The following is a 135436-nucleotide window of genomic DNA, read 5'->3' as shown; positions in this document are numbered from 1 at the left end:
TTAGAAGATTCTAAAAATATAAATTTTATTCTCTATTGCTTGCATAATACGTATGTTTTGCATATTCATGTTCACCATGCAAGGGTACGTTGGGTATATTATTTGCTGTGCACATGAGTGCGCGTATGAATATTTATAAAATACAAGAAGTGTTCCTTATAGTATAAAATTCAAATTTGGATATACGTTGCTGTAGAACCGTCGAACACAAATTTTTCTTCGATTGCACGCGTTACAAAGGACCGGCAATAAACTGCGAGGAATCATATTTCTTCTTTTTCCGCTCATATTTTCTAACACTTCCACCGCGATACACCTAATCGACGAGAAAGAATCTACGATACCGGTGCAAAAAGCAGAAAACAAACAGCAACCGGCGATTCAACATGAATCATTGATAAATTTTCTCAAACGTCGAAGCTCGCAATAAATGTCGCCTCGTTTATCTTTCTCTCTTCCTTTTGTACCATCTGGTCCATAAAACTTATCAGTTCCCATTAACTCTATCGTATCTTACCATTCAGAAAAACACGAAACAGGGAAGGTACTTGGGGAAAAGTGTGAATCGAGCAAAATTGTAGAAGTACGGAACAAAGTAGCATTACGGTCGAAGAAAATTAACTTTAATTCTTAGCCTAGATTTTGGGCATAAAGCCATTTTTCTAGATAATTAGATTTTCAAATTTAATTGTCTAGAAAGCACAACAACGTTATATAAGTGAATAAAAATATGTTTCTGTTGTACCAGACGCGGAATCGAATACTCTAGAGAGATAGTGTATATTATAATTTGCAACATTATTGATTTTACAGCATCAAGTACGCACATGTTACCGTCAGGAACCGGAAGGGTTAGGAAGCCACAAAATCTATCATTAATTCGCTGGGGGGACGCAACTATTATAAATGAAACATGAAAGTGATATGTACAAGTATAACGACGTAATTTGTCACTGTGTCAAACGATCAAACACATCCAAATGATATACTTGTTTAATTATTACCGAGCAAGTATTTTATTTAATAATGACCAAAATTTACTAGGATAATGTAATACTTTTATGACATAAAAAAATAAGCTTACGATAACTTCGCGAAAAAGCATCATGGAAGAAACAAACGATTTCTAGAAGATCACGAAAATAAAGAGCTTCGTAAAACTGACACGACATTTAAAGTATAACTTGGCTTGTAGACGATAAAATATTCTTTCCCGGAGAATAATAATGCAAAGTACTTGGAGCCTGGCGCCTGAAAATTATTAGAAATGACGATGCTGGGAAAGGTGGACAAATTGTAGAACATTAACTTAAAGAGAAATAAAGAGGCTATTTGAAATTCTTTCAGGCGTAACGATAACAATAATATATTAAATTTTATTAATAAATACGACTAAATCGTTCACAGGTAATTTTCTACCGATCAAGACGTTCAGAATTTTATTTCTTATTTCTCTCTGTTAACATTTTTGTACGAAAATACGCCTTCTATCGTTGCTCGGGGCAGTAATTTAAAATGTCGCAACGCGAAGGGGCAGACATCGTCGAGACGACGTAACGTCGCGAAAATTACCCTGAGCCATACGAATATCATTGAGCCCTGGAGTATCCCAACGGGGAAAACAGGACGGTCAGGCGGTAATAGAACAATGGGAGTCGTAAGCGTGGAATAGTCTATACGAGTATTTGCATTTGAGGTACAACCTGCGCGCTGAATGCAGTCAAATAACTGCACATTTATGCAAGGTGTATATAGAACTACTCGTCTGTCTCGATTCTCGGCGTCGAGCTTCGGACAGCGTTACAACGGAAATGGAAACGAAGTTACTTACTCTCGCTACTCCACCGAATTCGCAGTTCGCAGGCCGTGAAACCGCGAAACTGCACGGCTGCCAAGATCCTTATGCGACGCAGCGATAATTTAGTGGATCGAACCGTTCCCTTTAGCTTCGCTCTTCGTGCCCGTATGAATCATACACGATCCCCTCAAACTAGTAATTGCTCCATATTCTATTCGATTGTCAAGAAATTAATGTAGCTTCTCGTCTGGATTAACTCGAGCTGACTGGAACTTTCCAGGATCGCTTCAAACGTAACGAAAAACCCTTCACGTCGCGTATCCCGTTCATTTTACCGAGGAACAGTCCACGAATTTATGGTCGACGTTTTAGTAAACGAATTAAAAACATACTTACTTTGGAATAGCTACAAAATGTTGATCGTTCATTTACTTAAATTTTATGAGAAACGATCTGATCGGACAAGGAGGAGAAGACCATTGATTGTGTGCATACAAAATTTTTCAAAAGTAGTTTTATAATCACAGGGGGAGATGATTCCACATACGAAAATAAATCGAAAGTGTAGTATACATTTCGTCGTACGAGACTTCGTTTACAAGAGAATCGATTCTAAACCTGTGTTACAAACGTGTCTGACCATCACTCGTTATTTCTACTTTTGTTCGAGTTTGTACATGTGTATATCGACGATAATATATTATTTATTACAACTGGTTCTAATGTAGAGAAAAATAATTCTGAACTAATAAGAAGTCGAAGACGTGTCGTTTCTAAGTAGAAATGTCGAGCAACAGTCAGCCATCGTATGCAATGCGTACTCCACGAATTTTTAAAATGGATTTCTGCAGAAAAATTAGTAATTCACATATTTCTACGAAACCATAAAGTACACGATACTTCGAACAATCTTATTTAACCTTTTGTTATTATTGTTATCTATAAAGATTTCGTTAGGAAGGGCAGAACAACTTGAAAAGATAATCCGTCAATTAATTCTAAGAACAAGGGGAAATCGGTAGATTAGATACGTTTGGATATCACAGACGCGCTGTAGTTCAATCTCATTTCACCCCTAATTCAAGTCAGACTTAAGTACAATGAGTCAAACTAATTCTGAATTGAATCCACCTCTAGTTCCAGTTCTGTCTCGGCGTGCCTTAAATCTAATCCAAATTCTAGTATCGTTCGTTCCAGTACGGTAAGACTTCGATTAATTAGAGCAACGTCGATCAAAAGAGGATGATTAAACCAAAACCTTAGAAGAAATAATTTACGTTAGAAATGGAGAAACTCCAAACAGCAAAATCTCTTAAAACTCGATAGTTTCGTATCCTCGAAATTCGAAATGTGATTTGAAACACGAAACTTAGATGAGCAATAATTTTTAGGAATAATTTAAGAGAATTTTGTGACATCATGTGCGTTCTTTTTTCTTTGTTTTTCTGTTTCTTTTTCGCAGACGTAAATGGCCAAGTATTTTTTCGTCGATCCCCTTTTCCCGGGCTTTGCTTCGATATTTCCCAAATGGTAGAAGGTAGAGATCAGCAGCAGCGAAGGGAAAAGTGAAGAGACGCGGTTGATGGTAACGCTGTTATTCAATAAGACGCCGAGCACGTTGGTATACATACATATATCTCCCTGCGAGACGGTTCCCCTGGGACTCGTATCGTTTCATCCCGGTATTCTTAGGTCTCTCTGCTATGCAGCATTGTGACCCTGGAACGTAATTTACGAATTTCCCCGTCGAGATATCTGTACTTGTCGAATACTCGAGTCATCTACGACTTCTCCGAGGGAGCCAATATGCATCTGATCGACAAGAAACACGTATCAGATAACAAATGAATTTTCTCGGGAAATCATGTTCTGCTACCATTTTACCTCGCTTTTTCCAACATCTTATCCAAAGTAATTCTCGCAAAAATAAAATTGTGATATAATTAGACTGCGGATATTTATGCATTTATGGGAAATTTTAATCCTCAAAAAACTACAGAATGCATTTAATATGCAAAAATATAAGAAATACTTAAAGTAAGATACGAATTATTATATTTAGGGGTTGAGACAGCCCTCTGCGAAGCTTCCGTTTCATTAATTCTATTAATAAAAATTTGAATTTGTATAAAGATCCGCAGTCTAGATATAATTCATTTAAAACGAAAGTCTACTCATTTTTCTGCTTGATAAAATAGTGAAATATGGTTTCAAAAAATGACTAACACTTTGCACGATTAAAATTAGTTCTATCTCGTTAGAAGTTTCATTTTTAGTTGCAAGGCTTCCTTTGCGAATGTAGGCTAGTACGTTCCAAATCGCCAAATCATCGAAGTAAAGGAACAAATTGCTTGACGTTCTGTCCTTCCTATTAACTTATTTCAAATTTATTTTTCACGATGTGTGTAAAATGGGTGTTCCCTGAAGGGAACGCGTCAGGTCGCCGAGGGCAAAAATCCGATGGCAACGTGTTCCAAGAAATACTAATGCAGCCTTAGGTAAGCTACAATGAATGGAAGGGAGTCTGAAGCGAGGTAAGGTCAAAAGGGTCCTTTCGAGCTAACTGAGCACATATAAATAAGTAAGAGATTCCACACTCGAACCGACGCAGTACCCGCGTTAGGATCGGCGACTGACACGCAGACGACGTGGTTCAATGTCTCGTAGACATGTGGGCGCCTTTACTTTTTCATAGTAAAATATTCTCCTGACACCGGCAATATTTAAACGAATGTAGACGAGCACGAGAGTCGCATCGAATTACGACCCTAGAACATACGTGATACGACAGAAAATGTCGAATGAATAAATAAATTCGATTGCACTCGAGAATAATACACGTAAATGAATTTTATAACGTTATTCTGATACGTAAATTTATTTATGATTTTCTCAAACAAGCTCTATTTACAATGACTGGAAAAAGCTATATTTTATACAACTTAATAAAGACCACGATGGTAAATTAAGATTACGGAAATAATGAATAATTATCTACCCTTGGAAAAATATTTCTCTAACGGATCTAAGACTAAATTTACTTTTATTCGTTTCACATTTTCGATGACAATCCGTGCCAATTTAAATTTTAATTAAAATTGTTCACTATCTGATTGAATCACGATTCGAAATCTCGAACTAGACGCAGGATCGATGCAATTCTCCTTACTAAATAATGGCGGGCCAAAGTTGTTAAACTCGTCGCATTAATCTTTGAATCCTACACGTCTGCCAGACCGTGGTGGGACCAATTCAATCGTAAAATAATAATTTCGTCGCTTTTGATGGGGCGTTTAAACATTGACGACGCTCCGGAAACTGTGGACCGTCTTGCCAGTACTTATTCAATCGATCACTTTATCAAATAGAGAAACCGTCGGACAATGTATCCAGACGAAGGCTAGAAAGACATTGGAGAATAAATAAATAAAGATGGAGCACAGAGCTGAATACATAAAAGCCAGAAGAGGGAAACGAGAATCTTGCGTTCCACTTGTTCTTAGCTTCTCTGCACTCGAGGCTGCATTAAACGATCCGACTTTTCTCCAAGACGAGACGCCGGAAAATCTACGAGTAACGTGATTACAAGAAAAATAAATCTAAATACTATAATGCCTCACCTCGAGTATTTATACGTCGCAAGACTCTTAAGCGGGAAACAAAAAAATGAATAAAGCCAAAGTGTGGAAAGGAGATCAAAGTAATAACTTTTATCATTCGTAATTGTATAAATGAAATTAACGAAGAGCTTGTGTAGAGTTAACCGCGACACACGTTTAAAAGAAAAACTCCCAATTATTTAAATGGGAAAGCCTCGTAGAAAGCGATAAAACACGTTTTTCTTTCATTTCCACGATTGTTCGTTAACCTAGTACTCGAACGAACATCCTGATTGGTCCGATACTTTTCTAAAACTCTTCTTTTATCTTTGCATGCCACTACAAGTATTTTCTTGGAAATTGGGCCTCCAAATCACTGCTGATCGATGGTCACTGGATTTATTTTATTGCTTGAACAAAATTTAACTCCGTTTGAACAGTCTCTGCCCTATCGTGATTCTCCAGTATTTGACTGTTCCATTTTTCGTTTTATTTTCCCTTTAATTTTCGTTCGTCCAGGAAGTTTCATCGAGAAAGAATCCAAAAATGAAATGAAAAAAAAGTGGTCGAGGGGAAGTATTTTGTTCGATCGTTTGCTGTTTGCGTTTCACAAGTGTCCTTCCGATTCGTACATCGTGTTCGATGGGTTCAACATGTTTGCTTTCCCCGCGTAACATCGAAACAGTGTTCAAAGCGAAAGATTTTGTTCGATGGCTCGGTTTCTGTATCACAATTATTCTCTCTCGATTAATCGTACATTTTTATATCGCTAATAGTCCAGTAGGATCTAGTCTGATCGAGAAACGTACAAACTTTGATTTCGTTCCCTCTCTCTCGATTTAATCAATCTTCGAACGAGCGGTCTAATTCGTCAGAAGTAAATCTAAGATGGAATCAAAGATGCTACCGCGTGGAGGAGAATCGCGAACCCGAGATCAAATATGTTAATCACGGGCCAACATGCAAATGAGGAGTAAGATCGTATCGGAGGCAGGAACTTAAGGAACGGCCTGTAATTGACCTCGAAAGCCACGAGCATCCGGGAGATGCTCATCGCGGCATCGATTATATGTGTACGTCACTTCGCATTATGAAGTGCGGGGCCATGACCGTATTTTTCTGGCCCTCTCGAAGCCAGGAACGAAGGAGCTGAAAGCTGCGAAGCAACGGAAGACAATCGAGCAGCTGCGGCGCTATAGAGCCCCGCCGTCGTGGAAATGCAGTTTGAATTTAAACGATTACTTCAACCGGTGAGGAAGTCGGGAAACTTCACTGACGCCTCGAAACTTCTTATTCATGCCTAATCTCGATGTCTGTTACTTTATTACTTACATCCACATGCAGCGCCGCGTCCCTTCGTACTCCATTAACTTCCGTCGTCCTTGCAGCACCTTATAGCCGCGTTCCTTCGCGAGAAAATATTTTTATGCCGCGTTGACACAAGCGTCGGCACAACGGAATGGAATCGGTAAATCGTCGTCGATTTAACAAAAAAATATTTTGAACGTTCGTTCGGTATCGAGCGAAGAATTTGTTTGATATTATTATTATTCCAAAGCTCTGCCAACGTTACTTAAATCTCGTGTTCCCGATATGGAGGATATGGTACTCATTGATTCATTAAATATTGATGCACTACTGCGAAACAAACAGCATCAAATGTATTTTTGTTCGAAAGGGAGGTGCTCATACATACATGCAAATAGACAGCTAAACATAATATTAACATCAAACCTAATTAATTCCACTTGTTTACCCTCCGTAATCCGTGAGTGTAAATGCAACTAATATTTTTAATTCTGATATGTTTAACGTTTGCTCGAATCTAATTACATGTATACGATAATTAATTCTTTAAATATTCTAAATTTTAGTCCTACTCCATTTAAATTAACATTGTTCTTTGCAGTTAGCTCCTCAATTCTTTAAAGTCATTACAATATTTTTGAATAAAATTCTGTGTTATATAATTCTATTAAAATCCCTTAAAAATAAGTTTTAAGCTTAGATATTAACGTTTTATATAATACTGATTTCCATGCCTTAATCGTTACATAATGATATAATACTGATATCGTATAAATTATCTTTCATGGAAGATAGAGCGAAGGAGATAAAAGGGAAAAGTAATTTTTCTCTTGGCTTTACTTCTCTTTTGTCTCTGAATATCCTGCATTGGGAGCTGAACCGCCCTTTTAGAATCGCATTATGATTTACTACTGCGGCGGTCAATGCTTACCTTCGATAACGTCCAACTTCTTCCTTCCATTAATTCCCTCTTCATCGGCATACTGAAAATAAAATAGAGTCTGCATTAAAGAAGAGGACTTATTACGAAACCTTTTACTCCTAAATCGAAGGGAAACCAAAGACACGTGAGAATGCGTGCGTGAAGTCGAGATCGAAATTGAAAAGGAAACTAAACGTAATTAACAATTTAATAAAAAGCGTTTATTAACGTAATATTTATTTCCCCTTTTGATCTCTAGATTAAATTCTCGAACGATCCCAAATGAAAATAATCATAATGAAGATAAACGGAACACTTTGTATAGCCTTTTGACTTTCTTAATTTTTAGCCTTTCGTCGCTCGAACAGGTTACTTTTACTTAACTGTATTTTTCGTTTTTCTGCACTTTCTACCCCGATATATTCGCCCTTTCGTTTTCCAATTCTGTGCACTTACTGCTCGACCCTTGTCAAGCTTTTTACGTTTTTTTTTTTTTTGTCCACGCGCACACACCCTGTTACTCTTACACAGATACCATGTTAGTAGCCGATAGAGTAATTTCTGCAAGTTCCGGGTAAGAGTTTCGTTCGTTCATCCGGAATATCTCGTCTTCTTGCATCACCGCTTTGAACCAACCAAGCGTTTGAATAATGTTTATACGACACTGATTGCCCACAAAGATATTCCTGGATACCCCTTTTTGATTCATTGCCCGGCGAAACTTTCGTTTGAATTTAAATATCACCCTGCACGAGTTTACGTGCCCCTAACTTCGTCGTGAACGTTACACGAAAAGAGTAAATTTGTGACTAACGCATTCCTTGAGATCGTCCCTTTACACTCATTTCGAATCCATCCACTTTGAGACGCGATCAAGGATTTTTCATATTTTTCCGTAATATAGCGATACGACAGTAAGAAATTCCAGCATTTTAATATCTACTCCACGAAAAATGCTGCAACATTTAATATCGCTGAAAAGTATTCTCGAAAGGTTGAACTTTCAAAAATTGTTATTTGAACATTGTTCCTGAAATTTAATTTTACATTTTGTACTGAATTAAAGCGGAGTGATTTAGTAATTATTTTTGTAGATTATGAAATCTGTCAGTCTGATAAAATATTTCCGAAAAGGGGAATAGAAGGAGTAAAAAAATAAATGAATATAATGGGAGTTCGTTACGCCTAGCCGTAAAAATTGGAAACTTTTCAACGCGAATTTGCATAAATCTTCAATAAGGGATTGGAAGTTTCCACCTTTCCCGGAATTGGCTCGTAGAGGAGACGATACTTTCCACGTTATCGATGACACTTCTAAATCCGATACTATTTCATATCTTATCGTATCTTCCAATAGGAATAATATATTCTTTATTTCTTTATTGCGTCATCGCAAGTGCTCATTTATGGTTCACAGTAAAAGCGCAATCAAGTTCTTTTAAACTATCAAAATTTGGTGAGATTTGATATTAAAATCTCGTTAACAGCCAAAAGTAAAGAATAATAAGATGTGCATTCTCTAGTTTCAAAGTAAAAATCAAATATTTTATCGTATAATTAAAATATGGTCCACGCAACCTACTATATTAAATTAAATTTAAATTCTAAAAATTCCTGCCTCGAGACTGCTGAAAATGGTCGATTTTCTCCCTGTATCGCTCTTGCATGAAATCTTAAAAATAGTTTCATCAGTATCGCGTAATACGCCAGCGATTTTGTACCAAGGCGCGCCTGTCGTCTTTAAAATTTAAAATGTTTCGAGAAAGCTGAATCGCGCAATCGTGTCGCAGCGTAAAGCGTTTATATCGCCGTTGTATTATACGATCGATCAAACGCGACTCCGGGTATATACCTCGCAATCGAATCTTGAAAGCGACACTATCTCCCGGTTTCGTCGACATTTCCACTCTTGTATGACGGCGGGCGCAACTATTTCATCTCCCCTTAATTTCCCTCGAATGCAGCTACATTCCCGTCATCCTCTTCGGCGATTTATTCCAGACCTTTCATCGTCGCGTCTCGTTGGAACGACGCGCGTTTCCGACTTCTTTTATCGGCGACTGTAACCGTGCATCCACTCGCTTCCGGTTGCTCGTAGATCAACGAGCTAAGAGTTCCACCGTCAGCCATCGCGTTATGCGCATCGTCCTGACTCTAATTCACTTCGAAACTATTCCTTGTATCCATCTTGTACGTAACTAGTCCACCCACACTTGAACCCGTAACTACGGGCAGGTTGATTTACATCAAGCTGTTACAAGAACAACAGTCACGCGTTTTAGGTACCAAGAGGTGAAAATAAATCTAATTATCCAGTCGAAAATTTTTACACAAAATTCGAGTAACTGAATCAAATAAATAAATTGTTCAGAATAAGAAATAAATTTGAATATATTTACTATTTTTTATGGAGAATGAACTATTTTCAGGTAAAGGTTTTGCAAGTAAAATGCACAAAATTTTTAAATATTTTTATACGTTCGTTTTAGTCGTGTAAAATTAACAAATTTCCAAATATATGTTATAATGATTCGCTGTTTTGTGTGTTCTACCATAATAATGGATCTACGATGGCGAGAATGTGCACATAAAATGCCTTAATATTTACCAATCAAATGTTGTTTAAATAAATAAACGTGGAAGTTCGGGAAAGTGTAAACACTTTATGACGTTCAAAACCGAACAGTTCGAAACAAAATTGCGATTACATGGTGCATGAAAATGGTACGCGATGATGCGTTAATGAAGTTGTTACTTCTGCCTCGTGTAACTAGTTTACCACGCAGTGTGATTCTGCTGACACAGACAATTATCAAGCGTTGCAATTATACCAAATCGATCATTTCGACCAGCCCACGGTTCACCGTTGTGTCCCGAAACGTGAAGTTTCCCAGTTTCCGATCCGAGAGTTTCGACAGTTTCGAAACCTAAGTTGACCTTCCACTTTCAAATAATCACGTTCGCGGGAACTTTCTGGACGCGGTATAACTAATGGAAAATTTATCGAAGGCCAAGTCAATTGCGCCTTTCCCCGCAAAATCATGCCTTCCGGTACATCTAACTCGATTATTCACTAAACGTATATTCAATTTGCACACGTACATTATTCGTACCCACGGCGTGCAGATACAATGGTCAACGCGGAATGATTTAACAACAATGCTCGTAATAATAGCCAGGAAACTAAATTGCTAAATGGAAAACTCGCGGCGACGATGTTGGTTTACGAGCCGAAAAAGCATTAAACGTTGGTACAGTTACCCGCAAAGCTTTGTAAGATAAAAGTAGAAAATGACCAACGAAATGACGTTAATTTTGTCCCTCTTTTCTCTTAGCGAAGCGTACACGCGACAGCTAAGTTTTAATCCCTTCTATGAGCCACTGAACGCGTTCGTTCGTTCGGAAACAAAAGGGTTTCGAGGCATATCATTGAAAGATAAAGCGACGCGGCACTGTAGAAAGCGTACCGCACGCGGCATGAAAGAATGGCACTTTACAGAGCAAAATAGGACAGCACGAACTGCTATGAATTTTTCCGGAATACGTACCATTCCCTACGAGTTGTCTTCGAAATGCCTGTGAGACGAAACACACTTTGGCGAATGTTTACGTTAAATAATGAAAAAATTCCATTCCGCCGTTCCGTTTCGTCCCAACATTTATTTTAAATAAATACTTTGTGCCTCGAATAGTTTAGATCCGCAGTATCGAATAGATTATATAATCGGTTTCAAGTTCATGGTTTCGAAGGTGTAGTCTTAAACAAGTAAATTGGGTCAGTGGTATCTATCTTCGAACTACCTGAGTTACCAAACTTCCTTAAAACTTGGAATCGTCCAAAATTTACTTGACCTCCATAGATTTAATCGAATCATTTATTAATTGTACGTATTGTAAAATAGAATCGTTAGTACAGTTACCGATTAGTAAATGATATGTCTAATTTAACCCATAGCAATAATTCCACGTAGAGATTTATCAAAGAAATTTTCACTGTTTATTATCTGACGTTTCGAACAAAATTTTATTACCTCGTTCGTGTCACGCAAATATTGTTTGGATGAAATATTATTTAGTAACGTTAACATGGGCAAGAGATCATAAATTTATAACACGAAGGAGAAGGAAATGTACCAGGGATGATTTTTAGGTCTCAAAACTCGAAACTTGGAATTCTTGAGTTTTTTATTTGTATAAATTATTATTTGTCTGTGTTACGAGTCGAGTTTTGAGAATTCAGATGATTAACTTTTAATGGGTCGATGACATAATCTACAAGGGGTGGAGTCCCAATCTGGCCCCCCGTAATTAAGGCTACTATATATACATAGTTCGTCGAATTGTCTCGTGCTATCCAAATGTTCATGTATCTTCGCTTTAATCATACAGTCGCCGTCCGCGCGTACATGTGGCTATAAACCCGTTTCAGGTAAGCACGTATGTACACATACATGATGCATTAGCATCTCTTTAAACGCAAAACTCATTAACTTGATATCTCATGCGATTTAAAATACTTGACCCTAATGGAGCTGCCAGTATATAAATATTATTCGCTATTTTATAATATTTTCACCTTAACTAGCAGTTCGATAAGCTAAGAATTTAACGATTATGTTTGATTTATAAACCACGGGAATATAATACAGTTATATTAGGCCCTCGAAAATTATGCCTTATCGATCGGTATATTGCGCAAACATCAAACGCTGTGGAAACCAGGCAAATTCATGGAATAATTAAACTGCTTCCATGTTGATTTTATCGATCACAGATACCGCGTAAAATCGTGTAATTATGGAGGGTTTAAATTATTATTTTGTTCGATTTAAGATTGCGTGAAAAATGCGTAACCTTATTTATTTTCATGAAAACGGTTAAATCATATTAGCCTTTATCGAGAAGAATTTTTAATATCTTTCAGTGAACTAAAGAGTTATTTTCGCAAAGTGAATATTACAAATTAATTTTTATTTTGCATATTTTAGAACTTTGACACACATTTTTAAGTGATTTTTTTTAAAAAGCTTAAAAAATAAAGCGATATTTTCTATTATAGAGTAGTGCATTAAGATATTATTTTATTAACCTGCACGCGGTGGTAAAGCGAGCTCGGCAGACCCAGTAACTTGTTTCTTTAATACGGTGTATGGCTTTTCATAATATAACTCCCCGAAATTCTGTATTAATTTTACTTTACAGAAGCCCACACGGGTATAGCGGGTAAGAGAATGTGTTATAGAAATTGTATGTATGCAATATATGTATATACACACGTATTCTCACGAAAGCATAAATACATGTATGTACAGATGTACCTTCATGTTCATACATATAAATGTAGTCAAGTTGGCTCTCGAGAGTTCATTACAAGCGCCAACCAACCAACCCCTCCTCTTAACTCAGCGACTCACTTCACCACCGCCAGGTAGGCACTACTTCGCCGTTTTCTCCTGGATTACTAAATAAGAAAAATTATTTAATTTCTCGCGAACCAGAAATTACTGCAAACGCGAAATCTACGCAGCGTAAACCTTGTCCCTATTTAATGGACTGCTCCTTCAGTTCTCAATGTTCCTCGGGTTTCGCATAATCGCCTTAAATCGGTTCGAAGTGTGTGCAAAGAGAAGACGCAAAGATTTTTGCTTAACGAATATCAAAAGATGAAAAAATTGCTAAAGATTTTTCTAAGTTTCTAATAATCGAGTGACAATATTAAAACAGAGAGATCAAAGATTAAATTCGTATCTGTATAAGTACTTACATTTATAAATTTCTTCAAATTTACAAAAACACATAATCAGGGGATATTAAAGAATAACTTACGCATAACTTTTCAACGAAGTTTCAATCAACAAATTAATATCCTTGATTTTCGTCTTACTTTGGCCTCTAGAAGCTCCCATTAAAATTTTTCCCAGGTTTGGTCGAACACCCTGTACATGTTATTACTGGCTTAATAGAAAATCCATATCATTAATTACTACATTAGCCACGTGACAATTGGAATAAAGCATAGAATAGTGCCCAATTCTATTATTCAAGTTGAATCGTAAAGCCTTTTGACGTACATTGTTAGCGGGGATATTGGATAGGTCTTGTCCCTCATTATCAACCACCATAATTATATCTCCGATTCATCGAATCAAACGAGGAGAGACCACCTAGCTGGATTTGGAGCTGCCTGTGCTGGAAGATCCTTTCCCGGGTGTGTCTAAGCCTTTTGACGAGTTCTTTCCTTTCCCTTATAATTATTCCTAATATCATATTCACGTTCTCAACTAGTTTCGTGCAAGTTAAACTTTACTTTCTCGAATAGACAACAGAATAAAGACCGAGTATCTTCGAAAAACAAATCGAACGATTAAAAATAATCTCACGAAATAATGACTTACGAAAATAATAAATTTACGTCGAAATTATTATGCAATAAGAATTAAATGACGATCCGTGAAAACTCCATTAACAAGCCTGGCTGATTATAATTACGTAGGATAGTTTCTGATGGCATAGAACTTAATTTTAAGTCCATTAAAGGGCTCTATGGAAACTAAACGCGAAGTGTACTTTTTGTTGCCATATTGTCCTAGAAACTTTTTCCATTAATATCGTGCGAACCCCTATATTGTACTCTACGCCAATAAGTCGACCCTCGCGTACGAATTTAGGGGATGTCCGGACAATGAATGGAGGGGTTGCAAAAGCAAGTACAATTGATCTTTGCGAATGTAACACATGATTGCATGGCTACACTCTGCAGACCATTGTAAGGGATGCAATAACAATGAATTATTACGGTAATTCAAGTTGTGCCACCAACAGCATAGTGATGTTCTATCTGTATGGAAAAATTAGTTTCGGTGCACGTATCGCCATTTCACGCGCGTTATACAATGAAGACGGAAATTCATGTTTCCAATTATTTTCTTCGCATTAATAAAGCGCTCCTACGAGTGTTCATATTAAACAAACTGAAATACAGAAGGAATGTTTCATTGTCATTAGAATCCTATACCTTTGAAGCATTGAAACGTAATCGAACTATTTATGATTACACGTTTGGTAGAAGGGTTTAATAATTTTATTTATAAAATATCAAAGAAAAAGGATAAATTGCCTCGTATCTAAAGACAAAAGAATCTCTACTATAATGGATTATAAAATTTAAAAACTATATTTTTCTCGATAAGATTCAGAAATTATCATCGAACTTTCGAATCTGTAAGATAGTGTTCCGTATTTTAGAAAACGACACGCCATTCTTTAACTTTCATTGCCCCGCTCCATTTTCCAACCGTTATACAAATCCTTACGCCTCACATATTTTCATTAACTAAAGCATAAAACTACCTACGTACCGTCCATAAAATGAATTTTGTATGCACTATTATTCAAAGTCTGAAAGCATCTATCTCTATCAAAGGGATTCATAAGATTGTCACACAAAGAAACGTTGGCTCTACACGCTTTAAAATGCATCTACAAAATATGGAGCAAGATAAAAGTAATACATTTGCATATTGTTCCATATGAAACTTTATTTAAATATATATGAAGTTTCCTTCGAGCCTCTTTCGCCCCTAAAAATTTTTCCCTCTGTCGATTCTCGCGAAATAAAACTTCCGCCTTTTTTAACGAGAATTTAATGAAATTTCTACCTTTGAAAATTGTTTGTCATTTTTTCGTATACACTGATTCTATTTCCTTTGAACAGTGAATGAAACTCGCTGCAGATTCCAGGGATGTTTCATTTCCATTGTCAAACGTTACAAGTCACGATCAAACAAATTAAACTCAAATATCTATTAAATTGTTTTCACGATATCTGGTCACAGATTTTTTTTTTATTGTAATTTATCTTTACATGTAATATAAAAATGTACAGTAGTATGTTTGTTACTCTCATTTCTTGTTCTTTTTTGAAAATAGAGTGTTTTCATTTCGACCTGCAGAAACAACAAAATCGTGTGACGAATTATGAAACGACTATCAATGAATTTACTTAGAGCTAGCTGCTACTAAACAGTGATATGAATCAGATAGTGAAGCATACTGCACGTATCAGAATCGGAATGCGACGTCATTGTCGACGATATCAAAGCCTTAATATTCAACAGAAGTTTACCTCTTGTTTACTTGTTGCGAATTACCGTTCGTTAGTCTGGTTGTTCTCAGGAGAATAACCAGGGTGTTCTGCAGCGATCTGAATTAATTTTACCGTAGTAGAAATGTCGTTAATGAAAACGGAACGTACCCATGGCGCACAGTCAAACGTCGCTACGCGATACCAAACATCGTTTGGCTAGAGTCTGCGTACACCCCTTAGACAACGCGATCATATGCATGCGGTAAATGTTAATAAGAGCACGTGGAATTACGGTAGGGATATGTAAACGTAAACGAAGTTATTACCCGCGCGCCGTAATCGAAACGCAAAAAGCAATTGTACGGAATGGAACAAAATGGAGATACGGTACGGATTTGCATGCCGCTGGCACTCGAAACATCTACGGTATTTTGAACCAAGCAATTATACGTACGCAGAGTAAACTTGTAAATCGTATTTCGAATTCAGTGGGATCTACATCGCAGGTGCCATCCATAAATGTTCTTTCAATATATTGATTTAAAACTGAAACGTCCTCTTTATGGATAATTTTTCTTTTCTCTGACTTTCATCCTCATATTATCTTCTTTTGCTTAATATATAATTGATAAACAAAACACAGCTCTAAACGATTACCAACGATTACGAAAAACGAACAGTAAGATGTTAGGCTACAGAACTATGTCTACGAAGGGTCCTAAGATCTTGTGTAAACGTTAAAGGAAACATCGTAACGATTATATGGAAAATAATCGGTGACGACAGTACGCGTACATTGTAGCGGTTCGAACAGAATTCCAATGGTATCGAGTTGCAAATGAAATATAGAAATGCCGAGTGTCTATATCACAGGCACATAGTGAATGAAGGAAACCAGGGGGGACTAGTACAGATGGGAATCCATGGCGATAATTAATTCCATGTCGCTGGCATATGGTGCTCACCGGGATGGTATTTCGAATTACCATACGTAATCTATATTGTTCACAGCGGCGGATGGTTGCGAGCTGTCGCGAACAGACAGAACGTTTAATTGACTGAGTTAATTTGAACAAAACAACAATTAAAATTGAAACACGACTCGTAAGGAGTCGTCTAAGAAACTTCGATAGGCTCGCGCGGCGGCAGAGTATACCAGGTATGTAAATATGAAACCGGAATTTTTGTACAGAAAATACACGTTTATTGTATAAACATGGTAAAAAATACTTTATTCGAAGTATTGTCCATCGCTAGCAATACATTTTTCCCATCTTTCTGACAATTTGTAGATGCCACGCCAAAAAAACTGTTCCTCTTTTGAGGCAATCCAGTCATCGAGCCATTGTCGTACATTTTCGTAAGATGTGAAGTGCTGCTCAGCTAGTGCATGTCCCATCCATGCAAATAAGTAACAATCAGATGGAGCCAAGTCTGGTGAATAAGCCGCATGCGAAAGTATTTCCCAACTAAACGCCTCAATCGTTTCCTTCGCCAGTTTTGCAGTATGTGATGGTGCATCATCATGAAGTAAAATCATTTTGTGTTGCCTTTTTTGATATTCTGGTTGATTTTCACGCAAAGCTTGATTCAAATCGATCATTTGTTGTTGGTAGCGTTTGGTACCAACAGTTTCACCAGGTGTTAGCAACTCATAATAGATCACACCTTTCTGATTCCACCAATCACAGAGCATTGTCTTGCGGCCATAGCGATTTGGCCTTGCAGTCGATGTCGATGGTTCGCTTGGAGTTACCCATGATCTTTTACGCTTAGGATTCTCGAAATATATCCACTTTTCATCGCCAGTCACAATTCGATGGAGAAATGACTTTCTTTTGTACCTGGCGAGTAGCATTTCGCAAGTGATTTTTTGGTTCTTCTGCTGTCTTTCATTCAGTTCATGTGGAACCCATTTTTCCCATCTTCTGGATCTTTCCCATGGCTTTCAAACGTATGGAGACGGCTTCTCGTGTCACGTTTAATTGATTCGCGAGTTGTTGTTGTGTTTGAGCATCATCCTCATCCAACAATGATTGCAACTCGCTGTCTTCAAACTTTTTCGGTGGTCTTCCACGTTCTTCGTTTCTCGCGTAAAAATCGCCATTTATGAATTTTTTAAACCACATAAAGCACTGTGATTTGCCAAGAGCATGCTCACTGTAAGCTTCGACAAGCATTCGATGCGATTCTGCAGCGGTTTTTTTCAAATGATAACAGAAAATCAATGCTGTCCGCAAATCGTAGTTTCCAGGCACAAAATTCGACATGCTCAACGCTATTAAAAACTATACTATTGTATGAAACTTGTATTGTTGTGAGTTGCAAATCCTTATCACATGTCAAAACAAAGGAATGATGTCAGTGAAACGGTCTGAAGGTAACAACATTAACAGCTAGTGCCACGTATGGGGAAATTCCGGTTTCATATTTACAGACCTGGTAAGCGATACGCGTTTCTTTTCAGCTCCGGTAACTTGAGTTTAAGGGATAAAACTACCCTACAAAGTTCCACCTTCGAATGCTAGATTCAAAGTTATTGAACATGCAAGGAAGTATTTTGACAAAATTTGAAAACTATTTCTACGCTGGAATATACGGTATTTACAATTTGTGAAACGAATCATTTGACAGAAGTTAATAAAAACTGTTTCCTTTTCTCTTATCCCTCCCCGTTTTATTCTACGAACATCGATAACGACTGCCACGTCGTAAAGAGAAAATTAAGTTTGTACGAAGCTCCATTACGCGAGTGCATTTCACTCGGTCTATCTTAACAGCACCAAATAGAAGACCATTTTCAATTATTGAATGCGCATAGAACGAGATATCAAATGGCTGAAAGCACTTACGTGCTCAATAATCAATAGAAACAATTAACTGTGCTTAACCAGAGTATTTAAAACCCCAAAGGTGTTGCAGGTAAGTGGCAATGAATTTGATGGTGTACTCAAGTGCAAGAACTATGAAATAATAAGCTGCCATACATGAACAGTGATAATTTTATTGTCATGGAATGTATAACGCCTCAAAAGAAGCGTGTGAAATAAGTAGGTTATATGAAAAGATCAAGAGAAAAGGGGAAAACAATTAATACGAATGTAAAAAGGAAAAGTTAAAAATTATTAGTCGAAAGCAAAGTTAATTGTTTGCATGTACTCTTAATATAAGAATTTTTATCGATTGACGTTCATAGCCATTCGTAGCCATTACTCTACGCTGCTAGGAAGAAAGTTAAATATTCTACGAAACTCAATTGCATTCCAACAAGCGACATATTGCGACAGGGAAAGCACTTTTTTGTAGTCGCCGGCCTGTTTTCGACAAATGGAACTAATTACTGAACGTTCCGGGTTCGATTTGCGCTCATGCATCGAGAAAAGATTTGGTGTGCGTCGCTCGTAGACGTAATTAATGTCCGTATTTCCCGATAAAATTTCAGGTACAGCAACGTTTCGGTGCGTGGCAACGACAAATTGTTATTACCTAACGAAACGAAACGTTCGCGAATGCTACAAAATTTCACGCGTATTAATTGTACAGAAGAAACGAAATTATTTCGAGATATTATGGTTAAAAGGGAATATTCGTACAGAACGAAATTAATTAAAGTGAAGATTTATATGGCTAAATCTAATAAAAGTGGAAAATATAACACAATCTTAATAAAATAATTCGAAAGTAGTACACATTTAGGGTAAGAGACAAAACGCCCTTGAAAATGATTTTTGTTTCAAGTCCGTACCGTAGTTATTTACTAAAAAAATTTTAATTTATTTTCTATTAAACAATTTATAATCCAATTTTATCTCACATCAGTCGTATGATCGATAGGAAATGCTGAAACATTTTTGGGTGCATAGTGTAAAAGTAAATGTGAAAATAAACATTGAAGGCAGCATAAATTAGAATAGTCGTTAGGTTCATCAGATAGGGGATGAAATGCCCTTTAAAATGAACGTTCGAACGAGACGATAGCTCAATTAGTTCCGGAGATATAGCGATTTTAGTTTCAAGTCGATGCGGTGGCTAGTTTGTTTGTTTACTACGGCCTTGTCAAGGCCGTTGACCGCACGTGACTCGTAGTAAATAGTAAACGTGACGTCACTCGGTCACTCGGTCAGTGGGTCAACGTGCGACAAGGAGGTCCGACGCGTCAGACGGAGACAGAGATAGTCAAATTAGAAAAATTACCTTTTACATAAATTACGATATCTCGAAAACGAAAAGTCCGATCGACAAAAACCAAAAGCCATTCTAAAGGGGAAGGTTCACCGCTTCTAACAATGCCTCAATAATTAATAAAACGCTAGTAGTTTCGGAACTACAGGCATCTAAAGTATTAGTACCTTTAATACGCGTTGCTAAACTGTTCCAGGATAGTGGAAACTGAAGATTCTCTTCTTTCATCTTTGCTATATATTTTTACAAAAAAAATTAGATTAGATGACAGACTACATATTTTTCTCAAAAAACAAACAGTAAGAATAGAAGCGATTATTGAAAAATGACACTGTAATAACATTACATGTTAGAAATTCTAAACGAAATTTTAAAGACGGTCATTTGACCGGTTGTGATAAATTTATCAAACTTGGACAATCTTTGGATAATTAATTTTTTCAATCCGTCAGATTACAAATTTTATTTGACTGATGTCCAAGTCTGCTATTCATATCTACTACGATTTGACGTCGAATGTTTCATACGGAATAGCGTATTGTGTACAGCATTGTATAGATCCCATCTTTTGTAAAAATTTATTGATCTACAAAGCATTATCAGTCAATGAAAAAAGAAACTTTTGAATTGGACCCTTTTACAGTGAAATACCATTCAAATTGGAAAGGCATTCATAGATTTCTCAATGACACTTACGTAACCAAATATACATAGACGAGCATATTACCTATTCGCATAATACATTGTACTTTCGTTTCATTTCGTTTGTATTGACTGGGTTACACAATCAGCTGCCACCAGGTGCTTCGTTAACAAAAGGAAACATCAAAATACTTTAGCTTTGAATCGAACTCTGTTGATATAACGCGATGTTTTCTTAATATTTTTATTTTAACACCATGCTATCGTTAAATGGAACTTCGTGATACCTTGAACTGATATACCAACCTCGAACAGAGAACTAGCAAACGAAGAAAGGTTCCCTTACATGGTATTTAAAGAAATTATCCTAAATTCACAGCCATTAACTCGACCTTACCCAGGAGGAAAGTATTTAGAATACTTTCGTCGTGGATAACACCGATTACCAGGTCTCACTACGAGACTCTAAGTTTCATCTATCTCCTTTTTACATTTTTACAAACTAGATTACTAAACTAAAGAGATAGAAGGGAGCAAAGATCCTTCGATCTTCTAGTTCAGTAATGCCAAGCAATTATTTCGTTAAAGAGGATAAAGTGAAATCGAGAAAGGTCATAATAAAACAGAGAGGAGTGAATTAAGCAAAATCAATTTTTTGTCGAACGATATTAAAAAATAAACGAGTAAATCTTGAATGAATAAAATGAGAGAGAGGGGATCGCTGTTCTGTCCTTGGTATTAGAAAACAATTAACGGTGATTTCGGCTAGTTGCAAAGGAACGAAATGAATGGCGACAACAATACACGCAGCACGTTCGTTTGAAAAGGTAAGGGAACGTAACAGAAAATGAAAATAGAAAAGTGAAGTGACTGCGGGGGCGAGTCAGACACGTCTGGAGATAAAGGAAGCTCGACGAGAGATCCACTCTGCTGGAAACTGAGTCGGCGAGATTGGATGGAGTGCATATTAACCTCCCAGTAGACCTGCGATGAGGTCAGATAGTCTCAACTTATTTATTTGTTTCTTGGAGACGGGATGCAGAGAAGAAGAGAGTTAAAAGAACCATTGAAGAGGAACCAGCAGATTGAATTCGTGCGCGGACGGGTGAAGTGCCACGGCGAAAAACTTGGGGAATTAGAAAATTGCTGGCCGAGAAATAAAATTTTTATACTCTTTGCGTTCCTCTCTGTGCCTCTCATTTTACGCATATTTAACAGATTGCTTGCGCACAGAGCGCGCGAGGATTGTGCAAAATGGCAAAAGTTGTATAAACTGTACCTTTGTGAAAAATGAATGTATTGTAAAATGTAAATATGACGGTGTAAATATTTGTTTAAAACTGTTGACCCCTTATAACCGAAATTAGGCTCAGTCAATTTATTACTGTATTATAAAATAATCCTATACAGGGTGCCCGGCCACCCCTGGGAAAAATTGTAATGGGAGATTCTAGAGGCCAAAATAGAACGAAAATCAAGAATACGGATTTGTTGATGGAGGCTTCGTTAAAAAGTTATTAACGTTTAGAGTTCCCCCCGTACTGATTTTCTTCTCGAAAGTGAATAGGATTTCAGGGGTATGTGTATTCACCAAAAATGATTGTAACTGAGCCCTGCAACCAAAAATATATTTTCCAGGAAAATTTAGGCCCTCTGTCGATTTTTCTTAAAAATTTGTTTTTCATTTTTAATAAATTTGTTTGACGCGGAAAAGTTGTCTAATACTTTTTTTGTAGGTACCCACGGGCTCTGGTTCAGAAAAAAATTTCAATAAGATACCTTTACTATTGTAGGAGTTATGGTCGTTTGGAAATTTTTAATTTAATTCTTTAACAACTTTTTAACGAAGCGTCAATCAACATATTGATATTCTTTATTTTCGTCTTATTTTGGCCTGTAGAATCTCCCATTCAAATTTTTCCCACGGATGGGCGGACGCCCTGTATATTAAGTTAACGATGCATGCCTTAAACGCACAATTAAAAGAAAATCGTGATTTAGGTAGAAACGATACGTTGAAAAAGTTTTGAAAATGAGACCTTTTACCAAATTTCTTATTTCACCCACTTCCGATTTACTCGAGCCTACGATTAATTTGACTTCCGCATTGAATTCCGGCCCCCCATGGACGATAAATCAGGACCCACCGACGAGAACGTGGAAGCATGCACGTGAATAATGATCGCGACAATCTGCCATGCGAGGATTTCCACTGAAAATTTTCCCAGGGAAATCCGTGTGGCGTTACCGATGGAAATGCGTAGTTTAAACAGCCATCCGTGTACAGGAGCGTGTTGTATCACGTTCGAGGATTGTGTCCAGTTGGCTAACTACGTTTCTTCGTGGACCAATCCGTGGGAATATCATTATTCTTGTTCACGAGGGCGTTCCAGCTTGTTCCTTTCCACCAAAATCTCCGTTACACTTTTTCACATAACGCTGGATCCGCGCGAAGACTTTACTACGGCTTAAGGAATTAAAACAGTCGCGAATTTCGAGCGACTGTCCGCGCGAGAGGCGCCTGATTCTCGATTTCATTTAATTCTGAGTATCCATTGTGCTTTGGAATGTGTTAAAGACCAGTGTAAAACCGAAGACTTGCTCTTTTTCATATTAAAACCTACCCGATCTACTCAGATCACAGAAAACAGCAAGTAGTACTAACGCGAACCAGCACACATCTTGAACATTTGAATTTTGTAAAAAATTATTTTTGCTTGCAGGAGCAATACTAGACGTATCGTGCTCGACGTTATTACATTATCAATTACAACTGTAATGAACGCATTTTTAACGTTGCAAGTTCGACTGCAAAGCTAGAAATCGACAGCGGTGAAATTAAAAAATTTCAAATCGTTCTAAAAAAATTATTTTCAATCGCAAGGATCAATTACAATCATTTTTGGTAAATACAAATACCCTCGAAATCCTACGCAGTTTCGAGAAAAAAATTCATTACCGAAAATGTAATGCCTGACCATACATCGACATGTTCCCCTGAAATTTTTCGATGAAAAAATATTGTTTCAAATCGTTCTGAAAAAATTATTTTCAGTTGCGGGGGTCAATTACAATCATATTTGGTGAATACACATACCCCTGAAATCCTACTCACTTTCGAGAAAAAAATTCGAGTAGAAATTGAAATTTTTAGACGAAATTAAAAAATTTCAAATCATGTTAAAAAAATTATATTTAGTTCCAGGGGTCAATTGCAATCAGTTTTGGTCGATACACATACCCCTGAAATCCTACTCACTTTCGAGAAAAAAATTCGAGTAGAAATTGAAATTTTTAGACGAAATTAAAAAATTTCAAATCATATTGAAATAATTATATTTAGTTCCAGGGGTCAATTGCAATCAGTTTTTGTCGATACACATACCCCTGAAATCCTACTCACTTTCGAGAAAAAAATTCGAGTAGAAATTGAAATTTTTAGACGAAATTAAAAAATTTCAAATCATGTTAAAAAAATTATATTTAGTTCCAGGGGTCAATTGCAATCAGTTTTGGTCGATACACATACCCCTGAAATCCTACTCACTTTCGAGAAAAAAATTCGAGTAGAAATTGAAATTTTTAGACGAAATTAAAAAATTTCAAATCATATTGAAAAAATTATATTTAGTTCCAGGGGTCAATTGCAATCAGTTTTGGCCAATACATATACCCCTAAAATCCTACTCACTTTCGAGAAAAAAATTCGAGTAGAAATTGAAATTTTTAGACGAAATTAAAAAATTTCAAATCATGTTAAAAAAATTATATTTAGTTCCAGGGGTCAATTGCAATCAGTTTTGGTCGATACACATACCCCTGAAATCCTACTCACTTTCGAGAAAAAAATTCGAGTAGAAATTGAAATTTTTAGACGAAATTAAAAAATTTCAAATCATATTGAAAAAATTATATTTAGTTCCAGGGGTCAATTGCAATCAGTTTTGGCCAATACATATACCCCTAAAATCCTACTCACTTTCGAGAAAAAAATTCGAGTAGAAATTGAAATTTTTAGACGAAATTAAAAAATTTCAAATCATGTTAAAAAAATTATATTTAGTTCCAGGGGTCAATTGCAATCAGTTTTGGTCGATACACATACCCCTGAAATCCTACTCACTTTCGAGAAAAAAATTCGAGTAGAAATTGAAATTTTTAGACGAAATTAAAAAATTTCAAATCATATTGAAAAAATTATATTTAGTTCCAGGGGTCAATTGCAATCAGTTTTGGCCAATACATATACCCCTAAAATCCTACTCACTTTCGAGAAAAAAATTCGAGTAGAAATTGAAATTTTTAGACGAAATTAAAAAATTTCAAATCATGTTAAAAAAATTATATTTAGTTCCAGGGGTCAATTGCAATCAGTTTTGGTCGATACACATACCCCTGAAATCCTACTCACTTTCGAGAAAAAAATTCGAGTAGAAATTGAAATTTTTAGACGAAATTAAAAAATTTCAAATCATATTGAAATAATTATATTTAGTTCCAGGTGTCAATTGCAATCAGTTTTGGCCAATACACATATCCCCGAAATGCTACGTACTTTCGAGAAAAAAATTCTTTACCGAAAATATACTGTGCGGCCGGAAATGTTTCTATAACTTTTTAAAGAAGCCTCCATCAACAAATTAGTATTCTTGATTTTCGTCTCATTTCGGCCCCTAGAATCTCCCATTAAAATTTTTCCCAGGGTTGGTCGAACATCCTGTAAACTTTCGATTAAAAAATATATTGGGCCAACCCAATATTTCTTTCTTCGACTATTTTGAACAATATACCAATAACTAATCTCTCGCGACGATAATTGCGTTTCGGTTGGTCCGCTAATTTTGGAAACTAATTACGCAAGCTTGTTTCAACAGGTCGAAAAGGAAAAACGAACTCGTCCGAAACAGGATGTACTGGTGTAATGAAATTTAGGTCAGCCTTGTTTCGAAGTGTGTTTTAACCCGCTTTCGCGTGTGTCCCCCACCATTTTCCGATCCCTCGCCTTTACAAAATCGCGTTACAGTTTCGAACCTAACCGAAGTGAAAAACTTTTCGTTAAGTGAACGAATATGTTCAGAGTCATTTCATAACTACGCGTGCAAAGGAATCTCTTGATAGGATTTTACGTGTGATAATGAATAAATTAGTCTTGTTCAATTTTAAATGGTCAAGTGGAATGAAATTGTTTAAACAGAGAGATGCTCTTGAGTAATTATCATCGTCGTTTTGTTACATTGTAAATTCGTTACTCGGACACTCTGGAATCTAAGTTTCGATATAAAAGCGGTTTAATGGTGTCAGTTTAATAGTCGGCTATTCCCACGGATCGAACTGCACTGTTTTACAACAGTGTCGAATCGTATCGTGCGTTACGAATACCAACGCACGTCGCGATAGTAGACGCCGCGGTTCCAGGACATGCAAAATCAATTTCCGCGGCGTAAATAGACTCCGGACACTTCAATCTATTATAAAATGCCTAGTTAGAACCGATGGCCTATTTAAATATGGGCTCTGTACGAAGCAACATAGCAGAGTGAACGAATGTTTTACTCTCTGTCTTATTTTTATACTATCCCTACTGCAATTACCCCAGGTTATTCAAATGAAACATCTCAATACTATAATATAATTATAAGGGATGAGAAAACCCCGCCAACCACCCTCTTTGACATTGCAACGCGTATTCATAGTTTTTACGATTCTTTGAGCATATACACGGTTACACATCGTGTCAAGCATAATACCCATTAATTTGAGACTATATGCACGTCATTTTAATTAATAAAAGGGTGTCTAAAGCTTCTTCTTATTATTATAAGTACAGTAGTGTCCACATTTGCTAAAGGAACTTACTTCGACTAACTTCGACCTCAATCCCTCTGGATTTAAAACGCCCAAGTTTGTCGTCGAATAGTTTGTTTCCTTCATCGCTAGATGGCGCTCATTTTTCGACCTTCTGGCGACAGGTGCGTTTTCTGTTGCGAGGTTGAGCTCTACTTTACCGATTAAACGGACAATTAAGTGGGCAAAAATCCGGTCACTTGTGTGGACAGTACTGTAGTTATTATAATAATAATAAGCTTTAGACACTGTTCATTAATTAGACTGTCTCAAGTTAATGTGTATTACGTTTTACGTGATGTGAAACCGTGTATTTGCTCAAAGAAACGTCCAAACTAGAAATATGTGTTGCAGTGTCAAAGGGTATTTATTTAAATATTTAAGAATTTCAAGAGTTATTGTTTTATTAATAATATTTTATTATTAATATATATATATATATATATATATATATATATATATAGATATATACATCATAAATCCTGTATTTAACTTTACATCTGTCTTTACTGTTACAATTGCTACACCTATTTCAAGATTAAGTGCAGTACAAAAAAAATGATATAGAAATAGTTTCATACATGAAATATATTAAGATAAAACTTACATCCATATTTCTCAGTAAAGATATTTTATACATTTGAAAAATAGTTGCGTTTGAGAAATCTCTTATAGGATAATTCCGATATCACAGTAATAAACTATATTTGTCATAACATTAAAATTCGCTTATGATAATAAAAAAGTATTATTAGTACAGACATAGTCATACAACTTTACAATAGTGATAAAATTATATGAGAAAGTATGTCGGATATTTTTATTCCTTGGCCAATGCTAATTCCTTCAAATATGCAGGAAATATAAAAATGATAATTTAACATTGCATAAGTTACTCATCAAATAATACTTTCTTTCATAAAAGTTGTTCAATAAAAATCTCTTTTTCTATATATACATTTTATTATAGTGTTGTCGATGTAACAGCACTAACACCATGCACTAATACTATAGGAAGTAAATCTGCTGTTAATTCCGTTAACAGTTGAAGATACTGACGATACATAACACTTTCGTCCCAAGTATTTGATGCTGGTGGTGTAGGTAAATACATAAATATTATTGCAGTTTGAGAAGAATGATCTCTAATTAGTTGATTAACACTGTAAAATATAATTAATAAATTAAAAATTTTAATATTCATAAGAAATCTATTATTCAAAATGTCAGTTTATTAACGCATTTATTACGGAGAAAGTAGATTTATCTCTTTGCGGCCGACATGCTCCGCGGTGGAGGTAAATTTACCTCTCCTATTATGCATTTAGTACTATCATCATTATTGAATTTCTGGTGGAGTTTATTTACTTTCAGAACTCAACTGTGTCAAATTTAAATATTAAAAATATCATCGCCCGTTTCTAAAGAAAAACATTCTCTATCCTGCAATAAACGCGTTAAATAAACGTATGTTTATGGTAAAATATTTACCTCAAAATATAAGCACGTGAAACATTGCTCAAGATGTCGTCGCTATTTTCAGTGCCTGATTCATATTGAGTTTCAACTCTGGATTCGATAAGGGATCTACCCTTTAATCCGCGTACTTGTGTTCCCCAGTTAGGGATCTTTTTAATGGATGCAGATATTCTCAACATATTTAATAATTTCCTTATACGGAGTTCATTAGAAATTGTTGGACTTTCATTGCTATCTGAAATTTCACAATGAAACACTCTGAGATGTAAATTTTTCCACGTGGACACCATGTTGATGATACATGCAAGTTGAAGCATAAACAATGATGTTGTGTCAAATGAATCTTGATCCGTTGGTTGGAAAAAATTCACCGGCCACACATCGATATACTTTAAATTAGAGTTCCTACAATAAGAATCATTTATAACAAAAGGGCGACGTAACGTTATATACAGATTACGAAATTTATTACATACTTACTTTGTAATTTGTAATTTATTTAAGGTATGAAAATTTCGGCATAAACATAGGTTTTTTTTCATTTTTAAAACATCCGAGCACATTCCTACATATTGTACTGGATCTAGATTCTTCTCTGCTTTTGTTTGTCTCAATGGGAATGCAATACTATTTGGAAATGTTGTAACATTTTCAAACATGTCTGTTGCATATTGTGAATTAGTAAAAAAGTCTGTTTGTTCTTCTTCATCGTAGAAACCGAGAACAATTGTATTTGGTTTCATTGCTCCCATTCCAGATATTCGTATTAAATGATGGAGTCCTTCGCGTACAGTTTTCGTAATTGTCAATTCAACGAACGCTTTTACTTTCATGTGATCAACCAAACTCAACCAATGGGGATACTCCTCTATCGTAGGATCTATACTTTGACCAGAAAATTCTCCGATTTTGATATGCCCAATTACATAAAGTCCTCCTTTTTTCAAATCGTTTACAAAATCTATAAGTGGACACGCTGACCGCGGAGAGGCTACCATTAAGAGCATTTGTGGCCGCCAGAACTTCACATGATCTTTACGCGAATCTAACATTAATAAATACTTCCTGACTTGATGGAATATGAGTGCTTGTGATATGCTTCCCCAAGGAGCGTTTTTACTCGGAGAAAATAAATGCAACACAATGATTAATATTAAGCACAGTATTATACTGCTGGAAGCATAGATACTATTTATGATGAACATCATTATTAATGTTCCAAGAATGCCAATTGTTGCTGTATGCCACGTAAAATAATTAAATGTTGGCCTGTAAAAAATAATACAAATGTTTCAAATACTTTATACTAAAGTTTTCAATGTCAATATTTCAAATTACGTAAGTTCAAATTGAAAGGTACCTGAAGTTTGGGGCACTTGCAAGTTCAAGTCCAAGGCAAGCCAAGTTGGTAGCTAAATAGCTTAACAGAAATAATACTGAATTAATCTGGGCAATTGTATTCAATGAACCCACAAGTAAAATTATTTGGACTAGAGTCCATGAAGTTAAAACTGCAGCAATTGGATTTCCTTTCCACGTTCCCCGTGTTATAAAATTCAATCCAGATCCTGTAAATATTAAAAATGCAGAAATTAAACTAAATTAGTAAATACAACAAATATTTGTATAAAGCAGAATTTAATTTACCAAATACATTATCTTTAGCTAATGCTTCTAAAACTCTACTTGATCCTATTAAATTACTTAAACCAGCACTATATGTTGCTGTTAATATGCCAACTGCTACAAATGGTGGCCAAATATTAATTGGCATCATGTAGACAAAATTATTTTGCAACAAAAATCGACTTGTAGTTGCAGCTGTAAAAATAGATAAGAGAATATAACATATAAATGTAAACAATACTGCTGATAAAGTTCCACGTGGAATGCTTCTTCCTGGATTTTTCAATTCACCTATAAATAATTATTAAATATTTAATTCTGAAAATATGAACAAAGTATAAGGTAATAAATTGTCCAGAAAATTACCACTCATATTAGCTCCAGCCATTATACCAGTTACACCGCTGAATAATACACCAAAAACACTTGCAAAATCAGTCATTACCTCTTCACTTGAATAATCTTGACTATAATTTGAATAAAGATTACTTATAAGAGTAGATGATAACAATCCTGTATAAGTACCATTAACATGTTCAGTTGCATTTTGAACTAGTTTATTTGCAGCTGGAATTGCTATCTAGAATAAAGGAAATAATATTTATGAATCTTTATACGTAATTAACAATCATATTTTTATAAATAAAGTAAATCCATTTAATTGAAATTTCTGTCTATATTCTATAGACTTACCTCCATGTGTCCTTGTACCAAAAAACTTATGAAAACACTTGATAGACAAACACAAACAATAGCCAAAATAGCAACACTAGTTTTTGCAAACATTGCTGCCCCTATTAAACATACCAATAAATTGGCAGTGTTCAATAATGAGCAGTATAAAAAACGCCACCATGTACTAAAAGCACTTTTGTCAGTCAAATAATCGGATGGTCCAAAATTTTCTATCAATCCTTCGGCGCAACCAGAGATGCAAAGTGCACTTGATACTATATTAGCCATAAAAAATAGTGTACCAATAGAACCACCAAATTCTGGTCCAAGTGTACGACTTATCATGACTGTATTATAATTAATAAGAAAACAATATCTTACATCATAAGTGACATGCAATTTTAATCTTCATTCAGTATTTTTAAAAAGAAAATATATGGTGATAATAATAATATTTATTTTTTTATGTTGTAAATTATATCTTTAATAAGTACAGCAGTAATTTAATAACGGAGACAAAAATAATATATCAGTTGAATGTTAGATAAAAGAGTAAGCTGGTGATTGATACCTTATCTTTGAACAACATATAGAGTTTATGCATAATGAATTATTAATTACAGAAGATAATACAAAACTATTTATTAACAAGAAGTAATTATCTTTTAAGGATACAATAAGCACCACCTCCTTCGACTGCTCCATTTGTTGAAATTGCACACACAGATGCTACAGTAAATACCAAAATTCCATAAGCGATTACAAATTGTACCAAAGTTACAAGTAATCCTGCATTACCAACTATATATCCTAAAATGTAAAATTCATTATTACAAAATTAGTAGAAGCAAAAAGCAACTTTATATTACTTTTATCAATTTCATACCCATTCGTAGAAAAACTAAGGCACTGAACATGGATAATGTAACAGGACTAAATACACCAGCAAATGTTCCCAAAGTACGACCGATATCTGTTCCCAAACTACCAAACTCAACATATCCATCACCTTCTGCATGTTGTATCCTTCTTACTCTAAAGAAATTACTTAATCTATGTAAAACACCTCTTCCACGAATTAAAGGAGCTTTTTCATTGCCAATTTTTACGTGTACAGGTTCATTATTTGTGGAACCTATTTCTGAAGCTATCATGTTTTTTTTTCCTAAAAAGATCATTTTCAATTAAATATATACCATCGACTAATTAATATTCAGAACTATGGAACTACCAGTATTCAATTTGTTTCAATAAAACTTCCAACAATGAATAACATAACAAAGAAACTTATTGTGACAATAATAGTCTGTGATAACTGTATAAATACAGCTTTTAAACATCTTTATCTGGACTAAATGGGCTATCTTAACATTACATTAATGTACGTACTTATTTTTTTATTGACATAACATATAAATCTGGCGTTATGCGTAATTAAATCACGAACTTATGATGTCATCTACTGAAATGTCAAACAACGACTGACTACCTATGTAACACTTTGAGGTTATTAAACTCACATCAGGAAGTATATACTGTATATACGTTGATAATGATACAGTGTTACCCTATATGATACTAATTGCAACTTGCCTCTTTAACTCATGAAATCATTTCTCAATATTAGAAAATTATTATAGTACTTTTTATTAATACTCATTTCCTTAATGTGTTATCAAAATTCCCTATTTAGATATAAAATCTGTATTTGGTATTACTGTTAGCAAAATTTAATTTTAGCCAGTGAATTAACAGAATTTTCTAATCGTAAGAAAGATTCTATCACATACGTATGTACAAAAGAACATGAATATGTATTAGTATATGCATTCAAGCTTTACAAATAAGACCATTTTCTTTTTGTCCGGGAGAAGACATAAATAGTATTATTTGTAAAATATTGAAATAACATAAACATTATACTTTACAAATGAGATCATACATGTTTTGTGAAGTCATTATCTAAGTCTGCTTTTGATCAATGTTTTTCTTTGAATTAGTGTATGTATACATAATAGTATCATACTGAATTGAAATTGAATCCAAAAACTATCGTATTTGTGAATATTATAGTTATACATTAAACAATAAAATGGTTATGTGCATAAGAAAATTAACTTTACCATTATCGCGATCTATTTCAACAAATTTTACATCAATTCGTCAAATGAGCACGGCGATTAATGCGGATTCTGGAAAATCCTTGTTGTACACGACATATGGAAATCCTGCTGATGTTTTACGTATTACAACGCAAACTATTAATCAACCAGAAAATGATCAGGTAATTAAACTTTTAGTGACAAGATGAATAAACGAAGTTATAAAAAAATAACGAATTTCCGCAGATAATAAAATGCATATCAATAATGTACTGAATTAAACGAATCGAACGACGTATAACTCACTCCGATCGTTGAACGGGCCGTTTGCTAGGAATATACCATTTCTTTTAATCATTTAGCTCTCTTTTATAAAAATATTATGTAAATTATTCTTTATAAAGGTATCTGTTAAGTGGTTATTAGCACCCATTAATCCAGCAGATCTAAATACAATACAAGGCAAATATCCAAGTAAACCACCTTTACCAGCTATTCCAGGAAATGAAGGAGTAGGTGAAGTAATAGCTATTGGATCTAATGTGAATAATCTATCTGTTGGTGACAGAGTTATTCCATTTGGTTCACATTTAGGAACATGGAGAACACGCGCAAATTATAATTCGAAAGAACTTATGAAAGTATAAAATATTCTTAAACACAAAATATATGTGTGTTTGCATTATTAATATTATAATTCATATTAAAATTTTAGATTCCAAAGGATGTTGGAACCATAGAAGCTAGTATGTTGAATGTGAACCCATGTACTGCATACAGGATGCTTAAAGATTTTGTTTCATTAAATCCTGGAGATACTGTGATTCAAAATGGTGGTAATTCTGCAGTTGGGCAGATAGTTATACAATTATGCAAACTGTGGAATTATAAAACTGTCAGTGTTGTTAGAGACAGACCAAACATACAAGAGTTAAAGGTATGAAAGGATAAATGGGATTAAGTGTATACTTCTTAATAAGAATTTTTTAGGACCAGTTAACGAGTTTGGGTGCAGATGTAATACTTACTGAAGCTGAAATAAGGAATACACAAATTTTTAGCAGTAAAAAGTTACCTTCACCAAGATTAGCCCTTAATTGTATATGTGGACAAAATGCATTACAAGTTGTGAAACAGTTAGCACATGGTGGCATTATGGTGACTTATGGTGGTATGTCCAGAGAACCTTTAACTGTTCCAACTTCTGCACTTATTTTTAAGGTGATTCGTATTGAAACTACAATTTAGTAGATATTTTATATTGTGATTAATTTCGAACTAATTTCTAATAATTTAATAAAATATGTAGGATATAACTTTGAAGGGATTTTGGATGACAGAATGGACAAAGAAAAATACGCATTCCAAAGAACGCATAGACATGTTCAATGAATTGGGATTATTGTTCAAAGATAAGAAATTAAAAGCTCCACCACATAAGTTAGTTCCATTGTGCCAATTTGAAGAAGCTGTTGTGAACGCACTGAACATTGATGGTAAAACTGGAGTAAAATATATTTTCGATTTGACTCGATCTTAAAATGAATTTATGTTTTTAATAATGAGAATTTAGAAGCAAAGTTGGGTAAAATTTAATTAGATTACATTTTGCCCAACTCTGTTTAGAAATTTCGTATTGAAATGACTGCATTTCTTATGTATTTAAATTATTAACATACGCACTGAGAATATTATTAATACATTTATTGTATTATAAGATATGTTGGCTTTTTATTTTTAACCTGATGTGTATGTATATTTCTTCTAGTATGTTTTTAATTACGATTTCAATTATAATTGGTAATCATTTAATCTTAATTAGTACGTTTCATTACTAAACGTTCAATAATAAATTTAATGTGAAATATTATGAAAAAAATTGTTTTACGATATATGAAGAAATATTTATTTATATTATAAAGTACACGTATATAAGTATAGACAAAATGTACAAGAAAATTCTTTTTATTTTTTTTGCATAATTATAATTAGAGAATTTAAAGTAAATCGAATGAAACTATTCTGTTCCCTCTAAAATATCCAATATTAACATTTGGTATTCTAGTTCTTTAAGTTTATCTTCAGAGAAGTCTGCACGTACATTATCAAGTTTTGTTTTATATTCTTCATTAAATACCGTTTTTTTCATATTTCGTAACTACCGTATCATTTTTGTTATCTTCTTTAGAATCAAGCCCTTCTTTTACTGTATCTGCATTGTCGTAAGTGTCGTTTGAAAGTAAATTCAAAGTAAATGGTCGTTTATATGAAGTTTCTTCTGTTCCCAATTGAACAGCCAACATACCAAGTTCTGCTTTTGCACCACAATCTTTTAAATCATGATTTTCCTTTTCTGTGTTAAGTATCAGTTTTGACATTTCATGTGTCATTGAGTACCTGCATGGAATTTATTCAATGTATTTCTATTTTAATAAAATTTGACAATTTTGTATTCTATACTTACATGTTTTTACCTAGCAAAGTGCCACGTTCGTCAAAAAGATTAAAAGTACCATCACAGTAATTTTTTGAATCCAAATCACACAATTTTATGTCAGAAAAACAACTTTTGTTCTCTTCATATTTCTCGTCGTATTTATGATGCATTAAATTAAAACTACCATTATCATTTTGTAATCCAAGACTAAGAAGAAGTGATACTTTTACACAATATGGCTCCAATACTTTCAAACAATCATTTCTGGCATTCCAGACCTCCTCACAAGTTAAATGATTATAAAACTGCATAATAGTTAACAGACAGTTTTTATAAATTTAGTATAAATTAAATAATTTAATAAAAAATACAAAAAATGCTTACATCAACTACCATCTGATGTACCAATCCAACGCATTCTTGTGCATTTGAATTGTTAACCATATCGCGCATTGCGTCTGTGTGATTTAACGTTAAAAGAATAACTTCTTTAGGGCCAGTAGCTGCAGTTAACTGATATTTAACCATCATAATCATTAAATCAAACAGTTTATTCATACTATTTATATCGAGTTTCACAAGTGACGATAACACAACGCATTCCAAAGTAGACCGTAGAATGGACATTTCAATTAACGGTTTTTCCACAAATATAGAGGACAATATTTTGGGATTAAGTAAGGCTGCAGTTACATCGTCCAATACTAGAATTTAAATGAAAATCTCTTCAAATAGATCGAAATACAATAAATATTTAATACTAAAATAAATTTTAATTATGCAGCATAGATCAACATTTTAATATTACACTAGCCTTGGATAGTTTTATCAACATTAATCTTCTGTGCCTTCAGTCTTTGTCGCAAAACATATAACATTTCACCACCCATATTTAAATAAAGAATTGGTGTCGCATATAAAGACATTTTGTAAAGAATTCTTAATGTTCACTTTTACTAAGTACAAAGTGCTTTTCCTGCTTTGGTACACGTATGACTTAGCTTGTCTATACAGTTGTCCTGGCGACAACAGTGTACATAAAATTAATCGACGCAATACGCCTAGAGACTGCGCGATATTTGGTATTTCACAGCCGTGTACAACCATTCTTATGATTCTAAGCATAGTCTTACAAAAAAAAATCAATTCAATTTTCGTATTGTAATAGTATAATTTCAAAAAATAAAAAACACGTCGATGAATATAAATAAAAATATTTAGTAAACGATGGCATTGAACTTTATGCAAGTAATAATTTTACCAAAATTAAAATTCATTATTTATTTCTCTTCTTAGACAACTGTTTTCCTGTTTTCAAAATTTCAGAAATTACACGCGTACATTTAACTGGACATACTGCACACACTTAAAAAATAATCGATACAAATTTACACTGATAATTAATTTATTTTTCAAAACATATTCTTGAATTGTAATAAGGTATAATTGTATACATTAATTAGAAAAAACTTTTAACTTATAATAATTTCATAATTAATGTCAACAAATGTAATATTTAGTGAATAGTGAAGTTTTAAGTAACAATCTTTAATCTTCTGCCTTCAGTCTATAACTTTAACAATACTAATTATACAAAACTATTACATTCAGAAAGAAAGGCGCGTTTGATCATCTTTGCTTTTATTGTGTAACATCTTTAGAAACATTCTTTTAAATTAAAAAAAAATAAAGAACGTTTCTTATATGTGCTATATATTAAAACAAATATTAAATAATTAATTTTAATAGTCGCCTTAATAACAGTATAAATAACAATAACATTAATCAGTTATAAAATAATATAATTGGACGGTTATGTATAACAAAAGACATTGTATTTTATACCTTTATAAAATATCTTAAATCTAAATTGAAAATTGGCTCAGTAAAATGGAACGGTTTAGATTGTGGAAAGAATTTAGTTGTCCATTTTCTTTGGTTTCTTTCAATATTTAACCATTTTTAACGTACGAAGATTTCTTTCCAAAAAAATATGCCATGCATATTTATCAATCTAATATTAATCTATAGTACGCGCTATTGCACAGGCTTATTCTCGTTTTGTCTTGTTTTCTCATCGCACTGTTTTCAATATTATTTTAAGTACAATTTTACTGCACAAGTCAATAAATATCAATGAAATCATTTGTATAGTGAATTAAGTACATATATTCAATAATAGAAGTTTAAGTAATATGGAAAATAATATAAAAAAATAACAGTACATGGTAAGTCTTTACAGACATTTGAGTACTTTTAAAGTAAATGTAAGCGTGTAAACAAATATTTGTTAAAAATCAGAATAAAAGTATTTAATGATATTAGATTATTCGTCTCGTATTTTTTAACATGAATATAATAAGTGACATTATTTCAGATTTATTTTTTCAACATATTAAATTATCAATGCAATAAATATTAAACTTATTTTAAAGAATGCAAAATTCAATAGTTTTGATTTTTACATTATTTACTTAAATAGATATAGATGTTGACATTTTATGAATATTCATGTATTGCATGGTATATACATACATAGGGATAATTAATTTCTTCACTCCTTGCAGAAATATCACAATTGTTTCTAATTATATATAAGTACATATATATATATATATATATTTTTTTTTAAATATCTTTCCTCTCAAGAAACTCGACGAAACTTCGTCGATTCCTTTAAGTTATGTAATGATTAGTTCAATAATATTTGAGAATTCCTCAAAACACATGTCTAAAAGAATCTTTTCACTTCGAGAGTATTAACGCAATTTACAATTTAACTTACAAATTATATGTCCAAGTACCTTTCGCCGATTGAATGTAGCGAAGGGGAACAATTGTGTTTCTAACGTCAGGACTTTTCGATCTTCTCACACAATCTTGACTTAAAACTCTGCACCCTGGACTCAAAGTTAAACCACTATAACCACCTCGTGGGATGCTGTCACTGCTTGCTACTCTTCTAACATCATTGGCTTTTCTTTCTTCACAATTACCGACTACTGACATTAAGTTATCCGGTACAGAGTCTCTAAGTTTATACGTGCATTGATTGTTTCCAGAATTCCTTGGACTTGGATCGATCGATACATTTTTCGAGCAAGTTTCTATGCATCCATTATGGCGAATTTGACGTTTTTCAGTATTATCGTCAATTAGATGCCGATCATATGTGCGATGAGCAAAATTACAATTTGCATCGTTATCAATGCATTGATAAGGAGTTATTGTAGTATCGAGAGAATCCGAAAATTCTGGACTTGGAATTGAAGAAAGACTGCCCATGTGAGAGAAGGCAACCGTCCCCTGAGAATTTTGGGGACGGTGTCAGAAACATCATTCCTCTAATTCGTCCATTCGATTCCTAACAGCCATTTCTACTACTTCTAAACTTGGATAATCAAGCTCTTTAACTAAGCATAACACGGCTGATAATATATTTGAGTTCTAAAATTAAAACAATAATACTTAACGTATTATTTTGTATACACTTTGACAGGTTTACATAATAACCAAAATACATACCCTTGTAACAGGCCTTCTGTGATAGTGAAACTGTGATCTACATTTTTCCTTGTCAGAATGTCTCACCCATCCAGGCACCTGATTTGAATCTTCCTATAATATTGAGGAATTGTTTATGTTACATTTAATTTTCTTTTTAATCTAAAATAGTCTTAAATTCAAGCTAATAACAGTTTCAATTCTGACCCTCTCAACATTATGATGGACTGCCGGTCGTCTAGTTTGAGGTGGTGGTTGATGTTCTTCGTAATCTGACTTTATCCTTTGCTCGTGTTGTTCTTCATAGTCTGATTTTAATCTATTATCATATTCATAATTGCTTCTATCTGAACGTCTATCTTCTATGGTTTCGTTTAAAGAGTACTGCGCACGTGGTGACGTTGCTGCATATGTACGTTGAGTTGTTTCATTATTACTATAATCTGAATAAGCTCTTCTCTCATCATATTCTCCATTATGTCTTGAAACTGCTGGCCGGTCATCGTACTCCTAAAAATTTGAATAATACAATAAAGTTATTTTAATTTTTATTGAAAAAATATGTTTGTGTCATTAATTATCCTTGAACTACCGTATGTGTTGAGGGTGAGGAGCGCGTTTGTCTCATTATATTACTACCTTTTATTTATTCTTTTCTACTTGCTAAGGAACACTACATTAAATCATAGTAATATCACTAATTGATTAATCATACTAATACAGGTATAACTGATGAACACAAAGACTATCAAGGTATCACTAAAAATAAATTATTGTACTGCACAAACGTTATGCGATACTATAAAATGTACCTTGATTATTTCAACAGTGTTAGTGGTCACATTTTCACTGATGCTGCGTGACTCTGTATGTACAGTGTCATCTTTGCTGTGATTTTTTGACTGTCCATTCTGAGGCTGTTAGTGTATGATTGCAGATAAAGGGAGCAACAATATAATCAAGCTTATTTATTAAGTATTAATTTAGTTACTTATTCTGCTCAGCGATTACTAAGTGAAAAAGTTAATATATTACTAAGTTTAAATAAATAATGAAAGCAATTCATTAAAAATTCAGATACACAGAGGATATTCTGATTTTTTAGACTTTCATGACACACGTAGACATATTAATACAGATATATTCTCATGCAAAATATAAATATAAATATAACTGACTTACTTCATATGTATACTGATTATTTTGTGAATAACAATGAGATGGTGATGCATTATAGTTTGCATTCCTACGATCTGGATCATGAAACTCTTCTTGAGTATGCTGTGTCTCTTCAAAACTTCTCTGTAAGCAAATGTTCAGATAAAAAAGTGATCTATGACTAAAAATTATATTTTATTATAAACCTATGTATGATAATAATATAGTGTATAAACATAATTTTCGGAATGAAATTAGTATAATAGAATTAAACATTTTTATAAGAAAAACTAAAAATAACTTAAACTTCGTATTACCTGATCACTCGAAGAACTATATCTTCGATGTCGTATCACTTCAGTTTCTTCAATATATTCAGTGACAATATCCTAATTGCGTAAATGTTATTCAAGTGTTAGGATGTTTGTTAAAGATAAATTGATATGATAAAGTATTTTTAAATAAACTTATTTTAGTGATATTAAATAAAATCAGATACAAATTTAGTATCAGGTTCTGTTAATAACAAATAAATGATATGTATTATCAACAAAATTATGAAAAAATTTTAATTAAACTTTTGCATGACAAAATAAGGGGGAATTTTTGTATGAATATATTGATAATTATTATTCTGACTGTAGCCTTACTTCTGGACTGATTGTGTCCGATTGTGGTGGAGATGCATCCATATCAAGAGGATGAACCAAAATAGGACCTCTTGTTAATGCAGTTTGCACCTCCTCAGGTGACACTACTTTATCATCAAGTTTTTGCAGACTTGGTAAAGTCCTTAGAACTGCTAATCGATACCTGCAAAAGAACTAATTAATGAAAATTCCCTTTTAATAATTAACTATTAATCATCCAAGCATAACATAACTTTCAACCTCAAATGATATAATTTAAATTTTTATGATTTTTAAAAGAATTATATTATGAAAAAAATGTCGTAAAACCTTTTAATAATATTTTCTACATTGTCTTTAAATAATGTAATAAGTTTATGAATCGGTTTATCAACAAATTTAACAAGTTACTTATTAACACAGTGTATATTACCCATCTTTCTCGGCACAAGGATTTTCACCAAGCCATAAATTTCGTAGATTAGGTAAGCCTTGAAGATAACAAACTTCATTTAAATCTTTAATATCATTCTTCCTTATAAACAAATCTTGAAGATTTAGACAATATTGGAAATCAGCAAGAGTATTGATATTGTTAACACTGAAAATAAATATACATAATCTAAATGTGGTTCTTCATTTTGTAAAGTACTTACAGAAGAAATAAAAGAAAATGTACTATACTATTTTATTTGATTACATATTTCTAGGATAATTTATATTTATTACAATTTTTTCCACGCCATAGTTTACAAATAAAAATATACAATATTTTATCTTCTTATATTGGAACACTGTTTGCATTCATTTGCATAAGATTAGTTTTCTTTTTCTCTTATGATAATGAAACATATTACAATGAATTCAAAACGTGTGGGTAGAACAACCTTCTCAAATTGTGGGTTGTGCTTCTAATCTTAAGTTTTACATAAACCTATCCATAATAGGAGTGCATCACAGTTTCTGTAATATATTAACTGACTCAAATGTTTTGAATCATTGCTATGAGTAATATAGTTCTTACTTTACCATAAAAATTATAACAACATTTAGTAACATTTATAAGCACGAAACTATCTAAGAACGTACAAAAACAAAATTTTTATACAATAAAAATAAATGTTTGCTTTAATCACTTACCTTAAGGATAATACTTCCACATTTTTCATTTTCCGTAAAATGGTTACATCGGTTAATTCATTACCCCTACAGTAACATATTAATATAAAATTATATATATAACAGTAAAAATGTTTTCCTAAAAAGAATATCGTAACGAACTGTAAATTGTATAGTTGCATCTATTGCAAGGAATATTTAGAATTATTGAACTTGTCATTTTAATATTTTGACGCATGAGAATCGAGTAATCGCTATAAAACAGATAACAACTCGTTCGAAAAGTTTAATATTTATTTAAATACTCACCAACAATTAAGTTTCTTTACGGCAGAGAAATCGGACACGCGTGTCCGAGCCACGACCATCTCCTCAGTCAACTTCACCATAGTTAAATTTATAATTTATACAAAAATAAAGAAAAAAAGTAAGAAGAGGCCCCTCGTTGATGTGAGAAATGATTATATCAAAAATGTGGTTCAAACCATCACGACAAATTTTTCAATTGCAAATCAAAGACACAAACAAAACCCATCGCCATGATGGTTCGTTGTCGACTATGGTGATGAATCTAATGTGCATCAGTGTGCACGTATACTGATCGTCAGTTCCATGAACGATGAAGTTGGAAGTGTAGCTTTAATTTCATTGGGTTGCTATATTGGCACATTGTTATGTTCAGAAATGTATCGTAGAACAACAATTATAAAGACGATTGTTGCAAAAGTTGAAGCCTTCACACAGAACCAACAATATTACTATTTATATAGATTAGTAATAGTAACTTGCATACATTCCATTGCCTCTGCATTTCTTCAAGGAAGAGTCACTTACAAATACAGTCCTGTAGTCACGTGATCCTATTGAGATTCCTTTATCTTCTGTGAAACAAATTACATATGTTTAACAAATGTAAATACGCTTCGAATAAAAGTCATTTTGTTTACAAAACTCCATTAAACCTTAAAATATAAAGAAAGAATTTTTTCGCTATCCTTACTAGTTTCTCAAAAAACAATTTGAAATGCATCGTATGAGACACCTTGTATAATATAGTAATATTTGATATAAAATAATATAAATACTTAAATGTTAATACAAATTTTAGTTGTAATTTGTATCTTATAATGTAATAGAATGTAGAATGTAAGTAATTACATTACACATAATAGTTTTCTATGATATACGACAAATTCAACAGATAATTTGTGCACACGTTCCACTCTACATTGTTTTCTTTACTTCTAGCCTTTCAACATTGCTCGCGAGGAAATCATTCCTGATATGTATGATGTGTTACACTCTTTCTTGTACCATAGTTTGAGAAATGAAATTGTGAATGAATATTAATACTTATATGATAACACGTGTTAGAAAGTGTAAAGTGATAAGATTAAAGATCTGATGGTTATTTGATTTGTATTAAAGTGGTGTTCATGACTTCTGACATAAGAAAAATGCAGAAGGTTGGGAAATTAAATTCATCGATTGATATTATTCCGTTACAAGGATCCAGTGGAGATTACAAATCGAAGACTATGAATAATAAACACAAACTCGATACATCACATAGATTTCTTCGCGATCAGTTATTAATTTCGCGCGTGCAAACGGTAATTCACCAATTTTCTAACATTTAGATTTTCTTCAATCAACTATACTTATAAGACCGACGCATCTGTGATGCGCATTTTGCGCGGTAAATGTACGTTTGATACTTACAAGCAGCGAAAACAACCGTAGATGCTATTTAAAACGATTATTAAATGTTTGTGTCGTAACACACGTAACGTACATGAAATGCGTATATTTATGAGGATAAAATACAAAATAAAACTTAGTAGAAGCGTTTAAAATACTATTTTACATATGGGATGTCAAAGTAAATGTAAATAAAATAATAGTTCATTAATATTTACTATTTGAAGACATATTTTATCTAATTTTGGTATAAAGTTTAATTGTATTAATTTACATTAAATGTTTTGTATTTTAATTCTTTGATTGCTATCAATACTTACAGGCGGCACTCAATCAATCAGTTGATTGTATGCTTTAAACGCCTATGAGTATTTAATGTGTAAATACTATATGAACTTATGAATAATTGGTTTTTTGTATCTTATAGTACATGCATGAAAATGAAAGTAAAGTCTACATTGATGTCAATGACATGGCAGATGCTCTACAAAAAAAATATCGAGATTATCGTATTAAAAAACGGGGTCCCTTTAGAGCTTTAGTACGCACAGCATACGATGAACTTACAGAGATGTTTGCAAACAAGTATTGTTCCCGAGATTGGTCTGCTTGTGATGATGAGGATGATGAAGAGGAAGTTGATGTTGAAGTATTTACATACATACTATTTGAATATTATTTATAACAGCAACTTTTAAAAGAAATTTATTGTTTTTAGTCAGATCCTCGAAATACCATGTTAAGTGGTATGTTGTTAAAAATGTATAAAAAGTCACAAAACAAACAAAATGGAAATTCTAGTGATAAAGAATTGATAGACATTAGTAGTGACGATGATGTAAGTAAGGTGGAATCAAATTCTTGTAATAAAGCAAATGAACCAGAGGTTACAGAAAAAGATTTACAAGACTTACCAGGTCCATCTTCACGTACAGAAAAGCCAGAAGCTGCTAAAGAAAGTGAAGAACCAAAAATAGTAAATTTTAATCTTTTTTTTATTTTTCCTGGGTTTTTGAAATTCACTATTATTTAAAACTAAAGCTATGTTAACCCTTTGTAGATGGTTGTATATATATTTTTTATCGTTTTAGCAGAACATTATATTAGGCCAGATAGTATTAAATAATAACAAATATCAAAAATACAATAAAACAGGAAAAGTACAAAACTACAGTATGTAATGTATAAACACAGTACTTACATCATTTAATTTCATGTTTGCAGCCTGTAAAAGAAACTCGACCAGTTACAACAATAACAGAGCAATTCACCAGAAAACGACAACGTGATAAAGATACTGATAACAGTCAATTTGTATTCGTTAAAAAAGTTAAAGGAGTACCTGTCTCTGATCCAAAAGTTACATTTTCAAACATAGGCGGATGCGATAAAGTTTTAAAAACAGTATGTAAATTACTTGCACATATGAAGCACCCAGAAATCTTTAAACAGCTGGGTATATCACCACCAAGAGGATTTTTACTGCATGGTCCACCTGGATGTGGAAAGACATTACTAGGACATGCTATTGCAGGAGTAAGATTTTATTATGAATAAGTATGTTTTACTTTTTATATAATTACTAATTTTTTACCTTGAAACTAGGAATTGGGAATACCTTTGTTGAAAGTAGCAGCACCTGAACTAGTGGCTGGAGTGTCAGGCGAAAGCGAAGCACGAATTAGAGAATTATTCGAGCAAGCACTTGCGCTTTCACCTTGTGTAATTTTCTTGGATGAAATTGATGCTGTAGCACCACATAGAGCTACTGCTCAGAGAGAAATGGAGAGGAGAATTGTTGCGCAATTATTATCGTGTTTGGATGGTAAATTATTATTCTTATTACATTATACAAAATATACTAATTTTTAATTTAATTTTGAAAAAAAAATAACGTTTTATTTAACAGAATTAAGTTTGAAGGAAAATGGTATTGGAGTATTAGTACTGGGAGCGACAAATCGACCTGATTCATTAGATCCAGCATTGAGAAGAGCTGGTCGTTTCGATCATGAAGTGTGTCTTGGAATACCAGATAGAGATGCAAGAACAAACATTCTAACTGTGCACACAGAAAAAGTAGCACTTGCTCCTAATGTCAGTCTATCTACAATATCTTCACTTACACCAGGTTTCGTTGGTGCCGATTTAGTTGCATTAATTAGAGAAGCGGCTATGGCAGCAGTGGATAGGTAATTTCATTTCAATATTTTAAGTATACTTAAAGAATAATTTATTCAGTATGGTGAATTTCATTGTTTCGTTGTTACTAGGATACTCGAAGACTTAAACAAATCAGAACCGAATACTAAATCGTCGCAAGCAATAGAAATTAATAATGACACTGAAAAAGAATCACAAAACTTTGAAAACTCTGGAAATTTAGTTGAAGAAGTAACTATTGAGTTACCTACCTCGGATCAATGTGATGTTTCTAAGTTAAATAAGATGAGCAATCTGGAAAGTCCACAAGCGGCAAGTTTACAAGAGATGGATGTACAAGAAAATTCAAAGTCTCCAGATTTAACAGGATTGCTTACCTGGTTACGTAATGATCCACCAATTCCGGCAGAACGACTAACAAATTTATGTATCGAACACAGTGATTTTGAAACAGCTCTTCGCGTTATTCAGCCATCAGCCAAAAGAGAAGGTTTTGCAACTGTACCTGATGTAACATGGGACGATGTTGGCTCTTTACGAGATATTAGGGAGGAATTACAAATGGCTATATTAGTAAGTATATTAGCATTTGTTAAATGGTTTTGAATCATTTTATAATATTTAAACATGTAAATGAAAAGAATACTTTTTTTTTTTACGTTTTATTTTGTTTTGTATTATCTAACATTCTAGGCTCCTGTTCGACATTTCGAACATTTTACAGCCTTAGGATTAACAGCATCTACTGGAGTGTTATTATGTGGCCCGCCTGGATGCGGTAAAACATTATTAGCCAAAGCTATTGCGAATGAAGCTGGTATTAATTTTATTTCTGTTAAAGGACCAGAACTTTTGAATATGGTAATTCTATTTATTAAATTGAACATACATAACATTATGATGTGTTATAACTTATTATTAGTTTAAATTGAGTACAATATAATTATTGGATATTTTATTTTTTTTATTTTAGTATGTTGGTGAAAGTGAAAAAGCAGTTCGACAATGTTTTCTCCGAGCCCGAAATTCTGCACCTTGTGTTATATTCTTTGACGAATTGGATGCCTTATGTCCAAGGCGATCAGAGGGTGATAACTCTGCTACTTCGCGTGTTGTTAATCAAATGCTTACGGAAATGGATGGGGTAGAAGGACGTCAAGGAGTATTTTTAATGGCTGCGAGCAATAGACCTGATATTATCGATCCAGCAGTACTGAGACCAGGAAGATTAGATAAACTTTTATATGTGGATCTGCCTACTGCAACAGATCGTGTCGATATTTTGAGAGCACTGACAAAGGTACCCTGTAATTTAATTATTAATCGCATAAGTATTTTTAAAGAGTTTGGTTTTTTCATAAAAAAATTGATATTCATAGAATGCAACTAAACCAAAATTAGCTGCAGATGTAAACCTTGAGCAAATAGGGTATAACAATAAGTGCGATGGTTACACCGGAGCAGATTTAGCAGCTTTAATTAGAGAAGCTGGTATAGAAGCATTAAGAGAATTATTGGATATACATTATACAGGTCAACCAGAGATCTCTATGCGGCATATTGTATCTGCATTTGATAAAATAAGGCCGTCCGTACAAGAGAAAGTAAGCATTTTCATTTATCGTTAATAAAACTGAATGTCCTTTTTTTATCTGTGAATGGAGATACCTTACCTAACAATACATTGCAACTTGTAGGATATAAAACATTACGAAAAACTGAAGAAATTATATTCGATTAAAAAAAAATCTGATGACACACCTATGGAAACACCGACAGATGCAGTTATAGTAGATGTAGTTATGGAACCTATGGAAACGTGAAATAAAAGTACTAAGTATCTATATAAAAATCTTCCATTACAAAATATTCTAAACTGATAATGATGAATCTGAAGTAAGAAATATACACTATTTGCCTTGACTTTATTTTTGTAGTTGTGATATCGTGTTCATGTTTGATGAACGAAAATGTAGTTGTACACCCGAAATTGGTGATTTGTACTGTTAGAGAAAAAAATTATTGGTTCTGGCACCAACCATGACTCCTACTCGAAAGAGGTGGAATTTTGGTTGGTAATAAAACAGATAGACTTCTTTCTTACAGCATGAATCATTGTTCCAGAGTATAATATTAGGTCTTGGTTTATTGTTTGAAACTAAAAGCTAAAACTAATGTATACTTCTTTATTTTTTAAATACTGAGAATTGTGCTAAACAAGTTGTTTTAGTATTTTTTCATATCTATATACATTTATATCCAGTTAAAAAGAATTTTTATAACGTTAAATAAAATTTACGTTTGATATATATTTGAGTAATTTAAGAGATTCTGCCACTTTGACGGCGACAAAACAAAGAGTATATTTACTATCTTTTTTTTTTTAACAATACTATACAGGGTGTTCGGCCACCTCTAGCAAAAATTTTAATGAGCGAAAGTAGAGGTCAAAATAAGACGAAAATCAAGAATACTAATTTGTTGATGGAAGCTTCGTTAAAAAGTTATTAACAATTAAATTCAAAAATTTCAAATCGTTCTGGAAAAATTATTTTCGATTGCGGGGGTCAACTAGAATCATTTTTGGTGATTACACATACCTCCGAAATCCTATCTACTTTCGAGAAAAAAAATCGAGTAGGTGCTGAAATTTTTCGGCGAAAAAAAATTTTTCAAACCGTTCTAAAAAAATTATTTTCGGTTGCGGGGATCAATTACAATCGTTTTTTATCATTACACATACCTCCGAAATCGTACGCACTTTCGAGAAAAAAATTCCTTACTGAAAATCCAATTAGGTGCCTAAATTTTTCAACGGAGAAAAAAAATTGCAAATCGGTTGTGGAAAAATTATTTTCGGTTGCGGGGGTCAATTACAATCAGTTTTCGTCATTAGACATACCCACGAAATCCTGCCCACTTTCGAGAAAAAAAATAGAGAAGGTGTGAAATTATTCGAGAAAATTAAAAAATTGCAAATCGTTGTGGAAAAATTATTTTCGGTTGTAGGGTTCAATTACAGTCATTTTTGGTGAATAGACATACCCCCGAAATCTTGCGCATTTTCGAGAAAAAAATTCAGTAAGGGCGGCACTTTAAACGTTAATAACTTTTTAACGAAGCTTCCATCAACAAATTGGTATTCTTGATTTTCGTCTTATTTTGGCCTCTACTATCGCTCATTAAAATTTTTGCTATAGGTAGCCGAACACCCTGTATACTTCATCGAAATTAATACTTTAGTATGAATAAAATATATAATAAGCTCTAAAATGAAATCTTTTATACGTAAATTAGATGTGAGTAAGCAAAATAACATTAATTTCATCAACAACATATACGGTACTTTGACGGTTTCGTTTCCGACACCAACAGTGTTTTAAAATCCAAATTTGAGTAATATTATTATTGTTGAATATATTCTGTATCCTATGATAGACAGAATATTATTAATTAAAAACATTGTAGAAATTACGGCATTTAAAACAAAATAGACATTTTTTTTTACCAAATATGCTTTTTTTTTATGTATTTTGTACTTTTTTAATCTACGCTTAATCGTCTCGTATTAAAATATAAATGCAATATTACAACAACGCGTATACGGTCAATAATATTATCAATGCGATATTGACGATTAAGAAACGATTAATGTTAAGATTGAAGATTTACGAATGTTTAAATAATTTTAAATCTAAGTTTCAATACTGGAAAATGTTTTAAATGCAGAAATGATTATTCGAATATTGATATTATTCAAAATTAGTGTATTAAACGTTTCTTTTTATGCATTACATTTGTTCATTTCAAACGATTATGCTTTATTTGTAGTATGTAATCAAGTTCTCTTACCATTCACATTTCAATTTATTATAAATGAATTACAAAAATTCAGTTTTGTATAAAAATTTGTCAAATTTAATATACTATAAAGACTGATTACATGAATTTTAATTTAGAAAATGACGTTAAATATCCATTAAATATAGTCAAAATTATTAATGTAATGTATAGCCTAAAGAATGTATATATAGTAGATACTTATTCCACACATACAATACAAATATTAAGATATAAAGAATATTTATAATTGCTTTTTGTTTCATTTTTTTTTTTATAATAAATGCAATTGTAGTCATACCATAATGTTCCTTTTATGTAAAACACAGTATAGTAATTATTAAAACGTACTAATTCATCATTGAACATGTGGTTCTGTAGTTCGATTTTTTACAATCCATGGATGTTTTAATACATCCTCTAATGGTAGCCTTCGATCTGGATCAACAACTAATAACTGAAAAGAAAGAAATTGAAAATCAACAAGTGAAAGTCAAGAAAGTCAAGAAAGTTAAAAAAAAAAAAAAAAAACGGCTTACCCTAGATATTAAATTTCTAGCACCTTCACTAACATAGTCTGGCAACTTATACTGGGCCTTCTTGATTTTTACATATGTCTCTTCATAAGTTTTAGCTAAGAATGGTGGGGTACCAACTAAACATTCATAACAAAGAACACCAAGCCCCCATAAATCCACAGTATGATCATGCGTTTTTCCAAGAACCATTTCAGGTGGCAAATAATCTAAAGTGCCACATAACGTATTTCTCCTAGAAGAAGGAGCATGAACGGACCATCCAAAATCTGCCATTTTCAATTCACCCTTTATTCCAAGTAATAAATTTTCAGGTTTGATATCACGGTGTATGACATTTTTACTATGACAATATTTTAAGGCATCTGCTAATTGAGATATATAAGTTGCTGTTCTAACTTCGTCAAAACGTTTTTCTGGTTGGGCATTCAACTCTTGAAATAATTCTCCATTTGGAGCATATTCCAGAATTAAGTAGACTCTTTTGTCATCGTGGAAATAGCCATACATTTTTAAAATATTTGGATGCCTGTAATGTTTTAATTTAATTTATGTTATAATTAAAATCAAATGTACTATTATTGTTGTTTGGTAAATAATAACAGTATTAGAATTTTGCAATTAAGTTATTGAAATAAACGTTATTAAACATGGTGTTCCAGACAGGAGTTTGCCATTTGCATACATGCATTTGCATTTTATCTTGGAATAAAATATAATAATATAGAAATTTTTATTTTCAATAGTGGATAAAATTCAACCCCTTGAGCAATAAGTTTGCTCTTGGTACTGTCACAGACTAGACTAATTGAAAGTCACTCCTACTGTGCAAGCATAATTTAAATAGGAGCAATGACTCTGTTGTTTCTACATGAGAAAAATTGATCAAATGCAAATATGAAATGCTGTACATGGTTCAGTAAATTTCACATTACTAATATTTTCATAACAAAAACATTTAATATTGGAAGTATATTATAAAATTATTGAAATGTTACCTTAAATGTGTCTGAATTTCTATTTCTCTTCTAACTTGATGTTCTACATCAGCTTTATCTATTTGCTTTTTAAATAACACTTTCATAGCAATAATGAATTTTGATTTTTTCTCTCTAGCTAAATAAACATTACCAAACTTTCCTTTTCCTAATGGACGTCCAATATCAAAATCTGATAAAACCCATTTCTTTTCACTCTGGTTTTTATTTTTCACATTATTCTGTTCTTTGCTGTTTTCAACATTTAGGTTTTTATCATCTCTATTTTCTTTATCATTATCATCATTAGTTTTACTTTGCACTATTGGTTTAGAAACTAAAGGTAATTTTGGTGGTGGCATCAATTCTGTAGACTTCTTTTTACTGTTTTCGTCTTGTATATTCTTTTTCAAATAAATATTACAGTGACTTGTGGCACTTTCTATATTTCCGGTATTATTTAATGTGTTTTCACTCAATACAGGTGACACTTTAGATATACTTAATTGTTTCAAATTGTTACACACTTGTGAAATTACCTGTGGTTGAGGATTTGCTGTTTTGTTCTTTAGCATTGCTGCTATCTCAAGGTATTACCTATAATTAAGAATAATAAAAATAGCATGCAAAAATGCATTTGCAGATTACTAATTGATTCAGAATTTAAACAATTTAGTACCTAATTCTGTATGATTTTTACTTATGAGTTTATAAAATTTTTGTTAGTATACGAATTTTGTGTGTATGTACCTTACTATAAAAAATATTTTTGTATTTTATGGCAAAGGATTTTATATAATAAACATTTCGAATTTATTTAAAAAATATATGCATTTAAGTCTTGTCATTTTTGTCCACTTTTATCAAACAAATGACTTTATTTCCGAAATTATTAATTGTACCGAGTTCGTCTTTTTCTTGTTTTAACCGCAAAAAATTTGACTTTTAAATATATATTTGTTTAAGATATATTTTTTTATAACAAATATTATGAACAAATTAACTTTCTTACCTGGAATGTTGCACGTTGTAATCTTTAGCAATCAAGCGGTCGATTTGGTGTGGAATAACCAAGAAACTCTTTATGGGAATAAATACACTTCTTGTTAGATGAAAAGGTGATATCTACATTCGTCGTATTACAATAAATTATACCCATATACACGTAAAAATAATAAATATTTACGTCAAAAGCAGAAATTACAATTCTTGCCAGAAATGACTTACCTCGTCTGTTTCAAAATAACGAATTTGCTTGCTGTCTTGTAATTGGTGGAAGTTAGTGTGTTCAATCCAATGCAGTGTGGTCAATTTGGCATAATTCAAGGCATCCACGGCGACATTACTAACGACGAATTTCCTTAGCATCTAACGGAAAACGGAATCGTGAGGAAAGCCAACATATCCTACTGCAGGAACCATGTTACGTGAGCTCGGCAATTCGCGCAATTTCGGGAAATGGAGAAAGATGGCCAATGCGAGCCATTTCTTCTTGATTTTGAACAGCTGAAGTCCGTCATTGCGTCAATGGCACAATTTCGAATCTCGACTGCCCAGGCATTTTTACATTCCGACCTATATAGGCACATATACTATACATATAAACAAACTCCATAATGAAAAAAAATGTACACGGAAATACACGTTTCAAGACCCTCTGATCATGTTTTCACTATTGAAAAAAAAGAAATTATTTTCATTATTCTAGAGGCCAAATAAGACGAAAATCATGGATACTAATTTGTTGATTGAGGCTTCGTTAAAAAGTTACAGAAACATTTCTCGAATTTTTTTCTCGAAAGTACGTAGGATTTTGGGGGTATGTCTATTCACCAAAAATTTCTAACGAAATTATACTATAAATACAGTACTCCAACTGGTGAACAATCCATTTACACTTTTTATATAAATCTTAAAATATTTATTTCATTTAGTATGAGTAACATATTTATTACAGATTAACAAACATTTGTAAATAGGGTTCCCTGTTTGTTTATATACTCTATATTACAGACCATATTTAGAAAAATATTCTATATGAAATAAAATTTATGTTTATATGAAAGTATAATTAAATCAAACAAAAAGTTAGACATTTTATTCTAAATATGGCCATAATTTCATATACATTTATTGGGATAAGATTTTGTTCATCAAATACAAATTACAATTCATTGTTTAAAAGTTTCTTATCAAATAGGTATTCTCCTAACGATCCATGTGTTGTCATCATTTTACCCAATGTTGAAATTTTTCCAGCAAGATCACTCTGTCCTTTGTATTGTTCCTCTAAGAATTCTCCAGTGAGGTAGTCTACCAGCTGGAGTTAAATAATTCGTTAATTACAATTTAATAAATTTGAAACATTAATGCCAATATACATATACGTATGTACAAATAGTTTAATTACATGATAATCATTGAAGTTGACAGATTTTGGACTTTCGCATGTTATAATGATGTCACGAATACTACGTGTTACTTGAGCTTCCAAATTAAGAGCATCTGAAAGAGCTTCAACACCATTTTTCCAATCTTCACGTTTTGGTTTCTAAAAGCGATGTATACGTGTGTATATATTCTTAATTTACTAAATTACAATCATGCATTTTATAAATAGAAACAGAATTACATAATAATTTCAAAATTATTTTATATACATACCAGGGGAAACTTTAAAAGTTTGCTAACATCATTTGTAAGCTGACCACGCATCAACAGATATTCAATGATTTTTATTGCATGTTCTCTTTCTTCAGTAGCAGAATCAAAGAAGAATTTACTAAAACCAGGACGATTGACTGTGTCACGTGCAAAATGGGCACCCTATTATAAGGTGTAGTATGTATAAGTATAACTTTTTTTATGAAAAATAGTATGAAGTAATGAAAACAATAAATACATAATTACCATTGCAAGATATGTCATAGCAGCTTCAACTTCAATTTTAACCTGAGACTCTAAAATTTTTGAGCATGGTTCGACCATATCTAACCATAACTTTGGTACATCTGCAGGCTTAAGTGTACCTACAAATACAAATAGGTAATAGTATTTATTGATAGTAAGAAGTTGAATAAAATATAGTTCGTTATTTTAATTGCACAATCTAAACAAATAAATGTAAACACTTAAAAATATAACAAGGATTTTTTTCTACAAAATGTACACTGCTTGAAATATTTATTTACATATTAGGATAAATTACATATCTTAAATGTGTCAACATACATTTATAAAATAGTATGGATTTGTATGTTAATTTAATTTGTTAAAGATCTTATCACAATTTTAAAGTATAATAAAATAATCTATTGTTGAGTTAATCAGTTTATCAGTCGCAATGAAAATATTTGCTGGAGATAAGATTATATTCTTATATCTCCTTTAATTACAAAAACATGTACGACTAGATTACTTCAATTATCATTATTTTTTTAGCACTTCATTTCCTTTGTTATCTCCAGTTCTCCTACAATATGATACACATTTGTACTCAATGCATGGATTTATAATTTTTGTACAATTCAATATTATTAGTTTAAATACTAATAAATACATTATAATTAATTTAAAAAGCAAATGCAAAAATTATTTATAATATTAAAAAATTGGTAATTATTTGTAATATTGGTAATAATAATAAGATTAATCATTATTGAATTTTCAATAGAAATCCATAGTGAAACAATATGAGCACAAATTACTGATACACAGTGATTTCAATTGAGTTATCTGGCTTCCCAGAATAGTGAAGAACGCATATATGTTCAATATGGACTTTAGAACATGTTGTAATCAATATATGCATATTGTCATATAAACCTTATCAAATGATATTACTTTGAATACAAGATTGCCAATAATGACCAATAATTAATACGTTCCAGAATTTTGTTATCTCATACAAAATAACTAGTTCATTCTGTAATTTAGAAATATTGAATCAAATCATTTTGATGAGAAAGTATTCATAGAGTAAATATTAATCACAAATTATAAAAATATGCATAAAAAATGTACAATTTCTAGCACTAATATATTTCCTATAAAACATAATTATCAAGTTTAAATAACTGCACATATTGATGAAGTTTAATTTAGCTGAATTTCATACTAAAGTTTTTATTAGAAAATTGTTTACAATGTAAAATAAATTTATTAATACATTAATTAATAAGAAAAAAGTAATTGAATATGATTATTTTATTCTAAATTTATATTCATTAATAACTTTAATAATAACTTTTCACTAATGATGTTATACTGAAAATTATCTTCATTTATATTGTATACTTAATGAAGTTATAATGTTTTATAAGGTCAAAAGATTATTAAAAATATTGATGGTGTCATATGATACATGAAACTTTTATAGACGCAAGTATTGATAATACAAATATGCATCACCAAGAATCATTTTAATCTTTATAGAACAAATCAGCTAGTCATATAACTATGTAAAATTCACAAAAGGACTAATAATAACATCATTGTACAGATTGCATCATATGTCTATTCATTTGCACAGCTTGCAGAGTGACCAATATCTGATAACGTGTATAAATGTGAATAACAATATAAGGAAAAGAAGATAATCACATGGTGACTAATAAGTATACAGTTTCTGGCACAAAGGATACATCACTATTGATAAATTATGCAAATAATATTATGGACTTAAGAAACAAAAGAATAATGTCTTTGTTTTTCACTGGAATCAACAAGCAATAAGCTGTTAAAGATTATATTTATATTTACGTAGAACTTTGTATAATAATAAAGGTTTGAGGTTTCAAAATACAAATAAAAATAGTTATTCAATATTTTTTGTGCACGTGGATGGATATATGAAACAAACTGTGATATAATGTTTTAGTAATGGAATGTGAAAAAAACTTTAACAATATTAATGATAATAAGTTACTATCATTTGTTGTTCGAATTATGCTTTTTAGTTGTAATGATACTATTTGAAATTTATATAATAATTGATATTTTATCAGATAAAAATGCAAAAAGATTATTTAACACTTTCTAGTATGGATTTATGTAAGCTTATTTAAATCAAAAGGTGTCAGAAGACACCTTTGTATTTGAATGCAAGTAACTATAGAAATAATTGTTATTTTTAATATCACATTATTGAGGTAAAATGATTAAATTTATAAAATAATTTAAAGTTAAAATGTTGAAAGGTAACACCTTTGATAGAAATAGTGTTAACATGTCTTCAATAAATAAAATCACTAGTATAAAAAAATAACACGTTTACAAATAATAATTTATGGTTAAGTTCACGCGTTGTACAATGATCAAATTAAATTGTAATGCCATTTTGTAGTAGTGTTAAATTCTAATTTAAGGAGTTTAACATTAGTAAATGATTCATACTTGCATGTTTGGTAAGTTTTCAAGAAACACAAAATGGGCTTTTCAAGGATATACCGTTCTTCTCAGAAATGGAAAGGATACAGGATAATGGAATCTATCGGGAGGTACATTAACCTTAATCGATATTTACAGACAAAAGTATCATAGAAACAAAAAAATATGTGTAAAGTTTAAAATAAGCTTACATTTAAGTCCATCTCCTAGAGCTCCGCTGACGTAAAGGAAAGCAACGAGAAAGAAGTAAAGCAGCTTCATTGTTGATTGCTTCGGAGGTTATAGTTGAAAAAATCGCAAGAATACTTATTATTGCGTATTTTGGGAGCAACCTTTATACGCACTGGTATAGAAGGCTGCTGTTACTGAAGCTAGATAAGAGAACGTACGTGAACTAAACACGATGTACAGCCATCGATCATTTAACAATTGGCCAACAAATGCGCACCATTCGTACTTTAGTCGACGGGGAGTAACTGGAATTTTATATTCCCTTCCCACTACGCATGCGCTCTACTATCACCTGACTATGACTGTGTGAATCTCAGTAGAACTCCACGAACAGTTCGTGACGACTCAGTGTTCATTGTTGGAAGAACGTCGAAACGAGAGTATTCACGTTGTTTCCCTTTAAACGAGTACGTCGTTTGAACAGGTATGTAACACGAAGAATTTAATTTTGCTGTTCATTACGACGCAGTTATATGAATTCAATATGTAAATAGAATATAATCCCAGTACATGTGTACTATTTTTTTTTGTTTTTCACTCTATAAATAAGGGTACTGCGCATTTCAATACATCAACGACGTTATCACTGTACAGTGTCTATTATCTATAGAAGCATAAATTTTTTTCCGACGTAAATAGACGTCACATCTACAGATTATACTTAAATCAATGATTTATTTTGGATCTTAGGTTATGCTGTATTAGCGTTAATTCGATTAGTAATTAAGCTATTATGCGTTATTCTCTATACCAATTTTCCTTTTCATTTAGCGTTGGTGTATCACCCTTCTATCGACCTTTTTTAATTAAAAGTATAACTATTGCATTCATATCTATGTAATATTAATGTATATTTTTTTATACTTTCAGTTATACTTGCTTTACGAAGTGTATCAAAATTGATTTATTATTAAATTTTTATATTATAATATTCCTTATAAAACAATGTTCTATACAGATTTAAATATATTTATACTTCCAATGAGTTGAATTTAATTATATGTTAATAATTCCAGAGTGTAATTTTATATTGTTAATTTTTTGTATGTATTATTTTAATAATTTACCCATACAAATGTTATGTATGTTTTATCCTTTTTGTTACTTAAAATTTCAGAAAATATGTTGTTCTTTGGAGTATTGTCTATTCTTTTGGCAGTTGCCTCTGCTGAATTCTGTTATAGCGATGTGGAAGGAGCATGTAGTACAAAGCCCACATCAAATGGTACAAAAATATGGAATATTTAAAAAATTATTAATCCGGTCATAGTTTATAAATTGATTAATATTTGTACTTTTAGACGGGGCATTGGTTCAAAATTGTAATGCAAAATATGGAGCTATTGATGCGCTTCAAGCTGATCTTCAATCATATGTAAATGCTAATATAGAGTCTAGTTTTGAATTTTTATTAATGTCAAGTTATTTTGGAAATTTTGAGGCTCAACGCGAAGGATTTAAAAAGTTATATCGTAAACATTCAGACAAAACATGGGAAGACGCAATTGATTTAATGAAATATATTGCTAAACGTGGTGGTAGAATGAACTTCAATCAGTTACCACGTTTCACAAAATCTGTAAGTAGATTTCTGTTTTTCGTAATTATATAATTTTCTAACATAAAAATTTAATATTAACAGCCCAAATTAGTAACTAGACTAACTAGTGGCAAGCAAATAAATTCAAATTATTTCAATTCACTAATGATAATTTGAACTATTTTATTATATTTTTTCTCAGGCGAAGGAAAGCAGAGTATTAGAATTGAATGAAATTAACAGCTTAGCTAGGGCACTTGATACTGAAAAACAACTTGCAGAGGAAGCAATGCGTATTCATGCCCAGGCACATCCTCACAATAAGCATGATGCAAGTGTTGCTCATTATATTGAGGAACAATTCTTTGAATCACAGACAGGGCATGTACGAGATTTAGCAGGCTATACAAATGATTTGAAGAATTTATTAACTGAACGCGATCCATCTGTATCTGTATTCTTGTTTGATGAAATCCTTAAGAAGAGTTTGTAAATTGTTTGCAACCAAAGTTAAAGAAATAACATCAAATTTTACATTTATTCTTATTAAAATATTACAAAAAAGTATATTTCTTTTTTAGTTATATAAAGTTCTACATGTAGAGTTAATTAATATACTGTATAATGTTTTTTTGACATCTTTCATACAATAAAGTATATAATTTGGTAAACGTTTCCTTTTGTTCTCATGTCAATATAATAAATATAAATTAAACGCATACTTAAAATTAAATTACTAAAAAAAATTTATTTAAAAAAATTAATTTTAATAAAGAATTTGTCAATAAAAAACTGATATCCAATTAAAAAATAAAGATGAACAACATTCAAAACAATTACAGAGTTTCAATTTATTTAAATTAGTCAACAAAACTTCAAAAGTATTTTTCTGAAAATAGAATATCTAGAATTAAAAAAGTAGCATATTAAATTTCAATTCTTTTGTAATAAATTGAATGTATAATAAAATACCATAATGAAGAATTAGCACACAGTATTTTATTATTATCTTTTATTTTTATACACTGGTACTGTACATTACATTTAACACATTCACTACCATGCATCGTATCTATGACGCACCAATTCTCGCGAGAGTCCAACGTCACATTATTTGTGATAGCGATGATCGTCTATTTTATATTTGTATAAATAACTGAAGTATGAACTATCGGTCATTGTTGCATTATGTGGGACACCGCATTCAAAATATTTAGATGACCTATTTAATATATTTCATTTATACATAATTTAAAGCATGTACTACAAATGTAACATGATCTGTGATGGACAGTTTTCCAACTGGATGATGGTAATGAATATCTTAACCATTTGAGTACCAAAGAGCACATTTTTAATATCACACATTCTTTTCATGCCTCAATTCAAGATTAAATTTTAGTATTTGAAAATAATTTTTCTCAGACAGTTATATTATTTAATTACTGCTTCCGAGAATTAGAAAGTAAATATATTGCTGAACTTGGCACTCTGCATATTCTTGGACTGTCTGTAGCACTCAAACAGTTCATTGTATCTAATATTGTATATCTATATTTTTTTTCTAGATATGCATGTAGTAATAGAACAGTTTATCATTTCAATTACATACATGATTATAGAGGATGAATATACAATAATTGTCATTGCTATTTTCTTAGATGAATAGTGCATAATAACATATTTAAGCCAATAACTTTAAAAAAAAAGGCACATTAAATAGGTATTGTTAGATAAATCTAACATACTCTTGTAAAAAAAAGACTAATTATTTAAATAGCTTTTTGTTTATTAATAAATGTATAATTTGTTCAAATTTGTTAAAATCAAAGTAAATTAAAATTTAATCAATTATGATGCGATCAATAAGTAATGTGCCTAATAAAATATAATACATTAAATCATACAATACATTTTTATTATCACCTTTAAACAAGCAACTTATTTCTAATTATAAAAATTTGCACTAATTATAACATTAATAAACATGGATTTAATTTGTGAAAAATAAAATCTATAATTTTATACAAGAATATAGAAAAATGTAAAATAATATTCCTATGTTTTATGTTTGTAAAAAATAGTCCTATAATTTTTTTGTACCATTCTATTGATGGACAAAAATATATGTAGTTTTGCGATATGTAATATAAAAGCATATTTATATTGTTTCTTAAAGTAAAATTAACATCTCGTAATTTTTCTGTGTATCATATTGTCGAGCTACTAACTATTTATTTTTGAAATAATAAATAAATACTATTAACGTGAAAACAATATTTCGAGAACTGTAAAAGAATTAAAAGCGTATTTTGTATATTAATTAATTCAGTCTAAAATATATTATAGTATAAAACTTTGCTGTTTTCGTAACTTCAATATAATATAAATGAAGATATATTTTGTCATGCTACTGCCTAATTTGTTATTTTCTACACTTTAACAAATTCAAAAATGGTTATACTAAATCACATTGCTTTTTTATAAGTTATTTACCTTTTCGGATGCAAATGATCTAAGTGAACTATATACTAAGTAATAGATAGATACTTTTGGATATTTTTCGCAATAATTTGCAAAAATCTTTACAATATGCCATATACAACTTTTGCAATATTAACTAGTCATTTTTTAATGAGACATTATTGTATTTTTCATATCTAACTTTTTTAAATATATCTCTTCCACTCTTTATTCAATACTGTAACAACTACTCTACTACTTTTTCTTTGATACTATACATATATTATAATAATAATAATAATAATATTCCTAAATTATCTATGTAATTAGATACAAAGATAAGTATACTTATTTTTGTAATCATAAATTTCAATTTGAAAGATAACCTTTGTAGATAACCAGTCTTGATGTTTTATTTAAGCTTCTAATCAAAATATTTCATCTAGTGATATTTATGCTAAACCTGAATAATAGAATTTTTATTATGCAATACTGAATAATTAAATAGTATTTAATTTATAACTACAATTTATTAAATTCCTTACCTTTTCTCAATTCTAATGTGCATTAAACAGTTCAAGGCTTGTCCGTAATTTACCATTGGTTTTATAAATTATGCGAATGTGACTAAAATAAACATTTTTGTATAAAGTAATGCATACATGTAATCACCCTCTGCCCGATGGTACTGCCCCCATCCGATAACACTCTGTATAACGGAATCGAATTGTAATTTAGTTTTATACTTACGCCTGAAGATGTAATTCGAAGATGTATTAATAACGATGCAAGCTCAAGATCTTCACTATAATTGTTTTTTAATGGAACGCTTCTATAGCCTGATCGTAAGCACCGGACCTAAATGTACAGATATGTCCAGGAAAATGTAGTATGCAATTAGGAATTTAAAAAGTGTAGCGTGTTTTTGTAGTTAATACATACGGGATAAGTAGCTTGTCCAATAAAATTACTATCACCAAACATATCTTCATCCTGCACAATGAATCGTATGAATGCAAAGTATGGATTGATAACTTCGAAATCAGTAGATTCATTCCATATAGGATTAAATCCATTATCAGCTATAATTGTAATACGATTATTGTATAATTGTCATAGTAAGGAACATATCATTTTATCTTACTTACGTATTGTTTTGGTTGTTATTTTCGTGCTACTATCAAAATCAGCTCCCACAATTTCAATTTCAACAAAAGGACTGGCTATACCTCTCCCTGATCTAATTAAATGTCTAGCACCAATAATTTTTAAATTAAATTTAACAGGCTCTAATCCTTGTAAGCAACTTTTATCATATGGATTAAAATCATCTTTAAACATAAATTCAGGTTTCAATATATAACCACAATTGCCGTTTTCTCTGAACTTTGCTTGATTGAGCTGCATTGACTTATCTCCAGTTTGATAATTTAACGCTACCATTTGGCAGCCAGAATTCCACATTGGCACAGGATTATAATTTGACGAATCAATACGTTGCCCTTTCGGGTATACTCTGCTAAATTGAACCTTTAAAATCGTAATTTTAGATTACTAGAAATTTCTTTCTGCAAATATAATTAATGGCGTTAATCCTCTATTGCTTTACCTGATGATACTTTATAAAAAATTTGTTTTCTTGTTGACACATAAGTTTCTCAGCTTTAGTCTCGGGAAAGCTACTCATTTCAGTAAATACAAAACCTTTTGTCTTTATTCGCTCTAAATTAAATGCCACTGACCTACAATAAACTATTAAATTTGACATTTCTTTTGCTATTCTCCATGCACGTTCCATCTCTTTATGTTGATTTTCCTGAAAAAAGAAATGTAACATGTAATTAATTTTTTGAATTCATTGTCCGTTTGATAATTACTTAAGTGTACGAAATGTCATGTTTACCCTGACACTAGCATTTTGAGCAGTTTCTTTAATGCTTGCCATCCATTCTAATGCGGTATCTTTACAAGGCGTTGCCACTTCAAATACTGAACACATACTAGGATTTTGTATTCTTAATATCCATTCTAGTCCAGGCCTTCCACCTACCCTTAATTCAACAACAGCACCCATAATATCTAGTGAGCCTTTTTGTAGACTACCAAACATCATGAAATCTGCCGACTAAAAGTAATAATAATATTGACATTAACTATATTGAAAATCAATGCAATATATAGTAGACTTACATCTTCCTGATTGTCTTGAGGTTCTATTTCTTCTACATAATTAGCAGGAAACCAATGTTGCTTTTTACCGCCATAATCTCCTCGCCACCAGCCACCACTTTGTCGATGCACATTTGTTACTATAGCATGTTTTACCAATGTTAATTCATCTTCTCTCCTTGCTTTATAATCATAAATTGCTTTTACAGTCACCTTTAAAACAAATTGAAAGTGTAATGTTTCTGATAAATAATTATTGTAGTACTGCTTGCTGTTGCTATTTAATTAAGTAAATTTATTATTGTAATAACTTACTTTTGATGTAAAACTTGTAGGATCCATATATCCAGGTATACCATAAACAGAGCCATCATCTGTATCCTGAATATGAAAAGATAATTAAATAATTCAACAAGAAAAACCATTTATTAAACGAAAGCATCGACAATATATTACATACCAATCCCATTCTTCTAATAAAATCTTGATTTACAGGATGGCTTAATTTTATTTTTTTATATAATGGATGTCTTTCATAATAATTAACTAATTCAACCAAGCTTTCAAACTGTATAGTACCAATAGTATATAAACGTCCTTCTTGTTTGATTCTACAATGTTTAATTTTCTTCTCTGCTCTGAAACCAAATGAAAACATTACAACATAACTTATAACGCAATAGTATTAGATATTATCATTTTATATTGTACTTTAGTAGTATTTTAAAATGTTTTACCTAAATGAAATAGCATAAGAATTGCTTTCTTTTTCACTGGGTCTTACTAAAAATGCTCCATCTGTAGGAATGCGTTTCAACATTTCCTCGGCTAAACTTCGGGTACAGTCAACGTGCCACCATTCTTTCTCTTCGTGTTTATTTGGTTGCGGGACAGGTTCTTGAAGCGTGATTAAAAACTCCTATTTCATTTCATTTTTAAGATTAGTCAATGAAATAACTATATAACTTAGAAATAATAAAGTACTATATCTTGTTTACGCTTACTTGACTTCTTAAGGGATGATTACGATAATGTGTAATTAGGCTGTATAAACTGTCAAAGCAATTTGTGTCAATAAGGTAGTATCGTGTTTGACCCATTTCTTGTTTGAGTTTAATACGACAATGATTTACTTTGCCTTTACGCCAAAAGGAAAGACAGTAATCTCCCACAAATGTGACGCATTGTCGGACTAAAAAAGTACCATCACCAAGATGAGAGTAACGTCGTAACAGTTCCTCTGCTTCTTCTCTTCCTCTTGCCAGTTTACCATGAAACCATTTTTCTCCGAAGTGTAATTCATCATTGGGTACACCCTATATCACAATCAATAAGACTTTAGTAAAACGTGAGTCATTTAAAATAAATATATTGTATATACGTACATCTGTTGGCCGCCGAGCTATACCTTCTTCATCGTCATCATGTTCAATCTCTTGATTTCTAGAAAATGTATCCGTATAGAACAACTTTTGTTGAGTGAGCACAAAAAAATGAGGATTCCACTCTCTATCAACGGGGTCTTCAAGATAAAGAATACCATTCTTTACTGTATTTCTCAGATCCATTTCTTGCCTGCTTTCATCGCTTCTAATGAGAAACGATGTTTCATCAACACCATCAGGTAATTTTTTATGTTTCAATATAATTTTTCTTCTCAATGCATGTGGTGATGGCAAAGAAGTTTCATTTTTATCTACAGGCTGAATCAACAGCATATCACCAAATACCTCTTGCATTGTAACTGCCATTTTACGTTGCTGAGGTAGCGTGCAATTATCCTCGATAGATAGAATGACAGGATAACTATGTAAAAAATATATTTATATTTTGCTTTTTAAAATAAAATATCAGATATTTATTTATACTTACTCTGATGTAGCAAATGCATGCTCTTTAATAGTTTTAATAACATCCAAAAATTTTATTTTTGTGGTAAGTGTATGACCATGAAAAATAAATGGCATCCCATCAGGTCCATCCCAACAATCAAGCTCTATACATCTACATCCAGTTCTTAATGCACGTACATAAGCCTGACAACTACTTTCGCTGCTAATTTGATCTCCCATTAGATACCTGTAATAATATTTGTTTAATTAATACACTTACTTGTTTTGAGTATAAGTCACCGACGGCAAGGAATATGCTTACGTGTTATGCGATGAAGCAATCCAATAATGTGATAGAGATTTGTTCATGTCTTGATATATTCGAGAATATTTTGTATCCCAAACAGAATTTTGTTTTGAAAACAAAAAATCGATAAATTCAGAAAATGTAAAATGTGGTTCTTGTACATCTCTTTGGGGATCTTGTAGATAGTCTCTAATAAAACAAGAAACTTCTACTTCATTATTTCCTAAAGGATCTTGTTGTTCAATTGTTAAGAAATTTTGAAAATCGTGAACAGTAACAATTGGCCCTGTTGTAGAATAATTGAGCAATGTATTCCAATCTGTGAAATTCTGTGAAAGTAAAATTATAATGTACATAACAATTATATATACGAGTTTTCGTGTGTGTGTAAGTGTGTGTGTGTGAGTGCGTGCATACAACATTGCATATGTAAATTTATAACGAGATATACACATAGTAACATCAATAATCAAAAACTTACATTTTGATCAAACATAAGTTTATGGTAAAGTATAACAAAATCATCAAAACCAAGTTCATTTCTGTTTCTTGTATCTATTTCTTGAAAAAGTTCCCGAAGTCGATTTGTTGCCACTTTACAATTAATTCTAGGCAAAAATGCTTTTACATCTTTCACAGTCACCCTGTGAATGTAAATTATTAAATTAGAAGTGTGTAAATTAAAAAACTTAAAACATCCATAAATATATTAATAATATTAACAATAATAAAAAAAAGTATATACAAATTATATAAGGAATCTAAAGCTATGAGTGAAGAATTATAAATTTTTTACGTTTCTCTTGAATTTTCCATTGCATAAAACTCTTTTCTTAGCCATCTTTCAACTTGTAAAGGATATGGAGCTTTTATAGTATCTTGAACTAAACGACGTAACCCTTTTACCCAAAGTTCACATTCTTTTTCACTAAGGGCTGAAATAAATACATAGAAGCAGGTGCATGCAAAAACATACTTTAAGAAAAATTTGGTGTGTTTTAATATAAAAATATAAATGTATAATATTAAAAGGAAATATTAAAATAGTTACAGATCCAATAGTTAAACCATTAAAATATATTTACCAGAAATTGAAAGTGTTTTAAGTCGAAATTCAGAACCATAATATATAACAAAACATCTCAGATTCTCGATTCTTTTTGCATCTTCTGGCCATTTTTCAAAGTCTTTAGAATGTTTTCCAACCTTAATTTCTTTGATTTCTCTTATTTCAACTAAAATCAGAAGGAATAAAATCTTCTTTAATAGATCTTATACATTTGTAATGCATTTAACAATACATATATTATTTCGTATATGTATATTATGCATTATACCTATATATGTATAAATATTATATATTAAAATAATATACAAAAGTAATGCTTCAAGTATTAAGTGTTTCAAAAAACAGAAAATACTTTTCTTTATTAAGTACTTTCTGATTCATATGTTATGTATTAATGTTCTGCTGTAATATATAAAATCAGTGAAAAAAAGTTTCTTTTTAAATTAAAGACCCATGATATCCATTAGGGCTGATTCAATATATCAACAGTATCCATGGGCACATTTGTTTGTAGACCAAAAATGAAGGAAATGTCCACTAAGTTACATATAAGAATATTTAATGTAGTATTGTCAAATTACTAAATTATCCAGTCAGAAACAAATATAATTTAATTCTACATTGAACACAAATGTGTGTGCAAAATCTTATTAAATGAAATTTATTAACTGACTTAGATTGTATCTTTATCATAAACTCACCCATATACACTATTCACAAGGACCTTTCCTTCAGGTTTTTGACCTATAACTAGTATCCTCAGATAATATTTTGCCCATTTTTGCTGTAGATATATCTTCATAACCATGCAAAATGTGTGCCTAGAATATTAGGTGGAATTTTATTTCAACAGTATCAAATTAATATATGCAAATTTAATAAGTACTATCATGTTGGAGATGTAGAGATATAGATATATTAACATTTCTATTATTACTTAATTGATCTTCATTTAATGCATAATAATGGATAAATAAAAATATTTGCTTCCTCTTAAACATGTAACAATGTTAAATTATTAGAGATCTTGTTATAATTTTGTTTAAGGAATTAACTATTTTTACCTGAACCGTCAAAAGGTTTAAATGTTGCACTTCTTGCCCATACAATTTGTCTCGTTTCTCTTCGTATCATAAGAGTCTTTTTTTCTGGTCTTTTCCTTGAAAAAAATTTTGTTACCACAGTCCCCCTTTCTAGTTGACTGATGATTTGTTCCATTTCAGGTATTATACCATTCATATTTAAAATATTCTATTTATGCTATAATGAATGGATATATTTTATTTAAGTAATATATATATATATATAAAGATAAATATAATTTGTGTATTAAAAAGCAATATAAAACTACAAGTGCTTGAGAAGAATTAAAATTCTTAAAGTAATTTAATTTTAACAGAAAAATGTTTATATAGGCTTTGGTTGTGTTCTACTAAAGGGAACTACTTATATTTATAAATTGTATTCATTCACTATTACTTGTTATTACTACATTACATGTAGTGTTTGCCATATGCATGCTTCTGTAGTATAAAAATCTTACTAATGCCTTCTATAGATTCTCTTTAAATACAGTACATTTTTATTATGCGGAATAATTTTATTAGAATACATAAACATAACCTATCACAAAATTCATTTAAGTATCGTGTATACTTCAATTAATATATTTAAAAACTAAACACATTTTTTCAACATATTAATAAGAAAAGTATGTATACAAAATGTGATTTTTTAAAAAACGCAGCTCCTTTTTTAATTGTGAAATTCTAAAAGATGTATTTGTCGTGTTCTTGATTACTTATCATTCCTACGAATTCGTGATATTTTTTTATATCTTTTGTTAAATATTAAAAATGTATCCTACCTGTATCAGAAATGATATTTTATTAATTATATGATAAACAATTTGATTTCCCTTATCATTTGTAGGTATTGGTCATGGCTATGTCATGACCAGTGTGACCAGATTTGGCATAATTAAATGCATCGACGTCGACACTAGAAACGACGAACTTCCTTAACGTCCAACGCAGTAGTGGGAAAAGTCGACATATCTTACCGCGCAGGACGATTTTTATGGAGTTTTTGTCACTTCACGTAATTAAGGAACAACTTTCCGATTAGTCTTGAAATTTCTACATATTCTACAGCAAAATACGCGTTGTTTGCATTTTGAAACATTAAAATCCTTTACTCCGATCAGAAGTTATGATGTTTGAAACATACGCATGATCTTTCAGGAAAGCATTTCTAACCCCACATTATATTTTTCGCCGGAAAATTTAGACACTTTACCCCCCGTCGATTTTTCTTAAAAATTCGTTTATGATTTTTAGTAATTATATTTATTTACACCAACAACTTTGTTGCCATAACTTATTACATTAATTCAATTGTGCTATCTAAATTTAAAAAATTCTTTTAAAGATGATCCAATAGATGAAAAGAATTCACTGATAGATTTAAATGTTGATGAGGTCTCTTGATTAAAGTTTGAAGAAGGAATAGGAGATAAACATGACGTTGTGTTCTCTGTATAATATACATTTTCTTTACCTGTAATATTCTGTGGAAAAGTGTGCATAAATCAATGCAATATCTACCCTGAATATTTTTTCAATTAAATACTTGAACTTACATAGTTCATGTTTTGTACACAGGATTCAACGTATTCGGAATTGTCACTAGTTCTTAATTTTTTCAATTTGTTGAATAATACAAAGCAATTACTTTCCGATTGTACATCCGCGTCTGCTTCTCTATCCTTTTTGAGATACATAATTCTTGATGCATCCAGATTAACCTATTAATTGAACAAATATGATCTATTTATGTATCTGGATCTTTTGCTCTACATTTTGTTTATTAAAATAAAAAGTATGATTTCATAGGTCAAAAACTACTGTATCACCTCAGTTTCTTCGTTTGATCTTTTTCTTTTACCAGCATTCGTTGATATATTTTCAGATTGAAAGAGATTAAGATTATTATGTCTTAATGGTTTCCTTGAACTACTATCCTTTCGTAAGGTTTGCCTACACTCTGCATACTAAAATAATAAAAGAAATAGTATGAATTATATTATATAAAATATTTGGATAGGAATGCTGTTTAATAATACCTTTTTTATAGAATTTTGTATTACTTCTATCCATAAATTGCTATCATCTTTCTCTGAATAAAGTAGCAGCGTTTCATTTAAACAAGTAACGCGAAACAGTCCACCGCTTAAAACACATTCGACCTTGCATTTATTTAACGGTAAAACACAACATAAAGTTAATGAATTATCTGGATCGCCTTTGCAATATAGTAAAGTATCACTTAGAAGAACAAAATATCTTCTATATGCAGAATTTCCTCGTCTTGACACTCTCATTAATGCTCCCTGTTTAATAAATCTTCTACCAGGTTTTACCAAATTAATTGGATTTACAATACATTTTTGTAGCTTCAATAAGTTTTGTGCTTCTTCATGCTGTTCAATTAAAGCATTTATATGCCTTGCTGCTTTTTCAACTTCTACTAAACACACTATAAATACAATTCATTTATTTTGCACATATTATTATTATAACTTAAACAACATTTTTACATTAGAAATAGTTTGAATTCTTACTTTACAGTTACCTTGCAAAAGATTATATTCCTTATGTTTATTAGGTGTATGTTGCAAGACTTCTTGTAAGAGTAACTTATACCTAGGCACTCTTTGTATTGGTGTAATTAATAATGAAGGTAATTTTCTACCAACTTCAGGTCTTGATTCTTGTTTGCTAATAAAATCTTTGAATGCACAGTTGCTTTCTTGATTTGTCTGAAAAATAAATATTTTATATACAGAGTGTTGATAAATAAAAACATTCTTGATAGAATAGCATATAAAAATAGTTTTTAACAGAGAAATTTTTAAATAATAACATACCTGTAACAAGGATAAAACTTGTTCGTAATCATAAGCGTACACAGAATATAACTTAAAAAATGGAGCAAGTTTGTAAAATGCACCAGCTATATTTTGTGGATCTTCTTTTAATTCTTTTACTAATTCTCCACTAACATTGTATAATGTTTTTATATTTTCGGATAGCGTTGAAAGTAAAATGTGATCTAATAGTTTCTTTTTAAACATAGGTTGTACAAAGTACTGAAAAAAATAATAATTTTATTTTATATATAATTTTGTTTAAATAGTCAAATAGACATGAAGACAAGTAAAAAATACCTCCATTAGTATTTCTAATTGTCGTAAATAAGTAACTTCTGTTGTTAAAATTTCTTGAATGGCTTGATATCTTAAATCTTTCTCCTTTTCTTCTAAATATCTTTGATTACTTTCATTTAAACTGTTAAGAACTATAACAAAAATAATTAAATATTATATGTAAAAATTAATCGACACAAAGACACTTTTAATTATACCTTTCAAGCGGTTCCTGGTGCTCAAAACATTTCTATTATTTATAATTGTTTTTAATTCAAAACTCAACGGAGTTTGCGGTGATCTTGGTGAATTCATAATTCTCAATAATACTGTCAAACTTTAAAATATTATATTTAATTCATTCCAATGTTCACTCGAATATGAATTATCGTTGAAAGTACACAAAAATATATAGTACTTTTGAGAACGTTTTACTATTATATTAAAATAATGGTAATTTACAAATAAATACATCGGTTACAATTCAAAACATTGTGGTGTATATTTTGTTGTGCGTACGTGTGTAAATAGCGAGTTTTGTCGTTTAAACATATTTCACTTCGGCTTCAAATTACTATATCAATAGTGAAATACAAATAAATGATCAAATTGTTTTATTGGTCCATCGATAATAAAATACCAATAAAAATCAGTAATAGATAGAAACTTTTCGAAATAGTGTATTTTTCGACTACTCTCGTATTATAATGTTGGCAACGTTATAGGGTTAGGAACTAGTATATACGTGTTGTAGAATATCAAAACACATGATGATGAAGTGATAATTTGACGAGCATCGAATTTGTTAATACTTACAATCTGTATTTTTACGAATCTGTTATTATCCTTAGTGACATGCAGAAGAATAGTTTTGTTGGAAATACAGCGTTATATTTATTGTTCAGATCTTAAACAAGGTACGATATGGTTGATTTGTGTGTGAAAATTTTACCAGCGGTTCGTATGTTATCTGTAAAATGTCACGTTCGGGTCATAACGATTTATTCGAAAAGAAATATACGCATTGTAAAATACAGGATGAATAATATTATTTAAATTTGTTTGCGATATATAATTACTAATTTTCTAAATTATTTACTTACGTAACGAAATATGTTATTGATACACAGACCTATTCTTTTATGTGTTTAGGATAATAGTGAAAAATATGTGTATATATCAATACAATACCTACTTCATATATTTCTACAATTTAATACTTACATACACACAATTAATGTTTCGTAGATAGAATTTAACGTATTTGGAATTATCATTCTTAAACTATTTTAATTTTCTCAATATTATGAAGCAACTACTTTCTAATTTTACATCTGCATCTGCTTTCTTGTCTTTTAAAAGATACATAATTGTTGATAAATTCAGGTTAACCTGTTACTTTAACAGATATTGTTAAAAAATTATGTATTGAAATTTTGTATACTTAAAATTGTTTATTAAAATATAAAAGCATGATTTTTTAGATCGAAAACTATTGTAATACATCAGTTTCTCTGTTTAATATTTTTTTCTCACCAGTTACCGTTGATATATTTTCTGATGGAAATAAATTAAGATTATTATGATATATTTGTCAAAACTTAGAATATCAATTGTTTGGAAAATTGTAATCGTCCATAGTAATGCAGAGGAATACTATTGTTGATAATTCAGTGCTAATTTTAATGTTCAGCTTTTAAAAAGAATATTATATAGGTGATTTTGTTTTAAAATTTTAACAGCTGTTTATGTCATGTATGATATGGAAGTTATAATGATTTGGAAACAAATATATGCATTGTACAATGTTAATAATATTATTCAAAGCTGTCTGCATGTGCAAAAATTATTTTTCTAAATTATTTAATTACATAATTAAATATATTATTACCAGATAGGCATATATTGTTATGTATCAATAATGTGTTTGATGCATTTAACATAAATAAAAACAAGTTTATGAATAATCTTGAAATTATATTAATATTTATTCAGATTATCATTGATTTCTATTGCAAAATTTATATATTATTAAATGAGGTTATAATGCTTCGTATAGTAACATTACAGCAGTGTTTGATCTGCCGCATTTTTCGCGCAAGCGTGTTGAAAACTGTGTCAGTGAAGTGTTTTGTCCGTGTGGAAAAGAATGCTGTATGGACCCCTGTTTTGTTATTTGAGAAAAATTATTTGCAAATACAAAAAATGTGCATATATATATACAACTTGACTCACCATAATACAAGTAAATAAATTACAACAAAACGCAATCAATATATATAACATATATTTTACTTACAGCTTCATTGTACATTTTCGGCTTTTGAAAAACAATTTTTCAAATGAAGTATTTTTATACAGCATTTTTTCCCCTCGAAAGAACTAAATTATTTCTGGTATAAAAAGCAATATTATATTCAGCAAAAAATCCTGCTAAGTTTATTTCCGCTCGTTTTACTTTGTACGCGACATAGTGTAGCTAACATTATTGAAGCTTTTATTATGACATCATATTTTCTACATGTTTGATCAGTGAATGTTTCATTAAATTTGTTTTACAAGTTTTGATGGTTGTGTAACATATAGTACAAGTATTATTTGTTTTTTTACTTTAAATTCCTCGGCTTGTTTTACTTGTTGCTGTTACTTGTGCGAGTCGGGTAAAATTGGTTTCTTTTATTATGTACGCTACTGTCTTTAGTGACGGATTACGCATGCGTGAAAAATGTGGCAGATGTAACAACACTGTGTTAAAGGTTATGTTCTATGTTGATTATGATTATGTTATTAATTATTATCTTTATATGTGAACGTTATTTTACATGATTATGACAATTAATATTTTCTTTTTATTATTTACTATATAAAAATTTATAATTCAAGTAAATTTGGTTTTGTATACATTCCATATGTCTGCAGAAAAATGATGTACATTTAAGATATTAATTATATGTTAAAACAATAATGTTTAAAATACTATATATATAAATCTATCATATAAGTTTAAAGTAGTTTATTATTTAATATAAACGATAACGAATTTCATGCTTAATTTAGTTTAAAGCAAAAATTGAATATGGTTACGAATTATTTATTCTCGCATTTAAGATCTATTATGTTATAACACAGAAGTATATAGCAGGTCAGAAATGTTTTAATATGATGACCTTGTCTATTATAAGTGTTATTTGTTACAGGATATACAAAAGGTAACTTGAATGTTTATGGGTAAAAGTTATTAATTACTACAGAATCATTTGTTGAAAATAAATATTACATAAGATTTAAAATGTCTGAAGTGGATGGTGGTGCTATACCAACAACAAATAATCAGAACGGTGCGGCTATACATAACAATCATATTGCTGGTGGTGCAACTCAGCCAAATTTGAATAATAATAACATGAATACCACTGGGAATAATAATAATCAAATCCCATTAGTTAATGTGAGGGACAGATTGTTTCATGCAATGTTTATTAAGGCTGCATTAACATATGCAAGAACATTTCCAAGGCATGTCAGGAGACTTATTGAATTTATAGTTTTATTAAAGGTAAGTAATTTATCTTTTTTTTATTCTATTAAATGTGATATATGTATAAACGTTTTAATAGATTTATTGAATTATTGTAATATAAAACAAATAATTACAAATTACAAATTTTCAGGCTATATTAGCATTTTTTGTGCTGGCTTATATTCACATAGTATTTTCACGTGTACCAGCTAATTGTTTGGAACATATAAGAGATGATTGGCCACGAGATGGTATATTAAGAGTTGAAATACTTAGAAATGGAGGAGAAGATTATAGTATAGAAAAGAGTTACGTAAAAGAAGAGAAATTAAGACAAGAAAAAGTTGATGACTTAACTAATGCTTTGGGGATATTAACTAGAGATGGGTGAGGAGTTAATATTTGATTCGTTATTAAAGAGTAATTGCTTTTTATCATTTTATTTATTCGTCTTATTTCATTAACAGGTTTATTATCATTGAACCATCTGCTGTTGATGAAGATAGTGATACTACAAATGTGTCTAATGAAGAAAGTCATGATAATTTATCATTACCCAAGAAAGATATAGTTATCAGAGGTGCTACTGTTTCCGGCGATGCACAAGATCCAAAATTAAGTATAAATAATACAAGTCCTTTACTATCTACAACATTTTGGAATGATCTAAATATAGACAAGAAAGAAGTAAATATCAACAATTGAACAAATACTGAATATATTATTTACGATATCAATTTTAAATGTTATTTCAAATTAATATTTTAGACATCAAATGAGAAGACAGTATTACTAGAAAGCGCACAAAATAGAACCACAGGACCCGATGCAAATAAATTAGATAAAGAAGATGTTATCCAACTTTTAAAAGAGCAAAACTTTGAATCTGATAAGTTTGCTAGAACAGGTATAAATATGATGCAATTTAAAACAAAGTGGGATGATTGTAGTCATTGTATAAGCTATATCTAGAGTTGGGCAAATTTTATTCGAGTACTAATTGTCCGTTGTTTCACCCACGTTTATCTTATATATGAAAAAAATGTACCCATGTACATTAAATATATTAAATATACACATGTTTAAATTCGTGTAATTTTCGAGACACGTATATACGTATATTTGGATACATGTGTATCTGTATTATTAATATTTTTTATAACATACAACAGTGTTTCAATTAACAATGTTTATTACAATAATTAATTACTAGTTATTTCATAATTACATGTCTTATTTCATTTGAAAAACCGTTTATCTATACGGATTTGTTTCTCAATTAATTCGATTAATCGATCGACTTTTTTCGACTGTACAATAGTTTCGATTATCCGAGATAATGTGGATCGAGATTATCTCGGATAACACGGAAGGATCAGTGAATGTTTATTAATCATGGAATAAAATCATGAAAAACATTCTAATAATGTAATATTGTACATATATTTCAGTTTAATTATGTAATTGTTTAATTCAGTGAAAGTTTTCTACCGTAAAGCTCAAAACACCTCTGATAATACTTGAATAATCGAGACTCTACCGTATTCGAAAATTTGGAAACATTATTCTACATGAAATAATTACATGTAATAAAATATTAATATTTTAAGGTTACATACATATTTAATTGTTTACTGAACTACACAGATTCACTTGTATCGAAATTAACCACTATATACGCGAAATACACGAATCTCTTGAAATCGCTAAAAAATTTTACAATTTCAAGTAAGGTTACAATTTTATTTATGTGTATAACGACTAAAAATTTTATATTCATTCTGAAACCAATTTTTGCTCGTATCATTCTTAAATTAGAATCCATTAATGGATTTTTTAAACCAACATCCAGAATGGGTAAACCATGAACGAGAGCTAAAATTTTTACTCATTTGTGAATAAAATTTACCTAGCTTAGCTTATATTTATTTCAGTCTAAAACAGAAGTATTAATACAATATATTATTTTGTTGTTATTATTGAAAATTATTTATTGTTTTAGACGATGGTTATATTGTTGAATATTCATTGGAATATGGTTTCTTGAGATTGTCACCTGCAGCCAGACAGAGATTAAACATTCCTGTAAAAGTTGTTACTTTGGATCCTATGAATGACAAATGTTTTGGTGATGATTTTTCGAGATTAATACTTGATGAATTCTTGGGATATGATGATTTACTAATGACGAGTATTAAGACACTGGCAGAGCACGAAGACAATAAAGGCTTTTTACGGTAAATAACTTATTAAACATTATTATATTTTAAATTAAATAAATTTTTTATTGATTGCAAAAATCATAATATTTTATAGAAATGTGGTAACCGGAGAACATTATCGATTTGTAAGCTTGTGGATGGCCAGAACGTCGTATCTTGCTGCATTTTGCATCATGTTAATTTTTGTAAGTACATTTTTCTAATTATAGATATAAAGCGCATTACTTTTACGTTGAATTCTATTAAATTGCGTGTGCAATTGTATTCGAGTTTAAATGTTTATCACATTACAGTAGCAAATATTTAAAAGAAAGTTACGCGAAAATACAAATCTGTTTTATTTCCGATTTACTGCGAGGTTGCACACATTTATATACTTTTATGCATGTTTGGTATTCGAAGTAAGATTTAAATATCTGAATTTTCTATTTCTCAAATGTTGAGTTATATTTTTGGACGAATTAGTAGAAAATATTTTCTAATATTAAATTTCATAAATTTCTATTGTGCTTATTTAAGTTTCTTTACACGCAGTAGAAAATTAAATTATGCAATTTATGTTATAAATTATGCGTTATAATATTATAAGCATCATCTGTAACGAGTCTAGAATGTTCTGGAGGTGTAAATTAGATTTAGTTTCATGTGCTACGTGTTTTCGATCCGGATATATTCCTCCCCGTCAAGGGGATGGTATCATACGTATCCACACGACAGCTTGGTACATGTAAAAGGATATGGCAATCAATTCAAAGTAACGCACTGAGATCACCCGCGTATAACCCTCCAACCCCCTGTATCCTCACAACCTGCGATCCCTTTGGAGTTGAACCGTTGGGCATAAATCAACGTTATTAGGGGCATCATATTCGTTTCAGAGGCCCCAAGCCAGTAATTTTGTATCAAATTGTCCCCAAATAAGTTGCGCCATCGCGTCAGAGACGATACTAATTTTCAGGAATTTTCCATTGTATCAAAAGTGTGCTTTGCATATGCAACGTTTGATCAGTTATCGACAATTAAGTTAACAACGATTTCGACTGAAATATCTAACCGATATAACCAGGTTGTTAGTTTCGACATTTTTTTGTTTCAACATGCAACCAAGTTTCCTCTTTTTTTTGTTACAAACGATTGATATTTTAAACAAATTTGTTGCTAACGGATAATGTAATCAAACATATAATTATATCAATCCATTATCGATACCTATGTTTCAACATATACAACACGGATGCCAGATGGGTTGTGAAATTTCAGAGTATTCCCCGGGTGTTAGGAAGTGATTGGATCATATACGCACCAACGAATAGCTGCGCTCGTGTTTAATGGGTTCACACCATGCGAATAAATGAGTAATACTGCATACCACTAACCATGATTCAAATGCTATGCATTATGTAGTAGCCTATATCTAGTTTATATCTACATGGTCACGTCGTATATAGTGAAAAGCCAATTATTCCATACATGGGTAATTTTACGAGAAGAAACGTTCAAATTCAGAGCGCTAGAATACTAAAATAGTTACATACAGGGTGTTCGGCCATCTCTGGGAAAAATTTTAATGGGAGATTTTAGGGGCCAAAGTGAGACGAAAATCAAGAATACCAATTTGTTGATTGAGGCTTTGTTAAAAAGTTATTAACGTTTAAAGTTCCGCCTGTAGAACAGCTGCTTAGTGATTCTCACTCAGAAAACTGTAAGGCTGTCGATACATCAGTAAGTAGAGTTTCTCATGCTGAGTGAGAACCACTATCGCATGCATGCAGCTGTTCACAGATTGCCGTTCTACAGGCGCAACTTTAAACGTTAATAAATTTTTAATGAAGCCTCAATCAACAAATTGGTACACTTGATGTTCGTTTTATTTTTGCCTCTAGAATCTCCCATTAAAATTTTTCTCAGAGGTGGTCTAGTCGTATCCCCAAACGATGCACGATTATTCTTTAGATCTCAATATCTTATTATATTGAACGAACACAGGAGTAGAAAGGTAGGTACTTGGAACCATCTATCGTGGCGTAAAGTTATAATCTTGAATAAGTACTCCGTGGTAGTAATTACGTTCACAAACGAAAAAGGAAGCTTTTGTCAGAGTTGATGCTCGCGTTTCCAGTAGGACAAGAATTAGGAAATATATCCAACGATTCAATTTACTCGACGATTATCATTACCCTCTATTTTGAACTAAATATGTTGTTACTCTTTCGTCGAGTTTCAACGTAATGTTCTATGTATAGAGCGTTGGAAATGCTTTGAATGTAGTTTGTGGTGGAGACGGGAGATGGGTGGATTCCGTGCTACAACACGTGAATGTTACTTCAGTGCTTGAAGCGTCATCTGGAACCACCCTCGGTCAACCCACCGTAAAGTCACGTGTACCGGACTGTCGTCATTCACGTATTACCCCGTATCTCTTGCGTCATGTGCACGTAATATCGGGTACTTTGTTACAATACGATCCAATGTGCAATACCATCCCCCTCTCCTCATCCCCCCCTCTACTTTTCGTTTTCTTAATTGTACCTTTCATGTTTTCTCGTGCGTTTTTTTTAAATCCTCGAACAGTCCTGTTTTACTATACATTTGACGGTCTTTGAGACAAAAATTACATCAATACATAAACAATAATATGTTTACCAACGAAAGGGAAACATACTGATATAAATTTCATTACTGTTTTGTCCATAATTGCATTTGTTAATAAATAAGGACGTCTGGGGTAGAAAATGACCCGAGGAGCGCACGAGTATTAATATATTTCTGACTTAAAATATTGGTTTCTCATTGAATCTTTTTAGAGTTTATTATATCTAGTACGATTACTAGACGAGTTAGTAATTGTTTGGATTCTATAACATTTAAAAAAAAATACTTACTCTATTTACATTTATATATATTTCAAATCTTAAGAAATGGCAATGTAAAAGTTTTTAATCAGAAAATTATATTGTCTCGACGCAAAAAGGTTATTTTGTTATACAAGGAATCGATCAACAAAACGCAAGGTTTACGAGAAAATAAAAAACAGGATGTTGTAATTTGCGTGAACGTTTTCGCGTTTTATTTAAATTTTAATCTGACTCTCTGTTAGAGTTCTGTATCGAAGTAATTTTTTTTCGTCCCATCCTTTGTAAATAACGGCGGCGCATCTGCAAAGTAAGATTAGACGGTTCCAATACCAAGGTTACCCATTGCAAATAGTAAATTATCTCCTGAGTGTCAGGTGCTAGTTCAATATGAACCAATCGCAATTCAATTGCACTATTCACTCTCAACCCGGTAACCGAGTGCACAGCTCGCAATTTATCTCGTAACGTAGCTTTGTTGCAATCCCCCCCTATTAAATGTATTTTTGCCAACGACGCGTACTAATCGACACGATTCCGTGTCTGGGAAAGCTTAATTAAATTACGTACTCAATTATATCGGTAATCATTTAGCTGGCCAGAAAAATAATTGCAGATAAAACATCGAAGAATTATTAATTTCTCGCAATTCCGTAAGTTTTTTTTTCAAATTTTTATTGAAAATTACATTGATATTGTGTAAAAAAATATACGTATCTTTTTTTACAAGGTGTTAACTTCTTCCGACACATTATTTACTACGTTTACCAAAGCTTACGAAAATGGTTATAGTTTAAGCATTTTGAAGTATTTATTAGCGATTATTATCGTGACTTTTCATTGTTTATCGATAAAGAATGCATTGAAGATTCTATTTGTATTACAATTAAATGTAAACGTTTCTCGTTTCAGACTATCTCCGTTTCTATGTTACTACGGTATTCGCATCACCAGATTTTCGTGTTTATTGGTAAGTAATTATTACGATAATTATATTAAAAATTGCTTGATGCGGATTATGTTTGGCACGCGTGGCGCCGTGGATAATTGATTAGTGTTTTTTTATTTTTATGCTTATTCTTTCGAGACAATTTTATGATTTATCGGTGTATATAATTTTAATTTGATTAAACCTGTAAGTATCTGGTAACTTAATTATTTTACAATAATAGTTAAAAATTTATCAAGGAAACGCTGTCACTATTTTGCTTTCGATGAGCGGTTCATTAATTTGAATTATGATTTTGTTGTTCGTTTCGCCAAGTGTTTTATATTAAAAAATCGACAAAGAAAACGAGTGCCCGGCGCTTGACCGATGCCAATCAAAAGACGTGGAAGTTAGATTAAAGAAAAAAAAAAGGCGAAATGACAGAGTAATTTGAAAGTTTGAACCAACTGACGGGCAAAGAGAGCTATTTTCTCAGGTTAATCGTTTGAAATACAAATTTGCATAGGAAAACACTGTAGAGGGTAACTCTTATTTTCCCCTTCTACCAGTGGGTTTCGGATGTTTTAGACAGTTTCAGGACTGTCGAAGTTCTCCTCGTCTTCTGTCTTCCATTCATGTTTATCTCTGGCAGTCTGTTTTCGTTACATCGAGCCTTTTCTTTCTTTTTACCTTTCCTGCTCTCTCCTGTTCGATCGTTTCGTTCTCTGTACCCTTTCCCGACTTGTCTTTCTTTGTGTTGCAACCCTCTCCTAATTTCTCCGTCTCAAAAGCGTAACGAAAATACTCGAAAATTGCATAGCCCGTTTGAATTCGTTCGCCGGAATTTCTACATTGCAAATACGTAAATGCAGTAATAAAGCTGGAAGTCCGAAGTAATTTTTAACAAATCGTCGTTAAATATTTATTGTAATGTACGACTGTTGAAAGACAATGACTATTATCTGAGGTACGAGGGGCATCCAGGTTTTCGCATGTTTACTTTGTGTCGTCAGAACGGAAAAATAATTTGATGGTACGCTCGGTAGCACGCGGAGTTCAGATTACGTAGCGCAAGATGGAGTAGTCGGGAGTTTTAATAAGCAGTGGGGTTGGCTTTAGTGGGTGACATCTTAAAATCTAAAATTCATTAAATCGGAACACCAAGGTTGTGGCGAAAATTTGTAAGCAGCGATACTCGGGTTGTTATAAAGAAGACATGCGTTGTCGTTTGGGAATAGCTGAACTTCTTAACCACATCTCTGCGCTTCAATTAAGTTATAGAAGAAAGCACCTTCATGAAAGTTTCAATCACCCATGAAGAATTAAGTACTCGGCGTGCATCTTCGTTACAATTGGCCCAGAGATTTACCTTATTTTAATTCAAAATTCAAACGAGTTTCCAAGAATATTTGAAAGTATATAATAATTAAAATATTCAAGACGTTGGAAAGTTGAGTTATCTTATTAATTATTATTGTTATTACCTTTCCAAAGCGAGGTAGAATAGACATTGTTTTCGATTCGTGGATTTGTACATCGATATTTGATGATATATGGATGATTAAGTTACCAGTCGAAGTCCCAAGTAATTAACGATTGTTTTGCGGCATGCGGTAGCAATAAAAGAGCAAATGGAATAAATTAATGGAAAGTTGTGTATGGATTAGATGTGTCGAGAAAAGCGAAATCTTGTATTTCGTCTCGAGGCACCGATCGAAAGTTTGCTAGAACTTAAATCGAGATCGAGGAAGTTTTGAAATTAATTCGTATTGAGCTTTGAACCGAGTCGTCGAACGCGACACGATTTCTTCACAGCCCTCAACTTGGGTAATAACCTTCCGCTCAGAAACTTTTCGTCACTGAGTATCTAATAAATATTAAATTCGATCTGTTCGTCGTCCAGCATAATGATTTCGATACAATATCTCGACGCCGTGCATTTAGAGAAGAGAATATAAAATCCATTTTTATGAGTCTTTCAAACACTTCCTCGTCTTTGAAACTAGACAATGTGAATGAATCGTTCGCTGTTCGCTCGAATATTCTCATTGATTTTTCGTGTGAAATGTACTTCTTTTCACTTTGTTTCAGTGGATCTACTTCACATGTTGGAGTTCAATTTACCGATATCGTTTCCGGCTGCGTCTCTACTTACAGTGATACTGGCCCTTGTCGGTGAGTTGCATAAAATTCACTCTTTAACGCGACTATATGTACACAATCTTTTTATTTTGGAATTTCTTTCTTACTAAAACGCATTTAAGTATCGAATATTTTGTTTTATGATTTATATGTGCCTGTGTTTACTTAAAAATATGTGCAACGACTTTTCTGCATTCTACTATTTACAGATCTTATCTACGTAGCTCACAATATAATTGCCCCTTTATCTTTTTAAGTTGGCAATCAATATTTCCAGATTGAGTATTAAGCTATTATTATATCCAAGATGAGGTTTCTTAAATTAATTTTGGTAATGTAGATGTAGGTTGCTACTTCGAGTATTAGAGAGATTTATTTGATATGCGGTTTCAATAGTTTGATTGGTATCAATAGTTTATCTGGTAACCGATAGTTTTGAATTCAAATCTCAATTGAATAGAAACCGTTTAGAGCAGGAAATGCACTTGGACTTGTATGTATGTTCCATCATCGATCTTTCGTGTGATATATACGTACATTTCTAAACAATAATTGGGCGGTGGTTTTACAAGCTAAGTTATCAAATATTTTATTAACACACAATATCCCATTCACTTTTTAATTTTCGTCATTAGAAACGTGATTTTTTATTTCACGAAAGTATTCGAACGCTTCCAATCTACATGAAATCTCGAACAATATTCCTGAACGATACACCAAAGCGTGTTAGACGCTCTCATAGCGTAGCACGATGTTTGAGAATGAAAATGTAGCCAAAGACATAGTCGAAGGTGGCAAGTTTCGCCAGCAGTGCGTCGAAGTAGAGCGCGTGTCAAGTTGCCAAAAGTGCAAAATATTAAAGGCCTTTTTACTAAATCAGGGCCTCTCTCGGTTTCGTTCCCTCGCTGATACGACGTTAGCTCAGTTACAAAGCTGATTGGCCGGAACGGTTAACCCAGGATTCTGCATAAATTTCTGATGAAGGCGCAACAGTTGGGTAACCCGCTCGGAGCCCATTTAGCAACGGTGGCGGCGTCGGTGGTTTCCCTACCACCACGACGCCCATTTCCATTTCAACCTGAATCTCCTCTTCACGCTTCGCATGTTCGTCAGCGCCATCCAATTGATCTGTATAAAGTGTGATATCGCTAATCCTTTCACGAGACTATTCGAATAGTTCTGAAAATACTAATTAAATTAAATTTACAGGGCCCTTTTACCTCCAGTTTCCCTCGCCTTCTCTTCCTGTGGTTTTCCTTTCTTGCTGCAAGTAGCAGTGAACTGCGACCTAACAAGGGCGCAACGTCCAATTGGAAATTAGTCTCAGGATCCGTTCCTTCTTAATTTCACGATACTTTTTAAATAAATCTATGAGACAGTAGACACGTTATAAACAATTCTATGCCTCGAGTGTTCGTAGTTTCAATTCTCGGATTCGGTCGAGTAATTTTTAATTTTCAATCGGAGCTTAGGCGGTGCTTGAGACGTTTAGTTTTCGTTCGAGAAGTGGTCAAGGTTTTCTTACACTTATGACGGTATATTGAGAAGCCACCAGTTGCACGGTATCCGAGTAAAATGGCGACAGAAGTGGTAAATTTCCGGATTCATACATGCTACCGTACGGATTGCCGGGATTCACGCGAGCACACTTGTGTGCGTATCGGGTTTACGGGTGGGTGTAGAAGAAGGAAAGGAAGCCTTGGGGAAGTTGTTATCTCGAGTAATGGGTTCCGGTTCCTGTGTCGTTTCCTGACCTCTATCCGTCATCCTTCAGCTCTCTCTGGCGAGTACCTCTACGATTTCTCAGCCTTCTACATACACGTTTGCCTTATTCTTCTGTCCTGATATCCACGGTCTATCTTCCTCCTAGTACCTCTTTTCTCGTTCTTCCCTACGAAAAATATATTCTGCATCATATTTCTGCAATAATAAACACCGAAGAACACCGTATAAATTCTTCTGATATACGTGGAAAATTTGTTATTCTGACGGGACTTCAGCATCGTACTAAACACGTACACTTAATTCTTTCAATTCTGTAATGTAATTTATTTAACTGTAACATCGTTACGTGCGACTTGTTAGGTTTCCTCTGAAATTGTTTATTATCGTTCCTATCAGCGTCATCGTTTTATGCTCGGAAACTTGCAGCTCGATACACGGTTACCCTTTGTGTATTCTCTCTAAAATTTCGTTGTTCCATTCGTCGTTCACGGCTGTTGCGTCCATGATTCTGTCGCGACCTGTGTATCATCGGCGCGAATTCACGTGAAATCGACCACGTGTCGTGCGGCATTTGGCCTCGGAAACGACGAGGAAGACGATTTTGCATAATGGAATGTCAAAGAACGGAGTCCCTGGCGCCCCTGCATATCAGTGACGCATGATCGACCGCCTAACATGCTGTAAACACATTTTCAGGGACGGTCAGAATATGTTGCATTCTCCGCTGTTTCGTTTATCTGCTTACGACCCCTTCGTAACAACTTTGCTTTTATCCATATCAGGCAACGGGCACTGGATAAAGCGTTATCCAGCACTAACAAACGTTTCGAGAAAACTGTTCTCCCGGTTCGAAGTTAAAATTAAGAATAAGAAAGCCTTAGATATTCTAGCTTCTCCTTTTTAAACATTCTGGATGAAACTTACAATACAAGTTTTATAGATACGATTCAGTTGCTTTTAATTGTTTCTAATCGAATTTGTACCGAAATATGGGTGTAGCGGTTTAAAATCCTTCGATCCATTCGGAAGAAATTTCAGGGAAACATGTCAATGTATGGTCAGACATTATATTTTCGGTAATGAATTTTTTTCTCGAAACTGCGTAACATTTCGGGCGTATGTCTAATGACAAAAAATCATTGTAATTGGCCCCTGCAATTGAAAATAATTTTTTTAGAACGATTTGAAATTTTTTAATTTCACCGAAATAGTGCAATTTCCCCGCTGTCGATCTCTAGCGTTACAGTCGAACTTGCAACGTTAAAATGCGTTCATTACAGTTGTAATTGATAATATAATAACGTCGAGCACGATACGTCTAGTATTGGCTTATGAAAGCAGATTTTCCGTCTGTAGATTTAACAGAGTCGCATCTCACCGCATCCGGTGGAAATGCGCCATGGAATCTGGAGTTGAGCGATAGTTACAGAGCAAGTTGTTAGGGTTAGATAGTTGAATCAACATACAGAGCGGCATTGATCTACTCCTGTTCAGAGTGCTTGAAACACGTGTACAATGCATTTACCTACATGTGTTCTGGGAAAAGCAAACATACACATAAACCCCTTTTCTGTGGTTCTGCTTGCTTTGTCCGTGTCTGCTTACTATATAATTTACAAAGTTTATGTACAGGGCGCCGTAAGTGTGAAAATTCAGGTACAGGATCATACAATATTCCTTATCGAACTAACTGCACTAGTTATTCTCGTTTCGACGTTCCACATTTTGAACACATTAGGAGTGAAGAAATACAAAAATTGTTGTTTTGATTTACTTAGTTCGGTTACTTGTTCCCTTTCTTCGTTTGGTAGATTTTTGGATGTAATTATGTTTACAGCTCTTCCAGTATCTGGGAAGATACAAAGTTTGTATGTTTAAAGGTCCATAAAAGATGAAGCAATGAATTAGTTTGATATCTGTGAGTTCTATCACGTGACGTAAAAGAAAACAAAAATGTGAATGCACTTGTCCTCATTTTGATTTGATTAGATTCAAGCGCGTCCAATTTCGGATTCCATCAGGCTCGAATGCGTTCAGTATGTTCGGTCGGCAGGAAATATTATGTCCATTAAGTTCTGGATATCCCTGCTGTTTTGGTGGTACGCTCGAAATTAGTCAACGATGGCCATACATCGTTGGCCACTGATAAACCACCGTATTAGTAGTCGTTCCTTCCAAAAATGACGCGATCGTGCGTTATTTTTGTTTGGAATTTTGAAAACAGTATCTTAGTACACTAGAGAAGGGTTAAGCTCTGCCAATATGGTGTACAAATGTAAATGAGAAAAAATTTTATATGTACATAGGCCCCAGAACGGTTTACTACGAGTCAATACAGTTTAGGATGAATCGGGAAATATCGGGCAAGATCGACTCGAATTCTTAAAGATTCCCGTTAGTATCGCGAGTTATTAGGTCCCGTAAGGATCTAAAATTTCCGCTCCGCGAAGATGTTTATATGTAACTGGGTAATTTCGAAACCAGAGCTTGTAAATACAATTAAATTACTGTCCGGCTGATTATGGGAGTGGCGTGATTAACACTGAACAAAATTTTTTATCAAATTAACTGGTTAACTTCCGATATAAAAGGAAATATACAGGGTGTTCGGCCACCAACATTTCTAATCTCACATTGTATTTTTGGTAAAGAATTTTTTTCTCGAAAGTGCGTAGGATTTCGATGGTATGTCTATTGACCAAAAATGATTGTAATTGACCCCTGCAACCAAAAATAATTTTTTACAACGATTTGAAATTTTTAATTTCGTCTAAAAATTTCACTACCAACACGAATTTTTTTCTCGAAAGTGCGTAGAATTCCGGGGATATGTCTATTTACCAAAAATGATTGTGATTGACCCCCGCAGCCAAATATAATTTTTCCATGAATGATTTGAAATTTTTTAATAACTTTGTAACGAAGCCTCAATCAACAAATTGTTATTCTTGATTTTCGTCTTATTTTATTTAATTATTTTACTTTATGATATTTACAACAAGAACGATAATTCTACATACGTATATTCGAATTGTGCCATTGCTTCTCTGTAAGTTCGTATATTTTTGAAAGCTCAATGCAAGTAACCAGTCAGTTTAGAAATCTCAGTACTGCAGGGTGATTCTATGGTGAAGATGCAAGATACGTCGCTAAAGTGCGGAATCTCGAAGTTAGTCGACATCGATGTTCACGCATGATCGATCGGCATCAGCGTTTCGTGCGGGTGGGTGCAAGACCGTGTAAAACGTAGTCGTCGCGCACAAATACATACGTATCACACATGCTATCAACCGTACATCTATCTTGTCCATCACGACTGCGAATTAGTTTTGATGCAATAGGGTTGTCGTGAACCCAACGTGGCGGAAATTATAATTATGCCATAGTTATAGGTTGCGCTATATATACAGGGTGTCTCTAACAAAGATGGTCTTCGCGAGCGTGGAAATTCAAGCAATAAAATAGAGAAAATTATTAGAAACGAATACGTTACAATACTTTTCGTTACATCACTTTAATACTATTTTAATCGAAGATAATAATTATGTAGATCATGTAAATATGAACAAGTTAATAATTGAACGTGATTAGTTTCGACGAGAAGGTAGCAATTTATGGAAGATTAGCAACTAATTGTAAGAAAATCATTTTACTGTATATGTTTGCATTGTGTTGCTTTAGATGTGCATTTAACTGTTTAAATTTTTAGTGACTGAAATTTATAATGGAAGTATGAAATCGATAGATTAATTTGTTATTATTTAACTTATATCGAAATTAATTTAGCCACTTCGGGGAATTAAACCACGATATCGCGTTTCTCGCGATCATCCATCGAGAATACTGCGCTTTATTCGATTTTTTGGCCGTTTGAAGCGGTTTCACTTTAAACTGTCTCGTTGACGCGACCTGCGTGTATGTGCATCCTCAATCGATCAGTGTACGTAGATATGTACATCGATATTCATATGCTTCCGAATGGATCGGGTTTACGGTCATATTTATTGGCACTGAAACGGGAGTAAGAAAAACGATGTTACATACGGCTTGCCATTTAATTTTCTTTTTTCGTACCATTCAGTTTTCTTCCTCGGCATAAAAAGTACATTAAATGAAATAATAATAGTAACAAATAAGCATATTGAAATCGACGAGGGGAATATTACTGTTGAATTTGTGCTGATCGATAGTCGCAAATCAAGCTGTAACTTCTACTACCACCCAATTTAGATAATAATGAAGAGTCAATGACATAGTATGCAGTTCTGTAAGAAGACGGTTTTCAGATAAAAAAAAAGGAAAACTGTTTACCTCGTTGTTAAGCCTCGAGATATCGATATTCCTCGCATAAAAGTCGGATCTTCCGTTAACAGTTTCCAGTTATTCGTCCGCCGTGCTCCCGAAACATCGAGAAATTTTTCTGAAGTAACGAGGATCCCCTTGATCGGTTTTTTCGTGGTGGAAAAATGCTAGCGATATAAATTGGAACGTTCCCCGTGCAATTTCAGCGTCGCGCGAGATTATCGAGCGTTCGTCGTAGTTGCTCGAGGAATTTTAACGTCTTTATAAAAGTCAAGAGGAAGAGGAAAATGTCGAAGCGCAGTTCTGCTACACACTCGGTCAGGGCTTGTGCACCAGGGGGGCTTACCGGGCTGAGGTAATGTCCGGCTAGTATGCATTTAAATGAGTGCATTATCCGTGCATTATCCAGCGTTAAGATCATTTTGGCGAAGGCTCGTATGTAACTGATTCATGCGTCTCGAAGTTGTTACCCAAATAATGATATTTGCGACGTTGATCGCAAAACTGTCTTTGGTTCTTTTCTTAAAAATTCTCTGTTCGAAATACCGTCCCGAATTTTATAATACATTTGATCGTTACGTGAAATATTAATCCTCAAAAATTAATACGAAGTTAAATACCACTCGACATTGTATGAAGCTATTTTATTTAGACTTTACAGAGCGAGATTACAGAAACATTGGACGTTCGATCAAATAAATAATATTTGTTCTGTTTACTATTTTCAACGAGGATGTAATATTAGTCCATCGCCTGTGAAATAACAAATTAATGATCTACAATTATGACAACCTGTTTTGGCGGATTGGTAGAAATTATATAACTAATTAATAGTTGCTTTACGGACGCGAATCAAAGGGACGAAAATGTTTGAAATGTATTGCTTGTTTCGATCATAATGCCCGCCAATTTTGTTTATTTCAACCAGACAAACACTAATATTAATTACTAGATATAATTAAGAGCAAAGAATTATTAATTTCACTAATTTAATTTACCGGTCGCGTTATCTCTTCCAGGCGACAATGGATCGTCGGTCCATGTACATAATTAACTAACCACGCTGTTAGCGAATAATTCTTCACTCTACTGCTACTTTTACTCACGGTGAAGTGTCACACGTTGCGTTCATTATCATTCTCCTAGCGTGTTTCTTCTTATTTTGTCGCACTGTGTCCGATCAAGAAACTAATTACCCGGGGTCGTACCCTTAGTCTGGAAAACTATTTATTCTGCTCATTGCGGAGTGCTTTCATCCACTACCACTATTCCCTTAGTACCTTTTGTACGACGTATTGGCGTCTTGTTTTCTCCACCTAATATCAGTCGGGAGCGTATTTTTCGAAAACCAAAACGTCAGGCACCCTAAGATCGAGCACCGTTTCTTCATGCGTGTCAGCCCAAACAAAGGGGAGGTAATTACGGGATGGTAATGGTTTTCTTTAGATTCTCCGTTGTTCCCTGCAACGTTTATTTTCGTGGTCCGAACCGTGTCCTTGTTTATCGAAGCGATTGGCTCTGGAAGCGGATCTTGGAACTGCACGACTTCCGAAAATTTTCGACGAAAGTTCGTTGCATTAGATTTCTGCACATAAAATTGTCGATGAGACTGTTGCATCGTTCGAAAAAAAATGTTTCTGTCGTTATTTTCGAGATTTGAGGCGATACCAATTGATCGAGAAAATATCGTGTCGATTCTCTTCTAGAAAACTTTAAACGTTTTCATTAATCACCTTAAGACGGCGCGTTTCAGGTTGGTTGTTTTGCACTTTCGTGACCTGGCCACGACACGCCCTGCGATACTTTTATTATTTCCGTTTGGTCCTCGGGGAGGTTTCATATCGTTACAATTCATTAAGAAACACGCCAGCGAGCATACAACGGCGTTCTATATTCTTCTTTTAATAGATTAGCTGTGTTTTTTGTGAATACGATCCAGCCAAGTATTGGTTACACTAGTTCTCAAACATCTGTTTTTAGAATTCCATTAAAATATATATTCATTAATTTTGATTTTTTAATCATTTATAACGTATAATCGATGGTAGGTGTATATTAATTTCATCCTTTAAAACCTGACGAAGGACAGCTCAATTTAAAAATCATCTTTTTCATTTAATAAGACAACCTATAAATATTGACACAATGTATAAAAATTTTAAAATGGTTATGAATATCGAACGATCATTTTTTTTTTTTTTTTTGCGTGTTCACCGTTGTTCCTTACCTAAATTTTCGTTCACGGTTAGTTCGAAGGAAAATCGTTTCAAGCGAGATAAGTTTGTCGATACTTCACTCGATAAGCGAGATTTAACGTTCAATGCCTGCGAAACAATAAAAACCGCCTGTGGGATACGCCGAATGTATCGTTTTAACGGTATAATGGCCCATGGGTCGGTATTAAATTTACATGGGGTGAGTCTTGCACACTGTACCACGAACTTTTAATTGTGCGGAAACTATTCGATTAATAGGACGAGCCTACGGGTTTGATAGCAGACGATTGCGTGTATCGATTCCCTCCCGTGATTTGTTTCGTTATTTTTAAACCTCCAACGCTCCCTTTCGTTTTCTCTCTAGCAGAGGTATTCTGTGCGCCTATAATCCGAGTTGTTTACGCGTCGTGGCATTAGATTTTGATGCTGACATTATCATTAAGATAATGAATTACAAGTCCACGTTCCTCTAATGACGTTTGTTTCATATTTGGATTATTATTTGGTCGAAAGTTCGCCTTTAATTTATGTAAAACCATCGACTGACTCCAAGGAATAGAGAAATATAACATTATATAGTATTTAGTCAAAAAAATGAGATATTATTATACTGCACGATTTTCACTGTGAGTGACTGTATGAGTCCATCGGCCGGATAATTAGATTTTCAATTTGTATTGTAGAATAGGGAATATATGCATCCAATCCGGCTTTAGGTATTATACGTTATCTCTAAATGTATGTGCACTGCTTGGTGCATACTCGTGTACATATGTAAGATTTATAGTACATGTTTCGATAACATATAACGTGCACGTATTTGCGCGTATGCATAAGATTCAGTGTATTCTTTAATAGATGATAGATTATACTGCAGTAATTTAAGAGGAAGGTGTACAAATTGAAGGATATTTTATATTTTCAATATTCAAAATATAAAAGGAAAATCCGAACGTTTACTGATCGAGTAGATGACTTTGTAATTCGAGAACGTTGATTTAAATTTACTGATAAATTGATATATTTCCTCGAAATTATTTCAAGTAAACTTTCGAGATTGAAATACTGACCTGTTACATAAGATAAGGATTGTACTCTTTCTTTTCGCGAAAGAAAAGAGTGACAAAGTTTTCATCTTTTCTCTTGGTAATTATTCAAACGACTGTGAACTGTAGCTTTACTCCAACCGTAAAGTTATTCCTTGAGTAAATAACTTTTTTCTCGAAAAATCAAAGGCTTAAGTTTCATAGAGTTAATGGATTCTGTTTTGGACACTCTGTAAATACGGAATAAGAATTGACAGTAATGAAGCGACACTTATAGGGAGACAGTAAAGATGAGAAAAAATGTGTTCAATTGTAAGCGATAAATAACTAAATTTACAGTACAAAACAATATTGTTCTGTTGCAGGGATGGAGGCAATCATGTCAGAATTTTTCAACGACAATAGAACTGCTTTTTACATCATACTGATTGTCTGGATTGCTGATCAGTATGACGTTGTTTGCTGTCACACACAAGTTACGAAGAGGTATTGGCTTCGGTGAGTGTTACATAAAAATATTTTCTATTGTTTCTACTTGTAAAAGTAGATAAATTTACTTGAAACGTGAAAGATTCAGTTTTCAATATGACCAAAAAGTTATTTATATCGCACGAGGTCGTAGTTGCATGCATAAATTATAATAAGCCTTTCAACGAATTACTTCAGCACGTCTTTTAAAGCAAACTCCAACAAACTTTGAAAATTCTAGTTAGTATAATAGTTATTATAGCAATTGTATATTTTCAATATTTTTAGTATTATTCCATTTTTACAATAGAGTTAAATAATACTAGTTTCTTAAACTAATACCTATTAGATGAAATGAAAAAATAGCCTGTCAACACTTTTGAAAATGACGAAGTATCGTGAATGCTCGACTCGAAACCCCTTTTCGCTTCCTGTTTGTCGTCATGTTCTGCGGCAAATACAAAATAATAATCGTCACATACCCGCTTTTTCAATAATGTTATACAATACCATGTTAAATAACAAAAAAATTTCCTCTCCATTGTTTTTCTATTTTGAATAGGAACAGAGTTGTAGTTTGGATCAGTTAATAAACTAGCTCTGTATAACAGTGTATGCTCGTGTGCAAAATTGTATCAAATTGTGTGGATTTCAGTCAGTGTTATTATAACTGATAGATTTTGAATAAGTAATCCTTTTCTATATATATTTTAATATCTTTCGTGATTTACGACTTCCAAGGGCATAAATAAAGGGGTTGGTTACTCCCTTAAAGTAAAAAGGTGGTACGATTGAGACAAAATTCTGAAATAGGTCTAATTTTTTGTTCGATTCTACGCACAGTGTATTAGATGTTAACCTCGTTTTCCCAGAAATCCCGCCCTTTGTTTCCCAATTATGCGATTATGGCGGAATTTGTCTTTGTTAATGGACGTCAACACAATTAAGGACGAATACGTACCTTCTGTAATTATTGGTGTTTATTGATTGCCATGGAACGCGCAGATCCTGAGTGCGGTACGTGCAGTGAAATCTTAATCAAACACTGCGGTTTGCAGTATAATAAGCTTACAGAGTGTAACCATCTGTTTATGTACTGTGACGATCATATGTGTAAATAGGGAAAATGTTTTTAATTCGTACTATGTCGAAAAATGTACATCTTAGACTACAATGTAGCTTGCACATTGTTATATGTAACATAATATTCTCGAACGATCACGGTGGCAATAAACATTTATTACAACTTGTCGAAACAGGATCCGTGAAATCATAGTTGAGTTTGAAAATAAATATTTTCCTGTTCATATTTTCGTCGCCGTACGACCCGAATCGTTGATTTCTTTTTTATATCTCGACGTCGAGTACGATTCGATCCGTCCATCGGAGGAGATTGATCGTTCCTTTATTACCATAAATATTTTCAATCGATCGAAACAGTATCGTGGCGTCCCGACGATCGTGTTCAGATGTCAAATCGAGATCAGGATGAGCTTCCTCGGAATAGGAATCGAGTTTTACGCTCGATGTGGCTTACGAGAGAGAACTATACCGTAATTCCCTTAGACAGACAAAGCTATAGGGTCGAGACATTAGAGGCATTAGACAGCGATTAAACAAAATTGTCGCCGGTGATAGTTCTACTCGCCGCTCTGGATGTTTGAACAGTTCCCAGTGACGCGCGAGTGAACAGTCAACGAAATTGCTCGCGGCTAGAGGGCGATACGTTTAAAGCGGAACATTTTAAATTGCCGTGAACTTTTGACAAATAGATCGAACGCTGTAGAGCTTCCGGAAATGAAAGAAAAGAGGGATTCCTCTGAAGTGAGCAGGGACAGTAGCTCGAGTCCGTAATGCGTCGGACGTGATTTTACTTTAAATTATAAACACCGTAATTGCACGTTAAAAGAAAAGCAATAAGCGCAAATAATTTATTGCTTAAGTTTTCGTAGAACTCTTTTGCATTACTTTTAGTATTGGCACGCCCTCACTGTTATTATCTCTTTCTATTATTATTTTGAAGCTCGTTAGAGCTTTCGGGGCAAATAAAAACCTTCAATAATCTTCGTCAATCATTGTTTGCTTGTGCTCTTTGACACCTTTGTCATGTTCATTTCATTCTAAAATTATCAAAAGGTCGTAGTAACAATATTTGTCTGTATGTTCGTGCACGTTATATTAAATATAATGGTTTTAAATAATTTGATATTCCAAATACATTTTTATAATTATGACATTATATTTTGGAAAAGGATACGACGAGATACGAACCTTTAAAAATTGATGTAAAATGTACGTGGAAAAGCCATCAAAGGACGCATGCACCAGAAACACGTTTTTATTTTTAAATAAAAATTTTTTACCGTCTATTTCGCTCTCTAAAAAATTCTCTCGGAGGACAAAGCTTCGATACCTACGAGGCCATTAAACGACTTTATTAGTTTTTTGTGGGGAAACAGAGGGATTTTTATGAATGAGGAATTATGAAGCTGTTCTCGAAAGGTTGGAATAGATTGTAAGTTAGATTATTTGCATGTTAAGAATAGCACGAACTTTTCAATCAACCTAATATTTATAGTAACGCTTATCACCAGAGGATTTTAAAATTTATATGACAATAATATTTTATTTAATAATTCTAAATATATACGAAAGATTATAAATTCACGGTTGCTTGTTACGAAATATGTACCAAAAGCATAGCTGCGTTTCCTCTAAGATGCAGACGAACGCAAATCATTGGAATAATCGGTATTAGGCAACAATTAAACAGATTCCGCGCTGGTAATATCCCTTATTGCCTCCAAGTATCTGCACTGTGTCTTGCATAGTATCAGAACTGCGCTGTTGTCTGTGATATTTACATACACCAGATCGATTTCAATCGCAAGAAACACAGCGAACGGTCTGCAATCGTTCTCTTTTTCTTCGTAGAAATTAGTTCCCTCACGTGCGAGAAGATTCTTCGGTTTGACCTCTTTTCCAAGCTCCAACTATTTCGTTTAAGCCGAAGCTTAGATGCTCCCTTGTCACGTGAACGAAATACGATTCAATGAACGATAATTGTTTTTTTCATAGAAATAGCTTTTAAACTAGACGAATATAAAATCTCGTATTTAATTCGTACGCCTCTTCGTATTAATCGTACACATGGCGTGGAAACGACACTTACAATTAGTTCAAATAAAAGTTTCCTCCTTTTTCTCGTGGAACTTTGTGAAACCCGTTCCTCGAAATGACCACAAATGCAATTGGAAGCCCTCTTAATTAGGTAAAACATTTTCTGTTTGAAATTGTTTCACATCGCGCGTAATCATGGTTCAATTTATTGCTCCACGATCTTAGGTTCTTGGAGTTCTGGTTGACTGACTTTAGGTTACGGTTGGTATGCAGCCAACATCGAACACTGTCGACTGACTGTTTCTACGGGTCATCCAATTTTAATTAGGAGTTCGACTTCCGCTTACACGCGGTTTATCCGATCCTTCGTATTTAGTTCCTGTTCCCATTCTCCTACCGTTCGTAATCCGAAGCCTTTATAGAGGGACAGAGATCGAAATGGAGAGAATGGCTAACGCGTTGAATATAATCGATACGAGACAGATGCTTCGTTTCATTTAAACATACCTATTATTGGCATTATATTATAGAGAAATGATTTAGAGAAAGAGACAGAGGAATCTAAAAAATTTAATAAAATCCATGCCGTAATACATGAACGTGACAACACAAAAGTACTTCTCCAGACCTTGTGCTGCTCGAATGCTTTTTTCCAAGCATCATTTCATTTATTTACTTTTTTCTATAAAATAATAAACCAAAATTTTAATTATTTTTTATGTATCTATTTCACATTCGACCAGTTTAACATTAACGTGCATTTTATATATTTATATCATAGCATTTTACGTGTCGAAAGTTGCAGTATTTCAAAATAATTTTGTATTGTTGCGTTTGCTCGAATGCTTTTTATCAGAACTTGTACAATTATTTAACTTTGGTTAAAATTCAATAACGCATGAGAACCATCGTTTGCTGGCAAATTATACGTTTGAACAATCTCCACGATGAGGAGAATTCGGATCAAACAGAAAGATGGAATTTTGAAGTTTAATGTAATTCGAAATGAAATAAATATGACCCGTTAGAAAATATAAGATAATTATTATTTATTTGCTTGTTACTAGTGGTTAAATCTATGTTTATAGCCATGATCCGCCAGAATATCTTTACTGATGAGTCCTCTAGCGGATCTAGGACAAAACGTCGTAATTGTTATTGTTCTCACGATCAATAAACGTGCATACACGTACTTTTATTAACGTATGTTTAATCAGTGGCGAGCAAATGAATTAAAATTATTTTCCACCTTTATAAAGAATAAAATTTCTGATTTTTTAAACGCAGCAGCAAATTTGAATTCCCGTATTTTGGTTAAGAATAACGAACATTTATATTTTCCGAATAGTTACAGAAATTTAATGGCACGTTGCACGATATGAGATTTTGATTTTCAATGTAGATATTCTTCAACCATTTTCGCGATACGGTTCGTACGAAAATTTACTTACGACTTTGATTCTCTACGTGTGTCTTGTTATAGACTGGAACGAAACTCTGGAAGTAAAACCAAGGTAGTATAGCAGCCTTCATCCGTATACGGTATACAAGAGTAGACATTGCCAGAAGGCAAAGAGGTACTGAAAGTTCAATGATTGCCACGCCTGATATCTGTTCTATGCGAAGTTAGGTGTTTTCACATACTGTTTCTTCTTCTTTTTACGCGCCGGAAACGTAGACTGGAGATCGCGCGAACGGTATCATTCGCTTCTGGGTTCTCAATTTTCGAACGAGGAAACGTTTCCTACGATATTGCAAGAATCGAATGAATAATTTCTTATTATCTTCCGTCCCTAAACTAATCGAGTTTATTAATCTTCTCGAATTTAATACTTTGGTGCTTCGATACTCGAGTATTTTCTTTTCAAAATATTTGGATTTAATTTATTCTCAATACTTGCAATGATTAAATGAGATAATTAGACGTTCTAGTTCAATGTACCAACTGTGGCTGAATTCATCATTCGATACTCACCAAGCAACGTGGAAATTAGGGTCTGATGCAGAACGGACGTTGAATTTGATGGTACATAAACTGATCGGAGGTTGAACATGCGATAACGTTGGCAGTCTTCATAAAAAGTAATCTGCAATACGATTTTATTTCTTTTAAAGACTCGAGGATAAACGCAATCAAGCAATTGGTTTCACAGACCCAACCAGTTAAAACCTCAACCCAGTGGTAAGAGTTTCATCCATTTGTTCAACGATTTAAAAGGGTCGCTATTATTCGCAGTCTACTGGCGTGCACGTGGCGGCAGTCCATGTACGTGCGTATGTTGTCGAAAACAATTAGAAAAGTGCTTTGTTGAAACGTTTCGGGGAGTGTTGTTGCATGATATCGATTCAGTACTTGATTCCTCAAAGCAAGACGAAATAAGTATTTCATTTTACGGAATGTAGATTGCTTTAATCGACCGGAATCGTCGTTTCTGATCTTGCACAGTGTTTTTAAAATGCATTAAAATAATTGCAAAATACGTTTTGCTAAAGGACAAAGTTTCCTGTTTAACGTTTACTGACGTATCGAGGAGGAGTACCATTTGATAACCGAGACAATCGTTCCGGAGTAAACCGGATATGCGACTGTTTTTAATAAATATTCATTCCACTAATGAACGGCTAAAATTAATATCGCGATTCGCGAATAATTATTTTCTGATTGTTGCGTATGTTCCACTCACGTGTTTTGTACATATGTATGCGTATGTACAAAGCGCCAGACCGATGAAATAAATAATTCGAGGAATTGGTCCGTGTATATAATTTACATAATTAAGATTATTTGTTTTAAATTTAACCCGGCTACTTTATACTACGTCTGTGTTATTTTTCACAACGGTGAATCTCTTAATCGTCTGTTCCATTTGTTTTTACGGTTATCGAAAGAGACGCGGTAACGGAAATTTATTTACGCTTTAATTTCTCACTGGTAAATATTGAATTTAAATTCACTTGAATTTTTCGAGTTACGGGTTAATTTAGCTTCGATAAATTGATCCCAAAAACTTCTTGAACATGTACGGTAATCGTGTGGTCTGTTAGAAGAAGTACTGAACGTTGAAAATGATTGATGCGAGGGTGTGGATGGTTTCGTGTTACTGATCCTTGAGTGAATTGTCATTGCCACAATATTTCATCAGTACGATCCAGTCTTGTGTGCTATAAATATTTGAAGAATTCACTGTTTAAACAAATTAAGATAATTTCGTCATTGTCTAGTTAATTGAGCCTGATGTCATTTCCTTCCGTAGTGAACACATTTGTCAACAGGACGAAATTGTATTATGTTTGTTTGGGTGTACGATAGTATTATTAAAGACATTGTTTTTTAATATTGTACGTTTGCTGGTCACCACAGATTTATTCGAGAAAATTGATCATGGTGTAATAACGCGAGCAGTCTTCCTTAGCTCTCGAATCCGTAATTGTTGTAGGTTATTCAGAGGTGTACGACGCGATTTGGCTTATTTTTGGTCGTGTCAATAGTCGTGTCGTTCTTTCTGGAGAATTGGGATGTGTCCGTTGCCTGGACAGCAGTGGCTGTGAAGAAAAAGATGAGAAAGATAGGATGTGATCAGAAGAGAGCTAGGATGGATCTTAGTTTGACGATACGTGATGGTGTTAGGTCGTCACCAAGGGGTGTGCACTTTACTTTCGATCCGTAATGTGGGTCTGGATTCTCGGCAGTTCGTAGATAACGCACGTTCAGTCCCATTTGAGCCTAGAAGGGCTGTCTCTTCCTTCGTCGTTCTGCTTGGCTGACTTATCTGGACTGGTGTGCACATACAAACGCGCGTGTCCCTTCTTGGCGAGCTGGACTTGTGTAAATAGTGACATTAGGACGTATAATACTGTAATATAATAATTTAATACTTTCGTCTGCTCATGGACGACCTCTCGTTGCTCGACCAGTAGCAATTTCTTTCACGCAGCGTTATGTTGTGCTCAACTAAAATGGTTTATTACTTTTCGTGGACAGTTGATGGTCGTAGCCTGAGAATTGGGTCAATAGTAAACCAAGATATAGACTTGTTCCAGTTATTATTTTCCTTACGAAGACGAAGACGTTGGACGATTTGTAACGTAGCTTCTATTCGAATCGTTTGTAAAAGTTGGAGTTGTTGAAATTAATTTGTAGTTCCCACGTGAATATTTCGGTCTTTTCGTGTTTAATTAGCCATTTATGTGCCTTAAATGCTTTACATTACTTTATGTGTAGAAGGAAGTAATGTTACGTTTCGTTCTGATTAATTTTGTACGTATAATACATGACAATGTTGAAGATTGTTATGGGACTTAATAGCTTAATATAATTTCGATTTTTCTGTGCTCTTAATATTGTTCAAATAGTTTCTCAAGTTCCCCTTATTCAGGTAACTTCCTAGTTCTAATTTATGTTCAGAGATTTGATGACACAAACTTTCGTCCTTATGCAGCCGTAATTCCATTACACCTGCTGCAATTTGTGTAACAGCGTTATTAATGATACCAGAATTTACTTGGGAAGAATATTAAATTATTTCCAGTATTAACGTAAATAGGGAAGTAATGGGTTCTTTTTAAATCTCTTAAAATTCGTCGAATCTTATTTGAAAGAATGCGTTTAGAGAGTGTTCACGTCTGCGTTAAGAGGCAAGCTTAATCAGCCGACTATCGCGGAATCGAATGCATTTCGCCAAGTTGTAAAAGTCTGCTGAGTAGTCGGGGCAATTGCGTAATATGTGTGTAAGGGTGCATTTCTGTTAACACGATTGCATTGAAACAGCTAAATGGATTTTAATGAAATTTTATGCAGGATCCTACTATTCGAGGCTTTATTTTGATCGAGACAAATATAAGAATTTGTCAATGTTCCCCCCGGTTTGCAGGTACGTTTAAGAATTCTCGTGCTCGTGGAATTCATTGGGATATTCTTGTCGATATCTCCGATCGAACCGCATTTCAATCGCAACGGCCGTAGTTCGAACAGCTCGCGGCGCCCGGTGCCGCATCATTTCCGTCCCATTCTGCTCATTCTGTATTTACATTTCGCCAGCAACGAATTAACCTGGACGAAAGGGATCGTTCTCTCGCAGGAGGCAGTCCATTCCATCGCGCGGGTGCCGTCGGTGGCATTACGGGCGTCGACGCCACGCGACGTCGGCTCGCAAGTGGCGCGTCGAGTGCTTACAATCAGCTGGGCTTGTCCGCAAATAACATCGGAGGATGATTATGATTGAATAAGGCCCGTAATTGAGGCTATAGAGCAATTATATAAATAACAAGCACATCACGGATAGCGATGCACAGCTACACGGCCAGACGGCACCCATAAACGCATATCGCGAGTGCGGTTGGACTGCCTGGGGTGTTATTTTAGCATGATGGGTGGAGAGCGTATCGGGGAGGGGGTCATTCTAGGGGGTTTCTCTCTCGTTCTGTCTCCACGTCTCCGTCTCTCTTGCTCGGCTGCCGTCGAACGGGAGCGGCGGCGAGTTGGGTTGAAAATTACAGTGCAAACATAACCTGTACATATATACCGCGAGCCCTCGGCACGTCGCGTTTGTGTGCGCCGTTAGGTGGAGCCGATGATCTCGAATTGCCTTCGTTTCAACCCCTACCGCCTTGTTTTTTTTCTTTCAGCCATCCTCTCCTTTCCACGGTTCCCCCTCTCTTCGCGTCGCTTGGAAAATCATGAGCATCGTGAAATTATATTTTGTCCGAGCAAATTGTCGGAAAGAAGAAACCATGTTCCCTTCCGTATGATTCGAAGCAAGGCAAGTCGAGGGATAGACGGAGGCGGAGTTCAACCCTTAATGGTGTGACTTCTCGCGATACCCCGGGTTGTGCTCGAGCTTCTGCCTTTTTGGGTCAACAAATCGATTTATATGTTTCTTTTGCATCGAACATTTTATAAACGTTCATTTTACGCAAACAAAACATTTATTATAATGATTCCGGCAGTAATCATCGTTCCGTCCAGTAAATAATGTAGCAAATAATTTATAGCGTGGATTTATAACGTATTAAACGAGGAATACAATATCGGCATTATGAAATAATTTTCCAGTTCGTGAGAAATTAACGATAATTATATGTTTTGCATTAGTATCAATAAATACAGAGTGGCTGAATTTTTCGATGCGATTTGATTCAAGAGGGTTTAGCGGAACGTCGATTATCGAAATGTCGATTAACCTAAACGTCGATCACAAGAAAATCTATTATGGGAAAGAACGAACCAAGCCCATGTACCCAAACCAAGCCCTTTTCAAACAATCGTGCCAAACGTTAGTATCTTAAATATATTGATAGTAATCATTGTCATATGTACGGTACGAAATAAGTAGTAAAAGAAAGTAGTGCTATCGTTAGGTGAAAAAGTGAAAATCATTTATTCTTTGTCACTTAGTCTTCTATTATCCTTTGAAACAGTAACATTTCGATTACGGGGTTAAGGAACAATATTCTAAATATTTTTAGAATTTCTACATATTCTTCACCAAAATACACGTCGTTTGCCGTTTGAAACATTAAAATCCTCCAATCCGTTCAGAAGTTATGATGTTTTAAACATACGCATGAAATTTCAGGGGAAAAAACGTGATATATGGTCAGACATTACATTTTCGGCAAGGAATTTTTTTCTCGAAACTGCGTAAGATTTCGGGCATATGTCTAATGACAAAAAATGATTGCAATTGACCCCCGCGGACGAAAATAATTTTTTCAGAACGATTCCAAATTTTTTTTTTCACCGAAAAATTTAGGCACTTACTCGAACGATTTACTAACAGATGGATAGCTCGTGCAGGATCTATTGCCTGGTTTGCACATTCTCCAGATTAAAAATCAATCACCAGATTAGAAACATTTTTTTGTTCAACGCTTATTGAGAATTATTTAGCGATTATCGAGCACCGTCAACATTATTATGGTTTAGGTCGCCTTCTGGCGTGTGGATTCATAAATAATGACAATTATTTGCACCACTGGTATGCGAATTGCGTGTGATTTCAAGCGGTGTTAACAACGCTCGGTATTTTCAAACCTCCAACGGGCGTTTGCCACGAATTTTGTATCCAAATACGTCGTTCTCATCTTATCGTTTCGCGTTGCAAAACATCATGTCCGTTTATCGAGTTGTATTCAGATATCTTCAACCGTGCGATAACATCATCAAAAATCATACAGAAAAATACTATTTCGGTTCAATAAAATATTCACTAAATTAATTCACAATAATTTTTATTGCTTTCTCAAATATTTGTTAGTTTGCGTTTATCGCAATTTATTTGCCACAGAAATCTTTCAGTATTACCGTGACTTTTTATATTGGAATTATAACAGATGTACGACGATATAGATTATAGATTATTATATTATTTATTGAACAGTTCGAAAATTACGGTTGAAAACGTTTGAATAAATATTAAGCTAGCTTGGAGGATGACGGTGAATGTTCATAGTATTTTCTCTGAAGCAACCAGCTATCCTAATGGCTACTTTTGTTCAAAATTCATCGCCACGACTATGTTGAATTCTCAACATCCGACTGGTCGACGGAGGCAGGTCGGATATATTGATAAACGTTCCTTTCATCTGTTTAAACAGTCAGTTAACTCTGGCATACGAAGCCATGAAAAAGTCGCAAGGCAACGGTTAAATCGATGCCAACAAACGTTACTCACGGCCTGTTATTTAGCCGTGGCGGAAAGCCTCGACAAGAAGCTATAATTACTTTCTACCACCCCCGATGTATTTACCTCGTAAAGGTGGATTTCGAAAGGAAATAGCGAAACTTGGAGCTCGATACACACGGAATTGGCGTTTTAATCAGGGTGTCGCGTTCGTCTCGGGTATCTCGGGAATAGGGGCGAGGGGGGGGGGAGGAGGGGCGATACGGGACGCATGGAGGCGAAGGGGCGTCAGACAGGCGCCAGCCGAACGGTGCTCTGGCTCCGACGCTGACGGAACGAAGAGCTGACTTCATTTTCCACGGATCGCCCTTTCGCATTCCGTCTATATACGATCGGTCAACGCTTTTGTCCTCGCGACAGGGTGCCAAAACGCCTTCCACGGGGGTTCCTTTTACCTCTGGACGTATGGATTTACGTCTTACCCCGCTAGGAAGATCGATAGCCGTGGGATATGAAACCGATATCGGTGTACCTGGAAAAATTCGAGGTAGATAAGCGTACGCTGACTGACGATCTCTTGTTTTGGCATTCGTTCGTTTCTTGGCGGGCAGCCACCCTAAAATATTGAGTTCAAGGACGAGGGACCATTTGGCCAACGACCCTTACATGTCGCGAGTATCGGTTCCTTTTGCAGTTTTCCAATATTTTTAAAAATCGCGTCTTCGATGTAGCTGTTGACTCGTGACCGCGGGGCTCATTTCCAAGATCTGTGTCACCGGACTGAAACTTTTCAAACCACCCGCCTGGTAGTTCGATCATTTACAATACCTTCGCCGAAAGCAAAATTAATGTTTCGCGTAGCCCCAACTTCGCGATGTCCGAGTTTCAACTGATACGAGCAAATTAATCGAATTCTCTCCTTTTCCATGATAAATGGAAATGATTTTTAGTCGTATATACTGTCGTAAATAGAACGATTACGGTAGTATTTTATTTGTAATAATCCAATATGATAGAAACTTGATTATTGCAGGAAATCTCGGTTATTAATGTGACGAGTTCTAATTTCGTGTAACCTATCCCCGCTGTAGCCTACAAATTAATCAAGTTTATCAGAACAAAGCAATTTATTATTGTATAATACTAATACAACGTCATCTGATTGACAATTTCAGAATTTTAAGAAATTTGGCACACAGACAGAGCGAAAAATATTATACACATATCTTTTTGGCCGATAGTAGCTGATATTCATGCCCAATAGGTGAAGCTATTTCTAATCTATCAATTAATGAATTTTTGATAAATTTAGAAATAATATTACACGAGTGTACATTTCCATAAGAAGACCAACGACACGACGTAACGTTTTCGATGAAACATTTGTTTCCTTATTATCCGGTGGAGTTGATAATTTGAATCCAATTAAATTTTATTTGTTATGTGTTCTGAATTATTCAAGGCTGAACGAGTGAAATTATGCAAAGATATTCGATATCGCGGGGTTCTCCCGAAACGAAACCGTAGGCCCGTTATTTACCACCGGAGACCCATGATTAATCGTAAACACTGGACGGAAAATTAGTCCCTGTAAAATAATTAGCCAACGTAATTAATTTTCTTCACTACCGAGTGCACAGTTTGGAATACTAAACAGAAACTGTCAGTTGCGTTCAGAAAACTGTTTCTAACGAGGAGAAGAGTAATCACTCTCGTGGTTGTTGCATTAGTTTGAACTGTACTGAAAAATTGTTTGTATTAGGTTTACATCGAATGTGACGCACTTAACCAATTTTAATTAAGTAGAAGTAGACAATGATTTTTCAGAATCGCACTGTTGCAATTTATTGCAGGGGAAGGAGATTCTGTGAAACGAAACGAGTGCCTCTTTTGCAATAACGGTGTTCAGAAAATTGAATTTTCCTAAGTGTATTAGAATCCATATTCCCGACAAAATTTCAACGACATTAAAAAATGAATATTGTCGTCCTAAGCAACAAATGCGTTAAGCGTAGTTTGCACGGAGGAATGTCCGTACTTGGCTGCCGCGGAGATACGCTTATAAAATTAAGGGATAATAAGAATTAACGACAATGATAGCAATCTGCACGCCATGATATTTTTTTTTGTGTTATCGAGGCTACGGCGCTGACGGGGAGACCTCGAAATGAATACAGATCTGCAGTGTTTTAACCAGAATAAGGATCGAGAACGAGAAAGTATGTTCGCATTATCACGCTGAAAAATGTAGAGAAAAGAAATCATTATTTATTCCGTTTTACCTCTTCTTGTCAATGTTCTTTTTTTGCCCAAAACGTAAAGAAAGTTACTTGATATTAGAATTTCGATTTTTCTTACTCTTTGATCGCAGGCAAAAGTGATATTTGTTCCTACGAGGGAAACAATCTTAATTCTTCTTGCGAGCAAATCTCGATAGACGTTGCGTAGCAAAAATCATTTGCAGTTCAATTTTTTTTGTTTTGATTCGATGCGCGCACGACGATCTAAAAATGTTAATATTCAAATATTAATATCGTCGCTGCTCTCGCGAAGTGCAAATATCATTTGAAGAGCGTAAAATGAAAATAGACGACACAGGTAGAATATTCTGTAGCAAATTAACATCCTGACAGGTCAATCCGTCCACGATATCGTTAAATTTTATGAACCATCGGCAACGTTTTAATATTTTATTCGTCTCTTTGCTTTCTAGCTTTTAAAGCCTCGTTCATATTTGATATTCGTTTTCCCTAACGCGGGGGGCATTACAAGGAATTAAGAAGATTATTCGTAATTTTGTAATATTTAGAAATAAATGTTTCACGAGGTCCGCGCGTGTGATTGCCCCGAATTGCAAATATAATTCGAAGCGTATAAAATAAAGTGAATAATGCGCGCGTAATATGCGAAACGCAGTCCTTAATTTCTGAAATACGCAAGCTCCGGAAATTACCTTGATTCGTAAAAAATATTTTCCGATTTCCGAGTCAACGTTTAATAAATTCAAATACGAACGATACGTTTGCCGATAAATATTCGAGTATAACGTGTCTTTTTAAAAAGAGATTATACTCGTCCAAACGGATATTACGACATGTCTGTACATTTAATCCGCGTGTCATGAAAAGCTTCTGAGTAAATTAGGAAACGCGCGGCAAGTTGTACGTAATCCTAAAAATAAAAAATTCCTGTTTATTTATGGTATTTGCAATTTAAAATAGTATTTTGCCATCGTAGGGAGACAACCCACAACCTCTACGTTTTACTATAGTGAATGTTTCACTTGTTTGTAACACTATAAACGACATATTAAATTGAAATTTTTCTGCTGATACCTATACAGAATAGCACGCGTTTTTTTAAATTTAATTTACTTTAATAATACTTGTATTTGCTTCCTCTGTATATTGGTAATTGTTGTATAACAACATATTGCATATAAAAATGAATTGAGAAATTGCAATAAAATTTGTTTATACCGTGTTTTATTTTCGAGAAAATTGATTGTAAATATTTGTCGAGTATGCGTATATTTAATTACGACATTGTTTGCTGAATAACGTTTCAGTTGTGTTCATTTGTATACATATACAGGGTGTTCGGCCATCCCTGGGAAACATTTTAAATGGAGATTCTAGAGGCCAAAATAAGATGAGAATCAAGAATATCAATTTGTAAAAAATTATTTTATAAAATCATTTGAAAAAATTATTTTCGGTTGCGGGGGTCGATTGCAATCATTTTAGGTGAATAAACATACCCCCGAAATCCTACGCAGTTTCGAGAAAAAAATTCTTTACCGAAAATATACTGTGTGGCCAGAAATATTTGTCTTATTTTAGCCTCTAGAATCTCCCTTTAAAATTTTTCCCAGGGTTGACCGAACACCCTGTATATGTATATGTATAACTTCCTTTGTTTACGTGTATACGACTTCGTAATTAATAATGCGAAATATACTTCAAAATTAATTCGCTCATCAAATGAGAAATTCATGGAATTTCATCGTGATATTACTGATGTATCTACCTTTTGTTTAGCTCATTGCGTATGAACATTCATAGCTATGAAATACCAGAGCCTGTTTTTAAAAACAGATGTTATTTTAATAATTTAAAGTGGAAGATCTTTTTTGCATTTCTGTTTTGTATTTCAAATATTCCGCTTTCGATAATTGCGCTCACTGTATGTGATGTTTTAAAACATCAACAGAATATTCATGGAAAATAGCACAAGCATTCATTACATTAAAAATCGCACCTGATCAAACAATGAGAAAACAAACGGGGAGAAAATACAATACGTGCGCGTAAACAAATTGTAAATCTATCAAATAGAACTTTCGTGATGTTACATAGTGCTCTCGCCCGTGATCCGTCTTTCATTATTTTGTATATGCTTTTATAAGCTTTATTTCTGCATAATACACGATTCATTCTGTTTGCACGATAGAAATAATATTTCGTTGGAATAACGTGTCCAAAATATTACATTTATTATTATGTTGCAACAGTCGAGTTGTACAGAAAACGTTAGATACCGGTATATAGAATAACTGACGATGTATCGGTGAATTAATCGAGGAAGCACATTGTTCCACCATTTAAAAACGACGAAGAAAGTATTGAAACTTGGAACGTGTAACAAAAATGATCGGATATCTGGAAAACCGCAGAAGCATATGAACCGAACCTAACGTTTACGAGCATTTGTACGTTCGACGCGACGAAATCTTATAGCGTGTGGCGGGGAGCCAGTGGCAAAGCAAAAAAAAAGAGAAAACTACACGCGTCACGTCAAAAGGAAGGAGGATAGGATAGCCATTAGCAAACACTATAAGTGCAAAAGCGGATTGCAAATCTACCGTGGCGGAGTTTCGTGATGTTTCGTTGGTACGCGATTCGTCTCTCATCGTCTCGTTCATATTTTTATCACGTCTATTTCCACCCGCCCGTTGGGATTCTATGTACGTACACATGCGTTGTCCCTTCCCTACCTGGGAACTGTGGCGTCGGATCGCGTTTCTGTTGCGAGCGTACGCATCATATAGGTATTCATTTGTGTACCTGAAATTCCAGCAAATCCTCGGGAATCTGGTTCGCTGCGCAAAAGGCACGCAACGACGTATTCGCTCGATCGTAGAACAAACGTTCGCCACCCCGTCGGTTCATGCATGGACAATTTCATTACCTGTATCGAGCCTCGGTGATGCTGCCGGTGGTTGTGATGGCGGAAAGAGGGGAGGGGGAGGGATCCGTGTGGGTGGTTCGACCAGAGGGCTCGGTTGGCGAGCGCGACGACGTGTGCAGGCGAAACTACACTATTAAATGGTGTCCTGACGGGCGCCAGTTAGGTGCACCGGGGTATGGCCCATTCTCATCGTGTCACTACGAATCTATTTGCATAGTAATGGCGCCGTGCTTCCCCGTCGTCTACCCTCTCCTTCCACCACGTCGCCGTTTAACGTATAAATACTGATACGGAAGGCTACGGCTCAACGGAAGTCTTCCTCTTTCTTCATCTTGGCAGATCTGGATCGAATGTTCCTCGAATTGGGATAGGGTGTCCGATCGACTGTGAATTCAGCCGAGTAACTTCATTCGCAGGATTTTCTCGACGCGTTACAATTGCCGTGTATGTTTCTGCATTCCCATCTGGCGATATGCATAGTAGGGTGTAACGAAGACGCGCCTTTGCCCGATACGCGTGGTTCGATGGTGGGGCGCGGCTGGCCTCACCAAACCTCGCGTTCAGCGACTCTCTTTCGCTACGGTTCCGTGATCGTGTCAACATCACCGTCTAAGGAAAGGAAAAGACTCGTCGAAAGGCTTCGACACACCACCTTCTTCTTAGAGAAAGCAAAACCATTTTTATTTCGTTACGGTTCGACCAGCAACGTACCATCCTACGATTTATAAAATAAATCGGAAGCCAAGCGATAAATTCAGCCTCGTCGTTCTTTTCACCGTCCCGAATGATATTACAAGAGCAGTTCTCGAAACTTGATTGCAATGTAAACGATCGATTTATCAATATTTTGAACATGCACCGTCGGCCATAAGTATTAGGACACTTGATGGAAACGTTCACAATTTTTTGAACTGCTCTAACTTTGTAAAATATAGTCGTAGAACGAACCTTATAGCATTTTTGCATCGAATTTCTTATACGTATTTATTTGATGAGATGTTGTTGCATAGTTTTAGCGAAGAGATCTGTCTGCGTAATACTATTACCGTTATTGAATTTGTCAGTTTATTAAGCACGTATATTTTCTACGAGTTCGATAATAGTTTATGGAAATTCTGAACTATGCGAAGGAGCGTGGTAGTAGTATCAGGAGTTGGCTGTTATTTCGAGTATTCAGTAAGATGCTGTTGAAAGCGATTTCCCAAGATAATGCGTACAGATGGAGGAGATACTGAATTGCTGGTAATTACTCTGATATGTTGATACAATTCTCTAATCATGAGGAATTCTGACCATAAATAGTGTCAATTGTTTTGTTTGCACGGGTCAGTGGAACAATTTACGAGCATATTTAAAAGTAAACAAAAATCGAAATTATTATCTTACTGTCGTTTCATCGAGAGTGTTCAAACCATTGTTGTAGCTTTGGGGCGAATTAAGTCAGCGAAGTTATACGTATAAATTCATTGCAAACATCAATCTTCGTGATAATTAGCATTTTATTGTAAGCTGGCACCAATTTTACTCAGCTGGAGAACAATCGAGAATCGAACTTAAAGCTCGTTAGAGTAACGACTTACGGTCCCCAATTATTCGTTATAATGCTAATTATCTCGTTCACCTTTAACTTCCTTGCGAAAATCTGCGATGCCGCGTACCGGAAATGTATCTTAAGACAGCGTTCGTGATAATTAGGAGCTTACTCGGAAAGCGTAAGACGATTACGACACAACGACGCCGTAGACGTCGACGATGAGGATGTCGGGGGTTGAGGCGAGGAGAGGCGTGGGTAGAGTAGGAAGATGTCTGCTGCTTTCCATTAGAAGAATAATAAACTATTACTGATACCTACTGCTTCCTAGGAAACAGGCAACTTTATCCGTCCCTCTCGTGGATCGCGAAAACAGGGTGGTCGCAAAAGGGTTGCACGTTCAAGAATGGTTGGGTAACAGAAAACTGCCGTAATGGAGGTTAATTACGAAGGGATGATTGCGGAGAGGGAAGATCGGTGGAAGTAAAAGGAGCATTGAAGGTTCTTTCCTTCGTCTCGCTCTCTTCCCGCCGTTTCTTTCCTCGTCCACTCTCATTTTTTCAATTTCATCCCCTCCCTCGTTGGCACTTCTCGTAGCCCTTTTAAAGTTCTGCGAAGTCTTGGCTCGGTTGCCAGGGTACGGTCACATCCAGAGGGTCGGAGCTTCCTTCAATTATAAGAATACGGTTGTCTTCTGCCCTTTAATTCTGTTCATTTTCGGGCCCTTGGATCCTGTTGACAGCTGCACGACACTGTCTTATCGAATTTCTTATTCGTTCCTTGTCTAATAACTTTTGAATTGGTTATAGTTCATGTTTGTCGGATAAAAGTTCACCGTTAGACTTCGTTTTATAAGTTATTAATAATAAAAGTATATTATTGTAATGAGAAAGGAACTTTATATAAATAAATGTGGTCGGGCCTTATAATGGTATGGTTAAATGCATTGCTTATGTTATTATATTACTTTTTCTAAATTAATACGATTGTTTATCTTAACTCTCAAATGTAAACTTATTATATAAGTACTTTCTGTACATTTTCATCTCGCTACAAACAGAATATTCTTCCAGTATACAGTTCGCCTATGTATCTTTACAGTTTGCAGATAATTACATAGATCATTTTACAAGAAGCACCGAGTACAAAATTGTAGCTTTCGACCAACGATACACAGTAAATTTTGCCTCGTGCTATTAATCAAGACGTATGCATTTACGCGTGCGTATTACATGGCTCGTTCACTCGTACGTCCAACACAATTATTTCATCGTGTTATAAAATGCAATAAAATAGTGAGAACAATTTAAAAAAAAAATTTCAGATATAGTTTTTAGCCTTTATCGAGCACCTCAATATTTATAATGATAATTACTTAGTATATAGTCACTTATAAAATTGTAACTGCGTAAGAAAAAAGAGACTGAGGAAAAGTCATGACGTGTCCTCTAATTCTGTTTCTTTTCTCTCGTATCAGCGACTCAAGACCCTTATCGAGGTGGATTGAAAGTGCACGGCGCGATTTCACATTTTGAACGCGATCAGGCGTGATTCCTCATAATTGGTAACGTTCAACCCTCCCACCCTTGCTTGAATATCTCACGGTTCTCTGGCTGCTAGCAAGTTTCTCTCGTTTCCCGTTTCTCTCCCTCTTTCCCGAACCTTAACATCCAGAGGTCCTGGCACGAAGATATGCAGGATACCTCAGAAGTGACGTTACCATGGAACCCGATCATTGTGATACATCGATAAAATCCTCGTTACTTTACGGATTTCTTGCGTAATTGAGACGCTTCGTAGATTCGTAATTTAGTATTTATTTATAGTAGTTAATGATCGATGTTCGTATTACATCTCTCTAGACTGGCAAAAAATGAATAAGAAAAAAAACTGTACATTATCCGCTGAAGTGATTAAATTCGTCGCGTTTTGTACGATTGAGTTATTTCTCACTTGTCGGGAATCATATTTTTTGCTTGCCCGACCGCCCATCGCGATGATAACGATTACAATAGATTTCCAATCTAATTTGCATTGTATATCGACGTCGTAGCGTTTGATGTCGCAGTATATTAATTGTCATTTATTATATCTGTTTAGCGCCAAATCTGTTTGACTCTTTATCCAGTTCTGTTACAAGTATTGGACAATTTATTTTCGCAATTATTTCGAAAATGGGAAATCTACTACGGTCTGATTATAACATAAATACGTGGCTCGAATAAATACCAGCTGTTTTCTTAAAACCCTATGATATTGATTTCATATTATTTCTCGTTAATTAAAAAATACACGAAGATGGTCTAAATTTTTGGTATTTTTAAGTAGAAGCTGAGTAAACGCGTAACATGTATGGAGAAACAAAGTTTCAGAAATATCCTCCTATGTTTTTTTATGCTCGTGCGCCGCAGATTTAAAATACATTACAGAGAATGAACTGGAAGGTAAGGTAAGGGTAAACATTCTTAATACCTTTTTTTTCGATTGCGTTTGAATTTCCGTCGGAACAAGTTTTACGAACCGAAGAGGCGTCGGTGTGCGTCGAGGTGGAAATGGATGATCTCTGCAAGTTAATTTGTAACTTGAGCATTCCGTCAGGGGGATTGGGGTGGTTTCTGGAACTGGTTGACAGGGTGGAAGCAGGGTACACGGTACCTTGGGGTTGTTTGTTGCGCTAATGTCTAATTAGTGGAGTGGTATCGTGTCGCAACGAAAGCCGTTGTCGACTCTGTTCCTTCGTTGTACCGTCATGAACGTACTTTGCGTTACAAATTCTGCAGGATGAGCTACGTTCTTTTCCTTCTTTTTCTTAGTATTTTTCGAAGAACGTGTATTTTCACCGAAGCACAGAATCAGTTCCTATTTTTCGCTTTTTAAATCTATTATTCCGTCCAGGTTTAATGCTTTTTTTAATATATCATTTATATATTAATAAATTAGTTCAAGTTGATCTTCTATAGTCCCAATCGAAGACCTTGGAATGTGACTCTATTTTGTATTAGTTTTTAGTTGTTTGCGTTGCTTTTGGATTTTTATTTTTTTAAAATCGCTTAATGATTTTTTATCACTGACCAGATACTGTGTTGTTCATAAAAATATGTTGAGGGTTTTATTAGAGGAATTGCTGCAATTTCCTGTTAAAGATAAGAAGCGGTTATTGTCATCCAGTTTGACGGTAAAAGTGTTTGTTGCACTATGTTATATCGATTTTATATATCACGTAGTAGGCGTCGTATAACGATAAGAGAAGGTCTGGAAGTACGGCGTAATGTACCGACCTTGTCATTCAATATACCATCCAGCGATCAGCATTTTTCAACGCATTTAGACGACCAAATGTGCCATGAAAGCTCGCCAATGAGAACGTTCACTTATTTTATATTATTCAGGAGATTGCTATAAGGTGCTACTTTAAGATTCACTTTTTACTAGGGCTTGGAAAAATTTGAAATAGATGGAAACTATGTAAATTATTTACAAAAGCAGAGAAATACTTAAACTACTCTTAAGTTTTAAAGAGAATTAAATTTTATGATATTTGAAATGAAATTTATTAAATAACTCGCTCCATGATATGGACGTAAAAAAATTCTCTTTAATTTATTCGTTGTTATACTAGAATTTTCAACAATCTAAGAAAACTGTATAATATGTCCCTTCGTGTAAAACACTTCGTATATATATTGGCCATTGAAAACTCAACGTGGATCGACTTTAAAAGCGGACGCGTTAAATTCGTTCAGATGTTCAGAAGTATTTACAATCGTTTTTAAGGGGACATGGAAACTCGCCCAATTGAGACCATTGGCGGTTTGCACGAGCAGCTTGCCAATAGCTAGCGATCTCTTAAACTCTGATTCAACCACGCCTGGTCGTTGCAAAGTGGTCACTGCAGTGACTACAAAGACGCGTTTTATCGCTCCGGCGCGATCGTCTCAGGAAAATAAGCAATTTTACCTTTATTCGGGTATGTCGAAATCGATCTGCGCGAATCTGTGATTACAGAACAGTTTATCCGTGTTTCTATCCGAACAAAACTAAGTCTGAATAGCATTAAAAGTGTTAAATACAGCGAAATTACATTTTTATATTCCACCTTATTTAACTATCCTGTGGCTAGTTAATAGTAATTGCTCGTAAATTACGAAACATGTACATTTGATTTTTGAAGAAGATGCTTCGATCGGTGTAATGAACGCGTGACCGCAAAGTTTCTCGACATACCAGTATGATGAAATATTAACGATATACCGCTCGGTTATCGGATCATCGTATCGTCGGTCTTCCCGAATTTGCTTTGCGACTGTTACAAGTTCGTAAATGCGCGAGGGAGTGCTCGTTCCCAGGCAATCAATATGATCCTCTGGGACAGTTAATTACCATCTCGTACATTTTAGAGAAAGTTTTGAGTTCCGTGACTCGCTTACACGATGCTCAGCTCGGTATTTCCTATGTCCATTTCGATCCGATCAATTTTAATGCTACTTTAAACGCACCAAAGTTGTTTGCTCCTAAGTTGGTACGATTGGCCGATATCTCCAGCAAGTACTTTAAACGACGAGTAATTAAGGCTTAATTGTTGTAATTACGGTTCGTCCAAAGAATCACCAGATTGAACGAATCTGTGCCCTTTTGCTTCCTTATTCCGATAAACGTGAATAATACTGCGTTCGAAAAATACCGAAATTTTCTTATTTTAATCCAATTTACTTTAGTTTAGTAAAGACAGTCGATTTTGAAATGTCTAATTTATTAAAGATAAACCGAGGAACGGATAGTTATCGAAGGGATTATTTTCTTCATGGTTTGAGATTCATCTCGTGAATCATTGTCATGGATCAAATAAGTAGCATGCGTGAATTGGCATTCCAGGACGTTTCTTTGGATCTCATTTCCAAGTCTAAGAAATAGTACCTCCATTCTTTGTTGAGATTACTACATTCGTGCATTTACGGCTGAAAAGGAAGCTAATTCTTTAAATTTATTATTAATAGAATAGTAACGTATACAGAATCGGGTGTCAGAAAAATGTTAATATTAAATTCTAACTTTGATTTATGTGATAACATAGAAGTAATTAATATTGGTTTTTATTTAATATTTAACGTATAAACTAGCGATACATGTAATTTTGACAACTCTTGCTACGATATAGCGTGTTCGTTATTGTTGTTGTTGGTATTTTCTCTGCGTTCTGGCACGTGCTGTAACATCAGTGTCGTAGACTACGGTATCCCGTAGATTCTTGCAGAATAATCAACAATTTTCGCGTTCTATTCTGTATTATTAGAGCGGTGGAGCTTGTATATAACTGATATAATACGGAGGGGTGCATTAAAGGCCGCATAAACCTGCCAACCGTACAATAACCGGCACGAGCTTTAGATGATTCCTCTCTGTACCACTTCTTCTTTTCTTCGTCCCTCTCTTTCGAACATTCCGAGCGTGGTCGTAGGTGGCCCACACGTGGTATCGCATGATTAATGATTACCACTGGTACGTTACTTGCTCGACACTCTCGAAAGAGATCATTTTATCACGCTCAACGGATTTCGATGGAGTCGGCGTGGCTGGTTTTAACAGCTCTCCAGAAGCATCTCAAGGATATTCTCTCTCTTCTTTTGTATCTTCGAGACACAGGTCATATAGTAAAATCTAAAGTTTAAATGGTATTTAAATGGTTTCTCATTGTTCTTGTGTAGTGATTATATTCACATAATAAATAACAGTGCTCAATATTTAATTTATTTACACAGTAAAATATTCCTACTGGTACGAAGTGGGTGCAAATACTCATTTTCTTTAAATCGCAGGAGATTGAAAAGATATTCAAATAGATAGATAAGGGACGAATCATGGTTTTAAGTATTGATGTAGTTATCGAAGAATCGAATCAGCACACAACACGCTCAGGTGAATCTTTACTTTTTTTTAAGTATTTAAGAATGTACACGTACACGTGCACGCGATACGAAGAGCAAAGTAAAGAGCGTCGTTGGGTAAACAATACGAACAGTTCTGCGTATCCGTGACGGGTCACGGCGTGAGATTCTGTAAATACATTATCCAGATTTGCTATCCGTCTCAACGTCGAAAAATCTGTGGTATACAAAGAGCTTTGCCACGTGGCACGATCCCACGACGTATCTCTCCTTTTTCTCTATTTTCTCCTTTCAAAAATTTTCCTATCCTTCTCGATCTCCTTTTTCCAATGTTACTTCCATAAACTCTCTTATGTATTTATCCACGGCCCTTTTGGCGCTCGGTCCCGTGTGTTTGCGTCGATATTATTTCATTTTCCGCTAGTCCATGCCACCCCTCGTAGACGTTGTGGGGGGACAACTTTTCATTGGGTCGCAAGGGGCGTGTAACCTTATTTGCTGGTGCATGGCTGAAGTCATCTGCGTTATCCTGTCTGGATAGGAGTTGTATATACCGTTGTCGCCGCCTGTATACAGGGTCTTCGACCACCATATGTCAAAATTTAAGGGGCTGTTGTGGCCAAAATAGGAACAGTAATTTGTTAATTGAGACAAACATACCATTCTTGATTTTCGTTTTATTTTGTATGGTAGTCGATCACTCTTCCACCTTTTGTCTTGAGACATCGTCTTAATCGCATGAAAAATTAATTTTGAAACGTCGAATAAAAGGAATAAAATTAAACGTGCGTATCCAGTTGGCGATCATTGCGTTAAGATTGTACCAAAGCGTTTCGAATCCAAGTACAATTCGTGTAGCAGGGTAGAAAGAGGATGACATGGTGTTGCGCAATTGGAAATAACTGGTGATCACCGGCGGTATTAGATTCATTTTGCGCGACTGGGTTCCCATAAAACGAGAACCGTAAATAAGAGATTTTTTGAAAGACGTCCATCAATCCGACGCCAGGATTCTCTCCTCGTCGCTGTCATTGTCTCTCCTGGCGGTCAGACCGATATATTTTCCCAGCACTTGGAACTCCCCGTGAACAGGACACGTCACCTCCTCGAGAACACCCAGGTCTTCAAGCGACGTTTTCAGATATATTCCACCATCGGCCATATCCGTTCGGTCACGCTGAGTTCACTATATACGCGATCACATCCTTACACACACACACACACACACACACCGTGTACACCTACACGCGTGTCTATAAGCATAGATATAGGTACCGGGCAGGAGTTTCGTTTCATCCTACTTGTTGGGCAGGGTCCTTCGAGTGGCCAGAGTAAAGGACTTCTCCTTTTCTATCAAGTTCTCTCTCTCTCTCGCTCGGTTCCTCCTTATAGAAGCGAGAGGGGATTGTTTGCACTCTCTACCCTCTTCCTTCGGTGCCCCTTCTCCCTGGAGCCACTCTCCTTTCTCTGTTCCTTGAATCCTTAGCTCCTTCGGCCCGTCCACGCCCCACGGGATCCCGCCACCCCGTCGACCGAACCTCAGATTGCTTTTATACCGTGGATTGATTGACAATATACTTACGTTAGTCGAGTGGACCGTACAGTTATGGAGACGGCTACATCTCCATTGCCCCTCTCTCTCTCTTCTTCTTCGTTCTCTTATTCCTCTTCTGCCTCTTCTCTTGGCCCTTGGCTCTACCTAATGCGATCCTCTTTCCTGTATCGGGCCACCGCTGCAGGATATTCCTCCTCCTTCACTTTTCCTCTGTTTTCGTTTTCCCTTACTTTTTTTCTTCGCTCCTACTAAGTGCACCATTTTCTGGTAATATACTGGACATACGGAAAAAAAAAGTGCTTGAACGTTGAGCGGGAGGACGCTTCGGGATATCGGTTTTGCCAGCCGAATACTCGCCTCTATTCGATCGTCCGCGTTACGCAACTCCGTCTTCGACCGCGGCTACGTTTATTTGGAAGTTTGTTTGCTTCCCTGTTTCTCAATTTATTCGAGGGTAGAGACGGAGTGAATTTAACGGAGAACGATACTCGGCTGTCTCGGAACAAGAGTTTCGTACGATTTATATCTTATATATGAATATCGTATACACCTATCATATCGTAAATCCTGTCGATCCGTTGGGCTACCATGAATTGTGTCCTCGGAGAAGGTGAGCGAAAGACAAAGTATCCCCTGGCGGATCCATTTCGCGTGATCTGGAATACCCAGAGATCCCTGTATTGCAACCCCTAAATCTCACCGACGAGAAAACGATGAACAGCGAATTACAAATGTTGCTTTCTACCTTCGGTGTTGTTTACAGTTTGAGTCAACGCGCGAAAAGAAATAGTGTAACCGTACGTACGCAAATGTTTAATTCACGGCCCTGGTCGGTAATGCCAATCGCGCGAGGGATTTCGAGGACGAGACCGGAAGTTGGGAACTTGTAAAAATCTTGCTTAAAGTCCAAGCGTATCCTTCGCGATCCGAGAGAGGGGCAGCACTATTCAGTGAATTCAGAATGCGTTTGGAGAGTCTCCAGTCCCCTCTTTACCTTTTCCATTCTCAGGAAAGACCTATGAATCGTCGTCGGATGGTTGTGGTTCCCTGAGCGTGGGACACTTTAGACGCTATGTCTCCGGAATACGTAACTGGGGATTTTGAACGTGCATTCTTCCTCATCTTTCTTCCTTCTGCACTCTATCGCCCTGTCTTTATACGTTTTTACCACTTTTTTCGGTGCTTGCGTTAAAATCGAATTATCAGACTGTTATGCGAGCGTTGAATTTATCGTGGTTCCCCGAAATCCACCCTTGTCTGACCAAGCGTGGACATTTCTACTAGGCAGCACTACTGCTTTAATCGTACCTTTGAGATTTTGGAGTCGTTTATTCCGTTGATCGTCGAACATATTTTATAAAACTTTCTTTGAAAATTGCTGTATTATAAGCTATATTATTTATACATAAATCGAAATAGAGGCACTAATTTTTTGTTCACCAATCAGACTTCTCCTTTTTTCTGTTGAAAAATGAGAAAATATTCAAGTAATCAATAATGTGATTCCCTATTTCTTTTCACCAATTTACTTCCCAAAAGCAAATTCTAAATTAAAAGACGCTGTGGTGATAATCTATTTGTTATATTTTACTAGTTCTTTGAGTTAACAAAATTATGAATAATAAATTCACGTGTATCGGATGGGGTGATGGATTCCTTTTACTTGTAAATATTTCATCGTTTACATTTTTTAAATTCCCACTTGCCTCGGTATAGCAAACATCGTGTAGATACAATAGTTTTCTTTTACGCGCACAAGATGCTATAAAGGATAGATTTATTACATGCAGTTGCCTAAACTATCTTTGGCCTGATCAAAGCTCGTCTCGATCTACTAGATGCGAGCGTAACACGTATACTATACCGAAAACGGAATAGACCGGACGCCTAAACTGCATTTTACGACTGACAGGATCGTAAAACGTAATGCAGAAGCGCTTTTGGACCGTTGCTCAACGTACATAAATTCGCACTGTGTAAGATTTCGGGCGTGTTATGTGTTCAGGGCAGAATCGTTTACGGAGAAGCAACGTCCTCGTAATTTAAGTGACGATTGTGAATGTAATTTTATCTACGATACAATTCTATTTATTAATATCAAACTAGAATGCTCGTTATTAGTTTCTCGATTAGTCAAACGTTTGTAAATATTGAAATTGTTAACATTAAAACAGTCATTATAACAAATAATAATTCGAATCATAATTGTCATTAAATGAAAGTATTTATGGAACTAATATATGATTACAGTATGTGTGTATTCAAGAAACAAGTTTAAAATGTTGTTATAAAATTTAAGTTTGTAGTAGTATATAATGTTGCAGCCTTTTTTGCAGAACAATTTTCTACTCTGATTTTATATTAGAATATAGAATATTAGAGTATAGAATAACAATTGTTGATTCTATAAATATCGATTCGAACTTTAACCATAGTAATTAATTTTGTAACAATACAAGGGTTGTTTTACTGCTGTCGGTCTTCCTGACATCGCTTTGCATAGAATTAATAAGAGCTGTTTAAATTGAATGCTTTTAATATTCATACGCAACGTCAAATATAATTATACATGAGCCTCCACGGTTATGTTCAATATGTAAAATTTGTTATTTCAATATTAAATTCATCGTATCTTTTTTTCTTTATGCTTTAATTACGAACTAGAAATTAAAGAATTTGGGATATTTGTTTAGCCTCTAAACTGGTAATTATCATTTATCAGGAACACATTCTTCTTCTTAAAAGGGGTTAATGAAGATTTTGTAACGATATTTAGTGGCGGGCGACGCAAATATACCTTCTCACGTATTTAATAGGAAATTTGTAGCTTCCTTCGCGGCGTGCTCGAAAGTTAAATGAAAGAAAGTTTCGCCATATACTTTAGGAAATTAGTCACCTTGCTTATCGAGGGGATACACAATATCCATTTTTCCGCTATTCTCCCGGTCTTCCCTTGCCCAACCACAATTTCCTCACTTAAGGGTGGCGTTGCAGTCTGAACTCCACCCCGATCCGCAAATATTGGCAACCCCGTAACAGCTACTCGTAAAAATCACTTGATTACAACCCCACCCTTATCACCTTAAAGGTCCCCATAAGATGAGGGTAAAAGTAAAAAAAAAAAAAGTCATCTTACGACTTTTTTTATGTTCATTGAGCAAAACTCGGAATTTGGCATGACGGAAGTTCGTGCAGCCTCTGTTCTTTTTGTTATGAAGTTTAATGTTGTACACCGTAACTTCGTAGTTCCTTTACATTGTAATCTGAATAGCTTTGTTAAAATAACACGAACTCCTTTGTTTCCGTTGGCATTCAAATTTAAAAATTAACTTTTTAAAAGATGCTGCTGAATTTTGGACCAAGATTTTATCGAAAATTTGTACGTATTTTATGATTCAACGATGTTTTCGAAGGTTCGCAAGGTTTTCTGCGAAGTTTTTCAACTTGGAGCTCGGCGCATATAGTTTTATATTCTTACTCGTTTTAAAAACGGCTGTCCGTGTATTTCGTGGCGAGCGTGTTTATCGTGGAAGTATTTTAAACTTATCTGGAATGTTGAGTTTATTGTTGAATATACTTTTTCCTGCATACTTATTCGCAAGGACTCGATCTCACGCAGTTATTTTGTGTATAACCATTGTGATGAAATGTTTAGTCTGTTAATAGCGTAACAATTTAAACTTAAAAATCTCTTGGAACGCAGCTAAAATATGTCGACAAATTGCAATACTTTGAACGACGGAGAAGAGGGTAAAACAGGGTGTTAATAATAAAATTCCATTAATATCAGATGCAACGTTTTTCTATGCGTACTGAAGAACAAAATTATGGTGATGCTCATGTTACAATAAAACTTGTTTTTATAGAATAAAGGGCAGTTTAAACTAAATATTGATTTTATTTTACGCTTCAGATTAACAAATAAAAATATTGTATTTGTCGTAACTTGATTTCCCGTTTGAAATAATATTTTAGTCGAATTATAATTTTAAATAGTATTTCAAATTTCACCCATCCCTTGAACGTTACTTTTAGCAGTTCAGGGCAATGATTACGAAGGGAAATCTTTGCGACTTTGTTCATCAAACGAGGCGGCACGAAATACCGTAACAAGTAATTAAGTTAGAAGGAGATTAAGAGATAAACTGTTTCTACGTTTTATTTACCATAAAGCGGAGGAGGATTAATTCTTGCCACGATGAGAGGAAGTTTCATGATTTTTCGAGACACGGAATCGGAAAGTTTCGCCGGTTTAAAAATGTTTCATTACGCCGTAAATGTGGCCGACATGCTGTTATTTTTAACGACTTGCAAACGTTGTAATAAATTGAAACGAACAAGACACCCAAAAGAAACCGTTATAACTTTAAATTGGCAGTTCACTATAAATTTGAATCATTTCTTGATAGACAGTTTTGATTTTCGATATTTTTCGTGATACAGCCTTAACAGCAATAAATAATCTCAAATGCGTAATTCAGGAAAACTCGTTCTTTTTTTTCGAACAAATTGAAGACAAAGATTTATTTCAAATATTTTATCTTAAGCGTGGCATTCCATATAATTTTTAATGATGTTACGTGTAATACCCCAGCCTCGATATTTTAATAGGTAGGAACCTGGTACGATCTGATCGATAATGGGTCCATGTTGTTGCATAGCTGCCAATGTACTGTAAATACCGAGGAGTTTTGTAATCTGTCAAGTAACATTGTCGCTGCTGTATTTTAATTTTGTTACTGATGAAGTAATTATTTTTTGTTTCAGGTTCTTCTATTTGTACCACTTTTCGTTCTACGCTTACCATTACCGATTTAATGGGCAGTACAGCAGTCTGGCGCTTGTCACATCTTGGCTGTTCATACAGGTAAGAACTTTCTATCAAATAATTGTGCGATTGGAATTCTTTTCTCGGTTGGTCAGTCGTTAAGGAATTAGATTTCTCATTATTGTACTGTTTTCAAATTGACCAGCATTTTATTTTTGCTAACAGAATATTACTAAGAAAATGAGTATTATATTCAGCTACAATTTGCCAATAATTTTTCTGGTTTGTGATATTCCCGGATTTTATTGGAGTTTATAGTTACTCCTGTTTTGTCATGTATACATATATGTACGTAAATAATGGAAGAGAAAAGCTAGAAGATTTAGATATACAGTAGATAATATATTTATCGATTTAATTCGATTTCCGGAATTTACAGCGGAAGAAATTATATTCGTTTCGACGGTAAAAACATTCGAAGCTAAGTAATTTGAAAGACAAACACGTTTTGCAGCCCCTTAGAGTATTCCTTAGGAACGATGTCAGAAATGATCGATGTGTAAGCGAAACGCAAAAGGGGAAAGATACGATGTGACATAATTTCGAAACGTATGCCCATTGTTTGAGGAGAGTTCTTTGATTAGCGTTGGGCTAGCACGCGCGTTAACTTCGCCTGAACATATTTATTCTCCGCTCAAGTATTCTCAAGTAGGTCGCAAAGTATTCCTGATTAATGCCCGTTTTCAGCACGAACGAACAACTGTTCTCGCGCAAACTTTTGTATTCCCGAAGGAGTGCTTACACGAAGGACAATTATTCCGCAATTCGCAATGGCTGCCCGTGCCTTAATCCCGAAACATTTTATCTAAGTACACGTTTGCAAGAACGTCTCCTTCCGAACGAAATATTCGCGCATTATTCTTCCTGGCAACAACCGGCTCTGTTTATTGTTAAACAGAAACTTCCACGACTGTGCACCGTTGGCACAACTTGTGATAATCCTCGTGTCGATAACCGAGTATCCTTTTTATTATGCAGAAATAAAATCAAGTAGCAAGATCAGTCGATTGAATTTTAATTATAAAATTGTAGCTGTCAAAAGCTACGAGAACGATGAACGAGATACTTTTTGTCGATATTCTTACACCTCAAACAACGTATTGTTTTAGAAATGTATTTAGAACTCTATATTAAATTTTCGAATAACAAGTTATATCAGAATTCCTACGTCGGTGTTAAATCATTGTTTCGTTAGAGCGTCCGCGTAATTTTGGCGCTGGTCCTGCATACACTCGACATTTCGACGTAGTTAGGATACGTTCATAGTACTCGAGAGTTTGGAAGTTCTACGGAAATGTAGAGTTATTCAAGGAGTTCAATTCAGGAGTTCGACAAGTACGCAAAGTTTAAAGAGTTCCGTTCACAGGAGGTTATAATGCCCGGGAGTTTATAACTTTCCTACGGTTCAAGAGTACGAATGTAAAGTGTTGGAGAAGAAAAATTAGTAACTTCTCATATAGTCTTGGGGAACTTGTGATCAACGCACGATAGCAGCGTTACCTTCGTAAAAAAGACAGAGTTCGTTATGGTAGCGATTATTTCGAACCAAGACGATTCTCTGGCAAGTAAAAACTTCAAGAATTTTGTGTAAGCTTGTCTGAATTGTACCCTTTAAATTGTAAGAGGTATAAATTAAAAGTTTATTTATTAAATCTTATAGAGAATGAAATTTTACGTAGAAAAGTTAAATTTATTGTACCTTATTTAATCAGCAATTAATAATACCGATACAAAGCCTTATGGGTTTTCGAGAAAAGCCCATAATTGATTTTTCGATAACGAGTTTCTAAATTCAACGAGGTGAAACGAAAGGAGAGTATTTTACAAGAGCGAGAGAGGGGGGGAGAGAGAGAGAGAGAGAGGGATCCTATTGGCTACCGGTGAAAAACCTGCTATTGACAGTGACGGTAGCGAATGAAGAGCAGGGAGTAGCCGTTGCTCTGCAGCAATGGGTCCACCATCGCTCAAACTTAAGTTGCGTAAACGCCACCAGGACAATGCACCTGACAGCTCAATCGATGAGAATAATTTAATGTCGACTCAGGATTTCAATGAGCGTACATAAATACCGTTCAATTGTAATTTCGTTGCATCAGATCCGCCCTGGACGTCCCTTGACAATTGTCGCATTGTATTCTTAGAATATTCGAAATCTGCTAATAAGCCGTTTAACGTATCGTGCATCCGCACGAAAATTAATTGTAACCTCGTTTCGAGTGGACTTTTCAAAATTACGAGACGAAGATACGATTTTACACGGGCGGATAAAATATGATAATGAAAGTTATAATTCGAAGGGACTTTGGCACAACGCGCGCGTGTATTACGAGTCGCTGGAATTTTTCACGCAAAAATAAATTTTTCGCTGCGCCAATTATACGCTGGGTAATCTGATACGATAGCGTACTTTGATAATCCAATGAATCATAATTAGATCATCGCGATGAGCGTATTAAGAGTTATTATTATAATGGCATTACAATAGGTAGCTGTTGGCGTTAATAACTACGTTCGATATGTGATGTATATATTTAGCGTGGAAAAATTGAATACCATTAAAGTGTAATGGAATGGCTAATTAGCCGATAAAAGATACGAATGCATAACAGATTAAACTGTAATGCGCGTGCACAGAAGGAATATCGTTTCATAACGTAGATGCGTACTAAAAGTATGGACGTGCATTATACGCAATGCGAATATTTTCTATTTACACAAACGGATGACGAATTGCGAAGGAATGTCTATCGTACTTCGTATACGAATTGTTATCTCTGTTCGATTCTGTTGATAATAAATTCATCAACAATTTTGATAACACATTTTCGATCATATTCTAAAGTTCTGTCGTTCTTATTAAGAGGAATTGAGATAGAAAATGAAATTACAGAAATAGTTATGGCCACATTTTATATTTTCGGTAATGAATTTTTTCTCTCGAAAATGCGTAGAAATTTGGGGGTATGTCTATTGACCAAAAATAATCGTAATTGACCCCTGTACCTGAAAATAATTTTTCTAGATCGATTTGATAAAATTTGAAAAATTTCAGTGAAACATATAAACGGTATGGTCAGACATTACATTTTCGGTAAGGAATTTTTTTCTCGAAAGTGCGTAGGATTTCGAGGGTATGTCTATTGACCAAAAATGATTGCAATCGACCCCCGCAACTGAAAATATTTTTTTTAGAACGATTCGAAATTTTTTTTTCTCCGAAAATTTTTACACCTACTCGAATTTTTCTCTCGAAAGTGGGTAGGATTTCAGGGGTATGTCTGTTCACCAAAAATCATTGTACTTGGCCCCCGCAGTCAAAAATAATTTTTTTAGAAAGATTTGAAAAAATTTTTTTTGTCGAAAAATTTAAGCACCTACCCCCTGTCGATTTTATTATAAACATTCCAGATAATCGGAAATTTACTGTAATATGGTATTGGCCATTTCACCTGGAATGATGGGAATTCCACTAAAAAAATATATTGTATTTTTATCAGATAGTTATTTTGCTCCGGTCGGATCTAATTTCCCTCAGTTGTATTCAATAACCGGAAAATACGGTAAGCCTGGTCGCCGCGAATTTCGACAATATTCCTCGGATGGGAAATTAAGTTACCCGGTCCTGGACCAGTTACGATTAACATCTGCCGATAGTTAAGCGTGGTTTGTTAACAAGAGCAACCTGGCGGCGACGATCGACAATTATTTTCTGGGAACGAGTTTACGAATAGAGCGAACCGCTGGAAAATTCAAAAACCCGGAGGGCAACAAGACACGACTGGGTAAATCGGATCGTTTTGATTCCTGGCGCTACCGCCACCCCCTTTCCCGCCCTATCTATCTATCCCTCCATCTCGTTCCTTTTCTGTATAGGTCAAAGTTCAGGCGATTAGCCCCGCGGCGTGATTATATGCCGGCCGATATCGATGTCATCGGCGTTGATTATCCAGCAAACGAAAATCCGATTTCCTCGGTAACCTGCTTTCACCCTAACCATCGTTTTAACTCGGGCTTATTTTTTTTCTCTCCTTCCGCATAGCGAACCTATCTCGTACCTCGTCGCGTTCCCCCGTTCCTGCAACCCAGCACCGATCCCAGCTTTTGCCTCAGAGTCGTCTTCTTTTTCTGAAACGATACAGATTCGTTCCGTTATACCCGACGAATCACCGTGGATACCATTTCCTTCATGTCGACGACAGGTGCTCGGTCTCGAGATATCTATTTTCCATATTCAGCCACTCTTTTCCCTTCTTCTGACGTTCTCGAGCTATCGGTTTGCGTGTTTCATTTTGACGTTGTTTTTTGTTTCCTTTTTTTTTTATATTTGTATCTTCGAGCTGGACGGACTCTCCCTGTCTGATGCTCGCGACGACCAGAGTCAGGTAGCTTCGAGCGAGAACGTATCGATTGACACTGCTGTGAAAAGGAAAGGATGCTACAGAAAAATCATACGTTTTCACCTCCCAGATTAATTTTTTTTTGAATGGTTTCTTATTTTTCATTCATTTTAAAGTATATACTTTTTATTATTAATGACCAGAATTACATTTATCTAAGAAGCATTCATCAAATCTAGTTTTTGAGAAATTATTACATAGTATCCAAAAATACTATTCCCTGGAAATTGTGATTTTACGGAGTCATTATGTTGCAATTCATTCGGGTGGCTCGTATGACGAACTCGAGATTTTTTAAATAATTTCAGAAATGTTTTTATTTGTCTCGCGTCGACTGAAAATTATGCATACCCTGTACGCAGGTGTAGTATGTTTGCAACTACGGTGAATAAGGGTATTGATATCGGTAGCGTGTTCTGAAGGGTAGCGAAGGGGAAGAGAGAAATAGAGAGAGAGAGGGAGAGAGGGAGAGACAGATTGGCGCAGGGATTCCGAAGAGTACGAAGAGAACGAGAGAATCGGTATAGAACAAATTTGGTGAATTTCCATATAAATTTGTTGGTCACGAGCGACATACACATAGTTCGCAGAAACAAGCGATATCGTGAGCCCATATACACCAGCCTGTGCTAGGTACTAACACCTTCAATGGTGGCAGAAGTGGCTACTACTAACTCGCGAGCCGAACAAGTGTAGCCATTTCAAACTTGCGACAAATCAGAAATACTTTCAACGCTGTTATCAGTCGAACTACGTATAATTTTTATACGAATCGATCCTACAGATTTTTTACCCAGCATATGAATGTCAAGTAATATAAGAAATCGTTAAATTTATACTGACCTAACCCTTCCAGATCTGGAATTTAGATGGAATGTTCCGGTTAGATTTTGTGAAAATATTTCTAAAATGAATTTTAAGTTAGAGTTACAGAAAACTCGTTTTTCATATAAAACCTATTCGAATTGCATTCGATAGCGTTCATGGCGATGACATGTTTTGGCAGGTCATTATAATTGGCATTATCAGTTCATCAGGATTATTCGATGTTCTACGATATACGATATCCTTAACCCTGCCGGAACTCGTAGGTCTATCTGACAAATATAATAATTTAAAATCTATGCCGACTATATAACAAATATTCCATGTTATTTCCATGTTTAAGTAAACAGTACGAGCGGTTAATTTATTATATGACAACGAAAGTATGAATTATGGATAATTGACGAAAAGTCGCGTTTCTGTTATGATTTCAGCACTCGATGCTATACTTCTTCCATCATTACGAGCTGCCTGTGATTCTGCAACAGGCGCAGTTACAAAACCTTCTGTTTCATAACCATGGGCAGCCTCGCATGGCTGAACTATCGCCAGAATCTCAATCCAGACTGAACGTAACGCTCGCTAGTCCTGTCCCATCCCCTGAATCGACCCCGACATGGGAAGGATCGGACGCTACGGTGTCTGAACCGGCAGAAGAAGTATCTTCGACGAGTTCAACGGTGCAGATTGCGTCGGAGTCGACCAATTCCGAGGGACAAGTCGCGGAAGAAGCCAGAAGCACGACAAACGGTTCTCAGTCGAGCGAACAACAAAGTAACGAAGGTTTCTATATTATTCAATTTGAATTGATTAGTTTTTAATCGTTTTAGATTTCTTTATCTAATCGTTTACGAGCCAGCGTCCATCTTCCAGCGCTCTCATTCATGCACATTTTCATGTTCGTACAACGCTAACAAATATCTCACTGATTTTATAGTTTTAAGCAATTAACTCAATAATTCAATTAAGTTTCTTTTTTTTTTTTTTTGCTTATAGGGTGAGTAATGTACGTATGATTTCTTCTTTTCTCGAAATTTCGAGTATATTATTTGTTTTATTTTCTTTTGTAAAACGTTTCAACGGATACGATTGTTAGAATCGTTTACCAGCTTTAGAAAATACCACGGTTCACCCATTTATTTGAAAGTGACGCATTTCAAGTTGCGCGTTTGCACGTGAATTGTCTTTCGAGTTTTGAAAAGATACCCCGCGATTTGAATCATTTTACAATGTCGAACGCGGACTTTGTAGATCTTGTGTCACCGACACTCGTCGCTCTAACGCGTCAGCGAATTGTTTGGCACGCGATACCTTTGAATCGCGTTTCAATTTGCACTGTCGAATTGGCACCGATTCTTTTCTTCTGTTTTAATTTCATTTACCGTTGTTTTTGGTGATCTGTGCAATCGATAACCCCTTTAACGACTGAAACCGGTACGTCAAAGAATTTGAAGTGGCGACCTGCCCTCGATTCAAAAGCATTGTTGTTTCGAATAATATTTAGAGAGATTGTTTATCTAGGAGTTGTTTAAATGTCGGGATCGGAAGCTAGAATCACCGATTTGCGTAATTAAATAGGGTAAAACGAAAGCTAATAACGATAATCGTTTTATCTTTATTTCTTTTTTTATCGAGTGCTTTTTATGTGAAGTGTTGAACTAACTGAACTGACAGATTTATTCTGAATCGATTGCATGTTCTTATCTAATTACATTTCACTGGCTGGAATAAATGTAAATGGTTCTATTCTTTGCGATTTTAACGAATCTTTCGGTATTACTAATCACGAATGCATTCATTACCACGTGCCACATATTTGTGATATGCCAATTTTCATGACAAAGGAAGCATAAGCTGCATCGTCACATTATACTACATTCAAAATATTCAGTTGATCTATTACTTGTACACAATTGAAAGGATGCAGTGCACTGAAAATGGCGATCTGTGTCGAATGATTTCCCAACTAAATGATACTAGCAAACATCATAAGGATACACCAATATTTGACCAGCAACATACAACAATATCAGTATGCTGGCTCGTCAAAACACATTATCTAGGGCATCATCCGTGCAATTTCATCTGCATGACCGTCGCCGATGGCTTCCCAATCGTCTGTTTCGTTTTGCTTACACCTGTTCCCTTTGCTTTCTTGCTTGCGCATGTTCCTGGTTACTTTTAGCGAGTAGAAGCTGAACGTTACTTGGGATCTTAGCAACAGGGAGCCCAGCGGCGTCGAGCACGAGCACCGATACGAGCACGGAAGCGAAATCAGCAGCGCCAACATCTGGTAGCGCTATTTCCTCTTCCGAGGTAGGAGACAATGGATCGTCCACAGATATTTCTACGTCGGAAGGCTTTGAAGTGATCGAGGCTACGCAAGCGACCCGGAAGGAAACGGCGTCCTATCAGGACAAGCAAGAACACTAAATGCCTCGAGCCATGCCAGTTGCATAGCGGATAGCCTGGGAGAAGAGGTTGTCATTTCAGAGCGTCCCGGAGCTGAAAAATCTCGAGGATCCCAGACAATTGGACACGGGCTGTATCGTTCGCTGTGGATCATACAGGGGCAAATAAAACGTTTATTTTATAACGTATCGATATCGAAAGTCTGGGAAAGCCCGTCCATCGGCGGAGCGGCCTGAAACCTGGGGTGTCAGGTTTTAACGAGTAACCGGGGAACTGAAGATCGGTAGGGATGAAACGAGATAAGTAACTGGATTTCATCGTGCACGGGACCAGATAGCTAGGAAATACACTCCTACCAAGAGATTAACGTTTGCAATATCGTATTCCCGGGGTCAGAGAGAAAGACGAATAACTACGAAGGTGACGGAACGAGGTTTTCCGAGGCGGATTCTTTTTAACTGTTTGTAAAGAGGTTAGGATAGATTTTAGAAATTTCTGACTTTCGTTTCGACCGGAATCGAGGAACGAGCTTTTCTTTAAAGCGCCGATCGCTTTGGTTCATCGAGCATTCATAGATCAATGGCGTCGAATTTTAATGGTCCGAATGGGTAATGCAACCGAACAGTGTGGATGATTGATCTTCATGCATAAACAGTTTCTAGAACTGTCGAATTTTAAACGGTATTGTACCTTTTACGTTTACCTCGAAACGGGACAGTTATATCTGGCGAAATTGCAAAAAAATACCGGGACTGCGATCCATGAACATAACAAATCGAAACTTCAGTATGTATCTTTTCTTTTCTCACGTTGCCTGGAGGGGAGGTCCCGTTTTCGTGAACAAAAGTCTCAGTACGAACAAAGAACTTTTCGAATTTCGTACTGCAACGATGAGGATGACTTTTATGAAGTGGCCGATGCATAATGGGAGAAAAAGCTGTACAAATTCAAGTGAACGGAAACATGACATATAGTGATAAAAAAAGGGAATTGTTTTTCAACGTAACCATGACTCGAAGAGCGTGTGGAGATACTGTTCGTGCGAAGAAAATATAGATTACCGTACAACTCCTTTATCAACGCAGATACGTAGACGATCATACAATATTTCTATCTATCCCCTTCGTGTCTGCACATCTAAATGCAGCGAATATTTTTTTTTATCTGCATTAATCTGTTTTGATATTCATACAGTAACGAAAAAAAAAAAAAAAACAATGCAAATTGATCGCGCGACTGTTTGATCATTTAATCAAAGGATAACCCATGAAAGGTAAAAGTCCGTACGAAAGTCCAGAGATGATCGAGCGTCGGTTACTTCATAAGCGATTATGGTTTATTTATATATTTTATGTCGTAGATAGGTAATTGGTTGAAATTTACGTGTACGATCATGGTTTGGGTTCACCTTCGAGAATGCTCGGGAGATTCTAACTCCTGGTAGTCGAGCTAGCGTCGACCGTGACGAATCTTTGTATCGATAATGCCGTTTGTACAGAAACAACCGAGACTTAAGTCGCGCGATTCATTCATATCTCGCAGCAAGTTCTCCGACGTTATCCTTAGGCTTAATTAATTAAGTCGCTTAGTTGATAATCTCACTCGTGGGAATTGTAGCGCGTTGGAGGTGTGTCGGCGTCGTGAACAAATTTCACAAGTTAACGATCAAAACTACGAGAGAGATGAAACGGGGGAAGAGCGTGTACATTACGAGCGTCAGTGGAAACGGAAAATTCACCCGTAAACGTCGAGGTATCCGCGTTCACGTGTTATTATCTAAGGCTTTGATCGCTGATTATTGTAACATAAGTTTTACTGTATCATACGTCCGAGGGGGAGGCGTTGTCGCAACGTCTCTCGCGTGTTTGTTCACCTACTTTTTTCTATATCGGTTATAAACGCGTTTCCGGTGGTAAATGCGAAACGCGCGACACGTCGAAATTAGATTTAAGAGGCAGCGACTCGTAGAGTAAGAATTAAACTGGTGACAGAATTTGTTAAGAGATATTTACTGCACATATATTTATTCATTTACTATCAGCGTTCTTCTATCGGCGTGCATCTGTTAGGTTGTCCAATAATTTCATATCATTGAAGAAAATATTTATCTCTTTCTGTTTACAATCTCGTTCCAACGTTCGATTAGCTTTTGTACAACATCGAAGAAAAAAATTCCCGCGGTTCAGCGCCGACGAACTGAACCAATTTTTTTCGTTAGTTTCGAAGGAGACAATAGAAATAGGTGGGTGTCGGATAAGTCTGTAATCGAGGAGTAAAGTGAATGTGGGAGGACCTTTCAACCAAGCTCTCGAATAGCTATTTTTGTCATAGCTGCAACATGCGGTCGGGCGTTATCACGTTGAAGTATCACCCCACGTTGACGAATTGGGCTTTTCCGTTTAATGACATCGATCAATAGGCGAACTTGCTGGCTGTATAACTGGGCATTAATTGTTTGATTGTTCTCTATCAATTCGTAGTGATTATACGCTTCCAATACCACCAAATATTGCTTGTTCGTCAGGACTCGTGCGCCCCCTTCGTATTACAGACATCGTGTTTCGTATCTAATAATAATCGTCTTTAAAAATGGACGATGATGACAAAGATTACGACGAACAGTAAAACGAGAAATCCATCCTTCGAATTGTTGAACTCTTAATTCGCGGGTTGCTTGACGAGGCTCCTTCAGAATTCAGTCTTCCAATCGATTTTTGTTTACAACGAGACTCGTCGAGGACATCAAAATTACCGGTTCCGGAAACGTGGTTCTCTCTCGAATGGAATCTTCCCCACGAACGACACATATGTTTCGAGTTTCGAGCAGCTTGGTACGCGGTGCAACCTCGATTAAACTCCAGAAGGTGTCGGAAACATTCGTGTTCGGCAACTTTGACGCTTTATGGGTTTAAATTTGTAACAAAATGGAAATGCAAATAAGGAGATTTTAAATAGAGGAACACACAAGCATTGTAATTGCGTGCAAAGTAAACATTCGATCTCTGTTGGCTTGAATTGTTCATGAAACAAAAAACGGTACGAATTTATTGGACGACCCAATGCATGCAAATCATATCGTGAGAAGTGGAATCGCGTTGGAGTCGAGTGTTAGCTATGTTTGCTCAAACACGACTGGAAATGCTCGATCGCCGACGATAAGATTGTAACGTTTTCGCGTGCAGAGTGTTGCCGAAACGGATTCTGAGGGCTGTAAAGAAATGATAGACCGATCGTTGTTTTAAACGCCTTGAATTTGAATTTGCAGATATTCGCCTGTGTAAAATATTTTCCTATATTTATGTCTTAAGTATCTTTTTGGTTGTACATATTACTGCATCAAATTATAATTACTACAATTGTACTATTACAGATCTTATCGATAGGTTACAAATAAACGTAAAGGTGTTGCAATTACTATGAATTCGTGTACTCGTCTCCCTTTTCTCTCTTAACGAAGCATCTCGTGTCGAGTAAACAGATAAGTGACAAATTGAATTTCTAATCACGTAACTTCTAGATTGAACGGCAACCTTATTCTCTTTTCAGCTTCCCTCGAAAATTCGCCTTTGAAGGAAGGACAGCTTTGTTTTTGAAGGTACTCAAAACTTTTTGAAAGGTGAGGCAAATAGATAAATTCTAAACTATTCATTCTGCATGATATTACAGTATAAGTAGATATGTATGTACACACGTGTGTTTCTTTATTAAGTGCATATAATTCGTGCAGAAGCAATTTCTTCTGAATAATCGTGGGGTTAAAGTTGATCTACAGTAAAGATTATCGCTACCGTTGGCTTACATTGTTCGATCCGTCGAATGCCTCCATCCGTGGAAGTCCCAGACGGAGGTCTCGGGTGAAACACGGAAAGTGTAAGATTTAAAAGAGATTCCCGTGAAATTGGAATTGATTGTTCAAACGGGACAGCAGGGTGAGCTCGGGATATAAGACGGAGGTTGAATTCTGTCGGAGACGCGGGCCCAGAAAGGGGAGAAGCGTAGAAACGCCGAAATAGACAAATAGATAGCGGTGTACCTTAGAGAGAATCAAACAGGTGGCGTAGAACCCGAAGAAAACGAGCAGCGTGTTTGGTTGGAAAGAGAGAAAGGGTGAAACGGACGGGGAGAACGATCTTGCGAAAATGTCCGAGGAGACACGACAGTCGTACAAATGTAACGATTTATTTTCATTACGACATAATTAGGAACGAGACTCGCGATTCGATTTCGTCTCCGGCGTGTTTCCGTGTGCTCGAACGCCCACCGAGACGCCCACACGGACACAAGTTGTAAGTAAAGTCTTGCGAATGTCGTCAGGGATACGGTCCTTTAATAGATAGAACGTCGGCAAGTTTTGTTCTTAGATCTCGTGCACGGAATGGAAAAGCACAAAATTCAAGATTACTTCACGCTATTTGTTTCGTTTCGTAACTGTCAGGTCGTTACGTATGAAATTACCGATTTGATAACTGAAAAGTGTTGTGGATGGAATTTATCGTACATCGATTTGAACCTCGAATCCAAGCGGAAACGACACGATAGATATTTTGTTAATTATCTTTGTCGACAGCCCCTAGTCGTCAAAACGTAAAGTACTACGAAATTAATTTCAGTTTTGTTGTGTTTTGAGTAGTAATGGATCACGATCTTCATTTTATTTTTGGGGGCATTGTATTGCTTATCGATTAATGAAACTAATTCTATATTTGAGCAGAATGCAGAATAATTCTGATAGTTTGAGATCAAACGTTGTTTCTTATAATTCATATAACATCGTTAAATAAAATTGGAGCACTTATAAAAGGATATCCTAGTTTTGTTAATATTTTTTAACAACATACGTTTCGTTAGGGAGAATAAATTTAATATTTTGCCGATTTTTCCGTTACTTTTTCCTGTTTACGAAGGAAAACAACGATAGTCCGATAGTTTTTCGCAAGATTGACGTTATTTTTTCGTAGATCCGAGTTCCGACTCGGAGCGATAGAACGAACAGGATGCTTTTTCGTAGGTCGGAATTGGAAAGGGCTGAAGTGAACAATACGAAGGGGGAATATACAGTATTAGTGGGCAGCGAGAGGATTTTCACGTGACCCGGAAACTCGTGTACAGATTTCAGCTAGGGGTTGTTGGTGAGGAAAGCCTTTCGGGAGAAGGGAGAACGGAGAGAGGGGAAACAGAAAGCCCACGGGGGCCAAATTTGCATCCGGCAAAGCAACCTCGGACTACTTTATTTGATTGGCCGCCCACAGGGTTGCCTTCTATACCTACACGATGAAGCCCACACGGAAGTACATTTCCGTATTTTTCTCTTCCCTTTTATTCAACCGTTTCTCCTTCTCGTCGTCCCCTTCTACCATTTTCCTTTTTTCTATTTCCCCATTTTTCCCCGCGTTCCTTTTGTTTCATTTTTCATATTTCTTTGCTATCTTTCTTTGTTCCTTTTCACTCCTTCGCTTGATCTTTTATCTGTCTTGTCATCCTTCTCCTCCGCTCCTTTGATCTCGGTTTTCCTTTCGCTTTCCCTGAAAGAATCTCGGAGAAACGGTCTGCGATTTGCAGACCGTGCTGGAACCCCTTGAGCCTTCTTAGGATATTTCCTTCTGCATCTCGAATCGGATCTACACCACAAAGGAGTGAGGCAAACTTCAATCTCTGTAATACTTTTACAACTATAGGCATTGAGTTCCTGCACAAATACTGACGAAATTTCCTCCTCTGCTTCGGTCGTTTTTCAGCGTAGACTCGGTCAAAAGAGCCCTTCGTTTATGTTTTATATTTTCCATTACGTTTTACGAATGTTGTGGACGAAGACGTGGCAATAATTTTGACGAAATTGAGAGACACGATACACGAACTATTTTCACCGGTCTTGATTTCGGTAGTTGAGAGTTGTTTTGGTAACAAGGTCGTTGTGTTACCAGGCTACCTTGCAGCTACACGACGTTCCGCGCGATTACGTTTCAAGGATCGCTCAGTTTTTGCACGTACTCGTCCAAATTCTTCCCGACGACCAAAACCGAAAAACAACGACGGTCGTTCGTGAATTTTCGGGAGCCAATCGTCACTTACCATCCTGTTCTCGGCGTGTAAGGATGTCGGCGAAACGTTTAACGGTGATTGCGTTATGTCGGCGGAATATTAACTCTCGGGGTGGCCTATTTCGACTCATCAAACAATCGTTCATACAGAGATAGATCCTTGTGACGTACTTTTATATTTCTTCATAAGTATTACAAATTCGAAATCATACGTAAAATCTGTAATAGACATATTTGTAAAATTAGTCCACGTTTCCATCGACAAAACATTTGTTACGTCTCTTATATCGGTATCCGGATACCTACGGTTATCAGACCAACGTGTAACGTAAAACGTAATATTCTTTTGGTACAGTTTTAATTTCAAAGCATAATTAGACGCAAATAAATTTGAATGATGAGATAGTGTAGGCCGATGTAAGGGTTAAAGCGTGCGAAATCTCTGGTATCGAGCTGGAGGAGCCGGATCAGCCTGCGAGGACGAAGACACGCGACAAGGTAAGCCTTGCTTTTAATGACTACGTCTGAGACACCGATCGATTTCCATCTACTCTGTCCATCGTCGATGCTCGACGTCGGAATAATCATCCGGTTTAATAAAAACGGCTTATCCACAAAACAATGGTCTGTCGCTTGCAGAATGAACGCCCCGTGCCCGACGAGGCATCATACAGACTGTACCGTTGTCCTTTCCCACGCCAAAGTACTCTCCTGTCTGCTTTGTTTCACTCGATATTAAGCGATTTTTGCTTTGTCGGGCGAAACGAAGTATCCTGTCGTCACACACCAACACTCTCCATCTCTTTCCCTCTCTAGAAAAGATCCTTCTTAGATGAATTCTTTCGTACAGTTTGACGATCAACTGGGAAATCCTTGGCGAGCCTTGTAACAGTGTCAATTCTTTGAACATCCAATCATCCTTAGTGTCGTAAACTTTGCGATTTTTCCACAGAGTCTCAAAGGCAGATTAAAAAGTTTGATTGTAACGAAAGAGTGCCGATTTCCTTACAGCTTCGTGTTTCTTGACCCGTTTCTCTTTCTCTCGTTAAGATGGTTAGAAAAATACACTAACTCGTTTGTAA

General features: G+C 34.4%; 11 protein-coding genes across 22 annotated transcripts; 4 read left to right on the top strand and 7 right to left on the bottom strand.

The window, feature by feature from the left end:
- Positions 1-27127: 27127 nt before the first annotated feature.
- Positions 27128-31708, bottom strand: LOC122396729 (solute carrier family 12 member 9). 2 transcript variants are annotated; one of them, XM_043395368.1, is made up of 10 exons: positions 31551-31708; positions 31048-31326; positions 30837-30971; positions 30180-30508; positions 29853-30066; positions 29508-29777; positions 29221-29428; positions 28341-29129; positions 27873-28265; positions 27128-27544 (listed from the first exon to the last, which is right to left on the bottom strand). In XM_043395368.1, exons 2-10 carry the CDS (start codon positions 31313-31315, stop codon positions 27346-27348), a joined length of 2805 nt encoding a protein of 934 aa, XP_043251303.1. In that variant the 5' UTR covers positions 31316-31326; positions 31551-31708; the 3' UTR covers positions 27128-27345. The 2 variants fall into 2 exon arrangements, with proteins under 2 accessions (XP_043251303.1, XP_043251305.1); XM_043395370.1 differs by lacking the exon at positions 31551-31708 and adding an exon at positions 31393-31444.
- A 403-nt stretch (positions 31709-32111) lies between these two features.
- Positions 32112-33944, top strand: LOC122396730 (enoyl-[acyl-carrier-protein] reductase, mitochondrial). The gene is made up of 5 exons (XM_043395371.1): positions 32112-32445; positions 32668-32904; positions 32979-33200; positions 33254-33484; positions 33573-33944. Exons 1-5 carry the CDS (start codon positions 32254-32256, stop codon positions 33801-33803), a joined length of 1113 nt encoding a protein of 370 aa, XP_043251306.1. The 5' UTR covers positions 32112-32253; the 3' UTR covers positions 33804-33944.
- Positions 33945-34280: 336 nt separating this feature from the next.
- On the bottom strand, positions 34281-35820 carry LOC122396731 (protein OSCP1). The gene is given in 5 exon segments (XM_043395372.1): positions 34281-34406; positions 34408-34660; positions 34728-35005; positions 35085-35404; positions 35515-35820. Coding segments are annotated over 5 exon segments (1089 nt in total). The 5' UTR covers positions 35627-35820.
- Positions 35821-37265: 1445 nt separating this feature from the next.
- Positions 37266-41748, bottom strand: LOC122396727 (cilia- and flagella-associated protein 410-like). 4 transcript variants are annotated; one of them, XM_043395364.1, is made up of 10 exons: positions 41420-41748; positions 41132-41197; positions 40425-40592; positions 40013-40175; positions 39680-39751; positions 39387-39506; positions 39017-39121; positions 38412-38714; positions 38226-38318; positions 37266-38147 (listed from the first exon to the last, which is right to left on the bottom strand). In XM_043395364.1, exons 1-10 carry the CDS (start codon positions 41497-41499, stop codon positions 38037-38039), a joined length of 1281 nt encoding a protein of 426 aa, XP_043251299.1. In that variant the 5' UTR covers positions 41500-41748; the 3' UTR covers positions 37266-38036. The 4 variants fall into 4 exon arrangements, with proteins under 4 accessions (XP_043251299.1, XP_043251301.1, XP_043251300.1 ...); XM_043395366.1 differs by lacking the exon at positions 39017-39121; XM_043395365.1 differs by lacking the exon at positions 39680-39751.
- Positions 41749-42374: 626 nt separating this feature from the next.
- LOC122397038 (nuclear valosin-containing protein-like) lies at positions 42375-47362 on the top strand. Its single transcript, XM_043395853.1, has 11 exons — positions 42375-42723; positions 43239-43460; positions 43530-43787; positions 44036-44347; positions 44417-44636; positions 44721-45003; positions 45085-45547; positions 45668-45835; positions 45948-46274; positions 46354-46578; positions 46672-47362. Exons 1-11 carry the CDS (start codon positions 42547-42549, stop codon positions 46795-46797), a joined length of 2781 nt encoding a protein of 926 aa, XP_043251788.1. The 5' UTR covers positions 42375-42546; the 3' UTR covers positions 46798-47362.
- Positions 47363-49127: 1765 nt separating this feature from the next.
- Positions 49128-51965, bottom strand: LOC122397035 (aurora kinase C-like). Of its 2 annotated transcripts, none has more exons than XM_043395848.1 (5): positions 51555-51965; positions 51340-51452; positions 50349-50924; positions 49354-49879; positions 49128-49271 (listed from the first exon to the last, which is right to left on the bottom strand). In XM_043395848.1, the coding sequence occupies exons 3-5, from the start codon at positions 50900-50902 to the stop codon at positions 49173-49175; spliced, it is 1179 nt and encodes a 392-aa protein (XP_043251783.1). In that variant the 5' UTR covers positions 50903-50924; positions 51340-51452; positions 51555-51965; the 3' UTR covers positions 49128-49172. The 2 variants fall into 2 exon arrangements, with proteins under 2 accessions (XP_043251783.1, XP_043251784.1); XM_043395849.1 differs by having other exon boundaries at positions 51340-51407.
- A 268-nt stretch (positions 51966-52233) lies between these two features.
- Positions 52234-56145, bottom strand: LOC122397037 (ferritin subunit). Its single transcript, XM_043395852.1, has 5 exons — positions 55907-56145; positions 53238-53356; positions 52992-53153; positions 52738-52878; positions 52234-52647 (listed from the first exon to the last, which is right to left on the bottom strand). Exons 1-5 carry the CDS (start codon positions 55974-55976, stop codon positions 52492-52494), a joined length of 648 nt encoding a protein of 215 aa, XP_043251787.1. The 5' UTR covers positions 55977-56145; the 3' UTR covers positions 52234-52491.
- An 80-nt stretch (positions 56146-56225) lies between these two features.
- On the top strand, positions 56226-58157 carry LOC122397036 (ferritin, lower subunit). Of its 2 annotated transcripts, XM_043395851.1 has the most exons (5): positions 56226-56370; positions 57064-57171; positions 57248-57321; positions 57388-57525; positions 57689-58157. In XM_043395851.1, exons 2-5 carry the CDS (start codon positions 57069-57071, stop codon positions 57977-57979), a joined length of 606 nt encoding a protein of 201 aa, XP_043251786.1. In that variant the 5' UTR covers positions 56226-56370; positions 57064-57068; the 3' UTR covers positions 57980-58157. The 2 variants fall into 2 exon arrangements, with proteins under 2 accessions (XP_043251786.1, XP_043251785.1); XM_043395850.1 differs by having other exon boundaries at positions 56228-56370; positions 57248-57525.
- A 2180-nt stretch (positions 58158-60337) lies between these two features.
- On the bottom strand, positions 60338-66965 carry LOC122397090 (1-phosphatidylinositol 4,5-bisphosphate phosphodiesterase gamma-1). The gene is made up of 20 exons (XM_043395964.1): positions 66945-66965; positions 66391-66577; positions 65343-65492; positions 65054-65192; positions 64739-64901; positions 64273-64586; positions 63991-64197; positions 63504-63924; positions 63123-63434; positions 62856-63037; positions 62579-62756; positions 62434-62499; positions 62140-62331; positions 61853-62074; positions 61559-61765; positions 61098-61479; positions 60892-61031; positions 60700-60807; positions 60495-60576; positions 60338-60412 (listed from the first exon to the last, which is right to left on the bottom strand). Exons 1-19 carry the CDS (start codon positions 66963-66965, stop codon positions 60556-60558), a joined length of 3612 nt encoding a protein of 1203 aa, XP_043251899.1. The 3' UTR covers positions 60338-60412; positions 60495-60555.
- Positions 66966-67727: 762 nt separating this feature from the next.
- LOC122397089 (FYVE, RhoGEF and PH domain-containing protein 2-like) lies at positions 67728-69848 on the bottom strand. 2 transcript variants are annotated; one of them, XM_043395961.1, is made up of 8 exons: positions 69752-69848; positions 69555-69685; positions 69255-69476; positions 68960-69146; positions 68451-68863; positions 68241-68378; positions 67968-68132; positions 67728-67895 (listed from the first exon to the last, which is right to left on the bottom strand). In XM_043395961.1, the coding sequence occupies exons 1-8, from the start codon at positions 69846-69848 to the stop codon at positions 67728-67730; spliced, it is 1521 nt and encodes a 506-aa protein (XP_043251896.1). The 2 variants fall into 2 exon arrangements, with proteins under 2 accessions (XP_043251896.1, XP_043251897.1); XM_043395962.1 differs by having other exon boundaries at positions 67806-67895; positions 68060-68132.
- Positions 69849-70273: 425 nt separating this feature from the next.
- On the top strand, positions 70274-130923 carry LOC122396798 (membralin). Of its 5 annotated transcripts, none has more exons than XM_043395484.1 (14): positions 70274-70450; positions 72731-72742; positions 72833-73089; positions 73205-73440; positions 73521-73740; positions 73822-73960; positions 75056-75290; positions 75370-75460; positions 79040-79097; positions 81147-81230; positions 90852-90984; positions 120622-120721; positions 126339-126687; positions 128123-130923. In XM_043395484.1, the coding sequence occupies exons 3-14, from the start codon at positions 72937-72939 to the stop codon at positions 128335-128337; spliced, it is 2013 nt and encodes a 670-aa protein (XP_043251419.1). In that variant the 5' UTR covers positions 70274-70450; positions 72731-72742; positions 72833-72936; the 3' UTR covers positions 128338-130923. The 5 variants fall into 5 exon arrangements, with proteins under 5 accessions (XP_043251419.1, XP_043251420.1, XP_043251416.1 ...); XM_043395485.1 differs by having other exon boundaries at positions 72663-72742; XM_043395481.1 differs by having other exon boundaries at positions 72731-73089; positions 81150-81230.
- Positions 130924-135436: the final 4513 nt, after the last annotated feature.

This window comes from Colletes gigas, unplaced genomic scaffold, assembly GCF_013123115.1.
Source record: "Colletes gigas isolate AHSC1104 unplaced genomic scaffold, ASM1312311v1 Colletes_gigas_Sc00008, whole genome shotgun sequence".
NCBI lineage: Eukaryota > Metazoa > Arthropoda > Insecta > Hymenoptera > Colletidae > Colletes > Colletes gigas.
This window is presented reverse-complemented; position numbering and strand designations above follow the sequence as displayed.

Excerpts from the sequence above, each read along its gene's own strand:
- LOC122397035 (XM_043395848.1), bottom strand. The coding sequence starts at position 50,902 with ATGCTAAAGAACAAAACAGCAAATCCTCAACCACAGGTAATTTCACAA. Across the intron at positions 49,880-50,348 it reads GAAATTCAGACACATTTAAG|GCATCCAAATATTTTAAAAA; the intron begins GTAACATTTCAA and ends AAAACATTACAG. Across the intron at positions 49,272-49,353 it reads CTAGAAATTTAATATCTAGG|TTATTAGTTGTTGATCCAGA; the intron begins GTAAGCCGTTTT and ends CTTTCTTTTCAG.
- LOC122396727 (XM_043395364.1), bottom strand. The coding sequence starts at position 41,499 with ATGGTGAAGTTGACTGAGGAGATGGTCGTGGCTCGGACACGCGTGTCC. Across the intron at positions 38,319-38,411 it reads TCCATCATAATGTTGAGAGG|GAAGATTCAAATCAGGTGCC; the intron begins GTCAGAATTGAA and ends TCAATATTATAG. Across the intron at positions 38,148-38,225 it reads ACAGAAGGCCTGTTACAAGG|AACTCAAATATATTATCAGC; the intron begins GTATGTATTTTG and ends TTTTAATTTTAG.
- LOC122397037 (XM_043395852.1), bottom strand. The coding sequence starts at position 55,976 with ATGAAGCTGCTTTACTTCTTTCTCGTTGCTTTCCTTTACGTCAGCGGA. Across the intron at positions 53,357-55,906 it reads TCTAGGAGATGGACTTAAAT|GTACACTTAAGCCTGCAGAT; the intron begins GTAAGCTTATTT and ends TTGTATTTGTAG. Across the intron at positions 52,648-52,737 it reads TCAACTTCAATGATTATCAT|CTGGTAGACTACCTCACTGG; the intron begins GTAATTAAACTA and ends ATTTAACTCCAG.
- LOC122396798 (XM_043395480.1), top strand. The coding sequence starts at position 72,823 with ATGTCTGAAGTGGATGGTGGTGCTATACCAACAACAAATAATCAGAAC. Across the intron at positions 75,291-75,369 it reads GACAATAAAGGCTTTTTACG|AAATGTGGTAACCGGAGAAC; the intron begins GTAAATAACTTA and ends AATATTTTATAG. Across the intron at positions 126,688-128,122 it reads CGAACAACAAAGTAACGAAG|CAACAGGGAGCCCAGCGGCG; the intron begins GTTTCTATATTA and ends TTGGGATCTTAG.
- LOC122397038 (XM_043395853.1), top strand. The coding sequence starts at position 42,547 with ATGACTTCTGACATAAGAAAAATGCAGAAGGTTGGGAAATTAAATTCA. Across the intron at positions 42,724-43,238 it reads TAATTTCGCGCGTGCAAACG|TACATGCATGAAAATGAAAG; the intron begins GTAATTCACCAA and ends TGTATCTTATAG. Across the intron at positions 46,275-46,353 it reads TTTTGAGAGCACTGACAAAG|AATGCAACTAAACCAAAATT; the intron begins GTACCCTGTAAT and ends TGATATTCATAG.
- LOC122397090 (XM_043395964.1), bottom strand. The coding sequence starts at position 66,965 with ATGAATTTTGTGATAGGTTAT. Across the intron at positions 62,075-62,139 it reads CTCAAGACAATCAGGAAGAT|TCGGCAGATTTCATGATGTT; the intron begins GTAAGTCTACTA and ends TATTACTTTTAG. Across the intron at positions 60,577-60,699 it reads TTCGAATTACATCTTCAGGC|TCACATTCGCATAATTTATA; the intron begins GTAAGTATAAAA and ends TGTTTATTTTAG.
- LOC122396729 (XM_043395368.1), bottom strand. The coding sequence starts at position 31,315 with ATGATAGCTTCAGAAATAGGTTCCACAAATAATGAACCTGTACACGTA. Across the intron at positions 30,509-30,836 it reads CGAAGGAGGTGGTGCTTATT|TCATGATAAGTCGTACACTT; the intron begins GTATCCTTAAAA and ends ATTATAATACAG. Across the intron at positions 29,429-29,507 it reads AGCTAAAGATAATGTATTTG|GATCTGGATTGAATTTTATA; the intron begins GTAAATTAAATT and ends TAATATTTACAG.
- LOC122396730 (XM_043395371.1), top strand. The coding sequence starts at position 32,254 with ATGGTTATGTGCATAAGAAAATTAACTTTACCATTATCGCGATCTATT. Across the intron at positions 32,446-32,667 it reads ATCAACCAGAAAATGATCAG|GTATCTGTTAAGTGGTTATT; the intron begins GTAATTAAACTT and ends TTCTTTATAAAG. Across the intron at positions 33,201-33,253 it reads CAAACATACAAGAGTTAAAG|GACCAGTTAACGAGTTTGGG; the intron begins GTATGAAAGGAT and ends AGAATTTTTTAG.
- LOC122397036 (XM_043395850.1), top strand. The coding sequence starts at position 57,069 with ATGTTGTTCTTTGGAGTATTGTCTATTCTTTTGGCAGTTGCCTCTGCT. Across the intron at positions 57,172-57,247 it reads TACAAAGCCCACATCAAATG|ACGGGGCATTGGTTCAAAAT; the intron begins GTACAAAAATAT and ends TTGTACTTTTAG. Across the intron at positions 57,526-57,688 it reads TACCACGTTTCACAAAATCT|GCGAAGGAAAGCAGAGTATT; the intron begins GTAAGTAGATTT and ends ATTTTTTCTCAG.
- LOC122397089 (XM_043395961.1), bottom strand. The coding sequence starts at position 69,848 with ATGAATTCACCAAGATCACCGCAAACTCCGTTGAGTTTTGAATTAAAA. Across the intron at positions 69,147-69,254 it reads AAGTTTTATCCTTGTTACAG|ACAAATCAAGAAAGCAACTG; the intron begins GTATGTTATTAT and ends TTTATTTTTCAG. Across the intron at positions 68,864-68,959 it reads GGAATATAATCTTTTGCAAG|TGTGTTTAGTAGAAGTTGAA; the intron begins GTAACTGTAAAG and ends TTGTATTTATAG.